General features: G+C 31.8%; 4 protein-coding genes across 31 annotated transcripts in view; 1 reads left to right on the top strand and 3 right to left on the bottom strand.

Moving 5' to 3' along the window:
• Nucleotides 1–32,573, bottom strand: part of LOC139522677 (extracellular matrix-binding protein ebh-like) — a 39,005-nt gene extending 6,432 nt beyond the window's left edge. Inside the window, exons 1-3 of the mRNA XM_071316144.1 lie at nucleotides 32,510–32,573; nucleotides 875–9,148; nucleotides 1–104 (exon numbers count right to left, since the gene is read on the bottom strand). The exon at nucleotides 1–104 is cut by the window's left edge and continues 83 nt beyond it. Of these exons, the coding sequence (XP_071172245.1) occupies nucleotides 1–104; nucleotides 875–9,145 (8,375 nt within the window). The 5' untranslated portion in view covers nucleotides 9,146–9,148; nucleotides 32,510–32,573. The remainder of the gene's footprint in view (nucleotides 105–874; nucleotides 9,149–32,509) is intronic.
• Nucleotides 32,574–39,715: 7,142 nt separating this feature from the next.
• Nucleotides 39,716–62,078, bottom strand: LOC139522819 (Wilms tumor protein 1-interacting protein homolog). Of its 3 annotated transcripts, none has more exons than XM_071316379.1 (9): nucleotides 60,420–62,063; nucleotides 52,302–52,403; nucleotides 51,222–51,289; nucleotides 50,622–50,684; nucleotides 49,327–49,457; nucleotides 48,708–48,759; nucleotides 48,073–48,141; nucleotides 46,647–46,669; nucleotides 41,103–45,517 (listed from the first exon to the last, which is right to left on the bottom strand). In XM_071316379.1, exons 1-8 carry the CDS (start codon nucleotides 61,813–61,815, stop codon nucleotides 46,658–46,660), a joined length of 1,893 nt encoding a protein of 630 aa, XP_071172480.1. In that variant the 5' UTR covers nucleotides 61,816–62,063; the 3' UTR covers nucleotides 41,103–45,517; nucleotides 46,647–46,657. The 3 variants fall into 3 exon arrangements, with proteins under 3 accessions (XP_071172479.1, XP_071172480.1, XP_071172481.1); XM_071316380.1 differs by lacking the exon at nucleotides 46,647–46,669 and adding an exon at nucleotides 47,168–47,191 and having other exon boundaries at nucleotides 45,018–45,517; nucleotides 60,420–62,057; XM_071316378.1 differs by lacking the exon at nucleotides 46,647–46,669 and having other exon boundaries at nucleotides 39,716–45,517; nucleotides 60,420–62,078.
• Nucleotides 62,079–74,741: 12,663 nt separating this feature from the next.
• On the bottom strand, nucleotides 74,742–116,936 carry LOC139525374 (MORN repeat-containing protein 1-like). Of its 26 annotated transcripts, XM_071320656.1 has the most exons (20): nucleotides 104,070–104,362; nucleotides 102,367–102,438; nucleotides 101,500–101,709; nucleotides 101,085–101,172; nucleotides 100,598–100,621; nucleotides 95,838–95,925; nucleotides 91,029–91,239; nucleotides 90,222–90,336; nucleotides 89,175–89,290; nucleotides 88,344–88,511; nucleotides 87,382–87,561; nucleotides 86,229–86,249; nucleotides 84,567–84,602; nucleotides 83,802–83,834; nucleotides 83,062–83,100; nucleotides 81,913–81,954; nucleotides 79,941–79,997; nucleotides 78,597–78,726; nucleotides 76,298–76,318; nucleotides 74,797–74,931 (listed from the first exon to the last, which is right to left on the bottom strand). In XM_071320656.1, the coding sequence occupies exons 1-19, from the start codon at nucleotides 104,263–104,265 to the stop codon at nucleotides 76,312–76,314; spliced, it is 1,833 nt and encodes a 610-aa protein (XP_071176757.1). In that variant the 5' UTR covers nucleotides 104,266–104,362; the 3' UTR covers nucleotides 74,797–74,931; nucleotides 76,298–76,311. The 26 variants fall into 26 exon arrangements, with proteins under 26 accessions (XP_071176766.1, XP_071176749.1, XP_071176748.1 ...); XM_071320665.1 differs by lacking the exons at nucleotides 76,298–76,318; nucleotides 104,070–104,362 and adding an exon at nucleotides 116,798–116,936 and having other exon boundaries at nucleotides 74,742–74,931; XM_071320648.1 differs by lacking the exons at nucleotides 76,298–76,318; nucleotides 81,913–81,954 and adding an exon at nucleotides 82,282–82,317 and having other exon boundaries at nucleotides 74,742–74,931.
• A 74-nt stretch (nucleotides 116,937–117,010) lies between these two features.
• On the top strand, nucleotides 117,011–141,541 carry LOC139525379 (N-terminal EF-hand calcium-binding protein 1-like). Its single transcript, XM_071320682.1, has 12 exons — nucleotides 117,011–117,140; nucleotides 121,552–121,576; nucleotides 126,366–126,474; nucleotides 129,851–129,974; nucleotides 130,269–130,405; nucleotides 130,948–131,069; nucleotides 131,928–131,998; nucleotides 132,574–132,627; nucleotides 137,917–138,026; nucleotides 138,810–138,887; nucleotides 139,692–139,777; nucleotides 140,425–141,541. The coding sequence occupies exons 1-12, from the start codon at nucleotides 117,102–117,104 to the stop codon at nucleotides 140,448–140,450; spliced, it is 981 nt and encodes a 326-aa protein (XP_071176783.1). The 5' UTR covers nucleotides 117,011–117,101; the 3' UTR covers nucleotides 140,451–141,541.
• The last annotated feature ends 2,638 nt before the right edge of the window (nucleotides 141,542–144,179 follow it).

Genomic DNA, 144,179 nt, shown 5'->3' with positions numbered 1-144,179 from the left:
ATATGATGTCCGTAATGCCATTTTTCATCAAATATTTTATTGCAGATAATACAATGATATTGATGACTACTGTGTTTTTCCCTTCGATGCCCCAACCTCTCTTCCTGAAAAATAAATCATGTACAAAAGAAAATATTTGTAAAGTTTATCATCAGATTGAAGGCCATACAATGTCATTGGTTGGCTAAAAGATCAAAGCTTTCAGCACTATAATTTCATACTAAAATTTCTGACAAATGTGACTTTAACATTCTTGATGGTGATCTATAAGCTTCTTTCAATATGCATGTTTTCGATAACATCATTTTAATGAACATATCGGTATAATTTTCATTTTTACCATTGAATTGAAGTCTTTGCAAGTATTTTTTATTGTAATTTTATTAAGTATCATTTCACATTGATCTGTTTTTTATTGTCCATAATACCTCCTTCATTGGTGAGTTCTGCACTGATTTTATTATAACCTCTGTAACTTTTTATATGGTATTTAATGCCGCATTCAGCATTTTAGCTACCAGTATATTAAGATGGCCAGCTTTTATTATGGGAGGAAGTGAATCCAGGGAAACCCACCAACCATATGCTGTTAAGATCTGAGTTGAACACCAAACCATGAATAATGTTTGAACTCACACTTCAGAATTGCCAGGCAAACTATCATTGTAGATGCATTGCTTAGACCCCTATCAAGGGACCCCTTTGTTGTAGTTGTTTATATTTGTTTGCCTAATATCAGGAACCTGATTCTGACAAATAAGTGATGTATCCTGCATGTTTTTCTTTCTTTTGTATGTATGGTAGTCATTTCATGCAAATACTTGTGTACCTATTTCATTTAAATATATTCAAGATAAAATGAAATAACTTTTACCTTGTTTGAGAAAAGAAGTCCACACTTAGCACATCTGTAAGGGTGATGAATCTTTACATGGTGTTTAAACTGCCTGCTTGGAACTGTTTGCTTACAATAGGCACAGATCTTTGTTGCATATAACTTCTTCAGTGCTTCAGCCTTTAGTCTAACGATCTTCTGCTCTGAGGGTTCAGTCACTAAGCGAAAACAAACCTTGTCACCATTTGCCATTGTTTTCTTCTTAGATTTTGCACCTAATATCTTTTTTAACGACTTAGTTTTTGGTGTGGATAGAGACTTTAATGGTTTGTTAGATGATTTTTTCATAATATTTTTTTTAACCTTTTGCTTTTTTCCATTTTCTGACTTTTTCTGGTTATCCAGTTCTGTGACCGCATCACAACCCAAATTGTTCATCTGTTCAGGTAATTCCGCTGCAAGACTTATACTTTCAGTTGACCTTTCTTCCAAAGTACTACTTTTATTAAGCATTTTCCTGCATTTTGGTATTTTCTTCTTTTTTGTTTCTGGTGGTTTGTTTTTCATTTGATTTTCATCCATTTTATCCAAACTTTCCTCTGTATTCTCATTTGTTTCTTCTTGTCTACCATCAAACTCAAGTTTTCTTTTTGTTCCTTTACCTTTACTCTTTTTATTAGAAGAATCAGACTTTTTATGACAAAAGGATTCTGTACTTTTATCAATATCATCTTCCTTAGAAATGTCATTTATTTCTGGACAGATTGCATCAGTTTCATTCAATTTTTTCCCTGAAGTTTTTTTCTTTTTTAAATTTCCTTTTTTACTAGGAAGGTTAATTGTAGGGTTTTTTGAAACCTGTAATGCTCTGTTTCTTGTTATTCTTGGTACTAACATATCATCTGATTCTTTCAACTTTTTCCATTTCTTGGTATTTGTTGTTCCTTGAGATCTTAGCTCCATAGAATTATCACTTAAATTTTTACCTTTTTTTCTTTTCTTACTTTTTGTTATTGAACTATTTACATTCTCAATGTTCAGCTCATCATGATTTTGACTTTCATTTCCAAGGTGATCGGACTTGTCTCCAACTGCAATCATATCAATTGCACTATTATCTATATTCATCTCTTCTTTCCCTTGAACAACTGAGGTTTGACTGGAATATGAACACGTAGATTTAATCAATGTCCCAGTCTTAATACAAAGTTTCTGTGCAGTCTTTGTGACAATGAGTCGTCCTTTAGAAATGTCAATATTCAATCGTTCTAATATAGGAATTAACCATTTTCCTGGAGTTTTTTCTTCCACAACTGTTTTTTCTACCAATGGTATTGTATCACTATCACTATGTTCTAGATATTCATTAGAACCAGGACTTTGTGTATGGTTTGAAGCTGTGACTGTCTGATCCTCTGTTGATCCACTCTGCACAGTAGTATCAATAGGAACAGATCGGTCATTTTCAGTAGCTGCTGCAATAAGAAAAGGTAAAGAATGATGTTCTACTTTACTGTTCTGTTCTTGCCCATCACATATATCACTTTTAAGATTTTGTTCATGTTTGTCCTTTTCATTCTTTTGATCACCTTTAAGAATTTTTTCTTGGTTGTACTTTTCATCATCTACAAGATTATGTTCTTGTTTGTCCATCTGATGACCTTCAGGATTTTGTAATTTCTTGTCCTTTTTATCATCTTCAAGATTTTGTTCTTGTTTGTCCTTTTGCTCATCAAGATTTTTTAATTCCTCATGCCTTTTACAAACATCACCATTTTGTTCTTGCTTGTCCTTTTTATTGACTTTACAATTTTCTTCATGTTTGCCTTTTTTGTTGTTTTTTTGCTCTTCTTTATTATGATATAGACCATTTCCCCTCGGTTTGTTTATTCCTTTATCTTGTCCATTTTCCTCACTTTTATCTCCATTCAACATTTTCCCTCTAACATCATTCAGTAACTTATTTATGCGTTGGTCTATTTCATTTTCTAGTTCACTCTTCTGTAAAATTTCATCACTGCTGTGGTTATCATTAATCTTGTCAGATTTGACCTCACATGAGTTGTTCAGTATAGTCCTGTCAGATTTGACCTCACATGAACTGTTCTGTATAGTCCTGTCAGATTTGACCTCACACGAGCTGTTCAGTATAGTCCTGTTTGATTTGACCTCACACGAGCTGTTCAGTATAGTCCTCTTTTCAGAACAGGTTCCCGAGTCTGTGTTGTACAATGTCTGGGTCTCTACACTCTTATGACTTTCTCCTAAAGTTAAAAGGCCTGTTAATGCTTCTGATTCTTCTGGAGATATATCCTGTCTTTTGAGAGGGAGATCTTTCTGTTTGCTTGGTAACACATCCATAGAAATTTCAGGTCTTTTCAAAAAGCCTTTTAACTGTTCACTAACTGGCATTACAACTGAAGAATAATCTAACTTGTCTTCATCCTGTTTTTCAGTATCATCTATCAAATATTTTCTGTCTTTAGAGGCTTTGGTTACTTCTTTATTCAATTCTGTTGTTTTTGTCTTTGGCTCGCAATTATCTTTTGTTTCCCCAATGCTATCACAATTCTCACCATTATCTTCCTGCTTTTTCTCTAAACTGATAATCTCTTTTTGGGATTTTAAATTGTCTAAAATATTTTTTTGCTTCTCTTTTAATTCTTTGACCTTTGAAGGCTTGCAACATCTCTTTTTCTTCACATTGTCTGCATGCACAATATCTTTTTCAACCAAACTTGAAATTTCTTGTTTTTTCTTTCTAGCCTCTCCTTGTTCAACATCTTTACCAATGTTAGACGACTTTTGCCTGGTTCGAATGGTAGAATTTGAGAAACAATCTATAATTTTCTCATTATTATCTTTAATTTTTCCACTACATAAAAAGTTCATTGCTTCCTGGAACAGCTGATTTTCTGTTGGAGAAAAACGCTTCTTAGTCCTTGTTTTCTTAGTTGATAGAGTAGAACTACTCTCAGTATCTACCACTTTTTTCTTTAATAATTTTGTTGTTCCTTGGGGTAACATCAAATTATCTCCCTTGCCTGCATCTTCTTTTAAATTATCTGATTTTTTATCAATATTTGATATCTCATCTTTTCTTTTTTTACTGTCAATCTTCTTTGATGGTTCACCTATAGAATATTTTTCCTTATTACTATCAGTTTCCTCATGAAAGTTTGCTTCTTTTTGCAGTAAATCATTTTCATTTTGGATCTTACAACTTAATGAAGGATCTGTTTTAGAATTATTGGCTTTATTGTCAACAGAGTTATCTATTAGAAGAAGAGTTTCTCTTTGAAATAAATGTTTGTGGTTTTCATCTTTGGTGTTATCAGTCACTTTTGTCCTATTTCCACTACTTTCAGGATCAAACTCACTTTGTAAACTTTTCTTTGAATGATTTGACTTGCCCACTGCACAGTCTGTTTTATCCTCATTTTGGTCACTTTCACATGGTACCTCATCACTGTAGTCTCCTGGTACCCTTTCACTATAGTTGTCTGTACTGCTATCATCTTCAGACTCCCCCAATGACCAATCACATTCGTCATCTGAAACTGGAATAGAATTCAAATCTGACAATGTATCGTCCAATGAACTATTCAGCAATGATCTTATCTGATGAGTTTTTATGGTATCTTTCGCATAGTGACTGTCCAATGGAATAATCAATGGTGTGTCATCTGAAACTGTAATAGAATTCAAATCTGACAGTGTATCGTCCAATGAACTATTCAGCAATGATCTTATCTGATGAGTTTTTCTAGTATCTTTCTCATAGTGATTGTCCAATGGAATAATCTGAGGTGATTCCCTGCGGTCAGTGTCTATATCCTCTCCATCACTATCATCGTTTTCAGGAGAAGCTATAGAAGCTTGTAATATATGATGATGGTTAAATTCGTTCTCATTTAACTCTAAGTCCATCTTGTCTAAAAATTCTTTGCGAATTGTTGGTTTTGGGATTTCATCAAGATATCTTATAACCCATGGTGTTAGAATCTCTGTGTTGTCATGATTGTATTTCTCATCACAAAGCATTCTCATGTGTTTATTTGTGGCAACAATGTCAGGGGCAAAATCTAGTCTTTTGGGGGAGTTGTTATTGTTCTCATCTCTGTCTGCATCATCTTCGTAGGCATAGCAACCAAGAGGTAAAGCAAGGGGACAATATCCTAATTCTAAGAAACTAAAATCTTTACCAGTGGATTGAATTTTTGGTGACATTTTTGAAGGTGTTGGAGTCTTGCAGTTATTGTTACCCTGTACACCTGTTTTCTCTGTTATATTGTTGGAACCTTTGCTGTCACAATTTATTTCCTTGTTATATGAAACTGACATACTCTGGGGAATGTCCCTTTGTAAAATTAAACATTTATCTTCAAACTCATCTTCATAGTTTTCTTTAACAGACTTTTCATCTTTCTCATCTGGCAGCAATCTATCATCTTCAGAATTTTCTGCACTGGAAAATAAACAATCGTCACTAATTTTGTCAGTATGAAGTGAGTTAGATTCTTTATTTAATTTGTCTGGAGTCTGACTGGAGTAAGATTTTTCAAGCAAGTCAGATGTTTTCCTGTTTTCATCCAGGTGTGTGTTCTCATCCATGAGATCAGTGTTTTCAGTCACATTGCTATTATCACATCTAGTCCTTGTGCTGTCAGTGTCAAATACACAGGTAAAAATGTTTCTATCATTAGCATTGGAATTGCATGACAAAGGTTTATCACTGGATTGAGTCGTTTCTAGAGTGGCAGGCTTTTCATTTGTTTCTTTTGTATATTTTACAGTTTTGCTCAGAATAGGACTTGTCTTTGAAAAGTTTGAACTTCTTTGACATTGCATATGTTTAACTCTTCCATTTTGGGAATTATCTTGGTAGGTGTCAATTGATTTGGCCTGGATTCTTGTTTCTACAACCTGTTTGCTCTCAGCTTTGTTTGGTTTAATCTGCTGCTTCTCAGTTTGTCTCCCATGCTTGTACTCATCTATGCTTAATTTATTAGGCTGATTTTTTGATTGTCTAACAAGATTATAATCATCCTTGTTTGCTGAAATGGTTTGGTTTAACTTTTGTCCATCAAGTTTGTTGTCATTGTTGCTTGCTTTATCCCCTTGGTTCCTTGCAATGATCTTTTCCTCAAAGTGTTTATTCCTCCTTAAGTCAAACATAGCTTTAACAACATCTACAAGAGCCTGTCTGAATCCTGTATCTTTAGAGGATACCTCTTTTCTGTCTTGACAGGAGTTTTCAGAACTTTCATTTTCTCTACATGGATTTTTTCTTGGACATTCTGGATTTATACTTTGTAACTTATCAAGACTTTGATTACAATCCACATTCTTTCGATCATGAAGCAAAGGTCCGCTTTGTGAGTAACTATGATTATTTGTTGTACATATTTCAACATTTTGATGGAAGCTGTTTGTATTTAGTGCATCATTACTTATGATAGAATTTTGTTTACATGCCTCAAGGTGTGGATCACAATTCTTTGTATTTGAGTGGATATATATAGATCTGGCAGAATTCTGTTTACTTGCCTCAAGGCGTGGATCACAATTCTTTGTATTTGGTTGGATATTCAAAGAATTGGCAGAACTCTGTTTATGTGCCTCAAGGCGTGGATCATAATTCTTTGTATTTGAGTGGATTTCCATAGATCTGGTAGTATTTTCGTTAACTGCCTCAAGGTGTGGATCACAATTCTTTGTATTTGGGTGGATATATATAGATCTGGCAGAACTCTGTTTACATGCCTCAAGGCGTGGATCACAATTCTTTGTATTTGAGTGGATATTCATAGAATTGGCTGAATTCTGTTTCTGTGCTTCAAGGCATGGATCACAATTCTTTTTACTTGAGGAATGGATATTCATAGAATTGGCAAAATTCTGTTTCTGTGCTTCAAGTCGTGGATCACAATTCTTTGTATTTGGGTGGAGTTTCAAAGAATTGGCAGAACTCTGTTTACATGCCTCAAGGCGTGGATCAAAATTCTTTGTATTTGAGTGAATATTCATAGAATTGGCAGAACTCTGTTTACATGCCTCAAGGTGTGGATCACAATTATTTGTATTTGAGTGGATATTCAAAGAATTGGCTGAACTCTGTTTACATGCCTCAAGGCGTGGATCACAATTCTTTGTATTTGAGTGGATATTCATAGAATTGGCAGAACTCTGTTTACGTGCCTCAAGGCGTGGATCAAAATTCTTTGTATTTGAGTGGATGTTCATAGAATTGGCAGAACTCTGTTTACGTGCCTCAAGGCGTGGATCACAATTCTTTGTATTTGAGTGGATATTCAAAGAATTGGCTGAATTCTGTTTCTGTGCTTCAAGGCATGGATCACAATTCTTTTTACGTGAGGCATGGATATTCATAGATCTGACAGAACTCTCTGCAAGTGGCTCAAGGGATGGATCACTATTCTTTGTATTTGCGGAGTGGATATTCTCAGATCTGGTAGAATTCTCTTCAAGTGCCTCAAGGCATGAATCACAATTCTTTTTATTTGAGGAGTCCATTTCTATGTTTCTCCCAGAATTCAGTGTTTTCAATTGTTGGTGTGTCTGGTGGTATGGATCATCAGTATTTGTTTTCTGTAAATCAGAAGATTTAGTTTTACACAAATTCTGTTTTTGCCACTGTTTTAATGCCAGATTATAAGATGCCTCTGCACTTTGTGCTGTTTGAATCCCTACTTGACCTTCACTATCTGTACTTGGTGCTGTCTGGGTCCTAACTTGACCGTCAATCACACATTCTGATGATGACTTTACATTAACCTGCTGATGACCAGTTGCTTTGTATTGGTTTTCATTTTCTCTTGACTTTCCAGTAACCATTTTTCCATTATCTACAATTATTTTGCTTTCTACAGTTGGAACATTGGCAGAAATAGCGAAGTTCTTTTTCTCCATTGGTTCATTTTCAGGAATATTTATTTTATCTGCATTCATACATTGAACAGATTGACCAGATGAAGTTGAAGAGCATAATATATTTGATTTTGTTTTATCAACCACACTTTCCAAATGTTTACTTTTATCTATTGTCTGTGATTTTTTGTCAGGTTGTTTAGCTTCAGTAGTCATGGTAATAGTAGAGCCTTCAATTCTAAAATTCTTTTTATTTTTGTCAGCCTCAATTTGAAGTTTCTCTTTTTCTTTTTCTTTGTTTATCAAATCTCTTAATGCTCTCTGTAACAATGTAGACTCTTTGACCAATTTGGACTTTACCTGATGATTCAATGATGCTTGTTGTTCAATTTTAGTTCTCAGATGTTGGTTGATCAGTTTGGATTCTACATCAGAATTCAAGGCAGACTGTTTTTCTGACCTATCTGTACTAACAGTGTTATTGCCATTAGAATTTCTGGCTATTCTCAATGAATTGATGTATGAATTCCTCTGAAATGGACATACATTTGAATTTTGAAATCTTTGACCTTCATCTGAAGCAGAATTTGTCTGTAATACTTTCAGTCTTTCCGTGGAGCTATCTCTTTGACAGTTTGTGTAGTATGCTGCATTAGTATGATTCTCATCTTCATATGAAAAATTGTCTGTGTTCTTACGACTGTAGGAATGGTCATCTAAACCATTGAAACTTTGATCAATATCTATAGAATTATTGTTGATGAAATCGGACAGAGCCACACGAGACTGGGACATGGTCTGTCTTGTCTGCTGTTCTCCTCCATTCATGACTTGACTGCATAACCTATCATTAGATTCAAACTCTTGTACAAGTTGCTGCTTCCCACAAATAGCATTGTTATCTATGGACGAGTTCGTATGTGAATTATTAAATATGTTTCCAGGCAACATGTTATTTTGCACATAATTCTCTTCATTATCAATCATAAAACGATTTGAATTTCCTGTGCTACTTGAGTCCAGCCTTTGATGCATAAGCCTCCTTTGTGCCATTGTTCGACAGCCACTAGGATGATTGCTAATGGATGATCTCCGAGGGGAGGGAAACATATAATAGAATTCCTGAGTCTGACAAAGCATTCTCCGACATCTAATAATCTGTGCACTTGGACTGCATCCTTGACCTTGGGTCTGCATTATATTGACATTGGTATTGTGACCTTGGCCTTGTATTATATTGACATTGGTATTGTGACTTTGACCTTGGTCCATGTTTGTATTTCCAGTCTGTTTATATAGCACTGGAGATGTACAATTCTGTTGATTCTGAGCATTCAATATCTGGAATCTGTTCTGTTGCAATAGCAAATGTGGAGGCTCAGGACATTCTCTCCTGTCAAAACCTCTGGGTCTGTACATAATCTGAAAAGAAATAACATAAATTATTCTCTCCTGTCAAAACCTCTGGGTCTGTACATAATCTTAAAAAACACAATATAAAATTGATAATCGCTAATGAAAGAATAAAGTGAAAATGGGAAGTAGATTTTTGGTAAACAATAATCATCCTATTTGTTATCTTATTAAAAACTAAAGAATCTTAGTGAGCGTGTTCACATACCCCATGCTGCTACGCCCCCACATCATCACTGGACAAACAAGAATGTGTCCATAGTACATGTATGCCCCACTCCCACTATCATTTTCTATGTTCAGTGGACCGTGAAATTGGGGTCAAAACTTTAATTTGGAATTAAAATTAGAAAGATCATATCATAGGGAACATGTGTACTAAGTTTCAAGTTGATGTAACTTTAACTTGATCAAAAACTACCTTGACCAAAAACTTTAACCTGAACTTTGCACTATCATTTTCTATGTTCAGTGGACCATGAAATTGGGGTCAAAACTATAATTTGGCATTAAAATTAGAAAGATCATATCATGAGGAACATGTGTATTAAGTTTCAAGTTGATTGGACTTCAGCTTCATCAAAAACTACCTCGACCAAAAACTTTAACCGGACGGACAAACGGAGGCACAAAGGGATATGTTCTACTGTATATTGGTGAATGAAATGTTGGATATGTTCTACTGTATATTTGTGAAATGCTGGATATGTTCTACTGTATATTTGTGAAATGCTGGATACGTTATACTGTATATTTGTGAAATGCTGCATATGTTCTACTGTGTATTTGTGAAATGCTGGATATGTTCTACTGTATTTTAGTGAAATGCTGGATATGTTCTACTGTATATTGGTGAAATGCTAGATATGTTCTACTGTGTATTTCTGAAATGCTGTATATGTTCTACTGTATTTTAGTGAAATGCTGGATATGTTCTACTGTATATTGGTGAAATGCTGGATATGTTCTACTGTGTATTTGTGAAATGCTGGATATGTTCTACTGTATTTTAGTGAAATGCTGGATATTCTATTGTGTATTGGTGAAATGCTGCATATGTTCTACTGTGTATTTGTGAAATGCTGGATATGTTCTACTGTATTTTAGTGAAATGCTGGATATGTTCTACTGTGTATTTGTGAAATGCTGTATATGTTCTACTGTATTTTAGTGAAATGCTGGATATGTTCTACTGTATTTGAGTAAAATGCTGGTATGTTCTACTGTATTTTAGTGAAATGCTGGATATGTTCTATTGTGTATTGGTGAAATGCTGGATATGTTCTACTGTGTATTTGTGAAATGCTGGATATGTTCTACTGTATATTTGTGAAATGTTGGATATGTTCTACTGTGTATTTGTGAAATGCTGGATATGTTCTATTGTGTAGAAATGCTGGATACGTTCTATTGTGTATTTGTGAAATGCTGGATATGTACTATTGTGAGAAATGCTGGATATGTTCTACTGTATATTTGTGAAATGCTGGATATGTTCTACTGTGTATTTGTGAAATGCTGGATATGTTCTACTGTATATTTGTGAAATGCTGGATATGTTCTACTGTGTATTTGTGAAATGCTGAATATGTTCTATTGTGTAGAAATGCTGGATACGTTCTATTGTGTATTTGTGAAATGCTGGATATGTACTATTGTGAGAAATGCTGGATATGTTCTATTGTGTAGAAATGCTGGATACGTTCTACTGTGTATTTGTGAAATGCTGGATATGTACTATTGTGAGAAATGCTGGATACGTTCTACTGTGTATTTGTGAAATGCTGGATATGTACTATTGTGAGAAATGCTGGATATATTCTTTTGTATATTTGTGAAATGCTGGATATGTTCTATTGTGTATTTGTGAAATGCTGGATATGTTCTATTGTATATTTGTGAAATGCAATCTGGATATGTTCGACTTTAAATTTGTGAAATGCTGGATATGTTCTACTGTGTATTTGTGAAAACCTGAATATGTTCTATTGTGTATTTTTGTAAACTGCTGGATATGTTCTATTGTGTATTTGTGAAATGCTAGATATGTTTTATTGTGTATTTGTGAAACACTGGATATGTTCTATTGTGTATTTGTGAAATGCTAGATATGTTTTATTGTGTATTTGTGAAACACTGGATATGTTCTACTGTATATTTATGAAATGCTGGATATGTTCTACTGTGTATTTGTGAAATGCTGGATATGTTCTATTGTGTATTTGTGAAATGCTGGATATGTTCTACTGTATATTTGTGAAATGCTGGATATGTTCTATTGTGTATTTGTGAAATGCTGGATATGTTCTACTGTATATTTGTGAAATGTTGAATATGTTCTACTGTGTATTTGTGAAATGCTGGATATGTTCTATTGTGTATTTGTGAAATGCTGGATATGTTCTACTGTATATTTGTGAAATGTTGGATATGTTCTACTGTGTATTTGTGAAATGCTGGATATGTTCTATTGTGTAGAAATGCTGGATACGTTCTACTGTGTATTTGTGAAATGCTGGATATGAACTATTGTGAGAAATGCTGGATAGGTTCTATTGTGAGAAATGCTGGATATGTACTATTTGTGAGAAATGCTGGATATGTTCTATTGTGAGAAATGCTGGATATGTTCTGTTCTATTGTGTAGAAATGCTGGATACGTTCTACTGTGTATTTGTGAAATTCTGGATTACTATTGTGAGAAATGCTGGATATATTCTTTTGTATATTTGTGAAATGCTGGATATGTTCTATTGTGTATTTGTGAAATGCTGGATATGTTCTATTGTGTATTTGTGAAATGCAATCTGGATATGTTCAACTTTAAATTTGTGAAATGCTGGATATGTTCTACTGTGTATTTGTGAAATCCTGAATATGTTCTATTGTGTATTTTTGTGAAATGCTGGATATGTTCTATTGTGTATTTGTGAAATGCAATCTGGATATGTTCTATTGTGTATTTGTGAAATGCAATCTGGATATGTTCAACTTTAAATTTGTGAAATGCTGGATATGTTCAATTGTGTATTTGTGAAAATGCTAGATATGTTTTACTGTGTATTTGTGAAACACTGGATATGTTCTATTGTGTATTTGTGAAATGCTAGATATGTTTTATTGTGTCTTTGTGAAACACTGGATATGTTCTATTGTGTATTTGTGAAATGCTGGATTTGTTCTATTGTATATTTGTGAAATGCAATCTGGATATGTTCAACTTTAAATTTGTGAAATGCTGGATATGTTCTACTGTGTATTTGTGAAATGCTGGATATGCTCTATTGTGTATTTGTGAAAAACTGGATATGTTCTTCTGTATACTTGTGAAATGCAATCTGGATATATGTTCTACATTAAATTTGTGAAATGCAATGTCCAAGCCATAATTGTCAACATAAATTAAAAGCTAACTCCTTCAGCAAGTCATAATAAAACTCAATTATGTTCCAATGATCCAGGTCAGTAGGCATAAAAAGAACAAAGTCTAGAAAAATGTTAGATTTGAGATTGAGGGTAGGAAGGAAAGAAGGAATGTATGAATGAATTACTATCTATAATAATCTTAAAGATAATAACAAAAAACGGCTAAAAATTCCATAAAATTATCAATTCAGGGACAGCAACCTAACAATAGGTTGTCGGATTCATCTGAAAATTGATGAGGGGATAGATTTTAATCGGATATTCATTTTTACCCCTCTCAGATTTGTCCTAAATGATTTAGTTTTAGAGATATAAGCCAAAAACTGCATATGATCTATTTCTAGCCATGTCGGCCATGTTGGTTGGCAGGCTGGGTCATCGGACACATTTTTTAAATTAGATACCCTAGTTACAAGTTACAAAAAAATGTTAAAAATTGAGTATAAAGAGCAATAACTCCTAAAGGGGTTGACTGACAATTTTACTATCTATAATAATCTTCAAGATAATAACAAACTAGAGGCTCTAAAGAGCCTGTGTCACTCACCTTGTTCATTGTGCATATTAAACAAAGGACACATGACAAAATTGTGTTTTGGTGTTAGTGATGTGTTTGTAGATCTTACTTTACTGGACATTCTTGCTGCTTACAATTATCTCCATCTATAATTAATTTGGCCCAGAAGTGACAGTTGAAAATTTTGTAACAATTTACAAAAAATTACAAAACTTACAAAAATTATTAAAAATTGACTATAACTCCTTAAGGGGTCAATTGACCATTTTGGTCATGTTGACTAATTTGTTGTTCTTACTTTGCTGTACATTATTGCTGTTTACAGTTTATCTTTATCTATAATAATATTCCAGATAATAACCAAAAGCTGCAAAATTTTCTTAAAATTACCAATTCAGCAACCCAACAAAAAGTTGTCCGATTGGTCTGAAAATTTCAGGGCAGATAGATCTTGACCTAATGAACAATTTTATCCACAGCAGATTTGCTCTAAATGCTTTGGTTTCAGAGATATGAACCAAAAACTGCATTTTACCCTATGTACTTTTTTTAGCCATGGCGGCTATCTTGGTTGGTTGGACAGGTCACATTTTAAAAACTAAATACCCTAGTGATGATTGTCGCCAAGTTTGGTTAAATTTGGCCCAGTAGTTTCAGAGGAGAAGATTTTTGTAAAAGTTAACGACGACGGAAGCCAAGTGATGAGAAAAGCTCACTTGACCTTTGAGGTGAGGTGAGCTAATAATTCCTAGTTTAAAGTTGATTTTTTATAATTTTATCAAAGAGGATCTAAAAATTCAAAGCAGGGTTCAAAATTTATTGTTTGCAAATGCTACCAAAAATATTATGAAAGTGTGATCATAAAACAAAACAATTCTTGTTGGCTAATTATAAATCATGATAGTCTCCTCCCAAAAAATTATAAAAATCCAGAACCAACTTAATTTTACTTGAAGAGTTTCACAAAATGACTTTACTCTACCTACTTTCTTGGTCACAAAAATGGTTTTTGTTCGAGTTTGACTAATCTAGTTCATGCCTTAACCTGTAGTGCTGACGCAAATCAAACTAGATGGCTAATAAATTGCTATATTGAACTAAATCAAACATAATTGTAATACTCAACCAGGTGCTCTGCAGAGCGCAGCTTTATACCACCGCAGAGGTCAAACCCTGAACAGTTGGGGCAAGTATGGACACAACATTCCAGCTTGATACAGCTACTGCATTTGGATTGTGATTCTGACACAAAACAAATGTCAAGATCTTACAAATCTGTTGCGCAATATTGTGCAAACAAAGATTTCTTCTTCAAACTTTTAAAAAATTTGGAGAAAAAAAATTGAAAACTACTACCATCCTCCCTTTTTTTGCAATTAGTCAAAAACCTGAATTTGTTTATACATAATTTACAAGTAGTGTAAGGGAGGTAAATCTGAACATACCCAACATTGAATGTTAAATGTTTTTGAGTTACCTCCCTTACACTGCTTTTAAATTGTCTTAATTGTCCATTGACCAAAAACCTAGTTTTTCCCCTTTTTTTGCCCCTAATTCCAAAAATTTTGAGCCATAACCCCCCTAAGTCAATACTAACCATCCCTTCATGGTATGGAAACTTGTGGTATAATTTCAGAGAGATTCATACACTTAAACACAAGTTATTGTTTGAAAACTACAAAAAATGCTTATTTTGGGCCCCCTTTTTGCCCCCTAATACCTAAACCTTTGGGACCAAAACCCCAAAATCAATCCAAACCTTTTACCTGTTGTATTAAACATTGAGGTACAATTTCAGAGCAATTGAAATACTATTACACAAGTTGATATCCTGAAAGTAGAAAAATACTTATTTTGGGCTCCTAATTCCAAAATGGTTTGAACCATTATCCCCAAAATTAATCTCAACCTTCCTTTTGAGGTATTAAACCTTTTTATAAAATTTCGCAGAGATCCATTCACTTAAATTAAAGTTATTGTCCAGACACCAAATGTGTCTTCGGACGACGCAGACAATGACAACATCATACCATTATATGAACGCAAAATTTGTTTGCGGTCATATAAAAACATGTCCATATAACTTTCATGAACTCCAACACAAGTTTAGTTGATGAAGGATGCTAAAATATTTGTATCTTGTCTTAATCTTAAAAACTCCCATGTTAACCCTAACAGAGCTCCAGATAAGAATTTACAAATTGGGGTTTTTACCCACCATTTTTTTTATGTAATTGGGTGATAAAGTTTTTTAATTACATTATCAATTCCATTTCACCCCTCAAGCATGAATATCAAATTTGGTTTTTCACCACCAAGCGCCTTAATGAATTTGGTTTTTTTCATCAACACAATATTGAATATTTAGGCATGTTATAAACACATTATATCAACCCCAGATGTTTTTCCATCTTTAATATGTTTCTTTCTTTGTATATATGTGCTAGCTATTTTATTTGGTTTATTCACTGACGAGCACATCAATTTGTGTCCCGTTTAAAACTTTCTGCCAGTTTTGTATTTCCTCACAACATATATAAACTGCAGCTGGTGTCACTGGTTGGACAGTAACTAATTACCTTTCTACATCCCATATGATCACCCACAGTTTAGTTGGGGTAGGTGTGGCTAAGTGTTTAGATTTTTATGTAATATATGTGAAATTTAGGTGTTGTAAGAAAGTTTTGCCAGTCCTTTCACCTATTTGCCAGATCTACTTTTTAATAAAAGTAATAAGTAGTTCCCAGATTTAAGATATACCCCAAAACCTTGACCAGGTTTAAAGGGTGGTGTTTTGTTGTAAAACAAGAGGCTCTCAAGAGCCTGAATCACTCTTTTCTTATTTTTTTGCAAATCTTTCATCAATGATTATTTTTGCTTTTTACCCTTATGTTTCATTTTGGCCATAGTGTCTATGTTTCTTGATGTACAAGGAATTGAAATACAAAATTTATACTAGAATCATTTGAGAAGATTTTTAAAGTTAAAAAACATAAAACAACTTGTGTAAAATTGTCATTAAAGGGCAATAACTCCTTAAGGGGTCAATTGACAATTTTGGTCATATAAATGTTTTGAAGATCTTACTTTGCTGAACATTTTTTCTGTTTACAGTTTATCTTCAATAATGTTCAAAATAATAACCAAAAACTGCAAAATTCTCTTAATACAACCAATTTAGTGGCAGCAACCCAACAATCTGTTGTTTGGTTTGTCTGAATATTTCAGGGCTGATAGATCTTGACCTTTAGATCATTTAAACCCCCATGTCAGATTTGCGCTAAATGCTTTAGTTTCTGAGATATAAGCCAAAAACTGCATTTCAAACCCATGTTCTATTTTTAGCCATGGAGACCATGTTTGTTGATGTTTGTTGATGGATCAAAAATTCAAATACAATTCATAAACTAGATTCCTAAAGGATTGATTTCTGTTGGTTGCTTAACGTCCAGTGGCAAATATTTCACTGTTCAGGACGAGAAAAAGTTATCAATAAATACAATAGGTAGGTCTTGTCATAATACTGAGGCCATTCAAAATGAGGGTATATTGGATAGGAACAGATTCCTAAAGGAATGTTCATTCAAAGTTAGGAAGTATTAGTCACAATAGTCTCAGAGGAGAAGATTTTTAAATGTTAGCAAACTTTGTAAAATTGTCTTTAAAGGGCAATATCTCCTTAAGGGGACTATTGACAATTTTGGTCTTTAAACTTTTTTGTAGATCTTACTATGCTGAACATTATTGCTGTTTACATTTTATATCTATCTATAATAATATTCAAGATAATAACAAAAAAACAGCAAAATTTCCTTAAACCTCTACCTTTGTAACTCGTAACTTGACATTTGTAACTCGCAACTCAACCCTCATAACTCGCAACTTGATTTTTGTAACTCGCAACTCAATACTTGACAATAAGTGAATCTCCCTCCACAGCGGGGCATAAAAAATAGAAATTTTATGCAAAAAACATAATAATGAATTTTGCAGTTTTTGGTTATTATTTTGAACATTATTGAAGATAAACTGTAAACAGGAAAAATTTTGATTGCTAAAAAAGTTTCTATAGAATATTTTGGAAACTTGAGCTTACATGGTTACTAAATCTTGTACACAGGTTAATTAAGGGGGGACATTTGATTTGTTAACTTTTAGTGATGGTTATTTTCTTATATGCAATGAAATGTTAAGAGAATTTTTGTTCATAGTACTGGACTGGATAAAACTTTACTCATGCCAAGTATTTCTTTACTTGAAACAAAGATAAATTCTGCACATTTTTTTGAAAAGTGCTAATTTAAGAAAGACTAATAGGGGAACATCATTAGTGGTATTACACATCAATGACTTCTAAATGTCATATCCTAATTTTTTTTAAATTAAAGGGATGTTATCTTAAAAGATATAAATCAGTCTCCAAAGTTTAATGAAAACTGCTCAAAGCACTTTAAATATGGATATTGTTCGAAAACTGGAAAATCCTCCTTTTATTATGAATGAAACCCCATAACTGGTAAACGTAAAATTGGAATTAATAAAAATTGGAAAGGACCTTACGTCAATAGATATAAACAATTTACCAAACAAAGTTTCGTGTCAACTTATGTAAGCATTTTTGAGTCATTGTCCAAAAACTGGAAAATTCCCCTTGAGGTAATGACTAAATTTTTAAGCCCCAGAACTCATAAAAATGGAAAGGGAGCTGTCAATATATATGGACCATAAAAATGTATTTATATGGGTTTTGAAATTCCAGTTTTATACAATTTATTCCAAATCATTGGCAATGTCAAAATCCTATAAATCCAGTAAAGTAAAAAACTTTAAACTTGGAATTTAAATCTTGAAATAGGCATCATGTGATATTTGTGACCTGTACACCATCTACATGGTTTCCACATTTTAACCTACTTTAGTTGACTAAAATCAATAAAGTACTTCCTTCCAAGTCATGCATGGTAAAAGTTTACTTCTCCTTTGACAAGTTTATTGCATTTCTGAAAAGTGTTTGCAGAACATGATTAAACAATTTTTTTTTTAATTGTGACAAAGATACCAACTTTGTACATTCCAAGTGTAACGGTATATTAACATGTATTTTTTATTAATTTATCTTCATTCACCTAAAATATCCAGTAATATTTACTGCTGAAGCAAAATCAATCCAACGAGCATCGGCACAATGATAAGAGATGTAATGTCCATTGAATTTTCCAAGGACCCTTTACATCGTTATCAGGAAACAAAGTGTGTTATAACGTCCGTCAAATCTGAAATCGATTTTGTCAAGTCATTGGGCATTATTTTCACTCAAGATCGTATGTAACATTATGCACATAGGAAAAATAATAGACCCCCAGTGCGATCTCTTTGAAAATTGTATTTTCCTTTGTTAAACAATAAAAATCAAGTCTACAGAATATGCTTGCTAACATCCCATTGGAAACAAAAACAATGTTTAGACCTAGTATTTCATATATCCAGCTGTAAGCGTGTGCTCACATGTTAGTCACCAGTGGTGTCAGTAAGTTTTGAAGAAGCAGGCTGAATTTCTAAAGTAGCCGGCAAGTAATTGCGGACTGCAAAGCCGTTCGCAGCGACGAGCTTGCTCATCGTTATTAAGGCTGGGGATCCGGGCCCGCTCAAGGGCCCCACAATTTTTTTTTTAAAATGGTGCAAAATCCGGCATTCTGGGGGGTTCCTGGACCCTTATTTAGACCACTGAAAACATCATTTTTTAATGAAGCTAATATAAATGATTAACTAAAATTAGTAGCATGATGGTTGAATTTTCTGTAAACATGGTAAATGTGATCACATTGATCATGTTGATATTCACATTTGATCCAGACTTAGAACTACTGTTATGTTGGCAACTTGCATGACCAATATACATTTTTGTGCATTTTCCTGCAGGTTGATCGACTGCTAGTAAATATGGTTGAACTGAAAGAATCCAAAGATTTATAGTTTGAATTATCAATTGAATTATTTAGTTTTAAATGAAAATTGTAATTCTGACATTGAGAACATTATGTTTTAATTTATATTATAAAAAGTGTTGGTTTTGTTTAAAAAAAATTAAAAACAGCAGTCACTATTAGTCAGCTGGAGCTTCAAAGTTAGGAAATCCCCTTCTGTATAAAACTGTTGCGGAGTTGGTATCGTATATGCTCCTTCAAACTGAAAAAGTTTGAAATTTTAGACTCAAAACCCTGCATTCTGAGCAAACCTGGGGGTGATTAAGATGCTTGGGAAAATGTAAATTTTGTTTTACTTTTGTTGTTAACTTCAATCAAATTAAAAAAAATAAAAAAATAAACAGCTGCGCCATGAGGGCGTGATACGCCCGACGTCTTGTGTGGAAGTTTTATGCAATAATCATAAATTGTTTCTGAGAAAGTTTTAAGCAAAAATATATATTGTTTTTGAGACATGGCGGGACATGCCCCAAACCCTGTTTTTTTATACAAAAAACTAAATATCACTAAAATAAAATTTTGTATCAAAACGGAAAAGTATACAGATCTTTAGATTAATATAACAAAGAAGTTTGTAAAGTTTTAAGCAATAATCATAAATTGTTTTTGAGATACGGCACAACATGTAAAAAAAACCTCCCCCTTTTTTACAAAATACTCAAGAACTCAAAAATGAAATTTTGAATCATCACCAAAAAGTATACAGATCTTCAGATTAATATAATAAAGACATGTGTAAAGTTTGAAGCAATAATCAGAAATCCTTTTTGAGATATGGTGCGACATGTAAAAAAACCCTCCCCCTTTTTTACAAAATACTCAATAACTCAAAAATAAAATTTTGAATCATCACCAAAAAGTATACAGATATTAAGATTAATATAACTAAAAAGTGTTTAAAGTTTTAAGCCATAATCAAGAATCGTTTTTGAGATACGGTGCGACATATGAAAAAAAACACAACCCTGTTTTAGTTACAAAGTGCCGTAACTCAAAAAGTTTTAATTTTATTTTCACCAAAAAGTATACAGATCATTTGACCATCATAAGAAACAACTATATTAAGTTTCATGAAATTTGGATAAGTCGTTCTCAAGTTACAGTGCGACATGTTTACGCCGGACAGACAGACAGACGGACGGACACTGGACATTTGTATACCATAATACGTCCCGTCAAAATTTTTTGACGGGCGTATAAAAATTACAAAATGGGAATGCATTGCACTAGCTATGTTCCAGTTTTTTTTTAATATCTTTTTTAAGACAACTAAGGAATTCTGTCCTTGAATACATGAAGATGAAAGATGAAATATTTAATTTTATTTCTATAATAATCTAATTTATCAAATATCTTGGTGGATTTATTTTGCGTACTACGTACTTTGTAAAAAAATGACCCCCTTTTTTTCTCAAAAGACTTGTACGCGTATTTCAAACGGCATTGTCATACAATTGCTATCTCCTGATTTTCTCTTATTTGTAAACTGTTCAGTAAGAAGTAAACTAAAATCTTTTTGAACTAAAGTTATTTTTTTAAATTATTTGTGGTCGACAATATTCTACTTTCGTTATTGACCTTCATTCACTGGACACAACATGGTCCTGGGCTTTTAAATGTGAACTACAAAAGGTGCTGTTTTCCAGATTCGTAACAACATTATACTTTCTTTTATTTGACTGATACTATTTCATAACATGCTATTGTCATCTTCTTTGACTTCTTCGTTCTCTAGAAGCCAAATCCGAATAGGGTATATGATCGCTTCATAATGTCCATCCGAACGTCTCTCTTCTTATTATTGCAAACATACGATACTTTCTTATTTTAAATAGACGACCAATCAGTGGACTGCATTAATGTGAACTATATTTAGTCAAAGGTAAACACTGATTTTACATCCTTGTTTATCGCGACTTTAATCGTTAAAGGGGCACTAGCTACGAGATATATAAAAAAACTAAAGTTTGATTTTTTTCTGTTCAATCAATAATGAAAGTGAAATAGTGAAATAACACTTGCTTTTTGCAGCCAAAAAGGTTCAATTTTGTCAAATTACGCTAAGAAACTGATAATTAGTTATTCACTTGCAAGTGAATGAGTCGACCTCTTTAAATCCGTATTCATGTGAACTTCAATTTAAACCCTAGCTAGAGATTGACAACGCATGCATTGTAAGTGTACTGGTTATTTAAAGAAAAAGAATGTCAACAATGAAAGTGAAACTACGGTAAATCATTTGATTACTAATTCGATGCACATAAAATCATTCTTATACAGTTAAAAACAATGAGAAACATCTATTTTTAATCTATAAAATAAAATCAAACAGACCTTTAAAAATACAATTGCACTTGTTGGTTTAATCTATTCATATCTTTGTTTATGTTTACATCGCTGTAAGGTCATCTGAGGTCAAATCGATAGTTAATTAGATGGCGTCTGGACTAAAATTCACACAAAACAAACCTATATGTTATCTACCCCATGCTCTGTAAACTGTTTATTTTTGACTTTTGATAGTTTGAATAAATGTTTTACATTGTTATAAATCAAATATGAGAATTTGAGTAAAATCGGTGACCATGAATTTGACAGCTAGTGCCCCTTTAAAGCTGATAATTCCAATGGAACAATTATTTTTTAATAACCTGATTATCTTTTTTATCTATTTTTTTTTTTTACTCATGCAAAAATAGCCGGAGGGGAAAGGACAATAACCCGCGAAAATCGCCAGCTGCCGGCTTTTAACGACATCACTGGTCACATGTTTCATGTATGACTGGAAATGATTAGAACTTAACGACAAAAACAATTTTAATAAAAAAAAAAGAGGAAAGACTGGACTTCTGTTTCGTGTGAAATGTAACGTATAACGATAACGTCATTTTCTAACTTAATTATTACGAAGAACAAAACTAAAATGTAAATCATCTCTGATTTACTTGTTTGATCATTTCGAGAGAGTTCATATTTGCATATTGTTGTAATGAATTCTATTACAACAAAGCAGATTACACCATCTAAAATTTGCGTTACGAAATCGGAAACCAAAGTAACGCTATTGTTCTTACACCTGCTACAGAAATACTTCTAGTTCTCTGCATTTTATTGGTCGATGTTCTTTATTATTTTAAGGCAAAAGTTACAATTTTGCAGGCGATGATTATCTTAAAATTGGCCAGAGTTGCGCACTTCAGACGTGAAAATAATGCTAAGAAACGGCACAGAAAAGCGGCTGGATAATCTGAAACATTTATTTATTTCAAATTCTCTCTAGGGGAGAATAGAAAGCACCTTTATTTTAATAGAAATAATAGCATTTGATGGTGGAGCAACGTACAACTTCTCTCACCAAAATACAATATTTTATCACTTTTCTATCGTTATCGGAAACGGTCCCAATACAAAATTATGGTCCATATAAACAATTCACCAAAGTTTCATACAAATTAGTTAAGGCGTTTTCGAGTTCATGTTCAACACTTTGACAACAGACAGACGGACAATGGTGTACCATAATATGTCCTGTAAACAGGCGTATAAAAAGAGGTCAGTTTGCATCTTCGCTCCGTGGATATGCTGGCCCACTGCAAATCTAGCGTGGCTCAACTATATTTTCAAAATAAGATAATATTATAGTTTAAGGCCAAATATATGTGTGGTTCCAGTTACACCCTTTTAAAAAAATTGGGTAAGTAGGTCAGCAAATTTTTTATTTTTTTTCAAATTTTTTTTTTAGATTGTCAAAATCCACATAAAAATTGTGTGTTTACCGAAATTGATTCCGAAATTATATATATCCGAAAGTTCACCATTTTACATGAGTTTGATTGTAAAATAAACAGTCATGTTTCTTTTATAGTTAATTTCAGGCGAGTAGCTCCCTATACCCTAACACGCAGTTGCATGCACATCAAATTGGCATGGAAAAAAAATGGAAAAATAAACCAGATGCTCCGCAGGGCGTAGCTTTATACGACCGCAGAGGTTGAACCCTGAACGGTTGGGGCAAGTATGGACACAACATTCAAGCTGGATTCAGCTCTAAATTTGGATTGTGATTAAATAGTTGACACATCATAGGTTTCTGACACAGAATGAATGTGTTCTAATGAACTTAAAATTTTTGTTTTCTCTTAGAGCAATTCACTATGCTGTTGAATATTAATCCTCTCAAAAAAATGTTTGAAGAAATTTTCTTTTTTATTTATGAAATTTCAAATGAGAAAAATTGAACCCAATTTTTTTAATCACATCCCCCTTTCCCTTATTCCAAAACTAATCTCAATTAAAATTTCTAATGGAGTTTGCAACAATAACTACTCATTTAAATACATCATAAAATATTAAGATGTAAAAAAACTGCTTGTTATCACTGAATGGTAAAGATTATTTTAATTTATCAGTTGGTAGTAAAAAGTGAATATACATTGTATATTGTATATAACAAAGATTTAAGTTGATTCTGGACAAAGAAAGATAACTCCAATTAAAAAAAAATCTTGCTATTGCACAATATTTTGCAATTAGATATTTCTTGCTTACTATTCTGGACAAAGAAAGATAACTCTAATTAAAAAAAAATTTGCTATTTCACAATATTGTGCTATTAGATATTTCTTGCCATTGCGCAATACTGTGCAATTGAAAAGACTTGTTATTGCACAATACTTAATATAATAATTTTAGATCCTGATTTGGACCAACTTGAAAACTGGGCCCATAATAAAAAACCTAAGTACATTTTTGGATTCAGCATATCAAAGAACCCCAAGATTTCAATTTTTGTTAAAATCAGACTAAGTTTAATTTTGGACCCTTTGGACTTTAGTGTAGACCAATTTGAAAACAGGACCAAAAATGAAGAATCTACATACACAGTTAGATTTGGTATATCAAAGAACCCCATTTATTCAATTTTTGATGAAATCAAACAAAGTTTAATTTTGGACCCCGATTTGGACCAACTTGAAAACTGGGCCAATAATCAAGAATCTAAGTACATTTTTAGATTCAGCATATCAAAGAACCTAACTGATTCATTTTTTGTCAAAATCAAACTAAGTTTAATTTTGGACCCTTTGGACCTTAATGTAGACCAATTTGAAAACGGGACCAAAAGTTAAGAATCTACATACACAGTCATGACAGTTAGATTCGGCATATCAAAGAACCCCAATTATTCAATTTTGATGAAATCAAACAAAGTTTAATTTTGGACCCTTTGGGCCCCTTATTCTGTTGGGACCAAAACTCCCAAAATCAATACCAACTTCCTTTTATGGTCATAAACCTTGTGTTTAAATTTCATAGATTTCTATTTACTTATACTAACGTTATGGTGCGAAAACCAAGAAAAATGCTTATTTGGGTCCCTTTTTGGACCCTAATTCCTAAACTGTTGGGACCTCAACTCCCAAAATCAATACCAACCTTCCTTTTGTAGTCATTAACATTGTGTTTAAATTTCATTGATTTCTATTTACTTAAACTGAAGTTATTGTGCGAAAACCAAGAATAATGCTTATTTGGGCCCTTTTTTGGCCCCTAATTCCTAAACTGTTGAAACCAAAACTCCCAAAATCAATCCAAACCGTTCTTTTGTGGTCATAAACCTTGTGTCAAAATTTCATAGATTTCTATTTACTTAAACTAAAGTTATAGTGCGAAAACCAAGAAAATGCTTATTTGGGCCCTTTTTGGCCCCTAATTTCTAAAATGTTGGGACCAAAACTCCCAAAATCAATACCAACCTTCCTTTTGTGGTCATTAACCTTGTGTTAAAATTTCATAGATTTCCATTCACTTTTACTAAAGTTAGAGTGCGAAAACTAAAAGTATTCGGACGACGACGACGACGACAACGTGATAGCAATATACGACGAAAATTTTTTCAAATTTTGCGGTCGTATAAAAATTATAAATTGAATGCTCACTTTTTTAATTGATGAAATAGCATTAAATAACGGCATTTGGTTTCAAAATAAAAGTTTTATTGCAGATTATGACAAAATCGGACAGTAACTTGTATCTTTTCCAAGATTTGAATTTGTAATACTCAGTCTAAGACATGTAGTTTTGGAGCACATTTTACAGTGTATCATCAGTTTGGAATAAGATATACCAATCAGCATTAGAACTATTAGACGATATCAGGCGCGTAGCTCCCTATACGTTAACACGCAGTTACGTGCACATCGATTCGGCAAGCAAAAAAAAAAAAGCCAAAATAAAAATTTATAAATTAATTATGGTTACTGTTAAAATCGTTAAATATGTTAAATAAGCCGCAGGTTTTTTTCTGTCTTTGTCCCTGCGTGTTATACTCCGGTGCGCTTTATGTATGTATTTTTTTCTGTTTTCAGGACGAGCGTGAAAAAAAAATATTTGGATTTTTTTTTCTGGAGACAGTCAGATGGTCAAGTGCTTGCAGTGACTTGATAAATTGTTAATGTGGCATATTTTGTTATGAATAAATATATTTACTTTATCGTTTGTTCTTTATTTCATTCAATCATTGTTGGTTTAGGAAGTTGATAACCATGTGTTCGTGTTCATTTTATAAACAAAGAGAGATAACTGTGTTTTGAAAGAGGTACCATACAGGATATTGATTGTGTATTTATCATAAATATGTAGTTGTTTGTTGATTTAATGTGTTTTAAAATAAAATTTTCTTATGGAATAATTAAGAATGTGATTGTGTGTCTGGCCAATATTCCAAGTTTCTTTTAATAACGTTGGTGATGCATATGCTAAAATAGACACTTTAACGTGTTTCATAACCAAAGAAAGATAAGCGTGTTTGAAAAGAGGTATCATACAGGATATACTTTTGAGGAGTAACTGTTTGTCGTTTTATTGCAGAGATGCAACTAATCGTCGGACCCGTCGGACCTAAGGGGCAGAATTTATGCAGGTCCGGCAAAACTCGTAGCTGTGCAGGACCTGATGGCCGGCAATATTTAAGTCCGCTTGGGTCCGCCAAAACTGAAATCCCCGTCGGCCCCGGCAGAGTATTTTGTTTATAAAATTGCGATCATCTTTAATAAAAGTAAATGTCCTGTTCCCCCGCATTTTCTAACTCCGGGAACCAGTATTTCCGCCCAGTAATAGTCTTTCGTACCTTGTCCATCTCGCCCCGAACAATTCTCCGTATTTCCGTCATGTTTTTTGTTTTAGAAATTTGCTCTCTAGGAAGGAGGTCTATTAAGCATACTGTGAAAGTACTTTAATTCGTGGGTATCAATTTTCGTGGTTTGATCAATATTAACATGTTCGTGGGTTTTTAAATTCGTGGATTTTAGTTTTCTAATAAAAAAAATAATTGAAAAACTAAAGCCTTTAGAAACGAAGGTTACAAATAGTCTTGATTGAAGGAAATTGCAAAGTAAACATTGACCCGTGTAAATCGTAGTGATAACACTAATTAACCCGTGTAAATCGTAGTGATAACACTAATTAACCCATGATAAAGTGATCAACAGATTAAAGACCATCAAAGGTGTTAATTAGGCCATAAATATGTCACCTAAAGAAAACAGTAACATAAACAAATGCTTCAAACGTACCTTGAATTGTCAAATAATTCTTATCAAAATCAAGCCCAGCATGAAATTATTATTTCCCATATGTATGAGAACTATGAGGATATAAAATGAACACTTTATCATACTGGCATATCAATACCGGAAATCTGACTTTCGTCGATCAAAAATATCTTTTATGAGAATAAAAAGATCAACAGTTGTACAGTTTAGGTTATTAAAGATTAAATGGGTATAATCCTGCATACGGTTGTAGTTCTGTGACTGCTATTAAAGTATTCTCAGATTTGGCGTTATTCAATATTTCTCTAGATCATATCAATAGTCAAACCTACCGATGGGGATCTTTCCATGACTTGATTTGGACAATGGTTGTTTTATTTCGTTGGACACTTAAATTCGTGGATAAAGTCATCCACGAAAACCACGAAAATTGGTACCCCACGAATAAAAGTACTTTCACAGTAGTTGATAAGTTCAGGAAATATGTCATGGCCGATAAAATTTGTAAGTGGGTCGAAACCCGGTAAAAGACCAAACCAGTCACCTATTCAAGTTGATAAAGCTGTAAAGCGGTCTTTGTACGAAAAGGAGAAACGACAATTGTTATGAATCACAGGTTATTTTAAAATAATAATAATATCAACAAAATCAAAATTAACGTTTGTTCAATAGCATAATTTCATTTGATTTTTGAGTGAAAATATGGGTCTGGCAGAAATTTGATGGGTCTGGCAAAACTTGGTACCCTGTAGGCCCCATTGTCTGACAGGAAAAAAAAAACTGTTTGCATCTCTGTTATTGTGTTTCAAAATGAAATATCTTTACGAAATATTGTAGCCACATATAATCGGATGTTTAAATAAACTAGAGGCTCTCAAGAGCCTGTATCGCTCACCTGCTTCTACTTGGGTTTTTGAAATCATATGAAAAAATATAAAATTTGGCTAAAAGTGACAACACAACCTCATTGATAAGGAAAGGAACATGTTTAATTTCATTCAAAAGTCCCCCACTGGCGGCCATCTTGGATGGCGGATCGGCTACAAAGTAACAACACTTGGTCAGCACCTCATAAGGAACATTCATGCCATGTTTGGTTATATTCCATTCAGTGGTTCTCTAAAAGAAGTCATTTGTATGCATTTCCCATAGGGTCCTATGTTAAACTAAGTCCCCTGCTGGCGGCCATCTTGGATGATGGATCTGCTACAAAGTAACAACACTTGGTCAGCACCTCATAAGGAACATTCATGCAATGTTTAGTTTTATTCCATTCAGTGGTTCTCTAAAAGAAGTCATTTGTATGCATTTCCAATAGGGTCCTATGTTAAACTAAGTCCCTGCTGGCGGCCATCTTGGATAATGGATCGGCTACAAAGTAACAACACTTGGTCAGCACCACATTAGGAACATTCATGCCATGTTTGATTTCATTCCATTCAGTGGTTCTCTAAAAGAAGTCATTTGTATGCATTTCCCATAGGGTCCTATGTTAAACTAAGTCCCATGCTGGCGGCCATCTTGGATGATGGATGGGCTACAAAGAAACAACACATGGTCAGCACGGCATAAGGAACATTCATGCAATGTTTGGTTTCATTCCATTCAGTTGTTCTCTAAAAGAAGTCATTTGTATGCATTTCCTATAGGGTCCTATGTTAAACTAAGTCCCCCGCTGGCGTCCATCTTGGATAATGGATCGGCTACAAAGTAACAACACTTGGTCAGCACCACATTAGGAACATTCATGCCATGTTTGATTTCATTCCATTCAGTGGTTCTCTAAAAGAAGTCATTTGTATGCATTTCCCATAGGGTCCTATGTTAAACTAAGTCCCCTGCTGGCGGCCATCTTGGATGATGGATTAGCTACAAAGTAACAACACTTGGTCAGCACTCCATAAGGAACATTCATGCTATGTTTCGTTTCATTCCATTTAGTGGTTCTCTAGAAGAAGTCATTTGTATGCATTTCCCATAGGGTCCTATGTTAAACTAAGTCCCCCGCTGGAGGCCATCTTGGATGATGGATCGGCTACAAAGTAACAAACACTTGGTCAGCACTCCATAAGGAACATTCATGCTATGTTTGGTTTCATTCCATTTAGTGGTTCTCTAGAAGAAGTCATTTGTATGCATTTCCCATAGGGTCCTATGTTAAACTAAGTCCCCTGCTGGCGGCCATCTTGGATGATGGATCGGCTACAAAGTAACAACACTTGGTCAGCACCCCATAAGGAACATTCATGCTATGTTTGGTTTTATTCCATTCAGTGGTTCTCTAAAAGAAGTCATTTGTATGCATTTCCCATAGGGTCCTATGTTAAACTAAGTTCCCGGCTGGCGGCCATCTTGGATGATGGATCGGCAACAAAGTAACAACACTTGGTCAGCACCTCATAAGGAACATTCATGCCATGTTTGGTTTCATTCCATTCAGTGGTTCTCTAGAGGAAGTCATTTGTATGCATTTCCAATAGGGTCCTATGTTAAACTAAGTCCCCAGCTGGCGGCCATCTTGGATGATGGATCGGCAACAAAGTAACAACACTTGGTCAGCACCTCATAAGGAACATTCATGCTATGTTTGGTTTCATTCAATTCAGTGGTTCTCTAAAAGAAGTCATTTGTATGCATTTCCCATAGGGTCCTATGTTAAACTAAGTCCCCTGCTGGCGGCCATCTTGGATGATGGATCGGCTACAAAGTAACAACACTTGGTCAGCACCCCATAAGGAACATTCATGCTATGTTTGGTTTTATTCCATTCAGTGGTTCTCTAAAAGAAGTCATTTGTATGCATTTCCCATAGGGTCCTATGTTAAACTAAGTCCCCTGCTAGCAGCCATCTTGGATGATGGATCGGCAACAAAGTAACAACACTTGGTCAGTACCTCATAAGGAACATTCATGCCATATTTGGTTTCATTCCATTCAGTGGTTTTCTAAAAGAAGTCATTTGTATGCATTTCCCATAGGGTCCTATGTTAAACTAAGTCCCCCGCTGGCGGCCATCTTGGATGATGGATCGGCTACAAAGTAACAACACTTGGTCAGCACCTCATAAGGAACATTCATGCCATGTTTGGTTCCATTCCATTCAGTGGTTCTCTAGAAGAAGTTCAAAATGTAAATTGTTAACGACGACGACGACGACGGACGACGACGGACGACGACGGACGAAGACGACGGACGACGGACGCCAAGTGGTGAGAAAAGCTCACTTGGCCCTTCGGGCCAGGTGAGCTAAAAAAAAAGGATATTTATTTTTATAATTTAATCTGCTAAGACATTTACTTATGGCCGTCTTATTTGAATTCCCCTTTCCGTGGCCCATATCACTTTCATTTAAAAATACGGTAACATGGTTAAAGGAAACACATATGTTGTCACTTTTTTAATTGATGAACTGTCATTAAATAACGGTAATTCAAAATAAACGTTTTATTGGAGATCATGTAAAAATTGGACATTAACTTGTATCTTTTACCAGATTTGAATTTATTATACTCAGTCTAAGACCTGTAGTTTCGGAGCACATTTTACAGAGTACGGCTTATCTGTTAGCGATGCGATGTACCAATCGACCATTAGATTTATCCAAACCCTTTAATATTATTGAAAATATGCTGAGGCGATGTATTCGACAGACTACCCGAGCCAATCACCCTGAAAACATGCCAAAACAGCATTGGAAAGGCTCATTATATTTTGCGTTCACACACGAAGACAATATGATAATGGAATTGGAGAGTAGAGGGTGTCTGGTATTATCAGAAAATAGCTTCTTTGTGTCGTATCTGCTTCCTCGTGTTGTAGGAAATATAACCAACGAATAATTCTCAACATTGTCTGAGACATACAAAATGACCTCGCATGTATTTGGCGGATAATTTCAATCAGGAGGTCGCTCGATGGAGAACACATACACTGGTTTATAACATCTCGCAAGTGCTACCATGCAGATCTATCAGTGTATTAGTCTGTTGAAAACAAATGTACCATCAACAATGAACAACGACAGGTTATCATTGCTAGCATTACTGCATATTGATCGGGATTTCAGTGTGATATTGACAAAGTAATAGAGAAGTTCGTTTCTGCTTAGACCCAAACGGTCCAGAGCAGATTTGGTCAATGTTGAGTAAATTCTGTACTTCAAAAATGTGTTGTTTATGTATTAAATTAACCATGATTTACTCTATTCAGAAGATTCAAGTATTAATAGTTTTACTTTCATAAATTGTTTATAAGCCCTATCTACATGTAGCTCCTCTTTAAACTGTCCTATGACCGAAAACCGAAAAAAAAACATTTTTCTGCATTAAAGGGTCCCAAAATATTTTGAGGTAGTTGCTTGCAAATTGTTTTCTTCTAGCTACGCCCCTGGATATTGTTAAAAAATATACCTAGGCGATGTGGTCGACAAACTACCAGAGCCAATCACCCAGCAAACACACCAAAACAGTATTGGAAAGTCTCATTATTTTTTGTGTTCATAGACCATATGATAAGGGAACTGGAGAGTGGAGTCGCGTCTAGTATTATCAGAAAATTGTTTTTTTGCGCTGTATCTGCTTCATTGTGTTGTAGGAAATATAACAAACGAACAAATTTCAACATTGTCTGAGACATACGAAACTGACCTGGCATGTAATTTTGAAGAATTAAATTGGGAGGTCGCTCGATGCCGAACACGTATTCATCTGGATTTCAGTGTGAATATTGACAAAGTAATAGAGAAGTTTGTTTCTGCCTAGACCCAAAGAGCAAATTTTGGACGATTTTGAGTAAATTCTGTATCACAAATATGTGTTGTTTATGTATTACTCTATTCAGAAGATTTATTAATAATTTCACATTCATAAAATTTTTACAAGTCCTATCTACATATAGCTACTCTTTTAACCGTCTTATGACCAAAAACCGAGAAAAAAAAATTAATTATTTATATTTACAATCTTCAAAGGGAGTCTCATTGGGGGGTTCCGATCCCGGATCCTGCTTACTGTTTTGTCAGATTCCCGTATCCCGCTTACACTATGTACGTAAGCAATTCTCATTTTTTTGTCATTTCCGGGGTCCAGCTAGACCTCATTTCCCGTTTTCCCGACAGAATAATTTGACTTTCACGTGTCACGCTTACAAAAAATCGGCAATCCCGCGTCATGCTTAGACCCCAATGAGACCCACTTCAAAGGGGGTCTCATTGGGGGGTTCCTATCCCGGATCCCGCTCACTGTTTTGTCGGATTCCCGTATCCCGCTTACACTATGTACGTAAGCAATTCTCATTTTTTTTGTCATTTCCCGGGTCCCGCTAGACCTCATTTCCCATTTTCCCCGACACAATAATTTGACTTTCACGTGTCACGCTTACAAAAAATCGGCAATCCCGCATCACGCTTAGACCCCAATGAGACCCACTTCAAAATTTAATCGTTTGAAAATTTATTTTTCAAAAATGGAAAAAAAGTTCTAGGGTCTGGGAGTTTCAATTAGGGACGGTCGGGTAAGTAGAACCACACATATATTTTTATTTTTAAGCCTAATTTTCCTTAAATTTTTAATGATTTTTTTTTAACCAATTTTTAGGATTTTATCTCAGCTTTAACAGTAAATGCCCCTTAATTAATGTTAACTCATTGTTGCTTCTTGAAAAACTAAATTCAGGAAAGTTTATTAATATGTGTACTTTAGTCCAAAAATAACACAAACTCTCTTGAATTTATCTTATAAAATATAATTGGTAATTAGATGTATCGCAATTCTCATGAGCCAAAACTAATTTTTTTTGGTGCCAAATTAAATTTTTTGTTGTAAATTTACGAACAAGCGGTTTTTTTTTCTCTTTTCTTGATTATCGTTAAGGTCAACAGCGAATAACCTACCAATATAATGTAACTAAGTTTGTTTGCACTGTATCTTCTTCTGTTTTTTTTTGTATTTCGAACCTTTCGGACTTTTTCTTTGCATAGATACGAAAATTTCCCGCCATAAATAATTTGGCGGGTAAACCAATTTAAATTTGTGTTTTTACCACAAACCGTAAAATTTTAATGGCAACTTTTATCAGGGTTTTTTTCTGATATAAATTTCATTTTTTTTCCTTGTGAAATGTTTATGAGATTATTTCTTCCAACATTTTGAAACAGAGGTAACTGGTTTAAATCAAAGAGCCACTGATGAGGTTAATCAGGCCGGGCGTTTCCAGGATATTTGATAAAAAAAACTTGGACATTTTTTTGGCTTATAAAATAAAAAAAATGTGAAATGCACAAATGTAACGGTTAATGACTTGAAGCATGTATATTTTATAGTTATTAAAGTATCAGGGTTTTGATATTTTTATGCCAAATTCTCTCCATGATTAATCATTCAGTCTACGATATATTAAAAAAAATTGTAAGGGTTCCGCGGAACCCAGTGTCTCGGCCTACTTTTGCTGTAAATTTGCAGGATCAACAAAAATGAGGGAAAAAATCAATAAAAATATTCCGCTTGATACCATGTTTGGATTGTAGGAAGCTTCTGTCCAAGTTTGGTAAAAAATCCTGGATAGTTTATGAATCTAATAAATGTATTAAAACTTTAACTGCAGACTGGATGTAATGTTAACTGGAAGAAAAACTAAGTCCATTTATAAGTAAAATACAGATACACAGGTACAAAATATTAACAAAATTTCCTTCTAGATACTTTTATTACTAGCTTTTGATCATAAACAAGCTTCCGCCTTAGTTTGGTACAAATAAAAAATAGTATAAGAAAGTTATCAAAAATTTTTAAAATTTAACCACAGAGTGAATGTGTTGTTTCCTGGCAGAAAAAAGTCCATTTAAAGTAAAATATGGAAAAAATGGATTTGTCATTTTACAAAATTTACTTCTGGATACTATCTTATGATCATAAACAAGCCTCTGTCCAAGTTTGGTACAAACCAATGATAGTATAAGAAAGTTATCAAATATTTTAAAAATTTAACCACAGAGTGAATGTGTTGTTTCCTGGCAGAAAAAAGTCCATTTAAAGTAAAATATGGACAAAATGGATTTGTCATTTTACAAAATTTACCTCTGGATACTATCTTATGATCATAAACAACCCTCTGTCCAAGTTTGGTACAAACCAATGATAGTTTAAGAAAGTTATTAAAATTTTAAAAACTACAACCACAGAGTGAGTGATGTAATGTTTTCCCGCAGAAAAACTAAGTGCATTTATAAGTAAAATACGGAAAAAATGGAATTTTATTTTCACAAAATTTACTTCTGGATACTATCTTATGATCATAAATAAGCTTCTGTACACGTTTGGTAAAAATCCAGGATAGTTTAAGAAAGTTATTAAAATTTTAAAAACTACAACCACAGAGTGAGTGATGTAATGTTTTCCCGTAGAAAAACTAAGTCCATTTATAAGTAAAATACGGAAAAAATGGAATTTTATTTTCACAAAATTTACTTCTGGATACTATCTTATGATCATAAACTAGCTTCTGTCCAAGTTTGGTAAAAATCCAGTATGGTTTAAGAAAGTTATTAAAATTTCAAAAACTTTAACCACAGAGTGAATATTTGTGGACGCCGCCGACGACGACGACACCGACGACTTCGACTAAAGTCGAAGGCTCGACAATGAGTGGATGGATCTAACCAGCAGTAGACCAATAACGAGAAATTCCAATTTAAGGCGTTACTTTACATTTTCAATAGTCCTAATTAAGCCAGGTTAAGAATGGGAAGCATAATTCCGGTTGCCCTGGTATAGCCTATGGTTCATGGGAAAGTCAGAGGCTCTTGGATTTCAACAATTTAGCATCAAATTATGAAGTATTATAACAGCTGCCTCCACTGATGATAGGCAAATTTGTGAAAATAGTCTGCCTTCGGATCATACAAATTATGTATTGATTAACATGTGGATATCAAACATTTTAAATTCAGTTAAAAGGTTTAATATATATATGAAATGGGCATGACAAATGAAAAATAAATCTTTTACGATAGCTTTTTCTGAACTAATATCCGTTTTGTTAAAATATACATTTTAACCGTTTTGGTCTTTTGGAAAATGTTTTTTTTTGTGTGCTGTATTTAACCCCTTTACCTGAGACTATTATAATAGTATAATAGTCCCAGTCTTTACCAAGAAATTTGGACACGTATAAAAATCGGCCATAAAAGTTGCGGTTTTTATCCAACGCAATCATAGGTTTGGACTTTGTTTTCAATTTAGTAGATATAAAAAGATGTGGTATGAGTGCCAATGAGACATCTCTCCATCCAAGTCACAATTTATAAAATAAACCATTATAGGTCAAAGTACGGCCTTCAACACGGAGTCTTGGTTCACACCGAACAGCACGATATAAGGGGCCCCAAAAGTTACTAGTGTAAAACCACTCAAACGGGAAAACCAACGGTCTAATCTATATAAAAAACGAGAAACACTTATGAACCACACTAATAAACTACAACTACGGAATTCCTGACTTAGGACAGGTGCAAACAGTCTTATCTGCGGAAACAATAGTGTAACATAGTCATGATTTATAATACCCCGTTCTAGATAGTCAAATCTGATCCCTTCAAATGCAAGGAGAAAAAAACATAACCCCATTTCAGACACTTTAGCTGAAAATGCTGCATTGCAGCCCCGTTTGTCGGAACATACCTGCCCCGGTATCCCCCGGGCAGATGTAGAATGGAAGTGTCACACAAAACATCATTTTATAATACATATTTATGTATAGATTTACCTACCGTTTTGGTTGTTTAAAAGATGTTCCAGTCACCCATTGGATGGGGAATCAGTATAAAAAGAAATCAGAGTATGTGTTTAATTAATGAATAAAGCAAATTACTATGGTGTTTTTTTGTAGGTTATTTGGGGTTTATTTTGGAAAAAGGGGCGTACGCCAATTAAGCCCTTACGTGGACCCGCCCCTGATTAATAAATATATCTTATTATTTCGAATGATCTTTGTTATAGTAATATTATGAATTGCCAAAAAGACAAAATTTTGATATAACATATGCATGCACATATAATGTACCTTAGCTACTCTTGTGCACATTGCTGTTCATTTTAACGATTTACATGTTTGGTGTAGATCCTATTTTTTTACGATGACAATTGAATATATATTCTTACTATTTCGATCTACAATATACAATGATCTAATTTCTACGGGGAGAAAAAATGACGTCCTATAGGAATATCATACAAACCCTTTGAATAAGGCTTTATCGAAGACATAACCAGAACATTATTAGAGCCGCATGCCATAAGTACATTATATATGGAAAAAGTGAGAATAAACACAGAGGCGGTGAAAAAAAATCGCTGGTTTGCTAGTCAGGACTTTCAAGTATATATGGATGCACAAATAATGTACCAAAGCTACTTTCAGTTTGTGCATGTTGCTGTTCATTTTTACAATTTTCATGTTTAACGTAGATTCCTTTTTTTATATACAGTTGGTCCTATTTTCAATGATCTCCTCCAGATCAATTAAACCAATTAATACTAAATTCGACAGAAAGCCGTAAAGTTTAGTTCTCACCCAATTTCAATTTTCGATTTCTGGATATAAGTATATATTACTTTGGTATAGTTGTATGAGATGATACTAGTAGTCAAGTTAAAAAGTACTAGACGTTTCCGTTTTGGATACAGTTCGCAATATCGACAAAAAAATATACCACAGGACTAACAATCCTCATCTTGCAACGCCTCTACGTGGACAAAAAGAAGACTACTGGATTCGACAAGTGAGAACTCAACACCGTAGTTAGTATGGTTGCAATGATAAAATTGATGGTATAGGTATTCTATCTAGTCCGTCCTGTAGCTCGGTGAATGTGATGAATATTTTCATCTCTACTCCACGACGTATTGCTGGGTCTTCCAAGTGCTCCACGAAACCTCTTTTTAAATTTTTAACATCTATTTTATTAGCAATCAAAGCCGGGCTTCAAATTATCTTGAAACTGCCTATTCTAAAGGTGGCGTGAATCTAAATAAAATCCAAATATCTTTTAGAGTATATACAATCTAAGACTCTTTCATCTTGCAATAGTATTAAAACATTTGACTTTTCTACAATTTACACAAGTATTCCCGATTCCAAACTAAAAGAAAAATCTTAAAGTTGTTATTGCTTTGTTTCATGAAACAATGGCCAATTTAGATACATGTATCTTGTCTTATGTACTTTGTAGAGAATCACTCTGATTCAAACAACAAATTCTCTGAAACTGACATTATCATGATGCATTATTTCTTGATTGACAACATATTTTTTACGTTTGGAGGACGTGTTTTTCAACAGACTGTCGGCATTTCAATGGGAATCAATTGTGCCCCACTTCTTGCCGACTTGTTCCTTTATTACAAAGAGGCTGATGAATGAACTTCTTAGGAAGAAAGATAAGAAGTTAGCAATATCCTTTAACTTTACCACTTTTCCGCTATATAGATGATGTTCTATCATTAAATTGACAATGAGAGTCGGTTGAAAAAAAAACTTTACGACAAAAGAGATAATTTCAGCTTCCCAATTGTGAACTTTCCATTTCTATGTAGCAACATATCAGCAGTACCTGAATACATTATGATTTCTTTGATAGAGGGTTGCTGCTCACAAGGAAGATATGAAACCAAGAGTTCCAAATGGTGAAGTTGAAATCATCCCTTGGTAAATTTTACGGACGCCATCACGAGGTTGCCCGTTATGGAATAACCGTTTCACAGATGATATCGGATATGTTCCTTTTGTCGTAACTGCAAACTCCTCTGTTTTCACAAATGTGAACTACCGAATTAGACTATTTACCGGGTTTGTAATAACATGAGCAACACGACGGGTGTCGCATTTGGAGCAGGATCTGTTTACCCTTCCGGAGAACCTGAGGTCAACCTCAGTTTTTGGTGGGGTTCGTGTTGCTTGGTCTTTAGTTTTCTGTGTTCTGTCTTGTGTACTATTATTTGTCTGTTTGTCTTTTTCTTTGTTAACCAAGGCGTTGTCAGTTTATTTTCGATCTATGAGATTGACTGTCCCTCTGGTATCTTTCGCACCTCTTTTATATTGCAGAGTTGCAACTAGATAGAATATCTCAAGTTGCAATTTCTGATAGTTTTACATTCAGACATTAAATAATGACTATAAACGTTGCAGGTATTAGGTTTTGGGTTATAATGAACAACTTCTTCTTCTTTTTCGGGCAAACTAACTCCCCGTGAGCGATTCAGACTTATAGGAGTCACTAATCATGCATGGTTAAACATGATCCGAAAGTTAGTAAGATAAAATATGTTGGAAAATCATCAAAAATCCTTTTTTCACGAATCATGAAAAATTGACCAATGTACAATGGAAATCTAACCCCAAATCCTCCTTTAAGATGCCAGACATTTTAATTATCTCACTATTTTTGATTTATTAATCATCTTGTTCTGATGGACCAAAATGTATTGGAAAATAAAATAATTCCGGAAACGATATCACAGCACTTTTCTTATCCATGATATTACGACCTCTCTGCCATGGGAAATTGATTTTCTTCCATGGGTGTCAGAAGTTTAAATTATCATGCCCTATATAAAACCCCTGAATAAGCTTTCATATTGAAAAATATAAGTTGGAAAAGATATTAGCAAAATTCTTCAATGAAACTTTTATCTTCCCCCAAATTTTCCTGGATGTAATTAATTCTAAATTAGGATAATTGAGATACTCTGATTAGTTATAATGCCCCCAGTTTTTGATGGGGTTCGTGTTGCTTAGTCTTTAGTTTTCTATGTTGTGTACTATTATTTGTCTGTTCGTCTTTCTCTTCTTGTTGGCGCCTGTTAAAACGTTTAAGCCCACTGTATTTATATACACCTGTCCTTAGTCAGGAACCTGTTGTTCTGTGTTGTTGCTTGTTTGTGTGGTTCATAAGCATTATAGTTTCTCCATTTTGATACAGATTAGACATTTGTATTTCCTATTTGAATTGTTCTACATTTAGGGGCTAATTATAGCTTCTTGTTCAGTGTGAGCCAAGACTCGTGTTGAAGGTCATACTTTGACCTGTAATTGTTACCTTTTATACATTGTGACTTGGATGGAGAGTTGTGAATGTCTCATATTGGCACTTGCACCACATCTTCTTACTTATATATATTTAGCAGAAACTATATTGCCAGATATCAAATGACATAGAAGTTAACAACCATGTGTCACTGTACAGCCTTCAGCAATGATTTAATAACATAATGCATGGTTATTCTTCATTTAAAAAAATGAGAATATGGGAACACAGATGATGCACCCACTTGAAAACATCTTTATAAAGGGACACAACTCAAGAACAATAAAAGTGACGCTACTTAATCTGAGTTTTGTGGTGATAAGTATTGTGTATAGGTTTCATGTTTGGTTGGGGATAACTTAAGTTACAGAACGAAAACTTTTTTTTTCTATTTTTCAATTTATAAAGGGGCATAACTCTAGAACTGTTAAGACACCACCAAAATTCAAACTTGATCTGTATTTAATGGTAATAAGCATTGTGTATAAGTGTCATTACATTTGGTTGAGGCAAACTCAAGTTAGAGAACTGAAACCAATTTTGGGACGTACTTCTAGACGGACAAGGGTAAAACTTAATGCCCCTCCACTAAAGCGGGGGCATACATTTTATTTTTATATGGAGATTTTCTCTGTTCCAGATGGTGACATTTCTATACAGGTTTGATTGTATTTCAATACCTCAAAAACTGTCATGGATATCACCACACTTTCTTAGCCATGGTATTTATCCAACTAAAAAAATGCAGGGTTCCATACTCAATCTATAATACAATTCTACAAGAAGATCATCAAGGAGCCCTTAAAAGTTCTTTCAACTTGCCAACTGGTCTTGGAGTTATCAACTATGCTTGGTTAACACACATATACTACATACGGTATCAAATTTAATTTGTGTAAAGCTGTCATATGAAAATATCCTGAGAATAAAGTCTTTTACTGTGGAATAACTCTTAACATATATTCCAATTATCACTTTAACTCTATTCATACTATCAAATAACATAAATAAAGGCCATTTGTATTTCAAAAATATTTTATTGTCATCTACTTCAGTGGTAAAAGTAAAATAAAGTGGAAAATAAAACAACTAAACCATGTTTACATCATTATCTTGTACAACCTTAAATCAACACTGGGTGGATTCGTTACAATTCCTTCACTCATCTGACTGATCATTTTCTATCCTAAGAATTTGTTATTGAAATGAGCCCTAAAGATTTTAGTATTCATTTATATGTGGTACTTCTAAAAAAAAGTATGAATGTTAAGAGTGCAAATAAAAAATTGTACTGGTTCTTAATGTTATCATTGACCTGTATTTCCAGTGTTATCACTTCAATCTTCCATTTCGGTTTAATGAATATTTACCATCAAACCTTAACAGACATCCATATTTTCATCTGACTGTCATGCGTAATGACAATTGATACTTAACAATATCAGATAAACTTATATCAAGCTAAGTTATCAATTTGCAAGTATAATACAGACAGTCCCACAAAAACTTTTCAATCTATTTTTTTTATACCATAAATTCAGAAATTATTGCGATGTTATTATTATTGTGAAAAATACGACAGGGTTATCATTGAAATAATTAAAATTTGCATTTTTTTTTTTTATATGAATCAAACAGGATTTTTCTGAATATCGCAAAAATTAAAATCACATTTTAATCTAAAATCTCAAGAATAAATGCACACAATAATTTCTGAATTTACAGTATTTGAAACTATTTTCTGTCTACAGACTTATTTTATTCTGATGATAACAATAAGAAAATAGAGATCAATATCAATAATTTCATCTATGTATGATTAGGTTTTGATGGTAAAATTCCACTAAGTATGTTATAGACCAATATGATATGTTAAACAATAACCCAACTGACATTTTAACTGTATTATAGCCCCAGTACAAAAACTTTAGTATTACTGAACAAAATCATTTTCCTGTTAGCAAATGTCTTTAAAAAGATCATTCCAGCAGATTATTGACGATTTGGAAAACAAAAATGTAATTTCAATTGATACATCAGCAATATTGAGGTCAGATATCAGAAACAAACTAGCCTATACTAGCAACAGTAAGAAGGAGGAGTGAAACTGTTATAAAATAATGACATTTTTGGCAATTTCATCGAAGGAAATAATTTTTGATTGAGCAAAATCAATTCTCATATTCTTTATTGGATTTCAGAGTTGCAATTCATACATATGTGCACTAAACCGCTCTTTATCTTCTGACAATTTTGCTACATAAAATTAATTCAAAGAAAAATTTAAGCAAAATAACTAATTAAATTACAAAATTTTATAAATTCTTATTAATTAAATAGGCTTTATACTACTGACCATTAATTACTGTAAATAAAAGTTTGAATTGTTTTCTGGTGCAATGGATTTCTTTTTTCATCTAACTACTGGCATATCTATAATCTGAGCAGGTTGCTGTGATTTTGTAAAATTCAACAGCATTGAATATCTTAATTCTGTGAGAATAATGTGTACAAGGAAGGGAGACAACTCTTATTAAAACTCAAAGGAAGCAAATTAAAAATACAGCATGGGAGATAACTCTAATCTATTTGGGGTCAAGGTCAGGCAACACTATCAACAAAATCTGACTGACAAAATTAACATTAACATGATTATATAAACAAGGAGACTTCAATCCAACTAAATATACAAAATAAATAAATCAAATCAGAAATAAATAACAAGGCTTTAAAACAAAAGAATTTATACATATTATAGTACTAGCACCAACAGTCCTTAACTCGTTAACCTCACAGATATTGTCAATTTGAACACGTTTTTTTGTATTATCTCTAAGAGAACTATTAGTTAATCTGTCAATATTTACAGAGAAAATAAAGCTGTTTTACAGCTAACAAAACCCTGGAATTTTAGTACATCATATCTAAATAACAAGAATATATAACATCAAACCGTATTATTTATATAACAATTCAAACTATCCAGTTATTCAATCAGGTCTATACGTAATTCATTCTTTATCTCTCAGCTTCTGTTCATTTTCACTGTAAAATTACAGGTTTGTCTGAATGTTTTTGTTTATTAGAAAGATGACACATCATACAGGTTATAGACATTCATCACAGAAAAGTATAGGACATTTAATACAGAATTTTAAGAAGGCCCTCAAAGTTGAGACTTGCATCATAAACAGAGACAACACAAAATACCAGAGTTTTTACTTGAAGATGACCTTCTATCTGTTAATGTAACAGATGAAAATACTCATATAATGATGTACCCTTCTGTGAAATTAATGTTTAAACAAAATACACAAATAAAAAGAGTTGACAGCATTTTTCACAAAATAGAATGACCATAGTTTTAAACATCAAACATCAAATAAACCTTGGGTTTAAATTCCCAATTATTGCTTGTAATTTTCTCTAAAATATTTTCTTATACATGTATTGCTTAAAAAAAATCCTAAACATTCCTACATATTGCATTCTATAATTATTATTATGAAATAGTGCACAAGTAAATTTTTGATTTTGAAAATCTTTGGATTTATTAAATGAAATTCAGGATGACTAATCTCTAAATATCATCATATATTATAAAATGTGAATCAATTGACACATACAATTTCACAAACAAACGAGAAATAAACAGATACAGAAAATATTACTAAATACTAATTCAGTTGATGGAAAAAGGGGGCATTCTGGAATGATTTTGCAGATCATCAGAAAAATAAAAGTTTTGGAATGAATTATCAGAAGTAATAAGTTTTCTTCAAAAAGTGATAAAGTGTTGATAGTTATGTCATAACTTCAAAATAAACAAAAATAATAAGTGGATTATCTTTCCCTTACAAGTAATTGCTGGATTTTCCAAAATAGTTTTCTAATTGAGTCCTCATTCAAATTATCCTTCTTTAGTAACCTTGTTAATTGTCAATTTTACATCAAATTTAACTTTTTAAATTTCAATATTTAAATTGTTTACAATTGATTACATACTAAAAATGAATTAAAAGAGACCACATTTAAACACTGAAAGCAATCGATTGAATGTAATGAGAAGATTCTTTGGCACAGAATGTTATAAAAAAATACATGATTATCATGAACAGAACCAGATTTTACATATTGCAAACGTAGTCATGTATGTGACATTTCCCTTAATTCTCATTGCTTGGATTATCAGCCTTATAACATCTGATGATTTGTCATGAACTATTTGGAGTTTTCAGTAAAATAAATGATAATGATATGTATAATTCAACTAATCTGCACAAAGACATTTAGCTTCATGCATTCTTTTTTTCTTTTTTACAAAAAATCAAGATAATAAGCTAAGCTAAAAATGAAATAAGAAATTCCATTTTCTTATATCATTTTTCGTTCCTACTAGGGGAGATAAACCATACAAAACAGAGAATCATGGGAAGGAAATATTGTCATGTTATGATTTGAGACAGATTGCACTGACTAAAGGTAAACATTGTATGATTTTGTCATAAACATTTGACATTGTATGATTCTGTAATAAATATTTGACAATGTATGATTTTGTAATAAATATTTGACAATTAAATATTCTGTAATAAACATTTGACATTGTATGATTCATAATAAATATCTAACATTGTATGAAATATGAAATGTCAATTGATAAATAGCCAATGCTGATTTGTGTGATGTAAGACTCTGAATAATAAATACTCTAAATTGTATAGCGTGTGTGAAAAAGAATATTTAATATTACATGACTTATTTGATAATATAAAATGCTGAAAATATTCAACACAGTATGACTAATGTGGTATGAAACCCGAAAAACACACATTCAACAATAAACAACTTGTGTTATATAAAATGCTGATTCAGACCAACTTGTTTGATTGGCCGATGAATATTACATGTATCCAAATTATGTCCTGTGTAAATAAAGTGATGGTTGTAACAAAATGGTCTCAATACAAAAACAGTAGTTAATATAAATGTTGTAAAAAAATTCATGAAAAATATGAAGTCAAAAATATGTTCCAAAACAATAGTAAACTTGGAGATGAATGCCAGCTGTAAAAACTTCTATCTTATGGAAAACATGAAATAATATCAAGAATCAACACCACAGGTTAAATGCAGTATTTGTCATTGTTGGGGTGAAAGAAATTCTTTCTCTCATTTTCAATATTGTCAAAAGGCAGTTAGGCAACAGGTAGACTTTATTTGCATTCAAATGTTGATGAAAGTATTCCATTCGAAATATTTCCTAAATTTTACTTGAACATGGGTCTACGTTAATACTGACCCCTTATGACAAACACATGATGTTTCACCTGTGTGGCTGCTTAACATTGCACACATCCCTATCTTTCACACTTTACACAGCACAGAAATCATTTTCTTGTTATCAAATTATATTAAAATACTTTTTTTAATCTGGTTATTGAGAAATTATAATTATATGAAATGTTTAAAGTGTCATTGATTATTATTTATTAACTGAACATTTTATAATTCACTCATACCAAAAGCTGATGAACATCACAAATCAAAATATCAGATCTATATTCTCAATGCAAATAAAAAACAAAGTTTCTGTCAGTCTAAATCTAGTAATTTGTACTCTCAATTTAGAGATTTTGCCTAAACCTTATTCATGTATAATCAATAGTTTTTTTATTCAAGTGCAATTTACTTTTGAAGTGGCTTTTTTTAAGGAAACAATTTAACTGCAAAATTCATTGCTATACACACAGATATTTCCTACTAAGGGTCCATGATGAAACTGAGAAACATTAAGAAATTTGACATAACTATAACACAAAAGTTTTATATTTTTTCAATATATGGCAGGTACTCATTTTGTATTCATTTTTCTAAATTCTCTTCAAAAAATCCAAAAGGGAGTTATTTTTGAAATTAAGGTGGTGACAACAAGCACCTTAATGGGGGAAAGATAACTCCATTATGTCAAATATGCTAATTACTAACTTCATATAAAATTTACAGATAATGTAAAAGGTCTTAAATTAAAGCTTAATATGGCAGCAAATTTTGATTTTTATATAAAATTTAGCAATAGAAAGTTTTCTCTGGACGTAATTTGTGTGGTAGTCAAGGGAAATAACTCATATCAACAACTATTGGAAACTATCTATACCATTAGTATATATAATTCTGTTTATGTAAAAACAATTTTGATTTACTTCTCACTGGACTGTAAGTATCTTTATGAGTAAAAATAAAAATCTTAATGAAAAATGTTTAAAAAGTGAAATTTGATTAATATCAGCTGTAATGTTCCTTCTATTACTTAACAATGTTTTTTTTTTCATTTGACAATGTTTCTTTAAAGCATTAATTAGCCAAATAGATTTCATTCATGCAGGCTTTAGCACTATAAAGACGACAACACATTAACAAACAGATTATTTATCAACAAGTTGTTCATAGATCTGTGACTTGATAATGATGTGAAGCACGTTTTGTCGGTGGACCTTGTTGAATCGGCTGTTGACCATATGGACCAGGACTGCTGTACCCATAATTGCCACCATTCTGTGTTGGCTTGGCTGGCGGAGGTCCTGGTCGGCCAGGGTATGATTCCAGTGAGGCAGGCATTATAGCAATGCTGTCTCTTTGTTTACCTGATGAATCACTTGTCAGTTTGTTCTGTATATTATGAGTGTATGGATCAAAATAGAACTGTTCCTCTGGAAACATGACGGAAAGCCGTTTTATATGACAGCTATGACACCATAGATGATCCTCGATTGGATAGCAACGTTTGCCTGGCTCATCTGTTAGCTGGAGACCACAATCCTGAAATTATACAAACTTATTGAAATTCTTCTCTTATTTTGACAAGGCAAACATGAATATATTAAGGAATTCATCAAATTAATTTTTCAATCCACCCCTATACTCCTTCATACTGACAAGCTGTTGTTCTTGGGGAGTAGTATGGTTTATATGTTTTCATTGCTTCTTTTTTTATATAAAACTTTAAAGTAGTTCCATTTAATTTCAGAGTTGTGACATGAAATAAATATTATTATGACCAAAACAGGGATAAAGACAGACATTTGGATGTCTTTACTAAATAGTGATTTAACACAATCAAACTTTATGATGAGCTATTTTTTTCATGGTAAAAATCAATAACATAAAATCAAGCAATAGCCGCTTGTAAGTGAAAACCAAACCTCAGCCAAACTGTTCAGTCTAATGCAAGAGGAACATTCCAAAAATAGCCAGTGAAATGATTTATTAGTGCTCAAATGTATCACAGTTATTTCACACATAAAACACATTTTATGACCCTTTCCATCATGCATTCTGTGTGTGCACTACAAACTTCCTTCATCATATATGCTGATTATTTACATCTAACTTTAACAAGAGGAACATGTATGGTTAAGTTTTCTATCAGATAACTTTAACAAGAGGAACATTACATATTTGTTTTTCGTTCATTTTTTACATAAATAAGGCCGTTAGTTTTCTCGTTTGAATTGTGTTGAGTGAAGACTTGCATCATGACTTTACTGTGGACAAAGCTTAGTAATCTAATTATGTACTTTTGTATAATAACATAGTGTTGATATTTTATACAGTATTAGCTGTAATCCTGCTTGATTTATACAAAATCTAAACTCCTCATAGGGTTCAGAATTAACTGGTTTCAATGTATAGGATAAGTCCTGGACTAAAAGTCATTAGGGTATAACACACATAGAATAAACATTTACATTGCTAAAAGCCTTTGATGTTTTTTTTTAACAAAATAATGTTCTTTTCAATATAACAATGATAAACTATGTATCAATCATTAAAGAAATATCACAACCACAACCAGTACAAATGTATTTATAGTAACAAACAAATAACTGCAAACAATTATCTAATCCCTCAAAAACACAGATAAATTTTCACAACGGTTTTTACTTACTTATTTTATTGTCAAACATATTCCTTTAACAACATAGATAAAACATAAATTATTCCTGGTTCTAATCGGCAATGTGTCTGGTTAGTTTGGGGTATACGTCAAAGAGAACACAAACCAACAAGAAATTTAAACAAAATAGAAAAGACTTGAAGAGGTCAACAAATGGTCCTGATCAAAAGACAAATGTTAACATAAAAAAACAAGCTCACAATAGAGCATAGAGAGAATGAGTTTCTATCTGACAATAAAACATAGGGATTAACCAAAAACACTACATGCATCTATGTAAAATAAAATACTTAAAAAGAAAAGATGATATGGAATCTAGGACTACAAAAATATACACAATCAGTATAACGGTAGATCTTATCATAAGATCTCGCAAAACTTTATCTACTTTTAAAAATTCAAATATTTAAAACATAACTGTAAAAAAGTTTGGAAAACAAAAAAGTATATTCATGCTGTATAGTGACAAATCTTTCTATCTAAACATAATGCAAAACAAAATCCTTTCTTACTGATTGTCTAATGGTACTCTATATCTGTGGAAGCAAATAAACATATTGTACATACGATCCATGAACCATGCATTGAAAATCATTACAAATCATACTTATATCTTAAAGCCTAGACAAATTATGGACGTAAGGATGACTTTACACAGAGGGAAACATTTTCAATTTCGTTTTAATTCGACTAAAAGAGTAAAAGTTTTCAAATACAATATGATCTATTTTCAAAAAGATATACAATTCTGTAATGAAGGCAAACATCTTATATTTACTTAGAATCAGGTTTGTAAATGTCATAAACCTTCAAAACTCTTTACATGTTTTTGATTGGAAGTACCTTTTTCAATAAAATTGGTCAAAGTAACTTTGAGGGCCCCTGTTAATCATCCGAGTTTAACATGATTTAAATATATATTTTTGTAAGTTATGAGACTACTGTATTCTAATGTTGAATTTACAAATTCAAAATTAGTTATATTGATGTTGCCAAATCGTTCACTTCGATAAAATGTTTTACAGGAAAAATCAAACTAAAATGTTGCAACATAAAACCTTGGCTACAACAATCTAAGTTAAATTATCAACACAACATACTAACAAATGATAGATGATGTATATGATACCCTAGATATAAATATTCTGCAAACAGGAAGTTGATGAACAATGGATGTGAAATCAAACCACACAATCTAGCTTGCTCTCAATATATGCCGGAAAAAAATTGGCGAAAAATTCATGGTATGGAAAACGGACAACAGTGAACTAATATATTACCTCTCTCAGAGCAGAGGAATAAAAATGTGTTACTGATTGAGAAGTTTTATATAGCCTTTAAACCTCCTAATCATCAACCTCTAATAATAGACTGTTATACCGTCTGACACTAGCCATGAGTATTATTGTTAACTCACCTCACAATGGTAGCAGTCAACATGATAATCTTTATCCATAGATACAACACGAACTGTTTCCTCTGTACCCTACAAATCAATAAATTACAACATTTACAAAATCTCAATTAATACTGTACATCTTTCTATCAGGGTTAAATTTAGAAATCGTTTACACAAAATTAGATAATTCAATTCTTTAACTGCTTGATGAGTTCAAATTTGAGGAAATTAAAAAGCCATAAATTTCGATCCGCAAATCTACTTTAAATATTTCTACAAAAGTAGGTTTTGTGCTTATGTTGTGCTGTAACACCACCATCCCAGGTTAGAGGAGGGTTCAGCGCTCACAAACATGCTTAACCCAGTCACTATCTAAATGTACCTGTCCCAAGTCAGAAGCAAGTAGTTAATATTTGTTTTTATTTTATTGTTTTGTTATAAATATAGACTTTGTTTTCTAAATTGAATTGTTTCATATTTTTCATGTCAGGGCCTTTTATAGCTGACTATAAGGTATATTTTTTTCTCATTGTTGAAGGCTATACGGTTGCCTATAATTGTTTACATACACTGCCTTTGAACTTTAGTGGATAGTTGAATCTTTTAATTGGTTAATAAATTCAGTTATACATGTACATGTTTGTATAACTCACCTCTACTGGTGTTATAGCTTGTCCACAAGCCGCACATTTTGGTGCATATGTCCTGAAAAAATAAATAATTAGGAAAATGTTTTATTTTTTCATATTGAAGTGCAAAACTGGAACATTTAGCAATACACATTCATGTTGGTAATATATATAAGCACATAATTTGTTTATATCATGCGAAAGTTAAAATATTGTTGATATTGTTCTTTTTTATCTCGACCATGCTATTGACCCTGTATTTTGAAAGGCTGAAGACACCAAGATATATGACTATTTACATTCAATGTTTTTATTGATTGTAATTCCTTTGGGGGTTCATGTGTGTTTCCTCTATACCCCTCCCCTTTACAATGAGTTCAGTTATTCATTACGGTATAAATCTTCAATGATAATGATGATGTGAACCTGAGCTGTATCTTTAGACTGTACATTCAACCGTTTAATCATATCTTTTTCAATATCGGTCAGATCATATCAAACTGTATAATATACCATAGTTGTTGCTTATATTGTGTATGTTTTAATCATAATTGTTGACTAAAAATGCCCTCTGTGGGACCTTGAATGGAACAATAAGTATTTGAATAAATTTAAATTATATCCCAATGTATAAGAAATTTACCTATGGTAATCTTCTATGCAATAAATTTTATTATCTACATCGATTGTAAATGGAACTCCATCGAGACAGTCATTACATACACAACACCTAAAACAGCCGGGATGATATGATTTACCCATAGCCTGTAATATCTGAAATAAACCAAAAACAAAACCATTTATCATTTACCCATAGCCTGTAATATCTGAAATAAAACAAAAACAAAACTATTTATCATTTACCCATAGCCTGTAATATCTGAAATAAAACAAAAACAAAACTATTTATCATTTACCCATAGCCTGTAATATCTGAAATAAAACAAAAACAAAACCATTTATCATTTACTCATAGCTTGTAATATCTGAAATGCAACAAAAATAAAATCATATAGGATTTCAATATAAATGAGAAGTATGTTGGTTTCGTTTCTATAAACCCTGTATACAAAATAGCATGCCAGCAGACACAATTAGCAAGATATTGAAATTTTAACATTGAATTTGGCATGTTTTAGTATTCTGTCTTAGAAATATATATTCAGTACAAGAAGACATCTCCAAATAATGTAAGCAGAAATGTTTTGGTAGTCTATATATATGCATCTGCCTTTAATATTGTGTTAGCCTATAGCTACATAGATGTTTAATAAGGGAATCACTAATTTTTTGTTTTCAAACATCACTGATTTAGCAATGCAAAGGATTGCATCACACACATAGATTGCACGCCATGAAAAATAATAATTTACGTATATGCTGGGACTAGCTTTTTTAAACTCCCAGACACAATAAATTTGAATTACCAATAAATCTTTTTAGTGAACAAATTTGTAAAATGATTCTCACTCTAATAAATTTAATTGCATTGCTGGATTCATTTCTTTCATTGATGTTCATAAAAGAATCACATTATTCTAATTTAAACTAAATATATTTACATTTGACACCTAAATATTTATTTGTTTCTTTAATTTGATAAGAAGACAACAATCTTATGGTCTATTAAACTGAAGTGTTATTTATTTATTTCCCACACAACTTTCATGACTACATGTGCACACTCTATGACATTCTTAAAACAATGCATAGGAATTTATAAACAAAAGACGAGTTAAGCTTGATTTCAGTTGCAATTTCCTGGTTTAGTTGTTAAAAATGCAATTATTTGAATTGAATGATTCTTTTCTGTAATTCATGGTCTTAGGGTGGTAAATTTAAAGTGTTCATACAAAGTGTAATTCTTTTAAATGCTTTTATATCCCAATAAAATTACAAAGAGAATGATAAAATTGTTACAAACATTTAAGTACATACCATTTCCATTATGAGATGACCACAAACACAACATTTTTCTGCCGTTTGTTGAAAACCAGAATACTAAAATCAAGATAATCATTATCAGAATACTAAAATCAAGATAATCATTATCAGAATACTAAAATCAAGATAATCATTATCAGAATACTAAAATCAAGATAATCATTATAAGTCTAAGAGTTAAAAAGTTAAAAGAATATTTTTACTTAATCTGTTTCAATGTTTGTCCATCAATATCTTATAATGCATTTTAACAACTTGTAAGGAAAGTGAGGGTCTACATTTTGCCTCTCATATTATGTAGTTCTCTCTAAAATTCCCTTATTTTCATGAATACCTTTATATACTAGTCTATTGAGGATTTCATGGATATGCTGAAGTCTGCATACATGTAAATTTATTTTGAAAATTTATACTTCTTTTACAATTCAAATTTTTGGTTTACTGTTACCTATATATGCAATCTATTACAACAAATAAAATTGAATCCACAATATTTAAAAAAGATTGGCAGTTCCATGAATATGAAGAATTGCATTTTGATGATACTAACAATAACGGTATACAAAAATATCTATGATAAATTGTATAACTTACTAAATAGTCTTCTTCACAATACACCCTTCCGTGAACATTATAGAAAGCTTTCCCTCGTAACGTTCGACCTAAAAAAAATTATTTCAGATAGGAAATCTCAAAAAGTTAGTTACATATCATTATGCAAAATAGTTATTGAAAAAAACAGCTATATCTCTAAAATTTAAGATTGAGCCCATGATAATTTCATCATATTCTAAAATTTTAAAGGATAATTAGTTGTAAGATTCTTAATGTGCAAAATTCCACAATTCAAAAAGTCAAAAAGTAAAAAAATATGCTAAAAATGTGGATACCATATAAGTTACTATCCAGACATTGTTTATTGTTTCCTATAAATATGGAACTTTTGTAATCATGTGGTGATTGAGACATAAGATTTAGTAATGAGTATGTTATAAATGTGAGTCAATTCTGTTTGCATGAATATGGTAGCTAATGCCTATAGCTATGTTATAAAAAACTAAGTCCTTCTAGCATGTCTGGTGTCTTTAATTAAAACATGTTACACTAGATTTCACCAACCAACAGAATGTTTAATTTAACAATTCATTGAATGAGAATTTTTATTTTTCTCGATTGTTTTGTATAAAAATATTTGATATGACATAAAATACCAAAAGTGGTTTATGTTTATACAATTAATACATGAATGATTTGACAGTTCACAACTGAATTATCTCAAATCAGGATTAAAATGTTATGATAATAACACAGACTGAATCTAATTTCAGGTGAATTGAATTGGTTGCCTAGTTTTCTGTTACAAAGTTGTCTCAAGATAGGGACAGGTTTGAAAGACTAACGTGTCCATAATCTTTTCAATTTTGTTCTTATTTTAGACCTTTTAAGGCATTTCCACATTATTTTTCAAATTCGATTATAAAAATTCACTGTGCGTCACTTCTTAAGCATGCAAATAACCTAAGGTCATCGAAAATATAAACAATGTTTACAATGTTCTTACTTCCCACCTCCTAGGTGTATATATAATATAAACACCACAAACAACATGTGGTAAGGTGCATTTACTGGCGGCAGCACTCTTAACTAGAAAATCTATTGTATATATGAACTTACCACATGAACAACAGACAAAACATTTGGTATGGTACAGGTTGTTCATGGCCTGACATGCATCACTAGCTCCTGTAACCCTCTCACCACATTTAAAGCACTGACCTACAGAATCAAATAATACAATTAATATAACTTCTAACACTGAAACAGGATGCTACTACATTGTAGGAGCATTTCATTATAAAGGTGCTACGTATACAGTACCATTTTACTGGAAATTAATTACTGATTGTATTATGATCAAACTTAACATTTAATAAGTGTAGACATGATTATAGAGTGCAGTGTTCTCCCCAGGGCCTTAAAGAACTGTGGTACCCTGGTGCTATATTTTCTACCATGATGCAATCTTGGATGATTTGATAATAAATTGTATAGGGGCAATGGTGCTTATCTTTTGGAAAACCAGTGCTGTTAATTTCCATGGTGCTATTTGGAAGGGGAGAGCACTGTGAGTGATCTGACAAACATACTTTTTCTATTGTAAGAACTATGATGGCATGTGTCTGAGAAATGTCTGATTATTTCCTGTGTTTCTTTTTTGTTTTTAATTTACTGTTCCATTGATAACATATCAAGTCATATTTACTTTTAATGAGATTCTGAGTTACTTAAAGAAATGTTTGTGACACTATATATAAAAATATGAATATCTTTAGAATTAACATACAGAATAACAATATTCTTAAATATAGTTTTATTTATAGACATCCTTCTCTACCAAACAGTCAACTGTTGACATTGATCATGAGATTTTAATTGATACATATATATACTATTTATAGCACAGATTCACAATAAAGATGTTATAACAAATCATAAACATATCATTTGATTTTGATATGAAAATAAGCATGATAAGTACAAATACACAAGCAACTTTTTTTTCTTTAGTAGTACTATAGAAAGGTTATAATACAAGTGTGTGGGTCTTGGCTTTGATTTACATAATATATGTAAGTTTTTGATATCAAATACAACAGATATAATATTACAGAAAGTAAGACTTTCTCTCTGTATCTGGTATATGAATCTCTGTGTATACAACATTGTCATGGACAGTTTGCAGGATGCTATTTTTTATTTTTTTATTTTTTAAAAATCCCTTTTTCTGTCAGAAATACAAGCCAATATCATTATAAACTAAATATCTAAACTAATGTCATTTGGACTAATACATGTATTGTATATGAATGATCATCATTCAATTAACATCATGTGCAGAATGAAATTTTGTACATAATTTCAAATTTCTGATTAATCATTTTTCATGGTTGCCAGTCACATATATTCAGAAACTAAAAAGTAATCATGAAAATTGAAATCCAAAAATTTTACACCATTGTACAAAATGTTCACTAGTCAAGGCATATTATTTTTTTTTTTTTTTATTAAATTTCAATTTAAAAGTTGAAGGCCTAGGTCTCTTTAGGATCTAATAAAAACTTTACAAACACTTAAATTCATCTTTTTTACAATCTACCAATCTTAAGTTCAAGCTACCCTACAATTATTTTAGGAGGGGTGCTGACACATATAATTGAAAAATCCAGAAGTAACGCTTGGCTGAGCATAAAATTGTTAATAACCATTATTGTAGTAGTCACCAAACTTTTTACCTTTCGAACCTTATGAACTAATATTTAGTCACATCCTTGGTTTAATCGTAATGTTTACAGTTAGTCAGAAAACCTCAGATAAATGTGACGAAACAGGTATGCCCAAATTTGTCAGGTATAATGACACAAAGCACATGTAACGATATATCAACAGTTAAATGGTAATAACAAATGAATTATAATACATGTAAAATGTTCCGCTATCGTTCGATCAGTTTTAAAAAATTTAAAAGACTAAATAAAATTTAAAGGAAATTCCTTTCCTCTTAATCACTTATATATATTGAATTTAAATCCCCAGGTTAGAATTGTAAGCAAGACACCTTTTAAAAAAATGTCAAGTTTGTCGTTTCTTCCTGCAAGCATATAATTTATCACACTTAAATAAAGTTTAACATGTTTACTCTTTCTATCTAAAGTAAAAGTTTTCACTGTAGGAATTTACAGTCCAGTCCCTCTTTTAAATCTCACCTATCTGTTTAATTGTAGAAATTATACAATTGTCTGGCTATAATTACAAAAGAACAATGCTTATTTTGTTTTAAGATCTAATAATTTCATTAACTTTATTCAAAATATTCAGTACATATGATTTCAGTTACAAAAAAAAATAGCTGTAGGCTTTTGTCTCTTTGATCATGTTTTCATCAATATCAATATAAACTGTTTAACATGGTCAATAAGTTTTATATCATGTTTATGTACTACAGTATGTATGTATATGTTCACCTTTTTTGCAGGTATTGGTACATGATTACAGTACACCCTAAGTGTCTGTCCATTTTGTTAAACATGTTTTTATAATTTACAATAATGATAGGTGTTGTTCATCATGTTCATAGGCTTCCCACAATATTCATACATGTAAATCAAACACAGCATATACACATATGCATGTACAAATGTAACATATACAAAAGATAAACAACACATGTGTCATCAAATTGTTTTACACATATTCCGCTTTTTTCTTCATTTTTTACTATTCCAATACCATTTCATTTAAAGGATAAAAACGATAAAGATACTTGTAATTTGAAAAGGATGCAACTGCATATATTTGATACATGTATACAGATACATTTTGTATCCAGTTGAAAAATTAAAAGTACTGACCCAAATCTCAATTAACATTTTACCATTATTACCATGGTCAAGAAAGTATATTTAATTCTTGCCATGGTGAAAATGAAATTTATATAATTGACCTACATGTATCAAAGAAGGGACCTATTCCAGTGCCAAATCTGTCTAAACCTTCATATAAAAAAACATCCCCTGTGGTAAACAGCAGATTCACCAGTTACTTCATGCAATTCATAATTACATGTACCTCTAACATACATGTCTGGCATACAATGCACATACATGTACATGTATAGGCATTGAATGCAACTTTTAAAACGTATATGTACATGTAGATCAGGTACATTGTACATGTAAAATTTTACGAAAATCTTTTGATTATAATCCTGACTAATTCAACAACGTGGACCATCATATCAAGTTCAATGGAAATCATATCAATGATTCTATAATCATAAAATTGAGAATAGAAATGGGGAATGGCTACAGGCTACGATTGGGTATAAATTAAATTTTATGGTAAAACATATTTCATATTGGAGTTCTGGATTTCGGTCATTCACACCTTGATGAATATGATGAACACTAAAAATGGATTTATATACAATGTAACAGTATGTATTCCAAAAAAATAACTGGAAAAAAAATTAAAGAAAACAGAATCTTTCAGAGTCAATCTTTAAGTAAATACATGCATACATAAAACTTTTCCACATTCAGCATTGTTCAGTAATGAGGACAAACTGATTTATTTTCTTTTTGACAAACTACAAAATGTACTTGTACATCAAATTTATATTTAAATAAGTGGTACAAGCAAGTGTGAACAAGAATGTGTCCAAAGTACATGGATGCCCCATCCACACTATCATTTTCTATGTTCAGTGGACCATGAAAATGGGGTAAAATCTCTAATTAAAATTAGAAAGATCATATCATAAGGAACATGTGTACTAAGTTTCAAGTTGATTGGACTTCAACTTCATCAAAAACTATCTCGACCAAAAAATTTAACCTGAAGTGGGACGAACGGACGGACAGACGAACGAACAGACGGACGCACAGACCAGAAAACATAATGCCCATAAATGGGGCATATAAAACACCTTTATTTTAATTATATGTTGATGGTATTGACAAACAAACAAGAGGCTCTCAAGAGCCTGAATCGCTCACCTGAATTTTTTTGGTTTAATCTCTCATCAATGATTATTTTGGCTTTTCAATTTATTTAAATGTTCTTTGAATCGTCCTATTTTCTTCAAAAGCAAAAAAAAATCATTTTCTCCTATGTTCTATTTTAGCCATAGGAGCTATGTTTCTTGACATACAAGGAAATGAAATATAAAATTTATACTAGATACTCTGAAACTCTGAAACTCATTTAGCCTAAGTTTGACTGAAATTGATACAGCAGTTTCATAAGAGAAGATTTTTTAAAGTAAGTCAACATGATGAACAAATTGTGAAAAAAGTCTTTAAAGGGCAATAACTCCTAAAGAGGTCAATTGACAATTTTGGTCAAATTGACTTATTTGTAGATCTTACTTTGCTGATCATATTTGCTGTTTACAGTTTATCTTTATCTATAATAATATTCAAGATAATGACCAAAAACTGCAAAATTTCCTTAAAATTACCAATTAAGTGGCAGCAACCCAACAATTGGATGTTTGATTCATCTGAAAATTTCAGGGCTGATAGATATTGACCTAATGAACATTTTTACTCCATGTCAGATTTGCTCTTAATGCTTTCGTTTTTGAGATATAAGCCAAAAACTGCATTTGACCCCTATGTTCTACAGTAAGTAACGGCGGCCATGTTTTTTGACGGATCAAAAATCAAAGCACACACTTTGTGCAGGATAATCTAAGGAACAACCATGCTAAGTTTTAACCAAATCCATTCAGCAGTTTCAGAGGAGAAGATTTTTTAAAGTTAGCAAATATGATGAACAAATTGTGAAAAATTGTCATTAAAGGACAATAACCCCTTAAGGGGTCAATTGACAATTTTGGTCATATTAACTTATTTGTAGATCTTACTTTGCTGATCTTTTTTGCTGTTTACATTTTATCTTTATCTATAATAATATTCAAGATAATGACCAAAAACTGCAAAATTTCCTTAAAATTACCAATTAAGTGGCAGCAACCCAACAATTGGATGTTTGATTCATCTGAAAATTTCAGGGCTGATAGATATTGACCTAATGAACATTTTTACTCCATGTCAGATTTGCTCTTAATGCTTTCGTTTTTGAGATATAAGCCAAAAACTGCATTTGACCCCTATGTTCTATTTTAAGTAACGGCGGCCATGTTTTTTGACGGATCAAAAATCAAAGCACACACTTTGTGCAGGATAATCTAAGGAACAACCATGCTAAGTTTTAACCAAATCCATTCAGTAGTTTCAGAGGAGAAGATTTTTTAAAGTTAGCAAATATGATGAACAAATTGTGAAAAATTGTCATTAAAGGACAATAACCCCTTAAGGGGTCAATTGACAATTTTGGTCATATTAACTTATTTGTAGATCTTACTTTGCTGATCTTTTTTGCTGTTTACAGTTATCTTTATCTATAATAATATTCAAGATAATGACCAAAAACTGCAAAATTTCCTTAAAATTACCAATTAAGTGGCAGCAACCCAACAATTGGATGTTTGATTCATCTGAAAATTTCAGGGCTGATAGATATTGACCTAATGAACATTTTTACTCCATGTCAGATTTGCTCTTAATGCTTTCGTTTTTGAGATATAAGCCAAAAACTGCATTTGACCCCTATGTTCTATTTTAAGTAACGGCGGCCATGTTTTTTGACGGATCAAAAATCAAAGCACACACTTTGTGCAGGATAATCTAAGGAACAACCATGCTAAGTTTTAACCAAATCCATTCAGTAGTTTCAGAGGAGAAGATTTTTTAAAGTTAGCAAATATGATGAACAAATTGTGAAAAATTGTCATTAAAGGACAATAACCCCTTAAGGGGTCAATTGACAATTTTGGTCATATTAACTTATTTGTAGATCTTACTTTGCTGATCTTTTTTGCTGTTTACATTTTATCTTTATCTATAATAATATTCAAGATAATGACCAAAAACTGCAAAATTTCCTTAAAATTACCAATTAAGTGGCAGCAACCCAACAATTGGATGTTTGATTCATCTGAAAATTTCAGGGCTGATAGATATTGACCTAATGAACATTTTTACTCCATGTCAGATTTGCTCTTAATGCTTTCGTTTTTGAGATATAAGCCAAAAACTGCATTTGACCCCTATGTTCTATTTTAAGTAACGGCGGCCATGTTTTTTGACGGATCAAAAATCAAAGCACACACTTTGTGCAGGATAATCTAAGGAACAACCATGCTAAGTTTTAACCAAATCCATTCAGTAGTTTCAGAGGAGAAGATTTTTTAAAGTTAGCAAATATGATGAACAAATTGTGAAAAATTGTCATTAAAGGACAATAACCCCTTAAGGGGTCAATTGACAATTTTGGTCATATTAACTTATTTGTAGATCTTACTTTGCTGATCTTTTTTGCTGTTTACAGTTATCTTTATCTATAATAATATTCAAGATAATGACCAAAAACTGCAAAATTTCCTTAAAATTACCAATTAAGTGGCAGCAACCCAACAATTGGATGTTTGATTCATCTGAAAATTTCAGGGCTGATAGATATTGACCTAATGAACATTTTTACTCCATGTCAGATTTGCTCTTAATGCTTTCGTTTTTGAGATATAAGCCAAAAACTGCATTTGACCCCTATGTTCTATTTTAAGTAACGGCGGCCATGTTTTTTGACGGATCAAAAATCAAAGCACACACTTTGTGCAGGATAATCTAAGGAACAACCATGCTAAGTTTTAACCAAATCCATTCAGTAGTTTCAGAGGAGAAGATTTTTTAAAGTTAGCAAATATGATGAACAAATTGTGAAAAATTGTCATTAAAGGACAATAACCCCTTAAGGGGTCAATTGACAATTTTGGTCATATTAACTTATTTGTAGATCTTACTTTGCTGATCTTTTTTGCTGTTTACAGTTTATCTTTATCTATAATAATATTCAAGATAATGACCAAAAACTGCAAAATTTCCTTAAAATTACCAATTAAGTGGCAGCAACCCAACAATTGGATGTTTGATTCATCTGAAAATTTCAGGGCTGATAGATATTGACCTAATGAACATTTTTACTCCTGTCAGATTTGCTCTTAATGCTTTCGTTTTTGAGATATAAGCCAAAAACTGCATTTGACCCCTATGTTCTATTTTAAGTAATGGCGGCCATGTTTTTTGACGGATCAAAAATCAAAGCACACACTTTGTGCAGGATAATCTAAGGAACAACCATGCTAAGTTTTAACCAAATCCATTCAGTAGTTTCAGAGGAGAAGATTTTTTAAAGTTAGCAAATATGATGAACAAATTGTGAAAAATTGTCATTAAAGGACAATAACCCCTTAAGGGGTCAATTGACAATTTTGGTCATATTAACTTATTTGTAGATCTTACTTTGCTGATCTTTTTTGCTGTTTACAGTTTATCTTTATCTATAATAATATTCAAGATAATGACCAAAAACTGCAAAATTTCCTTAAAATTACCAATTAAGTGGCAGCAACCCAACAATGGTTTGTTTGATTCATCTGAAAATTTCAGGGCTGATAGATCTTGACCTAATGAACATTTTTACCCCATGTCAGATTTGCTCTAAATGCTTTCGTTTTTGAGATATAAGCCAAAAACTGCATTTGACCCCTATGTTCTATTTTAAGTAACGGCGGCCATGTTTTTTGACGGATCAAAAATCGAAGCGCACATTTTGTGCAGGATATACTAAGGAACAATCATGTAAAGTTTCATTCAAATCCATTCAGTAGTTTCAGAGGAGAAGATGTTTGAAAAATTGTTAACGACGACAGACGACGACGACGACGACGACGACGACGACGGACGCCAAGTGATGAGAAAAGCTCACATGGCCTTTTAGGCCAGGTGAGCTAAAAATGGCTTATAAATTACATGTACATGTAAATGTATGTATAAGCAATTACCGACTGAATTTGACAGTTTGTTCATTAGTTATGTGCTGTGTCATCACTGTTCCAGGTTCATAGGAAGGCTTAGCATTGCTTACTGTGTTTAGTTCTCAAAATCATGTACAAGTTTAATGTCACCACATTCTTTTGTGCCTGCCAGGGCCAAGTCAGGAAGGAGTCTGTACTTCAATTTGTTTTGCATATAAAGTTTAATGCAGTTGATTTTTTTTGTTGTACATTCAACCACAACAAGCTAGAGGTGGCAAGGAAAACAACTCAACTTCAGATTAGATCAATTGAAAACTAACTATGTTTGCATACACAAAGCAATGAAAACTCACCAAAATATTCACCCTGTGGTGTCTTTTCAAATTCATCCTCTAACTGTTGAGTTAATGCTGCTATTTTTTTCTCTGCTTCTGTGGGACCTTTTGAAGGTGGTGTTACACTGTAAGGTAATTGAGCTTGAGGACGAACTGCTGCTGACGGTGGTGTACGCCCAATGTGACCAGACGACTGTGACACCACCCCCGGAGCAAACATTCTCTGTTGGGAAGTAGGTTGTGATGTCTGTGTATAACGTGGATTTCTCGGTGGTATAACTGGCACAGGTTCAGTTTTATGAGGACCATGATATGGAGGAGGTGGATTTTTAGGTACTGGTGATTCTAAAGAATTCTTACGAGACGTTGTTATTCTCATATTGTCCTGCAACTGTTGAGTTAATGTTGCCAAAGTTTGTTCAGCATCCAAATGATTTTGATGAATACCATTCTGGTGAATTGGAACTCGTGCAGGTATTGCAGGTGGAGGTGTAAACGTTTGGGACTGTCCTATATGGGACTCGTTTTGTATTCCAGTAAGATTAGAAACACTATTATGTGGAGATGACGAATGTTGTCTATGTTGATAAATTATTTCATTATTATTATTTGTCATATGAACACCAGGCACATGATGTTGAATATGTGGAGGAGCATGTTCATTAAATCTACTTTCATTCATTAAAGACATATTCCGATGTGCAACATTTTGTGGAACACCTTGATAAAAAGTATGTCCATATGAATTAGGTACTCCATGATCCTGTGACAACACAACACTCGTTCGCGGACTAGGAAATTTGTCATACATCACACCAGACATTCCCGCTAAACTTGTTCTTGGGCTTGAATGTTTACTTTCCAATGAGGCGCCACTAATGCTTGAACGTGGACTCGCTAAACTTGATCTAGGACTTCCAAATTTCTGTTGATCATATGGTGGTGGAGGGTGGGAGTTAATCATACTAGTCCTCGGACTGGAATTCTTTGAGTCTCCACCACTGCTGTAATTCAATGTGGAATTATAATGATCCGTACCCTGCTTCACAACCTTGTAATTCAAATTGTGTTGAGAATTTGCCATTACATGTGGGTTGTTAGTGACTGTCATATTTTGAGAGAAGTGTTGATTCAACATGTATTCATGACTAGGTGCTGGATATGCTTGACGAGAAATGTAAATACTTCTATTCATTTCATTAATATTTCCAGGATTCATTTGATGTCCTTGTTCAACTTGACCCTCAATCTGACCCCCAGGTTTTGGTGGCAATTTGTTTTGTTGTGTTAAGCTTTCAAATTTAAGATATCTATCTGAATTTGATATTAGATTTGCTGGTGAAGACTTATGACTCTGCATCATTCTGATTCGTGCAGTCTCCTGCTCTAATGACTGTAGATTGGCCATTATCATTAATGTATTGTTTTGATACGGTCCACACACAGGAATGTGTTTCACACGCTGATATTTACCCAAAAATAATTCAAAATGATCAATTCTTCAATATTTTACCATTGTTTATATCCTAATTATTCAAATAAAATCCATCTTGTTCCACACTTTAATGTCAATCTCATAAATTCCATTAATTAATTTTACACACATTCCTTAGATAGCGAATACACATAACTTTGTGTTTTCTTTGTAACAATGGCGGTATTGCGGAGTGATATGTTAAACCAACACGTTTGTTACTTTCTAGACATATTTGGTTATCTTTATTATACGCATTGAGCATTAACATATCAAACTCAGCTTAGTTTATCAATTTGTGAGTCCAGTATCTTTTAAATTAATCACAATCTCACACATTCCATTGGAACTTGTTGTGGTCTTAACGCGGAAGTACCTGCGATTTACAGTTATGTTTTTTAATGTAGAGGTGTCCTCTTTAAGGTCCGCGCTACAAAATAGGAATTTACAGGAATAATTGCGAATACTTAGCTACAGCAGAGTATAATACATATATGTCTTTGTCTATTGCAAATATTTTTTTTATTAATTTCAGATTCTTTCTTTATTAATAAATTTCATGTTGTAGTTATAACTTTACTTGCACACAGATCTAGAAAACTGTGCAAAAACTTTACGACAATTGAATGAGTCGATTGTTCGTTCTTTAATGTTAATTTTCCTTTTCCAGTGTGATGTTGTCTTTTGTTTTTGCCTCCTTTTTACATTTTGATTATTATAAGTTACATTTGACACAATATGTCATATTACAATTTAAACTCGTTCGTTAATTACGTCCGTTTCTTTGTTGAAGTTTGAGGATATAGTATAATACGGCATGGATTCATGCCAGGCTACTTATTTCTGAGACTTTAAATATTGTGGTCGAGGTTGACCGGAAATATGTAAAAAAGGCATCAAGACAAAATATGTCAGTATTCTAAAACGAATGGATAAACATTTCATCCAGCTGGACAGGTTAACATCCTACTATTCTGTCATTCTATCAAATTTCAACTATTCAGTGTCCATTTGGCCCAAGTTGCAACCGAAGCGGGAAAAAATCTTTTGAAAAGGAATAAGTGCAGGAAAGATCTCTCAGAAGACTTCTTACGATAGTTTAACCCGGGAAATTTTAGAAATTGTGGTCACAGTTCAAATAAGACATTTGAAAATTGTTGAAATAATTACCTTTGGGAGTGTCAAAAATTGGTTGGAAGTATTTGATAATTTGCATGCTTATTTTGGTGACTTCGAATCTGTTCAAATTTTTAATTTTCTACTCTATATACCACTTTACTTTATTATCTTATTTAAAAAAAACACATATAATTAAATGGTCATTGAAAAGTCAGAATGCGTACCTTTTTTGTCATTTTTTTTAGTAACAACAAACAAAAGAACTATGTCAATTGGAACTGTTTTGATACTATAACTGCCCTTAAATTTTTGCTAAATAACATTTCTATTCGCCTTATGGAGATTCAGTATATCGTCAAGTTATCGGAGTTCCAATGGGAACTAACAGTGCACCACTTATTGTGGACCTGTTTCTGTATTGTTATAAGTTGCAATGTATGACAAAATTCAGCAAAAAACCAATTAGGGAAAATTAACAAAAAAAGTAATATGATACCAGAGACATGTAATACATTTGTATTATATGTCCCTTATGATACCGATTACAGAAATGAACTATGCACAGAATGAATAATTCATCTTATTACAGAAAATGTGATAGTAAAATGATTTTATGAAGATACATACTAAGCGTTATTTCTAAAGATAAAGAGAATTACCTTAGAAAAATAAAGAATACAGAAATTATGGAGACAAGATTCCACAAGCGAAAACTTGTTCAAAGTAACAACAATGCCTAGCGTTTTGAAAACATAGTGTCTCATAATCAAGGCATTTATATGACAATTGAACCAATATTAATGAATATTTATATATGTATTAATATACATTCAAGTTCTTTTTACGTTGTACTTAATTGTTTTTGTTTAAGTGAATGTCCAATATTGTTATTTATAACCAAAAATAAAGAGATGTGGTATGATTACCAACGAGACAACTATCCACCAGTGTAATAGCTCGGTTTAAAAAGTTCTTCAGAGCTTATGTTTGTACTTGTAATGTATATACCATCTCTATAAAAAGCTTTATGTCTTATGTCTTATTATTCATTAAAGGTATGACCTTCAACAATAAGCAAATCGCATACTCTGTAGTCAGATATGAAAGTTCTCGATCTGACAAAGTGCTCCTACTGTGAGCTCTTTTAATGTAATATAAACAGCTGCTTTGATGTATGTAGTGGAATATAGGAGTTTTATGTTTTCAACTGTCTCATGGCGGATGCGTCAATTTACGAAATAATGGTGAAATGTACTCAAATGATATACATAGGGGGAGGGTTGAGGTCTAAAAAAAAAATGTTAAACCTGCCGCATTTTGTCCCAAGTCGGGAGCCTCTGGCCTTTGTTTAAGTCTTGTATGATTTTAAATTTTAGTTTTTTTTTTTTTTTTAGTTTTTTTTTTTATATATTTCGGAGTTAAGTATGACGTCCATTATCACTCAACTATGATACTTTTTTGATTAGGGGCCAGCTGAAGCACGCCTCCGGGTTCGAGATTTACTCGCTGCATTGATGACCCATTGGTCTTAGTCCGATTGGTGTCTCTTTGATACATTCGCCTTTTCTATTCTCAATTTTATTGTATTAGTAGAAGAAAACACAAATTTCGTTCTCAGTGTTATTTTGACGGAAAACACGTAGTCTTGTGGTAATGTATGAATAATAAATACTTCCCATATATTATAAATTATTGACAATGTATAAGTATGCTCTTGTGCTAAAAAACACAAAAGATGGTTTATTTATTGATGAATATATTTGCAATGCAACGATGTACGTGATTCATATAATCACATGGCTTACCAGTATAAACTTTGTAACCACAAACCTATAAATATAAAAAGTATTATTCGTGTAATATATTTAGTTACCATATTGAACGTAAAAGGGTATACATACTTCAATGAGATAAGGGTAAACTTCTTGTTTATTTTCTGCGAATAAAACTGATTTCGAAGACAAATATTATATTAAAGTAATTCAAATAGAGACACACCATGCAAGTTAAAAATAGGTACATACACCTATATAGGGAGGTACAAGATACCTTATAAAGGAATGAATCGGCAATACTGAAGAGGAGCACAATTTATTCACAGGGAATGCCGATTATTTAATGAGCAACACCTCCCAAAACGTAACAAATAAATTGTCCATAAAAATATGAGGAAACTTTATAATGTCGGTTTCAGCAGACGGATAAATAAGCAATGTTTGATTCAGAGCGCGGATTTTTTACAAAGTGCCTAAGACCAGATCACAAATGGCTTAAGAACTTCCTAACTGCAAGATCAATGCGAACCATCTAGCGAAACAACAGTTGACTCTGGGGTCCCCCAGGGCACAGTCTTAGGACCAATCCTGTTCCTGTGCCACACCAATGACCTACCAGACAGTGTAACATCATCAGTAAGACTATTTGCTGACGATTGCCTACTATACAGAACAATTAAAAATAGCCAAGACCAACAAAAACTACAAACAGATCTGGAACAACTAGAAATCTGGGCCGACAAATGGGGAATGCGTTTCAATGCCAAAAAGGGCTATATTCTATCCATAAACAAAAAACAGACAAATTCTACACGCTTAACAAACACATCCTACAAGAGGTACAAGTGAACCCGTACTTGGGACTCCAAATCTCAAACGACCTGAAATGGAGTTTCCACATAAACAACATCAGCAAGAAAGCCAATTCCACCTTGGGCTTTCTTAGGAGGAACTTGAGGAACGTACCAGAGGCATGTAGGAAAGTGGCATACATATCCCTAGTAAGATCGACAATGGAATATGGCGCAACAATCTGGAACCCATATATGAAAGGGGATATTGACAAATTAGAACGTATCCAAATCAGAGGCATACGATTCATCAAGAAAAATTACAGGAGTCGAGAAACAGGGTCCATAACAAACATGAGACGACAACTTGAAATAGAGACGCAAGAAGAAAGAAGACACAGCCTCCGTCTTATTCTGATTTAAGGTGGTTGGGGGTCTGGTGCCGGCTCTGCCAGCCGACAATTTTGTCATACCAGCACGACCTAAACGAACGATAAAAGCCAAAACGTATTCAAATTGTGAAACTGACAATATCATCGAACGACAAGTCATCTTCAGTGAAGCGTTGTTAACAATGATGTTTAGTACATTTTATTTAAAAGCCAGGCATACACAACCATGTGCTAAAAACACAGGAAGGTTTTGATAAACTGGCCTTTATGTAATTTTGAAAGTATTATGCTTTGCTTATCTATTTGTAGAACTTGTCTTGCTGACCAATGTTGCCGTCTACAGTTACTCTTCATCTTCAGTATTTACATCGTCAGCTGAGGTGAATTACTCCTATAATGAGTTGACAAGTTTAACTCATTTGTATTTCTAGTTTTGTTAATCGTGTTTGCTTCTTTTATTTATTCTTGATCTTTTACCGTTTTTGCATAATGTGATAACAATTAGTAAAAGACTGATCACAAGATAAGACAAGAAATCTTCTAATGAGTCAATTGACAAATTTCCAGCATATTGATACATTTGCGGATCATTTTGCTGTTGACAGCATGAGAATGAAATCGTCTTTTCAATAAGAGCAAACATCAAGTTTGATATTTATATCTCCCTTTATCTCTTAGTTTTCAAGAAAGGCAAAAGAGCAAAAAACTGTTAAAACTCATTGATAGGGGCAGTAACTCCTATAATGAGTGACACATGAATTTGTTCATGTTTCACTCATTAAACAGTTTTGCAATTTACTATTTCCTCTTTTATAAAAAATTTCAACATAAAAGTACAAAATTCAAAGAAATGGTAATAAAGTAAGAACCATAAACACATGATAGACTAGTCGCTTTTTCAAAAAATAAAGTGCCATAACTCCCAAATGTCATATCAGAAAATCATAAAAACAAGAGTGAAAATGCTAAAATGTCTTGCTTTCTTTACTAACCATTGATTTTATGTTGGTAGTTCTTAAAATAAAGCTTTACTACAACTATCACATTAGCTTAATGAGATCCAAGAAAATGAGGTCAAGGTCAGATAAATCAAACCTTTTAATCCAATACTAATTCCTTACACCAAATATGCTTAAATAAAGTTGACCTATCTCACATAGTATTTTTAAGAAACATCGATCAATGAACCATAAAAGTGAGGTCAAGGTCAGATGTATCCTGCCAGACAGACATGTACATCTTACAATCATTAAATGCTTTAAATAGAGTTGACCTATTGCATACAGTATATAAGAAATAAACTTAACTTAACAAGTACTCTCAGATCGGTTCCTAGTGTATTTTTGTTGTCGGGATGTACAAGTACCCAGCCACGTCAAATTGTATTTTTGTCCATCTGATGAGTTAAGACTTTTTCAACTGATTTTTATAGTTCGTTCTTATGTTGTACTGTTATACCACTGTCCCAGGTTAGGGGAGGGTTGGGATCCCGCTAACATGTTAAACCCTGCCACATTTTTTTATGTATGTGCCTGTCCCAAGTCAGGAGCCTGTAATTCAGTGGTTGTCTTTTGTTTGTGTGTTACATATTTGTTTTTCGTTCATTTTTTTTTTATATATAAATAAGGCCGTTAGTTTTCTCCTTTGAATTGTTTTACATTGTCATATTGAGGCCTTTTATAGCCGACTATGTGGTATGGGCTTTGCTCATTCTTAAAGGCCGTACAGTGACCTATGTCTGTTAATGTCTGTCATTTTGGTCTCTTGTGGAATGTTGTCTCATTGGCAATCATACCACATCTTCTTTTTTATATTAACCAGGAAAATTTAAGATTTACCAATGAACCATGAACACAAGGTCATGGTCAGATGATAATTTCCAGCCTAACATATACACCTAACAACCAATCATTTCATACACCATATAGAGCTGACCTATTGCTCAAAGTACAAGAAAAAAAAGACAAATAACAAAACCTTAACTATAACTATTGAAGCATGAAAATATTGCCAAGGTCTGATGACACCTACCAGTTGTACATGTTCACCTTACAATCATTTCATACACATTCAATAAAGTAGACCTTTTGCTTATAGTATCTGATAAATTGACTTGACCACGAAAACTTAACCTTGTTCACTGATCCATGAAATGAGGTCAAGGTCAAGTGAAAACTGTCTAACAGGCATGAGAACCTTGCAAGGTACACACATATTTAATATATTTATCCTACTAATCATAATAAGACAGAAATTATGAATAAATAATAAAAAAAAATATCCATTTTTTTCAAGTGGTCACTGGACCATGAAAATGAGGTCAATGACAATGAACACATGACAGACAGAAACTTGGTAACATAAGGCATCTATATACAAAGTAGAAAGGATCCAGGTCTTCAACCTTTAGAAATATTAAGCTTTTAAAAAGTTAGCTAACAGTTGTGCCGCCACTGGATCACTATCCCTGTCCATAACTTTCTGTGATAGAAGTCGCAGGCTCGACAAAAATTAAAAGGAGGTTACTTTAAAAGATATCAACCAGTCACCAAGGTTTATAGAAATCTGTCAGAAACCTGGAAAATCCACTTTTGTGATCACCTAGGATAAAAGGCCAAGTGACCTTTTCGGTGTCGTCATTCACTTTTTACATTTTGAACTTCTTCTAGAGAACCACTAAATGGAATGAAACCAAACATTGCATGAATATCACTTATAAGTGCTTACCACATGTTGTTACTTTGTAGCTGATTTGTCATCCAAGATGGCTGTCAGCAGGGGGAGTAAGTTTTTCTTAGAATCCTTTCGGTAATACATTTTTTGTACTTACAAATGTTTTCTTCTAGAGAAGCACTAAATAGAATGAAACCAAACATGGCATGAATGTTCCTTATGAGGTGGTGAACTAGCGTTGTTACTTTGTACCATCATCCAAGATTGCTACCAGCAGGGGACTTAGTTTAACATAAGACCCTAAGGGAAATACATACAAAAGCTTCTACTTCTGCATGGAACATATACATATACTGTAACACGTCCTGTATATGGACATATAAAAATTGTCGTTTCATGGTTGTAACATCATAACGAGTTAACCTATAATTTAGATATAAATGGACAGTAGGAAGAATTTAGCAAGTGACATAGCTCGTATGTATGCTCAGATACTCAAGCATCCACATCAATTTGTATTAGAATGTAACAAGGTTGGGGATTTCAGGATAATGTTCAATAAATTCCAAATTTAGGAGATGAGTCAAATACAAGATTGATTTCATGTTTATTAATCAAATAATCAAAATATAAAATATGTAAAAAAATAAAATCTATAATATATGAAAAATGTATCTGTTATTATAACAATCGATAAAATAATATATTTTTTAACAAGAAAGAGAAAAATATCAACAAGAACATTAACCAGGCACAATAACTTAAAATAATTATATTTTATACAACTATCTCTTATTGCATGGAAAACAACTTCAATCACAACTGAAACTTTACATATATAAGGGGCTATCTATTTAATCTGTGTGATGAATATCCTTTCCTTAAATCTAAAACACCCCACAGAGAATAATATTATGGCTTCATAAGAAAACTTTTCATGAAAAAGGGCCAATACAAAATAAATGTGGCCAATCAGATCAATGAGACAAAAACAAAACTGGACACTAATGTAAAAATTGGTCTAAAACTAATAAATGATAAGATATATTTGTTAAAAATATTTTGTGTTGGTGGGAAACTTGTTTGTCAGCTATCTTTATTGCGGACAGTGGTTCCTAAAATTGTCTTTTGAAAAACTACATGTATATTCTGGTACATTACTTTTTTCCAATACATTCAAAAACTTTTATCTAGGTTTTATTAGATGGATAGATTTCATTTTACAAATTTCAAAAACAAGATATACGCTACTTCTAAAATTTTATTAACAAATAAATTTCTTATGATTATTGAAAAGTCTTTGGTTTTTCTAGAACAAAATTGCAACAAGAGTGAACACGCTGAAATGTCTCGCCTTCTATACTAATCATTGATATTATGTTGATAGTCCTAAGTATAAAGCTAAGCTTTAATACAACTGTCACATAAACTTAACATTAACCAAGATAACTTAACAAAGACCAATGAACCTAAAAAATAAGGTCAAGGTCAAATGAACCATGCCAGGCAGACATGTACAGCTAACAATGCTTCTATACAACATATATAGTTGACCTATTACTTATAGTTTAAGAAAAATAGACCAAAACACAAAAACTTAACACTGTGCAATGAACCGTGAAAATGCGGTCACGGTCAAATAAAACCTGCGCGACTGACATAAAGATCATAAAATATTTCCATACACCAAATATAGATGACCTATGGCATATAGTATTAGATAAAAAGACCAAAACTCAAAAACTTAACTTTGACCACTGAACCATGAATATGAGGTCAAGGTCACATGACATCTGCCCGCTAGATAGGTACACCTTACAATCATTCAATACAACAAATATAGTAGACCTATTGCATACAGTATGAGAAAAACAGACCAAAACACAAAAATTTAACTATAACCACTGAACCATGAAAATGAGGTCAAGGTCAGATGACACCTGCCAGTTGGACATGTACACCTTACAGTCCTTCCATACACGGAATATACTAGCCCTATTGCTTATAGTATCTGAGATATGGACTTGACCACCAAAACTTAACCTTGTTCACTGATCCATGAAATGAGGTCGAGGTCAAGTGAAAACTGTCTGACAGACATGAGGACCTTTCAAGGTACGCACATATCAAATATAGTTATCCTATTACTTATAATAAGAGAGAATTCAACATTACAAAAAATCTGAACTTTTTTTTCAAGTGGTCACTGAACCATGAAAATGAGGTCAAGGACCTTGGACATGTGACTGACGGAAACTTCGTAACATGAGGCATCTATATTCAAAGTATGAAGCATCCAGGTCTTTCACCTTCTGAAATATAAAGCTTTTAACAAGTTAGCTAACACCGCCGCCGCCGCCGCCGCCGCCGCCGCCGCCGCCGCCCCTGGATCACTATCCCTATGTCAAGCTTTCTGCAACAAAAGTTGCAGGCTCGACAAAAACAAACATAAAAACATCTACCACGAGTTCACTATCAATTTATGAATGAACCTATACACCTGTTTTCAGATTGATTATTTGATTCCTATATAAAGAAGTTAATTATCAAGAATAATTTACTGTGTATTTATCATTATTCACAAAGGATTCTTTATATTTGTGGGATTTTTTACAAAGTTACAGACAAACCAGGAATGCATATATTCTAAATATTTATTAGCACATATTAGGTATCCATTATGTTTTTTTATAAAAATTTCAAACCCTTGAAACTTTGTATCCACAAATAATAAATGAATCCACACCACATTTTTACTTGATATCTTAATTGAATCTTTCTACATCAGTATTTTTTTTTAATATACCCTATTTTTGAAACTATCCCACTTTATGCCTGTCATTTCTGGACATTACAGACACGCCTATAAATATCATTTTGAGAAAGTAAGTCTGACCTTACAAAGCAAAAGTGATAATTTACAGTAGATTTACAAATAGACTTTGACACAGTGTGTAAAATACTACAATTATATACATATAAAACGACAAACTTAAAAGGTGACTAGCAGCTACATACATCAATATACATTAAGAATTGAATTATTCAATAAAAGTATAAATTGTGCCATAAAACATGAACATTTAGCTGAAACTGTGTGTCAAAAGTCAGCTATTAATATGAATCTTCACTGAAGATATTTACCACTGAAGGGAATTAACTCCGTATTACAGCACTACTGAAAATCTGTATCATCATTCTAGAGACATATCTTGATCTTATTTCAGTAAAAACTTGATTGAAGATCTCCTTGTATTTGTAGGCTGTAGTATTCAAATTTACTGGACATCCCAGTGTCAGTAGAATTATTACCCAAAGTATGTTTGTTTATACCAACTTAAATGCATATTAAAATAATGTCTTAAAATGAACTTAGAGACAAATTCATAACAGTGTGGACGACAGAAAAACGTTTATTAGTAATTGTACTGAAAAGTTTACCTTTAACTTGTTTGTCGTGGGCGATGATTTTATGCTCACTCAGTCTATCGGAGGCCTTCAAGTGGGGATTTAAATAATCATTTGTTACAAATTCTGATACATAAAATGAAACTTTCTTTTCACAAATCATTTAAGGAATTTATTTTAAATAATTGTTATAACATCACTTACAACAGTTTAACTTTTAAGAATATTAATGTCCAGAGCTGATATCAATAAATAATAATAATAAAAAAAAGTTTATTCATGGTAAAAAAAACCAAAAAAACTTTTAAGTTAATAGGGACCCGCGTTATTTAAGAAAATATCTTATTGATTAAGAGAACAAAAACTTCTACGTTGTGATCATTTAAGAGTGGCCTTGTATTTATTCAATGCTAACCATGTGGGCTTTGTTTTTTTTTTATATACCATAAATCGATTCGTTCATTCAGATATTTGTCAGTTTGCCTTGGCTCTTCTTCTTTTTTGTGTGTATCATTGACGTATAAGACAACCTGAATCTTCTTTATTCAAATTTAAAACATACGAGATGGCAATTATGACACAAAATAACTAAATTAAACTTACAGCAGAAGAAAGATAATGAACATCGCTTTTATAGTCTTCTAAATATCGAAGACGCGTGGTCTTTTTAAAAATGATGTAAATTTATAAGGAAACAACAAACAAAATAGTTCGAATATTTATATTGGAAAAAGTAACGGTGTGTAAATCATAACAATTATTTTATTTCAATTAAATCAAACTGTTGAATTTTTTCCGCTGCGAGGAAATTTTTAATTTTGGTCGCATTTTGAAAATCAATAAATCTTGTATTCTTGTTGGAAGCTGCACTGTGTAGTTTATACCCGTTTTTTTCAATGCATGGGTAGGCATTATATTCGTGATTATTTTTGCCCGAGCGATATCGAAAAACTATTGTCTGTCCAATTGAAAAGTCGAAGCCCAAAAAAGATGAACAGTGCATTATATAAACATAGAAGCTGGTTGCAAAAGTTGACGACAAGATCTATTTTATAACTTGAGTATGGCCTAATACTATTAACCTGAAATAAATATATTTATAGCAATTCCCTTGATACGAAAGATCTACATGTTGCCTTGGGCTTTTTTTTTCTTTTTTTTTTTTGCTCTTTGGTTGGGTTTTTGTCTCAATGACAATTCAATTTTCATTCTTATCATAGATATAACTGCATGTTAAAATAAGAATATGAAGTGTGATAGACAATCAGACACATTCTTTCCAGGGACCAACAGGCGTTATCAAGCTATAGGTCCCCGTATGGCCGTCGACCATTAGCAAAATACACACTTTATAGAATGAAAGCTCCAAGAGGTCTTGGGATGAAAAAAACAAACATAAAAGATGAGCGAGAAAAAAAAATAGGGATACCGCATGGAAATTGGAAAATGGTCCGCAACATTAATTTAGTCAACTCACTTAGTTGAAATTAAAGACCTGGCGAATTTTAGCCTTTTGCAATGGATGTGATGTATGTTTAAAAAAAAATCATGGTTTGTTTGGACATTTTTATAAATCAAGTCTTGTTTTTAAATTATTTGCAAGTAAGTTTTAAGTCATGAACAAATAATCACTCACAGAAAGACGTCAAATCCATCAACAAAAGAAAAAAATTAATAGACGACCGACAACGCACAGAATATCATGTATGTGTTCCGGACCAAATGAGTATTTGGACCATACGCATATATCATGACCATAAGGGTATACTAATATGGTCCAACCATACACGTAAGGTCCAAATACTCATAAGGTCCGGAACATATTTTATTTGCGATCACAAATGCACGAAGACGTCCATTTCTATGTAAATTGGGTCGATTTTTTTTTATATAGATAAGATGAATGCGTTTCTGTTGCCAAGTGTTTTTCACAAGTATAGTAGCAGTATAGCAGAACGGTTTAAGTTTCCTATATACACCAAATGATACATTTTGCCAATACAATAACGTAAATGCATGCAAATTTCACAAGGTTTAATCCAAATAGCTTTCTTATTATCCAATAACTTTCAAGTACGAAAAAGACAGGGCAGAAGTATATTTTGTCTTTATGTTTCGTATTTGCACAACTTTTGAAAGTGGATTATGCATTCGTTCTAAAATAAAATTAGACCAGATAAAAGTTAAAAGATTACATAACTCGACAATCGAAATTGTTAAATCCGAAAAAGATAATCAATCAATACATGCATTCAGTAAGTCATTTTTTTTTCTGAAAGAACATGGCTTTGCGATATCTTATTATGAAAATTGATTGTCGAAACATAACAAAAACACAAGTAAAGGACGTTTAATTAATCAATATAAATCAAAACACAAATTCCTGATTAGTATTTCGAATTATTTTATATAGGCGTTGAGAACCTTTGGTGACCCCACGGTTTAAATGTTTATATTAAGGACGTCGTGAGCAATGGGCGTTATAGACGATCGTTCACCTAATCTGTCCCAGTTTAAAGTGCGCCAATCAATGTCCATAGCCACACTGTTATGAATTCGATACTAAACCAAAGCATTTGAAAAAACTGCAACAACCTAAAACTCCTTAAAAAATAAAAAGGATCACAATTAAATAGACAGCCTAAAATTTTAATAATAAAAAACAAGAGCAAAGTTTCATTTCTTTGATCATATTAATATGATCACAATATAAGAAACACTTGTCATAATTTCTTCCAAATTGCTGGATTTGCCCTTTGAAATAAATTCAGTTTAAACTAAGGCAGTAGTAATATGTTAAATGAAAGACTATAATTGATTCCTAGGCTGTATTATCATCAATCCTCTGACCCTTCTGTGGCTACCATAGAACGTCTGATGTGCTGTGAAGTGTCCCATCTGTAATACAAACAACTTTAGGTTAGTAAAAATAGAATAGAGAATGGCAATGGGGAATTTGTCAAAGATACAATAACCCAACCACAGAGCAGATAATAAGATTTTTTTCATTATTGCGCACAGAATATCAATAGAATCAAGCATTATTTTATTTATCTTGTTGACATCTTATAATTTATGGAACACAAAGCTGCCACCTTTAGAAATATCTGAATTTAAGTATCTTGAATACTAGTATAACATTCAGTGATACAAGCTTTAGAAAAAAAAACAGAACCTCACAGAGCTATTCCTCTGTTAAGTTTAAGATATTTCTTTTTTTCTAAATTTTCTGACATTTTAAATTCCAAAATATCCACACCCCTGTCTTTTTAGAACTCATCAAAATATCTCACTTCAAAATGGTTTTGTCATCTTGTATAAATTCTCATAATACATGTAATATGTTGGTAAAAAACAGCTTTTCATATGTTTGGCATTATATATGTTGTAAAAAAAATGACTTAAACAAAACTGCCTTGATATATGAGAAAAAAAATAATTTTAGACTACAAAACCCAAGCATTAAAGGGAAGTTCAATATAATGTATAGACTACTCTGTCTACAACTGTCTAAAAAAACACTAAATTAGGTTCAAATTTTACTACAAAATGGAACAACTATAAAAACAATACCAGGATGTTGAATAATAAAAATCATGTGGTCATTATAAAGCATTAACCTTTCATCTTTAGTTAAAATAAAAGCTGTGAATCTATAATTATAAATGTGCACATATGTTGATTCTGATTACCAATAAATACAAATATCAAATAAGAACTACAATAAGCCTGTGATATAAACTCTGCTGGTTACCTCCTAAATTTATTGCTGCTAAAAATAATTCCTTAAATATTTCTGCATGGCTATATTGTTTGCAGTTGCCCACAGTCTTTTTTTAGGGGAGATAACTATACCAAGATGTGTGCATGAGATTAAAATTTCACCCATTTAATGATAACTGATGGTTCTGATGCCAAAATAATAATTTCCCCTGTATATTTATCAACCTTTAACATTAATCACAGTGATTACACACTATAAACTCCATCAAATAAAAATATATTATTTTGTCAATAAAACAATACTGTGCATGCCTTCAATGCAGGTCTGCAGTTAAATGCATAAGGTTTTTTCATTTTGGCCTGTATGATACAACTGTGGACAACATCAAACCTTAGTTTTTTAAAAATAAATACAAAAGTACTAAAATGCATTTCAATACTGCAGTGTTGGTATATCATGTCTAGCCACACAACTATAAAATATCCCAAATTCTGCAGTGTTTTATTACCATAGCAATTAATTCTATTTTCTACATATTACCTGTACATGTATGATTATTTTCTAAACAGAAGATACATATTCACAATATAAAAGAATTTCCATCTCCAGTTATTTTCTTATAAATTTGTGGAAAGTCAGGGAAAAACCATTCAAACTACATAATGAACCTGGCTTTTCATGTCAAATCATTGCCCATCATACATAAACTGAATCATTGAACACCAGAGTAAAATGTTTGATCTCATAGCTGCATTTTTGGTTAAGTAGGTTACTAGTTAAAGTTCATTGTTTGCAAATTGTTTGTTTGTATCAATTTTGGTGTGTAACACAACTTTCAGTATACCTGATTGTATCAAGGCAGTTAGTTTTTTTGGTCTGTAAAGCTAGAGTATATGGCAAGACACTCCTTTTTGGGTAGAATATGCCAACAGCTGTTTGATCTCACAACCTCAGATTAGACAGGCTAGTGATCAAATTATGTAAATAAATTACTTATCATACTTAGACACTAATCGAATTTGGTAAGTAAACATAAATTTCATGATATACTTGAACAACAATTAAGGGATGGTAAATTAATTACACTCTATAAAAAAAAAATATCTTACAAAACCAATATATGTTGACATACATGTAACTAAAATATTTTGACTATTAGACACTTAAATTTGTTGACAACAATTGCTTCTGCTTACCAAACCATGTCATATCTAGCTAAAATCATCTACAAATATTTAGTATTACAGAAAATTACATTAGTTAAATGTGTTATGTAAGCAACTGATAGAGTTGTCTAACTTTGTCTACCCTCGCATAGATGCATCTATCTCATATTTCAAATTATATCTTATACATTTTTTTTTCTTTTTCTCAAAATTTCTTTTAAATTAAATCAGTTAAAGGAGAAGGGATGTCAGAGATTACATTGGCCTTGAAATCATCTGTTCCTCGTTTTTCTTCACTTTTTGGAATTAAGTACAAATGTATTGAATATGTGATAAATTGTTGGATAGTCTTATTTGATGAAGAATTTAAGCATTATGAACAAATTGGTATTTTTTTAATGTGGTGGTTGAGTTTTAAAAAGTTCCTCTGAATTTAATGCTGAAATAAAATTGGTTAGAACAAGGTAAAAGTTAGCAAAGAAATATCTTAAATAATTAAAAGAGTAACTCTACATTGTATAAAATGAATAAATTTACTTTTTAATAATTCACCAAAATTAAAATAAAAGTAGTAAAAGTAAATTATACAAACCTAAAACACTATTTTAAAGAAGACATTTAACAATCTTATTTTAATCAGGAAAAGATCACAAGAAGAGAAGTTATCTACACTAGTTCGACCGTGTGAGGGCTGTATAACCAGTAAAGGTCATTCAAAACTTCCATCATCATCATCATCATTTACACCATTTTTTTTTTACAGATGAGTTCATTTTCCTTATACATCTTTTTTGTATCTATTGGGTATTTTGTTTGACATAATTTCATGGCTTTCCATTTTAAAAATTGTGTATAAATTTGAAGACCTTCATTGTGTAGTTTTTTTTAAATTTTTCACATGAATATAGCCATTATTGGTTACATCAAGAGCAATATAGACAATTTTTGAAACTGCTTATGATCAACATTCAACAATGGGAGTCGAAAGATGTGAATAGCTCACAAAGATTCCAGGTGAGCCAGTTGATCAGTGTAGATCTTAGGATAACTAGTTACAAAGAAATATCTTTATAACAAGAAGAGCAAAAATGAGCTTTTAAATTATTTGAATGCCTTATGTTGAGCTCATTTGTAGCTTAGGAGATATTTGTTTATTTAATTGATGTTTAAGTTTGCCCTGTAACTTTGGTTTATTTTTGTTTAGTACTGTAATTTATCACACATTTTGTATTAGTATGGACGTTTTTGCATGGCCAATAATAGCTGGAAGTTAAGGTCAGTTATTTGTACTTGGGGCCAATATCAATATAGCCCTCGAAAACCCATATCAGCCCTTGAAAATCCATATCAGCCCCTGAAAATCCATATTGTGCCCTGACTTTCCCTTTTGGTAACCTGTCGATCAAAAACACTCAAAAATATGTGATAAATAGATTATTACATAGCATTTTCCATATTGGCCCTGGTATCAGCCCTCTGGCTTGATATGGGACTTGAGGACCAATACCTGGAAAATGCTATGTAATAATCTATAAGTATCTTTTTTTCAAACTTTCAGCATACTTTCTGACAAAATCATTGTTTCCTTTCTTCATTACTTCTTATGTATCCTATATCAGTTTTGCATGTCCCAGTGCTAATTAAAAGAGTAACCATGGAAACTATATACTTACTTCTTTCCTTCCTTCTTTGCTCGTTTCTTGGCTTCTGGGCGTTTCAATTTAAGCAGCAAGAAAGCAGGCTCTATGGTTCTACCAAGGAATGGTGGATTTGTAACATCATGAACCATCAACACATACTCTCCTGAAAAGACATTAGACATGGGAGGTAACTCTAAATGGTTAAAATCATTATAACAGAAAAGCTTGTTTAAAGGGGCATTAGATGTCAAATTCATGTTCACCAATTTTAATCAAATTCTCATATTTTATTTATAACAATGAAAAACGTTTATCCAAGCTATTAAAGGTCTAAAATAATTAATAAATAGGGCACAAGCATGAAATTACGTAGCTTCGTTTCATGTGTATTTTAGTTAAGACATCATCTAATTAATTATTGAGTTGACCTCTAAAGTCATGCGATGACAATATAAGTGATATAAACATAAATATAGATATAAATAGATTGAGCAAACTCGAGCTGTTGGATAATTCTATGTCTATTTAATTTTATATAGATGAAAAATAAATGTTTATCATCATTTTTACCTGTATAAGAATGAATTTTTGTGGATCGAATCAGTCAATCAAATGATTTATCTTTGTTTCACTTTCAATGTTGACATTCTTTTCCTTTAAATAACTTTACACATACAATTCACGTGTTATCCATCTCAAGCTAAGGGCTTAAATTGAAGTTCACATGAATACGGATTCAATGACGTCGAATTATTCACTTGCAAGTGAATAATTCATAATCAATATTTGTTAGCTTATTTTGACAAACTTGAACCATACTGGCTGTTAAAAGCTAATTATTATTTCACTATTTGCATTTCACTATTGACTGAGCAAAAAAGAAAAAAAGGTATAAGAATTTTTATACATCTCGTGACTAGTGCCCCTTTTTAAAAGTGTTCTACAGAGAAAAAGTTGATCGTTAGGCCATGCATTGTGAAAAAACCCAACCTGTAGCCATTTGGGTTTAGGATTTTGGACAATAACTCCCCCATCCCCCATTCCATTGTTTAATATCTGAGTTCATTTCTATGGGTCTAATAGGTACCTACATGTTGTAACTTGGTGGAAGGATGGAACTAAGAGAATATAGCAGCTTCCAACCAAAATTATTATGCATGTCAGAATCATTTGCCATCTCCTTTAAAGTTTAATATTCAAGTTACAATTCTATATACAACCTACAATTACATAGTCTATAGAAATTGTCTAAGCAAATACAGGGTAAGGTGAACTTTGAATGAGTAGTTTACAATATGTGTTTATATCGGCAGTAGAATAAAAGTGGTACTGGTATTGTAGGAAATCTATTTTCTTATTCTGTATAAAACAACAAACCTGTCTTTGCATATTTCTCTTCTAATGCTTTTTCTTTCTGTCTTCTCATTTTATCCACTGAAAGGAATAAACAAAATCATATAAACATTAAAATCAGCTTTATGTAATTCCTTGTCATTCATTTTGAGAATATCAATCATGTATCTATTTTTTTATATTTTTAAATATTGTGACTAAAGTCTGTCACAATCAGTTTTTATTTTAATTTATAAATTTAAATGATTGAAATTAAACAGAAAATGAAAATTGAACTTAAATGAGGAAATAATATTGTATGGTGCCAATTGTCCCTTTGTGTTTACCACTGTCAAGAAATCCATTCATGTGTTACAGCTAAAATATTTGAGTAATTGCTTGGGACCAATCACTCGTAGTGGTCACCAATAAATCCTTCATAATTTATTGTATATTTGATTACAAACTTTTCCAACATCTACGTCGGCAAATTTTTTTTGCTTTTCAATAATTTGATGGTCTACTGGTTGGTAGTCATGAAAACTCATCCATTTTTTAATAGTAAAAATTCTTTATCCTTATTTGAGTAAAATATTTTCCATGCATAATCATTTAAACTAACACGTTATTAACCTAAAACACATTTTAAAGCAATATACAGGACATGGAAATAAACAACAGGTTAATAGTGATTCAACTATAAAATGCAGTGAAATAACAACAAATCAAGGTTACACTGTAATCTGACAGAACATTCTTTGGCTTTTACAATGAAATCTAACAACTTCTAATAGATTACACATAAATAACAATACTTAGTGGCCTATCAAAACATTTGTTTTACTACCATCAGTTGAAGAGATCATTAATTGTTTTTGTTGTACAAATTCTGTTTCTACTGCAAAATTCCTTTTTATATCAATTGCATATAATAAATAAATAATTTATCTGTCTCTCAATAAATTATAAAAATAGAAAAAATTATAAGAATGTCAATGTCTGGCCACCAATTAAAAGGGTTAGTTAAAATGACTTTTTTATTTCTTGTCGATTTTTAGAAAAATTTTGGAAAAGTATTCATGAGTTAATGATAAAATCAAATTTAAATTTTAGAGTATCATTAAAGCAATTAGTCTTTGGATATAAAATTTTTGACAAAAATTATTTTGGTCTGAATTATTTCCTAACAATCTTAGGTTTTTCCATATACAAATCATATTATGTATCTAATCAGAAATTGACAAAGGTAAATGTTTATCAAATTTTTGTTCGAGAATACATAAAAAGATACAACGAAAACAGAACAATGAAACTTAATCCATTACTAAAGTCACTAAAAAGAAGTTTAGACGATTGATAGAATAAAACATAATGTATTAAAATGTTGAATAATTGTATTTCAAGAAATTTATACATATTATTATAATATATACATATATACCAGCAGCTGATTGCTAACCTGGGCAATCGGTGGAATATTACAGGATGCATCAAGAAAAGCTTGGTTTCTTGGTGTAACAATGTAACAAGCATATTTGATGAATAAATATATTATGTTGTTAAAAAAAAAAAAAAAAAAAGTTAAAATGACTGACCACTAATAACAGATTTTGTTAAAAAGATCAAGTTTGGGTAGTGTAAAAAGGTGCAGGGCATAACATGACAATCTGTATGCATCTGTGAAAACAAATCTGTAATTGAGTTAAAATTCAATTCACATTAGGGGCATATTGTCTGATTTCTCTTTCCTCATTTTAGTTAGTGAGAGTTATCTTTCCTTTGTAAAGGTATTTTCTTCTTAATAGAGCGATTTGTATGTATAAACCATCTTAATATTCTGTCAAAACCACAGATACAGTAATATTAAAACAGGACAATAAAACTAACGATCACCAAGAAAGACAACTCTCCTAAAAATGGAGGAAAGAAAAACAAAGGAATTAAAGTCATTAGATGATAAGGAATGTAAGACCACATATTGGTTTCTACAGTCAATCTACATGCATCTTAATCTTACAAATTGAAGGAATCTTTGCTGCTGTAACAACTCTTTGCAATCCTGCGAGAAAACATTAATGAGTTTGTATTTGGTTGCGATATCATTCCCAATATCAGACAAGAAAGACTATGGGTAATATGTTCAAAAGCACTGGTATCAAAACCTTGTAATTAATAGTGTGACGTTACATGTTTTTAATTTGGTGCTGAACAATATTATTACCCATAGTCCTCAAGATGCCCAAATGGTTAATTTAAAAATATCATTGTTAGTATAACAATCATGGTATTAGAGGCTGGTTGTGTCATAGTCTGAAATAACACAATTCAGTGTCGTGGTCTAAAATAACACAATTCAGTGTCGTGGTCTAAAATAACAGAATCTTACAAATTGAATTGGATTTTGTAGCTGTATATGTTTTTCCTGTATGGATAACAAAAACATTTCAATTAGTTTACATAAATCAAGTTAATAACCAATATCATAATGATCTGTACCAAATTTGAGTTACCTGCTAAGGACAATAATAACACTTTTCCCGGGATTTTTTTAGCATCACACATGAAACATTTGACAACTATGACCAAAAAATATTGTATCAACTTTCTCTCTAAAAACAGACAGTAATGAAAAAAATTTCAGACATAAATCTGTGTGTTTAATTTACATACCAACAACAAAGTTATACATATATCTTGTGTAGTAAAAACATAGCATAAATAATCACCTTTGGCAGCATCCCCATGCAAATCTATTTATGCCGAAAAGTTAATTTCTGTGTGTGAATATGACATGACAGAACTTAATGTTGTATTTTCCCAAAAGTGAGTTGCATTATTTTTCATTTTACCACTTTCTTTTTATTTATTTTTTTGAAAGGGATAAACCAATTATTCATTGGGTGAATAATTTTTTAACTGGAGGACACCATCAAAGATTATTCATTGCCCTAATAATCCTTTATACCTCATACCTTTATTTGAATATGTGGTGTACCTATTAAACATGTGTTATTTGAATGTGTAGTGTACCTATTCAACATGTGTTTAAATAACATTTGTAAACCAAAAAATACAACAAATAACAGTTATAAAATAACTTTGCTACAGTCACCAAAACAAAACAACAAAGGTGATAGTAACATTCTCATTCTCATAAAAGATTTACCAGGACTGATGCTGCTACATGTGTTATGTCTGACGACACCTGGAAAAGATTTACTTATACTCAACATTTACCTTTATTCATTTTTAGTATTAAAATATAAGAGTACTGACAGTAAATATTCAGTTTACTCAGTCACCTCGATGGTTAATTATTTGTCGTCTATACTAAAATACACATGAAATGTCGATACACATTATAGTTGAAATATATCTTATATGGTATTAAATTAATTATCAGTAGAGAGATACCAATGTGATGCTATTCTATATTTCCCTGAATAATGTAATGAATATATTATGGTTTATACATAAATATTTGATTTTAATGAGATGAATAGATAAATTGATTATGAGTGGAAACAGTCATTTTGAGCAGGACTGATCTTAAAATACTGAACAACAAATTATTACTACCTTTCAATTCTTTATTCTATCAAACATTTCTACAACTATCTAGAAACATTGCATGCAGTTACATTAAAACTTTTTAAAGTGTTTAGATAGAGTGTCACAAAGAAACTCAATGCATTCACTGTTTAAGTCTAATGCATTATGGGTAAAAAAAACAAATTTTATGGATTGTGCAGGGGATACTTAATTTACAATTCAAATACCATTGGATTAAAAAGTCTTCAGCTGAAGTGCTTGAAAAAAGTAAAAAAAATATAATCCACAAAATTTGTTTTTGTCAGAAAATTGAACATGTTCCAAATAATTTTTGTAATGCCTGTAAATATTTACCCTTATTAACAGATCCTCTTCTGTCGATATTACCTGAAAATTTTGTAGGAAAACATATTTAGAGGGGATATGACAGTATCAAAGATGAATATAGCTCCTTATTTGGAAATCATTATGAAATTTAATACAGAAAAAAAAGATCAAATAAAACATATGCTACAGAATTTAATAATTTTATGAAATTTTGATTCAGGCTTATTATAAATTATTCTGATTCTGATTATAATTAAAAAAAAAAACCAATTAAGCAAAATACATTGTTTTAATTTCCCTAGTTAACTGAAACATTCTTTGCATATTTCATATATAAAATTTACTAATTATATTATTCATGTAAATTACCTAGGATAAAATGATCTTATAGACTAAGTTATTCCTGAATGAAAATGTGTTAAATACAGGATAAGGACTGAATTTGGTTTAGTTTAACAATATTTTATTTAATGAGAGAGAGAGAAGGAGAGAGGGAGAGACAGAATATGTTACATTAATGGAATCATGAGCATGCAGAAATATAGTCTGAACAAGGTTGTTGCCATTTTTTCAAACACATTGTAGTTATTTAAATAAATTGGAAAGAAATTTCAACCTAATGAAAGATAGAACAAGGTAACAGGTAGTAATAATGTAGAAATGAACAGGACACCAGTATACCAAATTGAATGCATGCATATAAATTATAAAACTTTTAATTTTGTTAGTTTTATATCTATTAAGACTAAGGGGATTATTTTCAGGTAGGATTTGAATACTGTATAGTTTTACCAGGATCATGAATTGTCTGCCTTCTCTGTTCTGAAACTATTTGAAATGATAAATATCAATCATTTTGTATCTCTTCGATATGTATCGTTATATTTTAAGGTAGTTAGTATTTTATCACATTAAGAATTAAAACACCCATTTAAAATTCCTCTTCCTGTATGCTAAATTATTTCAGTTGATAATTTTTATTCTTGGGATACCAATTTTTGTTGGTTCAAATATATAATATGACAAAACTACAAAATTATAAGTTCTCCTCAATCCAGGAAAAATGGGATCACGAAAAATAAATGAATACTCAGATCTTTTTATTTCAGATTAAAACAATGAAAAAGATTAAATTCTATCAAAATATGATTCAGTTTGGTCTCATTTTAACATATACTTAGTAAAATTATGATGCAATGTTATATAAGGGCGTGAAAAAAACAAGAAGGATTCATTACAATGGAATCTCCATTCACAGACTTATTTTCTCCATAAATGACATATCATCATCTGGAAAGAACCCAGTAGTTATATCTCAAAAAAAAGAAATATACAGCAAATATCTGATGACAGTTTACACTGTGTCTTATATTTCTTCTCAAATATATCTCTCACATAATAATTAATGTTAAATGCAGCAATATAAATAACTGTGATAGACAACCATTCTCACCTGTTTTTGTGACTGTTACATTGATTTTGTTACAAGTGGTTATATCAAGTAAGGGAGACAACTTGTGAACTGAGACATAGCATTAGATCTGTAGATAAATCTGCCAAATCAATAAATGATGAAACATTTGAAGTATAATTTGTATCTTGTATTTGAATTAACTTTTTATTATATGTATCCTTTTATTCATTTTATGTATGTAACAGTATCACAAAAGACAGTTATCAAACTGCTAATTAATACACATCTTGCTATGCCTCTTGACTGTTTTATTAAACATAACCTGAATTATCTTGATGATTTGATCAGCATATTTAGTAATCTAGCTATCAATTACCGATAATAAATATAAGTTCTAACATGATGTTCATGAAAATATTATCACTAAAATAAAATATATTTGTTAAATTTCTATTCCGAAGATATTACCTAATTCTCTTCATAAGAGATTAACCTTTCTTGAACATACAATTCTTATTCTAGGAACATACTGTGAAATAGGAATAGAAATATTTAAGAGGGGTTAATTTTCACTAATTTCTTAATTCAATTTATTTCCTCATGTCAACTGCATCTTCAACTTAGAAAAGAGAAAGGGATACAAAAATGTGAAATTAAAACGTCCAAAAAACATTTGAATTTTGAAATCATGAAATTGATTCTCTGCTAAAATAAGCCTCTTCACAAAGGATAAAATGAAGCACAATCATCTAAAGTTAGAATATCCATGGTGATCAAATCAACTTACTGTCAATAAACAATAAAACAAATTTCTGTGTAATGTTAGAAAAAAACATGATGTAACTCAAAGATCTTGAATTATTGTAAGATCAAACAATTGTGGTTTTTTTTCTGGAATGTTAAATGAAAATTACAAAGTACATGAAGTGCATTTTTAAAGACTGATTTCAAAATGAACATGTATAATTACTTTTACTGATTATTTGTATGTTTGGACAGACAGACAAATAGAACTGGGATAACAATGAGAGAAAACATACCAATGGATGATCTTCTATCATCTGAAAATAGCAAAACTTTTAACTAAATATTACTTCTTTATATCTCCTGAAATTGATTGCTGCAAAACTTTGAATATGATTAGTATCTATGTCATAGTAATATCAGGTAATATTTAATTTTGAATGTTACACATCTTCTGATTGGCCGAAAGTGTTTTTTTCTATAAGCTAATAGACATAATTTTGTCATGTGACTGTGACGTCACGGACGTTTTTTTCTTCAAAATCTACTCCTTATAAATGAAATTCAGAATTAAATTATAAGGAATGACTGTAAAATTTTTCTGTCTATGAAGAAATAAAATAAAAAATGTGGTGCACACTGAATTACCAGCATAGTGGGTTATTTAAAAATGTGCACCACATTTGTAAGGCTACTTTGAATAAGGTAATGTTTATATTGAAATATGGGCTTATCAAATAAACCAAGAAAATAGAAAATAACAAAAATAAGAATATTAGCTTAAACTGCAGCTAAGAACTACTGTAAACCAACTAATTTTCGCGAGCGATTTATTTTCGCGACTTTCGCGAGAGGAAAAATAACGCGAATATAAATCGTCGCGAACGAGTAAATTTTTATTAATCTACATCAAGTAAATAAGAAAATCGCGAATTTTAAAAGCCGCGAAATGGACTAGAATTGGTATAACGCGAATTAAAGTATCTGCGAAAATAAGTTGGTTTACAGTAATCATGAAAACAGTAAACACAATCATTAATTAATTGACAGCCTACATGGAGATTTCCATTATCACTACTTTAAAAATAAAACAATATACATTATGTTGTGACGTAATGGTCTACAAAATCATGAATATGGGAGTTAATAGCCTACACAATACAAAATAACAATTCATGTAAATATATAACAATCTGTTCAAGTCCACAATCAACATCATGCCTATCTTTATCCATTATCTTCCTTTATCGCTTTCAGTTGCTGTTCCTCTGAAGACCATCAAAACTGTTTATAAATAATCATTCAATGGTTGCCTAACTCCTTTTGAAAAAAACTACAACATTAATAGTGTTTAAATAGTGATAGATGGGTATGGTATTACAATTACTAACATAAATAGCAACACTAGTTGTGATCTGTAACTCGCAATAAAGAACTTAATTCTCCCACCTTTGTTGATAGCTGGTTTCCCTCTTGATGAAGATTTCTTGTCATTCTCTGCTTCTTCCATAGCAACAAAAGGTCTGTACATAGGTGGCGCTGGTGCTAGATAAACTTCATTCCACACACAGACACCCTCTTCTGATCGGCAATTAGGTACTGGAGGTGGAAGTGGAACGGATTCTGTTTCTGTAAATAGTGGATATAAATAAATTCAAATACTAAAAAGTTAAAAACACGGAATCAATATCATTTTTTACATAAGACAATGTACAGGAAAGGAAGACGGTTTAAATTTGTTGTATTTGTTGATATCTGCATGACTGTTGCATATTCTCATTTTTGGGGATTTTTTCTTATTAGGTGTTTTGCCTGAGTCATTTGTTGTTTAATTTTATTACTACAGTTTTGACTTATGTAATTTACCTATGTTAGTTTTAATATTTGTCTCTATAAACTTTGCTCCATTTATATGTCTTTTGTTCAGAATTTTCCTAATAATGGTTTACAAGACCCTAATATTATTAACTAATTTAGTCAATCTACTTTACCAATAGTGTAAATGTTCATTTTTATATTTGTTTACATTAACTTTCACTGTATCAGCAAAACATTATCTTGAGAGTTTCTGTGTGTGAATAACTTTAGGTGACACAAAAGTATAAATAGAGGAATGCTTGCACAAAAATCAGTATACAGCATTTCAAGCTATGATTTCCTCCATTAAGTGAAATTAAGATAAGTCAAATGCTAGCAAATGTTTGATTAACTTTAACTGTTGTAATTCTTTTGTATGTGTTATACTGATATAATTATTTGAAACAATATAGTTAAATAAATGAATTTCCATTTAACTTTCAATTTCATTGCCTTTACCAGAGGCCAACATAATGGTGGTAAGCAGAATCTAAAAACCTGAATCATAACAGTAAGATTTTTGTCTACTACTCCACTGTTATCTACACCCTTACCTGTTGTTGTATTATTAGGAATTTCATCAGGCTCCTCTACCCCACCCCCACTGTTGTCTACGCCATCTTCCTTTTCATCATCCTGTTTCTCATTCTCTGCCAGTTTCTCTCCATCTTCTCCTTCTTTTATCTCTTCTTCTTTATTGTTCTGATTTTCATCTTCATCTTCTGTTGAAAAAGAATACTATTTAGGATAGGAAATGAATTAAAGACTTCTACTTGTGTATTTATTTTCCCCCAATTATGGAAGACTCAGATAACTTAATCAATTCATTGTCAATATAATAAGACAATAAACAACTGTCATTCAAGTGGGAGGTTTAGCTTGTCATAAATCCAGGTATAACAAAAAATGCCTAAACCAAGTCAGGAATATGACATTTTTTCTATTCGTTCTGTTGGTGGATAAAGTCTTTTTTTCATGTGTTTTTCATGATATTGAATAATACAATATCAAACTTCACTTCACAAAAAATCCAAATCTAAAAAAACAATATTTTAGGCTATTTAAATAGAATGCTTCAAGAGAATATTTTATCATATTATATAATTTTACTGGTTTGAGATCTGAACACAGATTACAGACTTACAAATGACATCTAACAAAGATATATTCCAAATTGTGGATGAATGACTTATAGAATCATCCTCTACACTCAAAAATACAAACTCATGATTGACAGAAAATGTTACTTATATGAACATTTTGACATGATTTAAATAACTTTGCACAAGCAACACAAAAATACTAGTCTTCATCCATCCACAACAATTGGCATCCACAAATATAAATGAATCCACAGTAAACACATAAACAAATAGATGACAAACCTTTCAGGTCTAGTTGTGTTTGAGATTGTGACAGTTCCTGTTCTTCATCCTCTTCTGATGGTCCATCGTTTTCCTGCTCCTGATTGGTCAGTGGGTAATGTACTACTTGATAACCACTGTACAAGTTTAAATTCATATTCTTAAACAAATATTTCTTCAAGAATTCATTATATTCAACTGTTGACCAACTTCATGTAATGATTTACATTATTTGTGTTGTGGCATATATAAATTCTTTATGTGTCTGTCCCAAGTCAGGAAATATAGATTCCTACACTGCAACAAGTGTATTACGATATTTCTCCACTCGAGACAGTTAAATTTTATTATTTAAAGCGCAAGGCTTGTCGAGCACTTTAAATAACTAAAATTTAACTGTCGAGAGTGGAGAAATATCGTAATACACGAGTTATAGTGTCGGAATCTGTTTCTCTAATATGATTTTTATCCTTCTTTTTCAAAGATTTTCAGAAACTTGTGTTCTTTATACGCGACGTCATCAGGCCATGCCGCCTATTTTCATGGCGTCACAATAGGAAGATTCAGAAGAAAACAAAGCATTTAGACGTCATAATCAAATTTCGACTAATCATTTGCCGAGAACAGATTTTTCACTAGTGAGGAGAAATATTTTTCTCACACCGGTCAGGAAATGTGAAAATAACACAAAAATTAGAGAACTTGTTATTCATTAGTTGTTGTTTGTTACTGTATATCATTTTTTTCTGATTGTTGCTTTGTACATAAACCAAGCTGTAAGTTTTTTCATTTGAATTGTTTGACATTTGTCATTTTGGGGCCTCTTATAACTTACTGTACAGTATGCAATTTGCTCATTGTTGAAGGCAGAACTGTAAATTATAGTGTTTCCGTAAACATAACTTGGTCTCTGGTTGAAAATTGACTTATTATCAATAATAAGACATCTTCTTATTTTTTATACTGTCTAGAAATGTCTGAAGATTCAGATATTAATTAGCTGGATAATTGCAAGAGCTACACACAAAACTAAAGTATCCAAAAATATATTGGGTTACAGTAACTTACAATGGTGTATCTATTGGTTTGTCTTCTACGTCCTCTATCATATCAAAGAGAGCAGAACCTTTCGACGGCTGATAATATTTAAATCCTGCTGTAATCTGGATCTCTCGCCCCTCATCTATAATTAAAAAAGGTCAAAGGTCAATACATTTAAATCTTATGTTTTCTATCACAATACAATGATATGTCAAAATTCAAACAGAATATAAATGAGAACATTTTTATTTTGTTGCCATACTTAGTGATTCATGAGAGTAGAAATGTTTTTCTTCATTTACAAAGTACCACTGTGCAAAGTAGCACATTGGGAATATTTAAACTTGTTCAAGTAATAAATGTGAGGTTCCCAGGACTACCAAGTTTATATCAACATTAGTTTCTCCATTAAGTGTTGTATTATCATGAGTGTTTGAAATGAATAGAAAATCACATTTTCTACACATTGATATCATTAAATATCAACTGGAAGCAACAATGTGAACCTTTTTAGCCAGTGAGCACAAAAAATGAGCAAAAAGTTTCACATTATGATGAGCGGCTGATATTTTACGATATCTATAGGAAGGAAAACCGAATTATCTGTTAATCATTCTATTACTTGTCTTATTTCCCTTCCTATGACAGTTTTACCCTTGATGAAAGCAAGCTTGATAAAGTCTCCTCACACATTTTGACATCTCTGATAAATTCTCCTCAGACATTGTGATGTCGCTGAAAATGGCTGCTCTCATCTTAAAGCAGTGATATGAGAATTAGGGAGCGACTGAGCAGGGTGATATAGGCGAAGTAAAGGACAATAATAGTAATTACCTCCCACCACTTCATTCTCATCATTCAGACATTGTACTGTAATTGTAAAAGGTGTTCCCTGTCGAATAACCATGGGTGTATTCTCTACCACAATGTGAAGTTTACTGGCCATCTTAGCAGGGAAACCCTTCAGCCACATACCATCGTATATAACACCTGATATATGTCTGTACAAACCATGACCATGAAATTCATCATTGTCAAAGTTTCCCTGTAAACAAGGAAATAAATTTTATTATTACTCACAGAATCATATATTACACAAAGATAATCTTATTGACTACAAACTAGAGGCTCTAAAGAGCCTGTGTCGCTCACCTTGGTCTATGTGAATATTAAACAAAGGAAGCAGATGTATTCATGACAAAATTGTGTTTTGGTGATGGTGATGTGTTTGTACGTCTTACTTTACTGAACATTCTTGCTGCTTACAGTTATCTCTATCTATACTGAACTTGGCCCAGTAGTTTCAATGGAAAATGTTAGTAAAACTTTACAAATTTTATAAAAATTGTTAAAAATTGACTATAAAGGACAATAACTCCTTAGGGGGTCAATTGACCATTTCAGTCATGTTGACTTATTTGTAAATCTTACTTTGCTGTACATTATTGCTGTTTAAAGTTTATCTCTATCTATAATAATATTCAAGATAATAACCCAAAACAGTAAAATTTCCTTAAAATTACCAATTTAGGGGCAGCAACCCAACAACAGGTTGTCCGATTCATCTGAAAATTTCATGGCAGATAGATTTTGACCTGATAAACAATTTTACCCTGTCAGATTTGCTTTAAATTCTTTGGTTTTTGAGTTATAAGCCAAAAACTGCATTTTACCCCTATGTTCTATTTTTAGCCATGGCGGCCATCTTCGTTGGATGGCCGGGTCACGCCACACATTTTTTAAACTAGATACCCCAAAGATGATTGTGGCTAAGTTTGGATTAATTTGGCCCAGTAGTTTCAGAGGAGAAGATTTTTGTAAAAGATTACTAAGATTTACGAAAAATGGTTAAAAATTGACTATAAACTCCTAAATGGGTCAACTGACCATTTCGGTCATGTTGACTTATTTGTAAATCTTACTTTGCTGAACATTATTACTGTTTAAAGTTTATCTCTATCTATGATAATATTCAAGATAATAACCAAAAACAGTAAAATTTCCTTAAAATTACCAATTCAGGGGCAGCAACCCAACAACGGGTTGTCCGATTCATCTGAAAATTTCAGGGCAGATAGATCTTGACCTGATAAAACTGCATTTTACCCCATGTTCTATTTTTAGCCATGGCGGCCATCTTGGTTGGTTGGCCAGGTCACGCCACACATTTTTTGAACTAAATACCCCAAAGATGATTGTGGCCAAGTTTGGATTAATTTGGCCCAGTAGTTTCAGAGAAGATTTTTGTAAAAGATTACTAATCTTTACGAAAAATGGTTAAAAATTGACTATAAAGGTCAATAACTCCTAAAGGGGTCAACTGACCATTTTGGTAATGTTGACTTATTTGTAAATCTTACTTTGCTGAACATTATTGCTGTTTACAGTTTATCTCTATCTATAATAATATTCAAGATAATAACCAAAAACAGCAAAAATTCCCTAAAATTACCAATTCAGGGGCAGCAACCCAACAACAGGTTGTCTGATTCATCTGAAAATTTTAGGGCAGATAGATCTTGACCTGATAAACAATTTTACCCCTGTCAGATTTGCTCTAAATGCTTTGGTTTTTGAGTTATAAGCCAAAAACTGCATTTTACCCCTATGTTCTATTTTTAGCCATGGTGGCCATCTTGGTTGGTTGGCCGGATCACGCCACACATTTTTTAAACTAGATACCCCAATGATGATTGTGGACAAGTTTAGTTTAATTTGGCCCAGTAGTTTCAGAGGAGAAGATTTTTGTAAAAGTTAACGATGACGGACGACGACAGACGACAACGGACGACGGACGCCAAGTGATGAGAAAAGCTCACTTGGCCCTATGGGCCAGGTGAGCTAAAAATGTATAAAATGATCATAAGAAACTAGTATTTCAGGGGCCTATATTGACAGAAATGAGCTCAAGATCTGAAACATTCATATGGTATGGATTTGTCATTGTTAGTAACCTACAATTGCTTAAATCCACATCATTTGGACTATGTTGGACAGTTGTCTTGTCTTTCTTTATCTTATATTGTGTTGACCCATGTCTATTATTGAAGGCTGTATGTTTATTTCTAGAAGTCCTTAGGTAATTTGTCGAATGTGTGGTTGTGTTGCTGGCTCATTGTTGGTAACATTACGCTTACATCATTTTTGTTCATATGTTTAATATTGTAAACATTTTCTAAGGTAAGGTAGCAACAAACTTTATTATATTCAGCTTCAAAAAAGTCTTTTCTTGAGGTGCTTTTTTATTTATATTTTTGAGGTGCCAATTGCCTCACAAGGGGAAACAATCTGAAAAGATCCTTGTCTTAAATTATTGAAAGCTATCATTTTGCTTTAACCATAATATCATGATGTAAGTTTACTAATTCCCATTAGGATAATGTAACGGTTTATTTCTTCCTCTGTGATATTTTATCCTGAGGATAATTTGTCCCGGTAATTTTTTTCCAGGCATGGTATTTCACAGGTTGATTTTTTCCAGAGGAGTGAAAATCTATCTGTGTTATGCGGATAGAATGTACCGGTATATATTTGCCATACTATATTTCACAGAACCGTGTGAAATAGAGTCCCATGAACTACTATGTAAGCTACTCACAATCAATATATACCTGACTATAATTATAAAATGTTTCACAAAGGTAGACTAAATTTGCATAATTTATCAAAGGGAGGTAATTATGAGCAATTTATATTTTAAAGACATTAATATAATATATTTCTGAATCTATTGTATAGCGAAATTTTTATTTAGATCTTATTTTTTATATATTCATTTATATAAAAAGATGACTTACAACTTGATTTAATAAGACAGATAACATTTCACAGGTAAAAACTATCCAGCTGTTAAACATGCTATTGTTCCAATATATTGTTATGCTATGATTTATCTGATTTCCATATAATCAACAACTACATCTCTGTCCCCAGACAAAACTATTTATATAGTTAACAAGAATGCACATGCTGAAATGTCTCGCCTTCTATACTAATCATTGATATTATGTTGATAGTCCTAAGTATAAAGTTAAGCTTTATAACAACTGTCACATAAACTTAACATTAACCAAGATAACTAAACAAAAACCAATGAACCTTGAAAATGAGGTCAAGGTCAGATGAACCATGCCAGGCAGACATGTACAGCTAACAATGCTTCTATACAACACATATAGTTGACCTATTACTTATAGTTTAAGAAAAATAGACCAAAACACAAAAACTTAACACAGTGCAATGAACCGTGAAAATGAGGTCACGGTCAAATAAAACCTGCGCGACTGACATAAAGATCATAAAATATTTCCATACACCAAATATAGTTGACCTATAGCATATAGTATTAGATAAAAAGACCAAAACTCAAAAACTTAACATTGACCACTGAACCATGAAAATGAGGTCAAGGTCACATGACATCTGCCCGCTAGACATGTACACCTTACAATCATTCCATACAACAAATATAGTAGACCTATTACATATAATATGAGAAAAACAGACCAAAACACAAAAATTTAACTATAACCACTGAACCATGAAAATGAGGTCAAGGTCAGATGACACCTGCCAGTTGGACATGTACACCTTACAGTCCTTCCATACACCGAATATACTAGCCCTATTGCTTATAGTATCTGAGATATGGACTTGACCACCAAAACTTAACCTTGTTCACTGATCCATGAAATGAGGTCGAGGTCAAGTGAAAACTGTCTGACAGACATTAGGACCTTGCAAGGTAGGCACATATGAAATATAGTTATCCTATTACTTATAATAAGAGAGAATTCAACATTACAAAAAATTTGAACTTTTTTTTCAAGTGGTCACTGAACCATGAAAATGAGGTCAAGGACATTGGACATGTGACTGACAGAAACTTCGTAACATGAGGCATCTATATACAAAGTATGAAGCATCCAGGTCTTCCACCTTCTAAAATATAAAGCTTTTAAGAAGTAAGCTAACACCGCCGCCGCCGCCGCCGCCGCCGCCGCCGCCGCCGCCGGATCACTATCCCTATGTCGAGCTTTCTGCAACAAAAGTTGCAGGCTCGACAAAAATATCATCATAATCAAATTCTTCTATTACTGTTAACAGTAGCAATATGCAACTATATTTCTACCTTACTTTTAAATTTATATTTGTACTAAGATCTGAAAACAACTCACTTTTACATGAATTTCACTAACCTTATTTAATCATGATATTATTTTCACAATTACGATCTTTGAAATTACTTCTGATTTTCTTCCCTATGTTTCATGATAATTTTCTTTTTAAAAGGATGATATTGACTTGAATACATTTTTTTTGTATTTCAGGAAATTTTTTCAAGGATAATTTGTGAAATTATTTCCCATTATAATATATATTTTTTAACAATTTCGCTTTATTTCAAATACACTATTATTATTTCATTGTATTTTTGAAGGATAATTTTTTTCTAATAACTATTCAATTAGTTAACTACCCAGATAGAATTTCACGGCAAAGGATAAAATATCCCAGGGAAATAGTTTCCTCCGGATAAAAAAATAACAACAACTACTGTGACATTTTTTCCTCCAGATCAAATTACACCCGGATATAATTTTGCTTTACAATAACACCCTCATTGGTGCGTCTTATGCTTACATCAAATATAGATCCATCAGCACAGTGTAATACTCCTGGTCCATGTCTCTTGTCTGCAACCCAGTATCCCTCGTATCTGTCCCCATTACTGAAAAGTACCAATATAATAAGGTCAGTTCAAGAAATTATTATAAATGACAAAAGTTTAGGTATTCAGGTGCTGAGATGATTGGATAAGGTTGAATTAACTCAAATGACGTATTAATATGACTAAGGTATAATCAAGTGTAAATGTAGGTGTATAGTCTACTTTGGGTTTTCTATAGACAGGTGCTTGTAGTTTGAAAGGTCAATTAAATCATATTAAAATCTGTGTCATCATCATATTAAACTTGTGGATCCCTGCTTTTTTTGTTGTTGCGCTTTTTCCCGTAAATTAGGTTAATTTCAATGACCGTTTTCATAAAAATTAAAAGACAACTAGCTATATTTTTAACAATACATGACGACAAAAGCCTTTAAACTATTGATATTACTAATGAACAATTATGTTCTGACGCATAATTATAAAGTTCCAAACTAACATACTGACAATGAATGATTAATTCATTTAATCTCTAATTGTTCAAGTTTAAATGTCACATTTTCTTTTCTTTAACTGTTCAAGCGAATGAAAAAAACTGTAAATTCAGAAATAATTGCAATGTTTTTAATTACAGCGAAAAACTGTAACAGGTTTATTATCCCAATAATTATTTAGAAAGGATTATTTTTCAATATTGCGAAAATTAAAATCCCATTTTAGTCTAAAATGACAAAATTGCAATAATAAATGCACACAATAAATTCTGAGATTTGTTTCTTTAGGAAGTCAGTAGTGTAATAATGTATTGTTCAATCTCTATCACTTTACATTCTAACCATTGATAATTTACTGACTGTTCAAAAAGTTTTTATCAACACTCATTATATTGAATTAGATCAAAATTTGCTCGTTCTGAAAGCGTTTTTTTATTCATGAGGTTACTTCACTATAAGATAAACAAGCAAGTAAATTTCCTTTTATTTTTTTCAAAAGCAAGATACAACTGCCAAATTTGAAACCATGATAACTTCAGACAAATTCAGGAATAAATGTACTTTCATAGAACATGAGTTTAGTTATATATATTTTTTAATTTTTATACACTGATATGTTTAAGTTTCAGATGAAAAGTTATATGATAAATATTTAGTAAGTCAATAAAATTCAGAAGAATAAAATCTCAAGATAGCCACACAAAATCAAAATGCAAAAAACTAGCAAAAACTGGTAAAAAATGTATAAATGTTTGAACTCCATTAAGCATCACTCTGGTAATTTTTTAATCTCTTCATACCATTAAGTCTATAGCTAGCACCTACAGGATTTATATCAATTTTCCCATCCAAAAATACAATCTGTTAAAGAAATGACAATGTGGGACCATAGAATGATACAATGACAACTAAGTCCTTCTCTGTCAGTTTAATAAAATTATCAATAAAATTCTTTTTGGAATTGAACTTTTTTTGAAATTGAAATGTTTAAGGTAAAGTCAAGGTTATTCAGCATCATCCTGTGTTCAGTTTTTTTTTTTTTATCATTTTGTCAATATATATCAATATTGTATACTGTTGATGTGCTTGTGGCATTAGGTATCCATGAAATTTTGAAGAATAACATTTAACTTTCATTTCTCGACCAAATCACAGTTCTATATTTCAGGATACAAAAAAATCATAATTTTGTAGGAGGCTTTCAACTACCTGCACTTAACTATAAAAGAGATGCATAACTTATATATTGCATAACCCAGTTATTTAAAAACTCAGATTTTAACTGATGATGCTAACCACTGTAGAAGTAGATTTTAAAGGACCAAACAGTTTTTAACTGGACTGAAATCTACAAATACAATACTATTTGAAAAGATCTCTTCCAGCAGACACTTTTGATTTGCTAATTCAGCCTTTGGTTAGAATATATTGTTTCTGTTTTAGAAATTAATGTTTAGTAAAAATCTAGATCTTATAGAGATAATCTTGAATGCTGATTATATGGCATGTAGCCAGGATGTTTCAATGAGGGAGAGTAGTTAAAAATGGGGGAGGGGTATGGCACTCTGCTCTTAAAGTCAAACTTCAACAATCAATGAGCTGCGGGTTGGGGAACAGATGTGAATGTGGATTTTCAGACAGAAATGGATTTCCTTCATAGTGACAACACTACAACAACTATAACTCCTTGGCTTTATGTATGATTTCATGATTGTTAACACACACATATATATATATATAAAACAAGGTACACACTAGCAAAACATTAAAGAGAAGAGTATGTGTAATGGAAAAAAAATATGGCTTTACTAAGAAAGAAGTGAAATATTAAAATTCTTAAAATTGTTAAAAAAAAAATGTGAGTCTTTAATCAGAAAAAAGTATATTTATATTCTGTCAGTAAAATGTTAAAAAATTAAACAAGATGATATTAAATCAGGCAAAAGAAATGAAATGATATAATTTCAAAATCAGTAAAGGTTGAAACAAAATAACTAGAGCCTGTGTTGCTCACCTTGGTCTATGTGCATATTAAACAAAGGACATAGGTGGATTCATGACAAAATTGTGTTTTGGTGATGGTGATTAGTTTATAGATTTTACTTTACTGAACATTCTTGCCACTTAAAATTTTCTCTATCTATAATAAACTTGGCCCTTTAGATACCGAGGAAAATATTCTGTAAAAATTTTAAAAAAATTTACCCAATTAATGAAAATTGTTAAAAATTGACTATAAAGGGCAATAACTCCGGGGTCAACTGAACATTTTGGTCATTTGATTTATTTTTAGATCTTACTTTGTTGAACATTATTGCTGTTTACAGTTTATCTCTATCTATAATAGTATTCAAGATAATAACAAAAAACTGCAAAATTTCTTTAAAAATTACCAATTAGGGGGCAGCAAACCAACAACCAGTTGTCCAATTCATCTGAAAATTTTAGGGCAGATAGATATTGACTTGATTAATAATTTGACTTGTCAAATGTGCTCTAAATGCTTTAATTTCCGAGTTATAAGCCAAAATCTACATTTGACCACTAAGTTCTATTTTTGACATGGTGCCCATCTTGATTGGTTGGATGGGTCACCTCACACATATTTTACACTACATACCATAATAATGATTGTGGCTAAGTTTGGTTAAATTTGACCCAGTAGTTTCAGAGGAGAAGATTTTTGTAAAAGATTACGAAAAAATTGGTAAAAAATTACTATAAAGGGCAATTACTCCTTAAGGGGTCAACTGACCATTTTGGTCAAGTTGACTTATTTGTAGATCTTACTTTGCTAAACATTATTGCTGTTTGCAGTTTATCTCTATCTATAATAATATACAAGATAATAATCAAAAACGGCAAAATTTCCTTAAAATTACCAATTCAGCGGCAGCAACCCAACAACGGGTTGTCTGATTCATCTGTAAATTTCAGGGCAGATAGATCTTGACTTGATAAACAATTTAACCTGTGTCAGATTTGCTCTAAATGCTTTGGTTTCAGAGTTATAAGCCAAAATCTACATCTTACCCCTATGTTCTATTTTAAGCCATGGCGGCCACATTTTTATAACTAGATACCCCAATGATGATTGTGGCTAAGTTTGGTTAAATTTGGCCCGGTAGTTTTCAGAGGAGAAGATTTTTGTAAAAGTTAACGATGACAATGGACGACACATGCCAAGTGATGAGAAAAGCTCACTTGGCCCTCTGGGCCAGGTGAGCTAAAAATTATAAATCCAAGAACAGTTCTAAAATAGTTTTTGAAAAAATACACCCAATGACCCATTTTAATAATGTTATTAATAATTTTTCCATATCAGTTGCTTGACAACAAATGTTTAGATTAAAGTCAAGACTACAAACTGGTTTGAATAAATGCTCCAATAAAAGTATGTTAATTCAAAATAAATACCATTTAAACACAACCCTTACAAGAAAATATCAATTCCATGAAAATAGCCATGGACTAGCTGAACATAGTGTTTTTTTCCATGCTAATAAGGACTTGTCACTAGACTAGCAGTTTAGTGCCTATAAATATACTTTGTTGTAAAACAACAAATAGATCAGTAACTGCAACTTGGTTCTGTATATTGTGTATTTATGTTTGTGTTCAGCTTCCTTCTTATCTGATGATTCAGATAGTTTCCAACTGACTTTTACAGTTTATTTCAACAATGGGCAATAATGCCACTGTCCCAGTTTAAGGTCTCAGAAGCATGTTTAACCCTGTCACATTCTTAATATAGCAGGGCCAAGTCAGTGGTCTGTAATTCAGTTGTTCAAGTTGGTTGTTGTCTCCTGTATCTATTTTTCTTTATATCACTTTTTGCATAAATCAGGTTGTTTGATTTCTCTTTTGAATTGCTTATTATTTGGTCAAACTTTAAAGCTTAATATAAATATAGGATTTTGCTCCTTGTTGAAGGCATTCTCAATTGTTTGTCTCTGGTTGATAGTTGTCTCTTTAACAATCATATAGAAACCGGGGAAATGTAAGGTTGTCTTGATTTGAGGCAAATGAACAATAAAATTAGTTTAACTGAATCTATAACTCTCTGCAGATAAAAATTGTCGGCTAGCAAACACAGAACTTCAAAATAGTTCAATTGCATCTCAAAAATATGCTGTAAGTAACATCATGCTATGATAAAGATAACAAACCACAAAGCCAGAAAAATAATAGCAGTGAAATCGTCTTATAAAGCTATAAAGATGTGAAAATTAAAAAAATACCTGGTTTTATCATATCTCATAGGCCTACAAACAGGTTATATTACTTATTGCTGTAAACAACACAAATCAATATACAACTTATTTAATTACAATTATTATAGCAAGACATGGATTGTTCTTGACAAAATCATTTTTATAAATTTTAAATAATATACATTTTTCAAATATACAAAATAAATATTACTTAAACTTGCACAAGGAAAAGGAAGAGATTATTCATGACAGTGGTGTAGAAATTGGGATACATTACAATACGAAAAACTCCATAATAAGCAATTGAAAACTATATATGTTTATACAAAAAATACAATTATAAATTATATATGTATATACAAAAACAAAAATTAAAAATTTAATGCATAAATCTAGAATTAAAAAAAAATCTTTCAACTTTAAGGTCAATGGTCTACATTAATATTACATATAAAATAATATGAATTCAATTGCCAGATATCAAAAACCTAAGTTGGATTACAGAACAACTTACGCATAGACCATTCTTCCTTCCCCATGCCTCATATTTCCCTGATAACCTCCATCATACTGTGTTAATGGGGTTCTCATTACACCATAGCCTAAAATAAAAGTAGATAGTGTTCATATGACACAGATTCTCTTTCTTAGCTGTTAAAGAGAACAAAACGCAGGAATATATTTTGTTTCAGATATTGTAATGTAAAGACTTTGTGACTATACTTAGGAATTCTAGATTCAATACAATTTATGTTTGGTCCATAAACTACAACATGGACCTAAGAAAACCTCATCTTTTTTCTTAAATCGAACTATGAAGTAAATGTAACACAATACAAAACCTTGAATTTAAATACTAGCATCAATTATATAATTGATAATGTAAAAAAATAATTTGGCACACTTCTAGTTTAAGATTTTAAACATACCATTTTTTCTATTGTGCACAAAGTTTCCTTCATATTCCGAGCTGTCAGGGAATTCCATGATTCCTCTCCCATGCATTTCACCTTTTAAAAATTGGCCTTTGTATTTACATTTTGTTTCTGAAAAAAACTTAAATCCTGTGCCAGTAATCTCCCCTTGGTTAAATTGTCCTTCATAATATGTTCCATCTTTTAACAGTAATTTACCAAACCCTAAAAAAACAATATACATGTATACATATACACAAAATAATCAGTATAGTTTAGAGCTTGACATTAGCTACACAAGTTTGCACATTATTTTTTGTTCCTTTTTTTAAATAAATTAGGCCTTTAGTTTTCTTGTTTGAATTGTTTTACATTGTCATTTTAGAGCCTTCTATAGCTGACAATGCAGTATGGGATTTGCTATTTGTTGGAGGCTGTACAGTGACCTATAATTGTTAATTTCTGTGTCATTTTGGTCTCTTGTGGACAGTTGTCTCATTGGCAATCAATGAGACAACACATCTTCTTTTTTATACATACTGAGATGTCATGTTTGTTTTACTGTTCATTCTTGAATTTAATGTTAATAGATCAATGTTTTTTACAACAGACATTATATGAAGTTAACATTAAAATGAAAATCCATGAAAATTAGGTCATGGTTATACTTTTTAAGAAAACTGTGTAACCTCAAAAATATTTTACCTTACCTTGACCTTATTATCATGATTCATTGGTCAACTTCATGAAAATGAGGCCAAGGTAAGGTGAAACCTGTCAGATTATGGAGTGGGGATAAAACTACAAAAGGAATATTTAACAATCTCTATTTGTTTCACACATTAATATAAGGGAATACTAAGTGACACAATTAATATTTACCATGCTTCTTTCCTTTCACCCATTCTCCTTCATATTTAAAATATTGGTTTTCAAACACATATACACCATGTCCTGGAAAAAAACAAACAAATTGATTTAACTTTAAAGGCAAAGATCAAATCTAAAAAGCAGAAGTAAAATAATGAAAAATTGTGTCAATCTGTGCACATGAGATTCCTTCAATTATTCAACACACCCCTCTTCTGGTTAGGGTAAAGGATAGTTTAGTATAGCTTAATATAATAAGACCCCTAAAGTAAAAGAAGACAAGTCTTTTAGATCAAGGTTTCAATCAAGGAAACATATAAAAATTAACCTTGTTAATGATTATGAAAATGATGTCAAGGTTATTTCAACCCTGCCAGATATGTAAACTGTTTATCAATGTTCATTACTTTTTAGATCTATCTTTGTACTTAGATCTAAAAAAAAAATTCAAACAAATAAATTATTTCTTTTTTTAAATCACTTCTGTAAATTCAGTAATTATTTTGATGCTTTTACAAAAATTTATGATGCAAAATATTTGACAGTACAAATTGTATCAAGTTTCATTAATGAAAATTCACATTCATCTAATATCAATAACCATTTAGTACCTTATTAACCAATCAAAATACATATTTAATAAAAAAGAGAAGAGGATTGACTTATATTATAACAAGACCTTTTTTTTAAATCAGAAAAAAAAATATTTAAATTTACAAAAAGTTCGTTTAAAGGAGGGTCATTCTTGTTTTTCATTTATTGAAGTAAGGTGCCATAGATACATTTCCCTCAATAACACTTCAAATTAAAGAATTAACTATGTAAGAAAATAGTTCTGCATCTTAATGTCAATTGGACATGCATGATTAGCTTACAAGTGCTATTTCTTTGTTATTTGATTGACAATTAAGCATGTTATTCAATCTTTTAAAGGTGATATATAACATTTTCACAAGTATACAGTACCTTAATTCTTAATCCTGAATTATTTAGAAATGAATACCTAATTATAACATATTTGATAATACACTTATATGTAATATTTATAAAGGGGGATTACTCATTTTTGACATTGTTTCTTATCATGTATTAAAATTTTGCATTAGAATCTTAGGAAGTTATGATTTATCAAACACATATGAAATTATTGCCATTCAACATACATCATCATGTTTTATTGGTGATAGACATATTAACAATTTAAGGGTTCATCTTAGGGTAGATCAGTATCCTCTTATAAAATGTAGGTCACTTTGACCTATATTTATGAATTTACTATTTTAACTCTGATGAATGGATCCATCTTGATTATTACAGCCAGTGCAATATATAGAAGCTTCCTTTTAAAGTAGCTGTAAAGTAGTCTGACATACAATCTCTTCATAAAATTCAAATAGTCATGTAACTTTGAAGATGCAATGAGCAAGAATTTGTGTCTATAAGACAGTCACACTATCACATTTCAATATTGAGGGAACCTCTAAATTAGGGTCAAAGTCCAAATAACGTACTCATTCAAATGAACATGAGCACGAGGTTTCAAGCTGATATGACCAAAAGTTTGTGGAAAACTACCATAACCAAAACAGTTTCAATCATTCAAAATATCAAAGACCAATGATTTAAGCGAGTTTTAACAATATTGTAAACAGAAATAATTCCTCAAAAAATAACATCAATTTTGTTTTTTTTGTAGAGAATTAAATTTTTCTTACCTGTCCCAAGTTTGGGAAATGGATTAACACTAAATGGTTTCCTTTCAGAATTTACTCTCTTAATTTTCTTGGTATGAATTTTAGGTAAGACATATTCATCCACACTAAGTTTGCGTAATATAAGCGTAGGTTGTTGATTAGATGACATATTCATAAGTGCATCATGATTACGGTAAAGTGCTAGAACTGATGTCATTGTGGAATTAATGTAAGACCAACGTTAAACCATTGCACACATTTCCACAGACGACACAGTGGCGCGAAGCAAACAAAATATATTAATATCTATGTATATCCTAACTTCTGATCAGCTTAGTCTTGTTCAATGCAGTGAAAAAAAGAATTACCACAAAACCTAATTCATAATCCAAAATTAAATCTAATAATGTCCTATACAACAAGCACTGATTTAAAAATTTAATAAAATATATAAGTCATGTTCTATATCCAATGCATGTGTACTTTTATCTATAACAGTTTTTATTTTATATTAATATTCGTGTTGAAAAAGTATTTAATTTCTTTGGCAGTAATGATATATGGTTCACAGGTACATAGTGAAATATAATAAAGTCCATATTTGTAATCAAATGAGGATTTAACTAGGATATGGGAGTAGGTAATGGGGCTCCATAATATTAGTAATATAATCAAAGATCCATATTTTTGATATTCTTGGATTTTGAAGACACTTGAAACTGTTAAAACTGAAGACAAAAAAATTACACATTGAGAATGGAAATGAGGAATGGGTCAAAGAAACAACAACCTGACCATAGAGCAGATAACAGCTGAAGGTCACCAATGGGTTAAAGCTTGTTGTCTGTTCAAAGTATTTCTTAAATATTTTTTTATAAATATCTTTCCATTGAAAACTCAGCCTATTTCCCATTGGAAAAAATATTTTTTTTATTGAAATAAACATGAAATTAATCTTAATGATTTAAATCACTCTTTTATATATTTAAAAAAAAAAAAAAAAAAAAAAAAAATCATTCAAATTATCAAATAACTAAAAAACATTTCAAGATAATGTTTAGGTGGAGTCATGAAATTTGCATTAACTTTTGAATAACAAGAGCAAAGTGACTCAATAGTTATACATGCAAGTTAACAATTTTTATAATAAAATGTATGAGTCTAAATTAGGACTTTTTGTTATATTAGAACCTCCATCATCTAATTGACATGTTAATATGTTAACCTTCTCCTAATGAGCCTCTGAACTGTTGAAAGTTTAATCAGGTATTATGATAATATTGACTAAATTATGCTAACCTTTGTGATCATTCTTATTTCTATATGAAAGACATTTAATCTTTTTCAACACTTTTGTCCCCTTTACAAATGATTTTCCTCTTATCGCAGAGTAATTAATACAAGATATTAAACACTGCAGTACTTACATTACAAGTTTTGCCATTTAAATCATAACAACGATATTGACTTATTGTGATTCAGGTCAATAATATTGCCTTTTCCCGTCATTTTTGAACAACGGGATAAGATGAAGATTTATACTTATATTATAAAATATTGATCTTTAAAATAATGAAGTCATCTGACTTTCTCTATAAAGTAAACACATAAACAATAACATTAAAATGATTTTACAAACTTTGAATACACAAAAAGTTGATGACATTATACTAAGAGTCTTAAAACGTTCTTATAATAAATTCAAAAAGCTTTTAGTGAATCTAATTCTAACACTAGATAAATATTCATATACATGTATTTAAATTACAGAACAAGGATGAGTGCATTATTACTGTAAAGCCAAGTTGGAACCCTGCTACAAACCTGAAAAGAATGATAAACCTGGCCATTGTGTTTAAGAGAACATAAGTATTTGTTAGAAAAATATAACTTATTTACATCAAGCTTACATCCAAATTTCAGGAAGCTCTGGTTCATAATTCCTTAGGAAAGTATGACACAAATTTCCTGTGACAGAGGGAGGAACAAACTGAAAAACTATGGGGAAAGTAAGGACAAAGTGCAACCAGAAAAACCCCTCCTTTCAAGTAAGGGTATAAAAATGTGTAAAAAATGTGTATAAACGGCATTAACTGCTATCTGTAACCAATAAATATTTCAGTCATGTGACTAATTTGTAGATCCTGTAATGCTGATCATTTTTTGCTTTTAAATTTTCTGTTGATCTATTAGAGATATAAAATAGTTTTCAACATAAAGGCCAAAAACATTAAAATGGGAAAAAATAGTTTTCCAAATAAAGGCCAAAAACATTAAAATGGGAAAGTTTTCCAAAAAAAGGCCAAAAACATTAAAATGGAAAAATTAGTTTTCCAAATAAAGGCCAAAAACATTAAAATGTGAAAAAGTGTCTTTAAAAGGGCTATAACTCCAATGATCAGTAAACTTAAATGGCTTAAGACATATTACCTAGATCTTTCAATGCTGCACATGTTGACAGACAACATACAGCCAAAAGAAATGAGTTAAAAGCATGTTTTAGGGGCAATAACTCCTGTGATGAGTCATTTTACAATTTTAGTTTATACTGATGACAGGCAGCTGATCTTTATGAGATTCTCAGATTTTTTATCTCAGATTTTCATAATCTAACCAATTTTCAAGATATTAGACCATTTCTTACCCCTCTATATTATACAACCATATAATAGTTATAATAAAAGTGAGTACCTATTTTTCACAGCTCTTTTATCGTATCAAGCCATTGAAGTCAGAAATTAAATGAAATCAATACAATTGTCATGTTCCTTTCATATATTATATCTAAACTTAAATTAACTTGGGTCATCATGACCAATAGTAAGTCTTGGATACCAACTACATATGTTATGGATAAAAGTATTATTTGATCAGATTTTTAAACATTATTATTTCAAGCAACAAGCTTGTATCAAAGATTTAAACCGATTGTTCTTTTGGTTAATAATAAATTCACTGGAAGTAATCCTTTTCTCCAATAAATATGCCATATCATATGCACTTAGTATATGTACTGAAAGAGCATGCACCTACACTACTAGTTTAGCATTCGACTATGGAATATCATGCAGCATGTAATTATATTTGTCCCAATATGATACGGTTTCATCATTATTTATGGGATACTTAAATTTTTGCAGATTTAGTGAGGAGAGGCACATCATGTTTTTGAGTTCCATGACCTTCAGTTGTATAGATAGGAAAAAAAGACGGAACAATGATATTAAATGTCATAGGAACTCTTAAAGGTTTGTTAAACAGAGGAATATAAACCATAAAAATAACTGAATCATTGTAGATTCTTTAACATGTTTAAAACTATCAGCAAATTTACTAGAATACAAACTACAAAAAATGGAATTTTACCAGCAAACAGATATTTGGCAGAAGAGATTAGGTTAGTTAATAACAATGAGGATAAAGGCAAACTCAGTGTGAAAGCTATTTCAATTTTTGGTAGGTACTTAGTATGGTCAAACAATGTTTATGTTTTTAAATATCTACCCAATAATAGTAAAGGATTAACACTCTTGGATTTCGGTATAAATAAATATGAGGCCCCTTGAAAATTTCGGAATTACATAAAAGTTTTTACCTATGAAAGCCTTATTATAACCCCACCCACCCCTACCAATAATTATGGAGTGCCTTTTGACCCCAACTAATCCTACAATTAATCCTGCACATAAAGGTTCTTAAACAGAGACTAAAATGAATTACTCTCAGATCTGTTCATTGTGTCTTTTTGTGTCGGAATGTATAAGTACCCGTCCACGTCCACTTATATTTTTTTCCATCTGATGAGTTAAGCCTTTTTCAACTGATTTTTATTTCGTTCTTATGTCGTACTGTTATACCACTGTCCCAGGTTAGGGGGAGGGTTGGGATCCCGCTAACATGTTTAACCCCGCCACATTATTTATGTATGTGCCTGTCCCGAGTCAGGAGCCTGTATATTCAGTGGTTGTCATTTGTTTATGTGTTACTTATTTGTTTTTCGTTCATTTTTTTACATAAATAAGGCCGTTAGTTACTTGTTTGAATTGTTTTACATTGTCTTATCGGGGCCTTTTATAGCTGACTATGTGGTATGGGCTTTGCTCATTGTTGAAGGCCATACAGTGACCTATAGTTGTTAATGTCTGTGTCATTTTGGTCTTTTGTGGATAGTTGTCTCATTGGCAATCATACCACATCTTCTTTTTTATGTTATTCATCACATTTTAGTATAAGTGAATTCGAAAGAACAACTATCTTAACTTGTATTTTTTTTTCATTCAACAACAGTGTGACAGTCTTGTGTATAGTTGTGAATGACAATGGATGTACAATATGAGATATATTGAGGCAAGAATTTACTGCTGTAAATTCAGAAATTATTGTGTGCATTTATTATTGTGATTTCGTCAATTTAGACTTAAATGTGATTTTCATTTTTACGATTTTGAGAAAAATCCTGTTTAATTCATATAAAAAATTTCAAATGCGAATTTAAATTATTGCGTTGACAACTCTGTCTCATTTTTCACAATAACAAAAACCTTGCAATAATTTCTGAATTTACAGTATATTTTGCATAACTAAATGCCCCAAGGAGTAAATAGTCTTTCAGGGGTCATAATTCCTATAAAGATTATATACTGATGATATTGATCATGTTGACTTTAAATATTAGTAAATCTTGCAACGCTGAATTTTTTTTTGTGTTTGCAGTTTATAATCTATCTACTAAAGTTTGCAAAAACATAAAAATAGATAAAAAAATTCATAAATAAACTGTTATATTAGAGATATGTCTCGCCTTTTTGTAATTTCATCTTAAACTTATCTTACCACAAACTAATACATGTAAACGAAGCAAAAGTTTCGATAGACCATGACTGAAAGATCGGGGCCAAATATTCTCCATAAAATTGAGATGTGCTATTGCCTAACAACTGAATACCAATTACTGTGGATTCATTATTATTCGTTGGATACCAATTTTCGTGGATTTCGTGGGTACCGGGAAACCACGAATTTAAATATTCAACGAATTGCAAATTTTCTAAAGGAATATATACATACTTTGTCAAAACCACTAAATTAAATATCCATGAATATGCAAGTTTTCCTCAAACCAAAAAAATAAATGAATCCACAGTAACATTAGCTTACCACTCACGGTTCCCTTTTGAACTGACCAAATCACAAACTAAAACATGAAAACTTCATCAAATTTAAGAAGTCAATTGACTGTGACTAAGGGAGCGGGGCCAAATAATCTTTATTGAAATGCCAACCCCGCAGGAAACAGCATACCTATGTCTCACTTTTTGACTCTGTCAAGGCAAGACAAAAATAGTCTTTGAAGGGCAATAACTTCTATAAAGAATCCAATGATGATTTCAGCTATGTTGACTTATTTGTTAATCTTTTCAATTTGACTCCAATTTGTTATTATCTATTTGTGTATATATAGGTTCTGCAAAAAAACACTAGAATGGGTAACATAAGTCTTTCAGGGGCAACATCTCCAATAAGGTGACAAGTGAATATTTCCTCAGTTTGAAAAAAATAGAGATCTGGTCTGGTGTTCAGCTTTGCAGTAAACATTTGCTTTTTATTTTCTCTATAAAAAAGGGTAAAATTGTCTTTTAAGGGCAATAACTCCTATAAGGACTCCCATGTTGATTTGGAGTATATCGACTTTTTTGTACATCTTATCTTGCTGATAATGTTTGCTTGCTACATGTATTTACAGTTTCTTTCTATCTACGACAGTTTCTATACTGTGTGAATACAAAACTGGGTTAAAAAAAATCAAGGGCAAAAACTACTTTATCAATGGACAATTGACAATTTCAACCGTTTTTACTTATTTGTACATTTTATCCTGCTTATTCTTTCAGATGGTTACAGTTTCAGCCAAAATAAACCCCATACACAGCCTCTTTTACTGTTAATAACACCTTCAAATAGTCTATTTCCAGTCTAATTTGTAGAAAAAAAGCCATAGGAAATATTCATCGTTTAAGAACATTAACTCCTGTAAACAGTAATCTCATTTGTAGATCTATTCATGCTGGTCATTTTTGCCTGTATATTTATACTCTATTAATTTTACTAAGATGATAGCAGAAATTAAAAAAAAAAGAAGATATAGATCATCATTAAACGGGAATAACTAGGTATAAGTACATGTAGATGTCTGACAGTTATGGTCAAAATGACAAGCAGGTAGATCATTAATTCTTTAGATTCTATGGACAATGAAAAATATTTTCATTTAACCCCTATGTTTTACTTTTAGCAATAGTGGCCAATTTGCTTGGTACGCAGGATCATCTTGTGTAAACCTGAATTCACATATCAATACAACAATACAGCCATGAAAAGACAGTAAATTAATTTAAATGGTGAATTTGCCTAAAGGTGTAATACCACCATTGATTTTCCCCTATTAGTCTTTGTTAAATTTGCACTTTTCAAAAAAATGTGCAGAATTTATCTTTGTTTCAATATAGAAATACTTGGCATGAGTAAAGTTTTATCCTGTCCAGTACTATAGAAAAAAATTCACATAACATTTCATTGCATATAAGAAAATAACCATCATTGGAAGTTAACCAATCAAATGTCTCCCCTTATTTTATCTGTATACAAGGTTTAGTCACCATGTAACCTCAAGATTACAAAATTTTCTATAGAAATCCCAAATAAAAAATAATGGTGTGTTTGAAATACCCAACTGCCCAAGACATATTTTTATGACACAGAAATATTTTTACTGCAATAAAATGTAGGATTAATTACCTACAACTGTCAAATTCAAGGGAATATTTTTTTAGACCTACTTTCGTATACAACCTGATGTGACGTACCATGATTTGGTGGTATTACACCTAAAATTCTAAAAATTCCACACAATGAATAAAAAGACTGATGCTAAGAAATAATAAAGAGAACAAGGCACAAAAAAGTATTTACAAATGAGTCATTTTATGTTTACCTTATTACAAAAAATGTATTACTGACAAATAAAATTGTTTTGGGTAATGTGTGTTCTAAAATAATTGAGATTAACTGATCATGAAATGTCCTATTCTTTTTGCTAAGATTATAAATGTATGTAAATAACAGTTACTTTAATTCATTTCAATGATGACTTCTAAGAAGGTTTCATAGAACTATGTCACACAAGGTTTTGTACTTTACCAAACATTGAAAAACATGAAAAATAAAAGAACATCTTTTTAATGAAACAAGACTCTTGTTTCAAAGCTATTAATACAGTAAACAAATTGATATTAATACCACAAAGTACCAGACTCAACAATTTGCAATAAAAGTAAAAATATCCATTTTTTTCTATTTATGCAAAAATTACAACAGGATAGATTTCACCTTCAAAAACCTTTGAATTTTACAGAATGTCCTAAAATCACAACAATTAAACTGATGTAAGTGTTTATTTTCCCTGCATGGTGATTTACATATTGTTTATAGCATGTACATTTTTTACAGCCATTACTTGATATCACAGATCTGCCTGCAAAATGAACAAGAGAAAGGTTTCACAATCTCTGGTCAAATGTCAACATTTTATCTGGCTCTTTGTGAAATTGTCATTTGAACAGAATTTGAAAAAGATCTACATATTCTAGTTGTTATGACTGCTAGCTGCATTAAATATTCCAAAATGTTTTAGAAATTTGAATTGACCTGAAAAACACATTTCATCTCATTACTGTCTACATGTAGACAATCGACCAAATATGTAGTCATTTTGCAAAATTTGTTGGGCTGACAAACTGAAGAACAAAGTAGGAGTACAAAATATATACTTCACTAATCCTCTCATATCATGTGGTAATTTGTGAACAGAATAAAAACAAAATACATAAAAGTTGAGTTTATTAATTGAATGCTTATTTACACATCTATTACAAAATAAAAATCCATCTATCATGTTGCAAGCTCTACAAAAATCATATGTAAGTAAGTTAGTATGAAAAAAAGCACAAAAACTTTGATGGGAAGTAAAATTTAGTGGTGAACTCTGAATCCAACGAAGTATTTGTACTGATAAATTTTTGAAAAGAATCAAACAAAAAAAGGACTGTTACAGTTTGGTTTGTCATTAGCAGACATAGAAAATTTAAACAGGACAACCTCAAATGTACAGACCTACATCAATCATCATGTAGCACTGGTGTACTACTAGTAAACAGAAGAACAGACCCATGTCTTTTATAATTACAAAATGTATAGACACTGGAGAACAACTTAAATGTTGTTTTCTTTTCTAGCGTGGCTTTGTTCGTATATATATATATGTTTATAGATTATTGTTGGTGATCTCAACAAGATTGATTTTCTCACTCGAGCCAAGTTGAGATGTCTGATGATCAATATTGATAATCTGTTTATTGTTATTTTATCTATGACGATACATGTATTGTTAATTTCATTTACAACAAGCATGTGTGCCCTTGTTTTTTAGCAATAGTTTCTTTCATACATTGTATCACTCTACTCCACTGAGAAAGGAAATTATCAGTCAGTTAATCAAAGGAAAATTTTGCAAAATAGCGATAAAAATGCATACATGTACAAAAATGTATATACAATGTATACAAATAGTAAATCAATAAAAAACAAACATCTTTGCATATTTCCTGTGTTTTATTCTACATTTGCCTACACTATATATATATGCTAATCAAGAATTACATCTCATCAACAAAATCTTAAATAATCAGATAAAAAAAATAGGCAAAATATTTATTATTTATTTTACCAACATACATTTGTAGTAGATTTTACTATTTTCAAAATTTCAAAAGTTATCATTGAATTCATTCAAGAATTACCATCTAGGTTAATTTGTAAAATGAATGGATAAAATGTTTTTTTGTCAAAAGTAAAAATAAACTTATTTCAGAGAAAAAACAATGTAAAGGGAAACAACTCTTAACTATTAATTGGTAAGATTTTCTCATTTATTGGAGGCTAGCTACTTACAAGTGTATAATTCCACCTTCGTTTGACTCAATGCATTATTACAGATTATACCTGCATTAAAAGGTTTTTAAAAACTAAAATTACAATTAAATCTCATAATAATTTGTCACAGCAGGCCTAGGGTAATCTGTCTTTCACTGAGATCAATCAACCGGTAAAGATTAGCTGTCATTTCTATTATCCATTAACCCTTTAATTGTAAACACAACAAATAGTTTATCAAAACATAAACTTACACAATCATTTCAATGAGTAGTTTACTAAAACAAGAACACTTATCACATGTATAAAGAATGAACCATAATCAGTTTATTCTTACGTTTTCATATGATTTGGTCACAATTCCAAAAATTGGAATACGATTAAAAAAAAACAATGAAAAAAGAAAGAGCAATTTTAAATAATTCTTAAATCTTTGGTAATAATCAACTTACCAAGCTCGAATCACATATAAATGCATCCAAAAATAAGCAAAAGATCAAAGGAGTAGGTCCGGTAAGGGCCTATTTTGGCCTCAAATTTCAGATTCATCTTACGAAAGATTTTGGACACTTTTTAAACACTTGTCTATTTCAATTGATTTGATTAGTTAATGTGAAAATTTTAACTGATTTAGTCATTAAAAACGCTCCGATTTAAGCTTAAATATGAGAAATCTATCAAATATGCTCAAAAACGTCACTTTTCAGATGTTTTTTTGTCAAAAATGAAAGTGGCCGCATCCGTGTTCATCCTCAATCTTTATATATGTTATCTATTATCATCAAATACAACTTACATTTCAATATTATGAATGAACACGTATGCAGCCACTTTCATTTAAGACAGAAACCGTCTAACATTTAACTAAAATGCTAAAATTATGAAGATTTCGGTAATTTAGCATGACTTAATGATGCTAGTACGGATAAATGTGCATTGTATTGTCAACAACAGCCCATATTTATGTAGCAGAAGCATTCTACTTTCCAGTAAATAGCTAAAAGATTACATTTTCACGATTTTGTAAAACTGCAATATTTTGGGGCCAAAAAGGGGTCTTAATGAACCTACTCCTTAATTATCTCTTTTATTTTGGATTCAAAGACCAAATTAAGTGACTAATGTTAGACAGCTATGTTGATTTGTTAATAATTGTTATCATTGAATTCATTACCTTTATACTTTTGCCTTATGGATGAATATTCAATAACAATAATTCAAGCTTGTGCTAAAAACCCTGATCACTGGATATATAGTTGGGAATCTGCGAAACTTGGCAGCTGGCCCAAGAATATACCACACTTGAACTTAACTTATTATGGGAACAGTATATCTAACAATGATATGTGGATATAAGTATGTTCCTGATAAGTGTATTGATGTCATACAACAATCAAATTTTTTATCATTGTCTATTGTAGTCAAAATAGTTATGACGTCTGGATGCCCCAGAAAAAAATTAAATTTAAATAGCCTTGCCAGATGTCATTATTGTTTGGACAGAAGCAAGTTTACTTGTACCATACACCTTATCGCTAATCCCGACTGACCCGGCCGCTTGAACTTTTGATGCCTACAACAATAACTTTTTCATTGCTACTTCATCTATTTTGTTTTATGACGTCTTTATTTTACAGGAACCTGTGTGATATCCAGTAATGGTGAACAAATAGCGATAAGGTGTATTGTAAACTTGTACTATGTAATAAACCTACTTAATAAAAATTATATACATTTTACAGACTTTTAAAAGAGGTATTGAGTGAATTCAAAATATATATACATCATTAAACGCCATTTAAATAAGTTGGTACGAGTTTGCAGTGGTACAAGTTTGCATTGGTACAAGTTCTTTTTTAGTGGTACGACTTGACATTGGTACTATAGTCGCCGTCAGCTGAAATTCGTAGCGGTTATCGGTAAAAATAATCTAAACTATCAATCGCGTTCACTCGAGATATAGTTTTTCACATTCCATTCATAAATCGCATAAAGAAAAACCACTACTGACCTACCTTTTAAGTGATCACACTGTAATAATCCTGACCTTCACTTTTTCATAGACGATTTTGAATGGTGGAATCAGTCATTGTTTTTACCGGAAGTGTTTCCGTGGAGTTCAGTTTCATAAAATTTGCATAAAGCGCGGGAAACCTTATCACATCAATGAAAGGAACATTTCAGGAATCTGCGTACAGTGACGAATGTCATATGTAAACAAATGATCCTCATAGAAACGAAGATGGCGGAATTACAATGGAAAATATTCTGGAAAATGTGCAGGTCAGGATTATTACAGTGTGATCACTTAAAAGGTAGGTCAGTAGTGGTTTTTCTTTATGCGATTTATGAATGGAATATGAAAAACTATATCTTGAGTGAACGCGATTGATAGTTTAGATTATTTTTACCGATAACCGCTACGAATTTCAGCTGACGGCGACTATAGTTTACAATGGTATGTGATAACTATAATTCCTTCTGTCTATTGTGACTTCAAAATGTTACTGGAATATTTGTGATGTCTAGTATTGGCAGACAATTTATAGGGATAAAGTGTATATAAATGTAGAGTACAAGGTAAAACATATTTTACAAACCAAGCAAAATAACAATTTAAGGGGTAGATCAAATAGTCAGGTGCTTAGTAGTCTTAGCTTACATGAATCCAATTTAAAAATAATGCAAATCATCTGTGCAGAACAATCAAATATATATATATGAATAAACGTAATTATGGTCACAATGATTGGCAAAAGTTTTTTTTATTATGAATATGATATGTAAACGATGACTATTTAACGGTCTCACTAATTAGCGACAACAAGAATTTTAGCGACAACAAGCGTCAACAAGCGACAAGAAGCGACAACAAGAATTATTTTAGCGACAACAAGCGACAAGAAACTATTTAGCGACAAGAAAACTTTTTTTTTTTTATTAAAATTAATTATTGCAATAAATATTAAAAGAATATGCAAAAGAAAATAATTTTAGCGACAAGAAAGTTAAAATTGATAGAAAAAAATAAAACATTATTTACATAATATTTTATCATCTATTATGAATAACAGCCAGTATTACGTTTAATTATTGTATTATGAGATTACTTTTCCTTGTGTTTTAGAACATATTATTTATCTTATAATTTGTTTTTTTAAAACTCTTTTAAGAGTTTTAAATTAATAAAATTCACAAAGAAATAAAGTTGCAAGAAAGTCTTGTCAATGGCGCACTTTATGGACATGGAGACTTTGAGCTAAGCTCCTCAGTAAACCATTTTCAATGCACAATAGCTCTATGGCAGATTAGATCGGAGAAAGAAAAGGCATGCACGTAAACCTTGCCAACGGAAACGTATTAAAAATGCTAAAATTACAACTTCAAAAAGGGCAAAAATACAGTGAACCTTAGTTTCATTTCTTCGTCTATCTATATAATAAAACATTTCAATTAGACATATCTGCACGTATATTTAAAAAAAAAACATTTAATACAAATTTCTTTATATCTAATAAAAAAAAATGTTTTCTTGTCGCTAAATAGTCTTCTTGTCGCTTGTTGTCGCTAAAATAATTCTTGTTGTCGCTTCTTGTCGCTTGTTGACGCTTGTTGTCGCTTCTTGACGCTTGTTGTCGCTAATTAGTGAGACCCCTATTTAAAAATTAAAGCCTATGACGGGCCATGTCGAGTATGAAAAGTGTTGGTACGTTTAACCAAACAAATAGACAAATATAAGTCGATAAGCTGTATCAACAAACCATTTCTGAGTGCTTTGTGCTTTTCTCCAAAATATGTATGACTTCTAAAAAGTGCTCGCGCTGGTGGTACTTGTGTCGCCATGTTGTTTTCTTTGACAACACTACTCGGAATCCAATCGTCATCGCCTGACTGTAAGAAGGATCCAAGTACGTTCCGAGAAACTTAAAGTGGTATATCTAAATACCGTGTAATAATAAAAATAATGATGGTATTTGGACATATCTGAATAGATTGGCGTTGTAGTCGTTTCGCTCCCCTTGACATTGATCAGCCCTCTCAGAAGAAAAAACAAGAAAATAGAAGATGGCTAATCAGGAAAATCAAAGCTCAATATTTCTTGATGTATGAATTTATCATAAATTTATAACGCCTTTAATAATTTCATGCCTAATAATACTATCGTCGTGTCATATGTTTTCGTATGTCATATGTTTTCGTATCAACCACATTTCGTCGGTTTCGACTGCATACGCGTACATTGTGGCATGTTTTTCTGTTTCTATATTTAGAACAACAACACCACTACAACTTGATATATTTAAAACATATTCAACGTCGCTTTTTAAAGACGTTAGAACAAATTAAATAAAACTGACCTATTTAGCCATTTTTATTTAATGTCAAAAATACGCATCACTAGAATAGTTGTGGAAAAAAATTCTGAAGGGTTAAAATAAAGTCCAGATATGTTTTTTGCAAGTCAGACACCGGATCTTCAAGACATATGACTGTCATGTGTTTTTTTGGCCGTTTTAATTACAAACCATCGAGTTAAAATTAGCAGGGTTCTTATATAAAATGGTTGTTCAAAATCCAACTATTCAATATTTCATTGACAATTTTTTTTTATACATCCTTGATACATGAAGATGAAAACAGTCTTAACTTTTTATATTTAATCATAAATTTTGAAAACTGCATTTTATTTTAGAAAAAATAATGTATTTTGTACAAACCAGGTGCCAATCTGAAAATTAATCAAAATCTAAAAATTTCATCACACGAAACACCAACCTTACACTATTTACTAGTAATTTTTAGTACTGAAAAGTATTTAATAACTTTTTTTATGATTCAAGCGATCACCAGAACCACGACTTTAGAAAAAATTTATTTCCGGATTTTGTAGTCATTTCCTGTCCGTGTACTGATCCAATTTTTATTTCATACGAAAACATATGACGCCGTTTTTTTGACATACAAAAATCGCAAAGTAATCGGAAACAGTAAAAAATCGTAGAAAACATTGACAAAAAAACTAGATACCTAAAATCAATCTACAGGACATGCTTTTTAAATCTGAGTAAACACCTAAATAAAAACTCAACAGTAAAAACCGTAAGCAGTGAAAATTGTTATTAGTACGAAAACACATTACACGATGATAATGGAAGAAAGAAATGCTAGGACCAAAATTCCCATGTCATTTATTATTGTTTACTTTTATACTATAGTTTTAATGGGAACAGGACTGGGAAATAAAAATTGACCCCTCCTGCTTTTTATTTTTCATTGTAATTGCATACTCATGTTTTACAGGGTGCGGGTTGTTTCTTAACATGGTCAATTAGTACCTAATCGATTCATAACTAACTAGGTCAGATGTTTTGTAACCCTCTAACTATATATTATAATATGAGGTGAAGGTTATGGAAAACCATTCATTAAAAACGTTAAGATTAAAAATAATAAAAAACTTGTTGATGTATATTTAAGGAATGACTAATATTTTTTCTGTCTGTGAATAAATAACATTAAAAATGTGGTGCACACCGAATAACCTGCTTAGCATGTTATTTTAAAGTGTGCACCACATTTTTAATATGTTATTTCTAATAGACAGAAAATATATTACAGTCATTTCTTATAATTTAATTCTAAATTCCATTTTAAACCGGGGTAAACCATACCTGTCAACTCACCCGTTTTTTGCAGGTGACACCCGTTATTTTCACCTCTCACCCGGGAGTTTTTCTTTACCCGGCGGGTCCCGGGAATTTCTAACATTACCCGTTTCACCCGGATTTCTGACCGGAATTGTTTCCGGTATTTAGAAGTAATACGACCTTCGGTTTTATCGGTCTTTTTCAATGTAACCAAAAGTCAAAATGTAGGACTGTTTACCTGAGCTACGTAACGATATGAAGAGACAACACAGCTACAAGATGAGTTCAGTGACTATCAGTTGACCCCATTAGATGAACTTCCACTTTGCACTTCCCCTGAAACTGACATTGGTACATTTTGGGGAGAAATGTCCAAGTTGCATGACATTTTTATTAACAAGCCAAGATTTTTTGTTTTGTCAAAACTTGCTAAAACATTACTGGTTTTGCCAAACAGCAATGCAGACAGTGAGAGGGCATTTTCTTTAGTAAAGAAAATAGCTACAGAGTTTAGGGCTGATCTTAATAAGGATACACTGTGTGCTCTTCTTTCTTGTAAAATGAATACACATTTGCATTGCTATGAACTGAAACCAAGTGCAGTTCTTTTAAAGAATGCCAAGTTTGCTACTATGGAATATAACAATAGTCTGAAATAAACTTGTATACATGTTTTAACTGTTTCATATACATATTGACTATATAAATTATATGTAAACATATTTTTGTTCTTCAATTGAGCCCGCAAAATGTCGTACGCGTTATGACCTGAGATTTTTTTTCTCAATGCAGGTCATGACCTGACTTTTCATTTTCAGAGGTTGACAGGTATGGGTAAACCCTCGGGTAAACCATGAAAAAACATTGATGACATCAGGGTCACATGACAAAATTCTCTCTATTAGCTGAAAAACATAACAACGGCAGGCAATCAGAAGAAGCGTTACATCCAAAATTAAATTATAATATTTTATATAAATTTATTTATTAAATAATTGATTGCACATAATTTTACACTTTTTGCACACATACAGATAGAACAGAAGAATTCAAATACATCATGTAGATGTACCCTGTCTTTATCAACATGTTTAGTCTTCTGCCTGATGCATTGATGTCTCCAATACTTGACACCACTCGTCTATGTTGCTTAGTTCTTTTTTTTTTATCATCATGTTTCTTGTGTTTAGTCTGATGATGTTATAGTTACACCAGGTATAAAACGTCTCAGTTAAAAATCAAGATAGATATGAATCAACCATGTTACAAAACTACTAGCATTAGTTTTAGAATCAGTAAAAACCATGATCTTGACTGGGGAATACATATAAGGCAAATAAAACCTTAGATTTTCTTTATAGAAACTTTAAACATTGCATACATGTAAGTTAGGTTAAAAACCTCACATACACCTCACTTGTCCAACCAGTAGCCAAATACTCTTCCCTGTCTGGGATCCTTACAAAAAGCACCACATAACTCAGATTGAGCAGTTTTAGCATAAAGCTGCCAGATTTATAATGTTTATTATAATGATTATAAAGACAGAACACCAGGAGCAGTTACCAACATGATAAATTCTGTACAATGGGAAGGTTTATACAAATGTATAATAAACCAAAAAAAACTAAATTAGCTATGATATATATATTTAAATTAATTGGGGGTTAATAGAAGTTTTAAAGGACAATTTAACTCAATCTAATTAAAATTAGTTCTCCACGCTTGCTCCTCATTGTTTATATGTCAATATATATATCAGTTAGGGTAATTATACCTATACAAGTGTATTTTATTTATATACAGGTAAGTTATTCTTTTATGCTCTAGGGGCATTATGTTATTTTGGTCTGTGAGTCCATTTGTCTGTCCTCTCTTCCTTTCGTCTTTCTGTCCTGCTTCAGGTTAAAGTTTTTGGTCAAGGTAGATTAGGATGAAGTTGAAGTCCAATCAACTTGAAGCTTAGCAACATGTTTCCTATGATATGATCTTTCTAATTTTAATGCCAAATTAGAGATTTTTTGCTCTAATTTCATGGTGCACTGAACATAGAAAATGATAGTAAGTGTGGAGAATAAGGTTTTTGGTCAAGGTAGTGCTAGTTTTGATAAAGTTGGAGTTCAATTAACTTGAAACTTAGTACACATTTTCCGAATGATAGGATCTTTCTAATTTAAAGTCACATGACTGGTGAGAAATAATATTATCTAATTCTTCAACCAATGCATGTATATATCATAAATTGATTCTTTTGTGCAGGATTTTATCATTTTTTACACATTCATATCGTATAATCATAATTTTTTTTCTTGTCTCTGTCTGTTAAAATGAGAAAATACACCAGGTAATTTATTGTCGAGTATGAAGCCGTAGTTTACCTATTGTCACCTTATAGTAAACAATCAACAAAGAATAGATATAGGAAGATGTGGTATTAGTGCCAATGAGAAAACTTTCCATCCAAATAACAATTTATAAAAGTAAGCCATTATAGGTTTATGTACGGCCTTCAACACAGAGCCTTGGCTCACACTGAACAATAAGCATAACAAAGAAGCATGGATATTGAGCACGTGTATAACATATACAATTAGATAATAGTTTATTTCACTGACAGATCCATGCCTATTGCGATCACCAGATTTTTACGAGAAAGGTTACGCTGAGTTCACTTTGCATATGGAAAACATATCGGCGAATTGTTTGCTGTTTTAAGGGTCCATTGAATAGACAGTAGAAAATGATAGTGTTTTGGTATAGTAGACTAAAAGGCAGGTTTGAGTAAAGTCTATTTCGAAAGTTACAAACTAAGGACAGATGCACTATATTACAAATATAATAAACATTTTTTTCCTCTTTTTTATCAGGTGTTTCGAAGGGCAGACAAAAAAGGTAAGTAAAGGTTACAGCCTCATACTTGAAAGTATGAAATTAAAGTGGTCATTTTTTTTTGGTAATTAATTGCACAAAATTTTCATACCTTCACCTTAGTGGGAAATTTGTATAACAATTGCCTTGCTGATTGTAAAAGAGGGACGACAGATATCAGAGGGAGAGTCAAACTCATAAATCGAAAATAAACTGACAACGTAATGGCTATAAATGAAAAAGACAAACATAGAAAACTAAAGAATAAGCAACACGAACCCCACCAAAAACTAGGGGTGATCTCAGGTGCTCTGGAAGAGTTAGCAAATCCTGCTCCACATGGGGCACACATCGTGTTGCTCATGTTATAACAAATCCACTAAATAGTCTAATTCGGTAGGTCACATTCATGAAAGGGAAGGGGATTGTAGTTATGACGTAAGGAACATATCCGATATCATCTGTGAAACGGTTATTCCATAACGGTCAACCAACTCGTGATGGCCTCCTTAAATTTACGAAGGGATGATTTCAACTTCACCATTTGGAAGTCTTGCTTTAATAGCTTCCTTGTGAGCAGCAACCCTCTAACAAGAAAATCATGATAGGAAATACAAGGACGGAAATATTGTATAAATTGGGAGATATATACCCGGTATGCAGGTGCTTCTGGAATGTTGCTACTTGTAAGTTGTGTGAAATATTTATAGTGAACACAAGAACAAAATAAGAATTCCTACATGTAACTAGCCAGGGGTCATTAACATCATTATATAAAAAGCTTGTATAAACAATATACATTTAGATTTATCAATTTTATTACAAATTTCTTTGTAAAAATTGAGTCCATTATACATTATATTTACATTTAGAATACCATGGATTCATTTATTTTCGTGGGTACCAAATTTCATTGGTTAAGGAAAAACCCTGTTACAGTGATACTTGTTTTGGTGGTTTTGTAAAAGTGTGCAAGCCTATAGAAAATCTACTAAGCTGAACATTTAAATTAATGGTTATCTATACCCAAAAAATCCATGGAAATTGGTATTCCACATGAAGTAATGAATCCACAGTAATAGAGACCGGTCATTCTCATGTTAAATGTTGGGTTTTGCTTGGATACTTCATTATTAAAATTGTTACAAAGATATTCATTCCTAGAGAATTAAACCATTTTAAAAGTTAAACTTCTGTTATCACAAGTTTATTTCAACTGGACTTTCTGTAATTGAAGAAATAACCGAAACAATGACATTCCAAAAACGTAATATCATTTCTAATTTGGTCCATATGCAATTCTACGAAAATAAAGAGTTTGGTACAGAACTTAACATTATTTTTTATATATATATTTTATATTGCCAATTATAGGACATTGTTTGACACGTAAGTAAATCAGTCTTCTACCGTGTAAAGCGATTTGTCATTTATTAATCTGATTGTTTGTTCTAGATAATGGACAGATATCATGGGAGGAGTTTGTCTCCTTCTTTGCTGATGGTGTCATGTAAAGTGATTTGTCATTCATTAATCTGATTGGTTGTTCTAGATAATGGACAGATATCAAGGGAGGAGTTTGTCTACTTCTTTGCTGCTGGTGTCATGTACATGTAAAGTGATTTGTCATTCATTGATCTGATTGGTTGTTCTAGATAATGGACAGATATCATGGGAGGAGTTTGTCTCCTTCTTTGCTGATGATGTCATATAAAGTGATTTGTCATTCATTAATCTGATTGGTTGTTATAGGTAATGGACAGATATCATGTGAGGAGTTTGTCTCCTTTTTCACTGATGGTGTTATGTAAAGTGATTTGTCATTCATTAATCTGATTGGTTGTTCTAGATAATGGACAGATATCATGGGAGGAGTTTGTCTCCTTCTTTGCTGATGGTGTCATGTAAAGTGATTTGTCATTCATTAATCTGACTGGTTGTTATAGATAATGGACAGATATCATGGGAGGAGTTTGTCTCCTTCTTTGCTGATGGTGTCATGTAAAGTGATTTGTCATTCATTAATCTGATTGGTTGTTATAGATAATGGACATATATCATGGGAGGAGTTTGTCTACTTCTTTGCTGCTGGTGTCATGTACATGTAAAGGTATTTGTCATTCATTGATCTGATTGGTTGTTCTAGATAATGGACAGATATCATGGGAGGAGTTTGTCTCCTTCTTTGCTGATGGTGTCATGTAAAGTGATTTGTCATTCATTAATCTGATTGGTTGTTATAGGTAATGGACAGATATCATGCGAGGAGTTTGTCTCCTTTTTATACGACCGCAAAATTTGAAAAATTTTTCGTTGTATATTGCTATCACGTTGGCGTCTGCGTCGTCGTCGTCGTCGTCCGGCGTCCGAATACTTTTAGTTTTCGCACTCTAACTTTAGTAAAAGTGAATGGAAATCTATGAAATTTTAACACAAGGTTTATGACCACAAAAGGAAGGTTGGTATTGATTTTGGGAGTTTTGGTCCCAACATTTTAGGAATTAGGGGGCCAAAAAGGGCCCAAATAAGCATTTTCTTGGTTTTCGCACTATAACTTTAGTTTAAGTTAATAGAAATCTATGAAATTTTGACACAAGGTTTATGACCACAAAAGAACGGTTGGGATTGATTTTGGGAGTTTAGGTTTCAACAGTTTAGGAATTAGGGGCCAAAAAAGGGCCCAAATAAGCATTATTCTTGGTTTTCGCACAATAACTTTAGTTTAAGTAAATAGAAATCAATGAAATTTAAACACAATGTTAATGACTACAAAAGGAAGGTTGGTATTGATTTTGGGAGTTAAGGTCCCAACAGTTTAGGAATTAGGGGCCAAAAAGGGACCCAAATAAGCATTTTTCTTGGTTTTCGCACCATAACGTTAGTATAAGTAAATAGAAATCTATAAAATTTAAACACAAGGTTTATGACCATAAAAGGAAGGTTGGTATTGATTTTGGGAGTTTTGGTCCCAACAGAATAAGGGGCCCAAAGGGTCCAAAATTAAACTTTGTTTGATTTCATCAAAATTGAATAATTGGGGTTCTTTGATATGCCGAATCTAACTGTCATGACTGTGTATGTAGATTCTTAACTTTTGGTCCGGTTTTCAAATTGGTCTACATTAATTAAGGTCCAAAGGGTCCAAAATTAAACTTAGTTTGATTTTGACAAAAAATGAATCAGTTAGGTTCTTTGATATGCTGAATCTAAAAATGTACTTAGATTCTTGATTATTGGCCCAGTTTTCAAGTTGGTCCAAATCGGGGTCCAAAATTAAACTTTGTTTGATTTCATCAAAAATTTAATAAATGGGGTTCTTTGATATACCAAATCTAACTGTGTATGTAGATTCTTCATTTTTGGTCCTGTTTTCAAATTGGTCTACACTAAAGTCCAAAGGGTCCAAAATTAAACTTAGTCTGATTTCAACAAAAATTGAAATCTTGGGGTTCTTTGATATGCTGAATCCAAAAATGTACTTAGATTTTTTATTATGGGCCCAGTTTTCAAGTTGGTCCAAATCAGGATCTAAAATTATTATATTAAGTATTGTGCAATAGCAAGTCTTTTCAATTGCACAGTATTGCGCAATGGCAAGAAATATCTAATTGCACAATATTGTGAAATAGCAAATTTTTTTTTAATTAGAGTTATCTTTCTTTGTCCAGAATAGTAAGCAAGAAATATCTAATTGCACAATATTGTGCAATAGCAAGATTTTTTTTTAATTGGAGTTATCTTTCTTTGTCCAGAATCAACTTAAATCTTTGTTATATACAATATACAATGTATATTCACTTTTTACTACCAACTGATAAATAAAAATAATCTTTACCATTCACTGATAACAAGCAGTTTTTTTACATCTTAATATTTTATGATGTATTTAAATGAGTAGTTATTGTTGCAAACTCCATTAGAAATTTTAATTGAGATTAGTTTTGGAATAAGGGAAAGGGGGATGTGATTAAAAAAATTGGGATCAATTTTTCTCATTTGAAATTTCATAAATAAAAAAGAAAATTTCTTCAAACATTTTTTTGAGAGGATTAATATTCAACAGCATAGTGAATTGCTCTAAGAGAAAACAAAAATTTTAAGTTCATTAGAACACATTCATTCTGTGTCAGAAACCTATGCTGTGTCAACTATTTAATCACAATCCAAATTTAGAGCTGAATCCAGCTTGAATGTTGTGTCCATACTTGCCCCAACCGTTCAGGGTTCAACCTCTGCGGTCGTATAAAGCTACGCCCTGCGGAGCATCTGGTTCACTGATGGTGTTATGTAAAGTAATTTGTCATTCATTAATCTGAATGGTTGTTCTAGATAATGGACAGATATCATGGGAGGAGTTTGTCTCCTTCTTTGCTGATGGTGTCATGTAAAGTGATTTGCTATTCATTAATCTGATTGGTTGTTATAGATAATGGACAGATATCATGTGAGGAGTTTGTCTCCTTTTTCACTGATGGTGTTATGTAAAGTGATTTTCATTCATTAATCTAATTGGTTGTTCTAGATAATGGACAGATATCATGGGAGGAGTTTGTCTCCTTCTTTGCTGATGGTGTCATGTATAGTGATTTGTCATTCATAAATCTGATTGGTTGTTATAGGTAATGGACAGATATCATGCGAGGAGTTTGTCTCCTTTTTCACTGATGGTGTTATGTAAAGTGATTTGTCATTCATTAATCTGATTGGTTGTTATATATAATGGACAGATATCATGGGAGGAGTTTGTCTCCTTCTTTGCTGATGGTGTCATGTAAAGTGATTTGTCATTCATTAATCTGATTGGTTGTTATAGATAATGGACAGATATCATGGGAGGAGTTTGTCTCCTTCTTTGCTGATGGTGTCATGGGGAAAGATGAATTGGAAACTTTGTTTAAGCAGATTGACACACATAATACCAAGTAAGTTAACACATATATCAAAGAAAAATAAAAAAATAAAAGGTAACCATCAATGACACAAAGTCAGTACTTTTTGTTAAATCATTTAATATCTGATCTAGTGGACTCTAACAAATATACCTAGCCCTGTAGATCATAAAAACATTTTATTAAAATAAAGTATGTCAATAAAGGTTTTGATTTTGTAAATATTGCCGGTATTTTTAACGACCATTCTGTTAAAGACCAAATTCCTGAACTCCCTCTTATTTGTTATATTTACAAGAAATCTACCTGGAAATATGTGTTTTATTATAGCCAATTGTGTAAAGATGTAAATATCAGTAAAAATACACCTATGTCATGTAATTGCAGTAATTCCGAATATACTTATGGCCCCATTTCCCATGTCATAATAGGAGACCTTAACATCGTTTGGGACTGAGAGTTAAAGTCATTCCTCAGTAAAGGAAAAATTTATGGAAAAAGAGATGATTTTTCATTTCCTATCGTTAATTATCCATTTTTAGATGGAGACGTTCCCTTGTCACCATCTTATGGTGTTTATATATCTCAACTTGTATTATTTGCTCGTGTATGTAACAACATATTTGATTTTAGCAAGAGAAATTTATGTATTACTGAAAAATTATTACACCAGGGTTTTCGATATCACAAACTAGTCAAAACATTTACTAAATTTTATCATCGGTATACGAAAATAATTAGTAAATATAACTCAACATGCAGACATCTTATACTTTCAGGTATTTCACATTCAATCTTTTATGGTAATATTCTTTACAAAGCACAAAAATGTCAGTATTCACCTGAAAAACTTACAAAACCTTTAAACAGACTTTTTAAGAAGGAATATAGTTATGATACTGTTGTCAGATCATTAAAGATTGCATATTTTGGCTTTAATATTGATTCACCTATAGGGTCTTTGCATCAGAACTAAACACATTTGTTTAAAAAAAAACAGTTGTTGGCATGACACGGGTTATGTTCCTCTCATATTTTTTATGATAGTATGATACTAAACCCCTAATGGGAGGGATTGTGCCTGATATTCATATGATAAAGACATAATCTTTCAATCTGTTTAATTGAGGTCTGGAGCTGGCATGTCAGTTAACTGCTAGTAGTCTGTTGTTATTTACATATTATTGTCATTTTGTTTATTTTCTTTTGTTACATCTTTTGACATTTGGACTTCTCTTGAACTGAATTTTAATGTGTGTATTGTTATGCATTTACTTTTTATACGACCGCAAAAATTTTAATTTTTCGTCGTATATTGCTATCACGTTGGCGTCGTTGTCGTCGTCGTCTTGTGTCGTCGTCCGAATACTTTTAGTTTTCGCACTCTAACTTTAGTAAAAGTGAATAGAAATCTATGAAATTTTAACACAAGGTTTATGACCATAAAAGGAAGGTTGGGATTGATTTTGGGAGTTTTGGTCCCAAAATTTTAGGAATAAGGGGCCAAAAAAGGGCCCAAATAAGCATTTTCTTGGTTTTCGCACTATAACTTTAGTATAAGTAAATAGAAATCAATGAAATTCAGACACAAGGTTTATGACCACAAAAGGAAGGTTATGATTGATTTTGGGAGTTGAGGTCTGAACCGTTTAGGAATAAGGGGCCAAAAAGGGGCCCAAGTAAGCATTATTCTTGGTTTTCGCACTATAACTTTAGTATAAGTAAATAGAAATCTTTGACATTTAAACACAAGGTTTATGACCATAAAAGGAAGGTAGGGTTTGATTTTGGGAGTTTTGGTCCCAACAGTTTAGGAATAAGGGGCCCAAAGGGTCCAAAATTGAACTTTGTTTGATTTCATCAAAAATTGAATAATTGGGGTTCTTTGATATGCCGGATCTAACTGTGTATAAAGATTCTTAGTTTTTGGTCCTGTTTTCCAATTGGTCTACATAAAGGTCCAAAGGGTCCAAAATTAAACTTAGTTTGATTTTAACAAAAATTGAATCCTTGGGGTTCTTTGATATGCTGAATCTAACTGTGTATGTAGATTCTTAATTTTTAGTCCCGTTTTCAAATTGGTCTACATTAAATACCAAAGGGTCCAAAATTATAAAGTTTGATTTTAACAAAAATTGAATTCTTTGGCTTTTTTGATATGCTGAATTTAATCATGTACTTAGATTTTTGATTATGGTCCCAGTTTTCAAGTTGGTTCAAATCAGGATCCAAAATAATTATATTAAGTATTGTGCAAAAGCAAGAAATTTTCAATTGCACAGTATTCAGCTATGGCAAGAAATCTTCAATTGCACAGTATTGTGCAATAGCAAGAAATTTTCAATTGCACAGTATTGCGCAATAGTAAGAAATCTTCAATTGCACAGTATTGTGCAATAGCAAATATTTTCAATTGCACAGTATTGCACAATAGCAAGAAATATCTAATTGCACAATATTGTGCAATAGCAAGAAATTTTCAATTGATTGGAGTTATCTTTCTTTGTCCAGAATCAACTTAAATCATTGTTTTATACAATACACAATGTATATTCACTTTTACTACCAACTGATAAATAAAAACAATTTTTACCATTCAGTGATAACAAGCACTTTTTGTTACATTTTAATATTTTATGATGTATTTAAATGAGTAGTTATTGTTGCAAACTCCATTAGAAATTTGAATTGAGATCAGTTTTGAAAAAAGGGAAAGGGGGATGTAAAAAAAATGGTGGGGGGGGGGGTTTAATTTTTCTCATTTCAGATTTCATAAATAAAAAGAAAATTTCTTCAAACATTTTTTTGAGAGGAATAATATTCAACAGCATAGTGATTGCTCAAAGTAAAAAAAAATTATTTTAATATCATTAGACCTCATTTATTCTGTGTCCAAAACCTATGCTGTGTCAACTATTTAATCACAATCCAAATTTAGAGCTGAATCAAGCTTGAATGTTGTGTCCATACTTGCCCCAACCTTTCAGGGTTCAACCTCTGCGGTCGTATAAAACTGCGCCCTGCGGAGCATCTGGTCTACATTGGATAGAGGTATAGGGGGAGGGTGGAGATCTCATAAAAATGTTTAACCCCGCCGCAATTTTGCACCTGTCCCAAGTCAGGAGCCTCTGGCCTTTGTTAGTCTTGTATGATTTTTAATTTTAGTTTCTTGTGTATAATTTGGAGTTTAGTATGACGTCCGTTATCACTGAACTAGTATATTCATTTTTAAGGGGCCAGCTGAAGGACGCCTCCAGGTGCTGGAGTTTCTCGCTACATTGAAGACCCATTGGTGGCCTTCGGCTGTTGTTTGCTCTATGGTTGGGTTGTTGTCACTTTGACACATTTCCCATTTCCTTTCTCAATTTTATATGTATCTGTTCACAGTTAAAAGTAATTTATTTTATAGTTATATAGATCCTGGTGAGCTATGTCAGTTTTTCTCCCAACATTTGGGAGAATTTAAACAGATCTATGATGTGGTGGAGGATCTTCATACCAAGATTAATACAGCTTTGCATACTACATCAAAGGTAAGTTAATTATTTTTTTATGAGAGGAAAAAAAGTATGGAATGTCATCTGATTTATAGAAGTCAGTTTTTTGTAAGTAATAATGGGGGATAACTCATAACACCAAATATTTTGACTTTCAAAGTTTCAAATTAATCAAACTTATCGAAATCTGAGTTCTGACTGAAAACAGTTATTAGGCATTCAGAAAGAAATTTCTGTTTTCTTTATTTATCTATAAAATTAAATTGTGTTCATAGTGAATCAGTATAGGGAGGTCACTGAATAATATATTTTCACTTTTCTTGTCAACAGACATATCCAGCAGAGACCAGAATGAACAAGTTCATTAAACGTTTTCTGATGAAGGAAGTGACCAATCAGGTGTCAGCATTGCAGTTACCTCTAGAATCTGCATCAGAAGGAATGGATGAACTAGCTAAGGAAGAAAGGTATGTGATAATCTGTAGAACCAAGGGTTGGAAATGTAAAGGTCCTTTGTCTTGGTTTTTATAAAACTTCATAAACATTATTTTTTAAGTCTGATTGACCTATATATGCCATCAAGTATAATTGAAAAAAATCATATTTCATATCAGATTTTTTTTCCTCTGAAGAAGCATAATTTGCATATATTGTTCTGATAAAGTTAGTGTCAATACATTTTTTTGTACTTAATACATGTATGTAGAGAAAACTGACAATTTTTTCCCATTATGCTGACATTTTGTGTGCATTCAATATCTGTGTTCATGTCTGATGCACCCACAGTGCAAGACCCTCATGAGTAGTGAAGGTCGTTAAACATTCCCTAGTGTTTCTGATGCATTGACTCCAGTAATAATGGTTTCAAGGTATAAATTTACACTAAAAATAAATGAAATCATTATACATGTATATATATCTTTAAAATTTTACAAATACATGTACAAAGATTTATTGTAATAATGCAGATAAGAAACTTTAAATCTAAAACTCATTTGTTTAATTGTAGTGGTGATACTAAACCAGTTGAAGCGTCTGACGTCCTGAAGAAATCCGATATAACACCAGGACGTGTGGGAAGACGTGCAAAACGTCAAGGCAGTAATCAGTCACAAAACAGTATTTTTGATGGTAAATGAAAGTCCTATATCAACAACTAACTCTCCAAATATTTGTTTTTAACTGAGTTTCTGGTAATTACTAACTAAATACAGCATTAATTTTCAGCTTTATACCTGGCAGTATTGTGGCCTTTATGTTTGGTGTTGAGAGGAAAAAGGGGGGGATGAATTATTAAAAAGATCATGCTTTTTACCAATTGCTGACAAACTGTGGGAAATTAGAGTGCCCCAGTGGGAAATTAAAAATATAGATTATCTTTAATATACCCAACTGCTATCAATCATGCTTTATTGAATTATGTTTGTTATAACAAAAATTTACAAAAATATTCTGAAAAACTGTAATGCACAGTGTATGTCAGAATCTGTTTTAAGAATAGGTTTAACTACTAATGTACCTGCTTGAACGAAAGAAGAAAACTACAACTCAGTGAAATATTTGATTCGGTAGGTTATTCATGATGTCTTTAATCAAGTATTAAATCTACTAACAATGTTATCTGATTATGCTGATCATTGGCATTCATGACATGGTTATACAAATGACCCATGTTGGCATTACACAGTCTATGCCATAATGCTTACAAAATTGAGCACCAAATTTGATTTATTCTAGTTGTTCTATTTCTTTATTAAAAATGTCTTATACATGTATTTGACTACTTGTATGGTTTACCATAAAACTTGAAATTTAAAAACATAATGTCAAATTTCCAAATTTCAATAAAAAAAAAAATTGATTAAAACAGATTTTTTTTTTTTACTGTACACTAATATTTGTGGATATAAAAGTAGATAATTTACATGTATAATATCCTATTATTTTCCTTATTGTTCTTTATTAATTAGTTTTCTGCTTTCATTTAAGGAACAATGTCTACAACCTTGACTGCCCAGGTGGACAGACTTTCTACTTTACTGGACAGACTAGAACATGGTGTAAGTATTCTCAAAATTGTACAAAAACAAGAAAAATATATTTTTTTTTAATTTAATATTAACTGATGTTATGAAGTTTTTACTAATGAGCATCAAAAACCATTTTTATGTTAGTTTTACAGTGGTGTAACAGTAATTTTGAATACCTGTCAAATAGAGGCAAAGGTAAAGGATACAGTGGCGGATCCAGAACTTTTCCTAAGGGGGGCCCGCTGACTGACCTAAGGGGGGGGCCCACTGACTGACCTAAGTGGGGGGCAATCCAGTCATGCATCAGTGATTCCCTATATAATCAACCAAATTTTTCCCACAAAAGGGGGGCCGGGCCCCTCAGGGCCCTCCCCTGGATCCGCCTATGGGATAGTTTTGTAGATGTCAGTACACTTCTGTCTTCTATCAAAGACATTGGAATTGTCTTTAAACTGACATTGTTTTCTTCCAATTATTAACAGTAGATATTTACATGAATGAAATGTTAATTTAAATCATGGAACTTTCAATTTATAGATTTGGAATTTTGCATGCAGTATTTCAAAAATATTATATAAATAAACAATTTATTTACATTTTTTCAGGTAAACACTGATGGCTTTGTGGATGAAGATCTAGAAGCTTTGGCGTCAGATAAGGTAAGAAATACATAATGAAAACAACTGATTATGTTTACAATGGCTTTTCATATAGCTAGACTGCTTGGGTTTATTTTCAAATACACTGAATGAAAATTTAAGTTTTTATCTTTTACTTATTACATATTTTCTTAGATTGGCTGTGTTAATATATTTACCAAAGGGAGAATTTGTATGTATTACGATTAAACAGCAACCCAAAGACACAAAAAATAAAAGTCCTCTGAGAGAATTCTAAAAAATATATAAAAGAAACAAGCAGTGGCGGATCCAGGGGAGGCTTCCGTGGGTTGGAACCCCCCCCTTTTTTGGACGATCAATGCATGTGAATAGGGACATATAGTTGGATCCCCCCCTTTGTCCTGGGTTGGGAACCCCCCTTTTTAAAATGGCTGGATCCGCTCCTGAACAAGTATTGCAAACTAGATAGTTTGACAGGTTTAAAAAAGAAATACATTTCTGATATTGTATTATCAAGGATATGTACAAGCTTTTGATATTTCTTCAAGACCTATAAAAAGATAGAAAAAAAATATAAGAGGAGGGAAAAAAAATTACATTTGCCATAATTCAAGGGGAGATAATATATACTTTTGATTACAGTATTACATTTGCCAAATTTCAAGGGGAGATAATTGATATTTTTTATTACAGTATTACAATTGCCACAATTCTAGGGGAGATAATCGATATTTTTGATTACAGTATTGGTGGCAGAAACCAGTTATTTTACAATAAATCTTTAGAAATTCATGGATATATGATTTTATTTTCTTGAAAATTCATTCAAGCTTATATACAAATAAAATGTATGGTTTCAAGGAACTAAGATGTGTGCGTGCTTATGTAAATATATAGAAAACCTTTAAATTTGGGTGTCTGTCCAGCATGGAGATTTTAAAATTTATAAATGCATTGCAAATAAGGCAAAAATTGTGATGCTCTGATACCAATCTAATCCTCACCTGCAGAATCCTGCTAAAAGCCGACAAGAATTTTAGCCAAAATTCAAGAGAGAAAGGATATTCAGTGAATTAGAGCCTTGTCCGAACCTATCCTTACCATCAAAATCTCAAGATATTTTTGTTTACATAAAACTGAATTTTTTCCCCACTTTGATTGGATGCCCTCAAGTGAGGAGACCACAATTTTGACATCTGATTGGACCTATATGTGAAGGAAATCCCCAACCTGTGTATGCAACTACTTACTTGTGTAGTACAATAGGATAGAATTTACATTCATTTATTTTTTCAGTCCACATGATGCAGTTATATACCTCAATACTTAACTATAACAAAATTTCTGCGTGGGACACATGTTCTGGTACACCAAAACTGGTACCTGCCACCATTACATTTGCTATATTTCAAGGGGAGATAATTGATATTTATGATTACAGTATTACATATGCCATAATTCAAGGGTACATAACTGATATTTTTGGTTACAGTATTACATTTGCCATAATTCAAGGGTACATAATTGATATTTTTGGTTACAGTATTACATTTGCCATAATTCAAGGGTACATAATTGATATTTTTGGTTACAGTATTTCATTTGCCATAATTCAAGGGTAAATAATTGATATTTTTGGTTACAGTATTACATTTGCCATAATTCAAGAGAAGATAATTGGTATTTATGCAGTTAAGCTGCATTATGCAAGCACCCTAGATTTGTGTTCTACCCAATAAATGCTGAAATACTTGCCATTGTTATTATCTAGCTCGCTACTATGTTATATATAACGAATTGAACACTTTTTTAATACTTTTTATTCTGGATTACAAAAAATATGACCAAAAAAACCTTAAATGATCGTCGATTTATCCAAAAGTGTTGAGGTTACACATAGGAAGTAGTCCTCATTAAGAATCCTTGTGTAGTTCAATATGACTTGTGCTTTTGGCTAAGATGTCATAGAACAATTGTATGAAATATTTAATCGCTGAAAATCTCTTAAGACAAGTAGTTTAGATTTCCCAAATGACAAAAGTCGTAGGAATATTGTTTGTCATCAATATGTAGTACAACTACGTCAGTAGTCTATTATATAATAAGTTTAACTGTTCATGCTGTTGGCGGCAATTATTTCAAATTAGAAAAAGAAATTTTCGTATCTTTTCAATTTGGAGGCAGGTGTGCAAATTAGCGGTGGTCCGATGGTCGCGACCTTCCACTTTTGCAAACGGAATTTAGACTAGGATAGTTGGTTTCTGGCTACGCCCGACGTAGTCACCTTCCACTTGAAAGAAAATAAGAATTAACTTGCAAACCTTTTCACCATGTTCACCAAAGTCTCCAATCTAACGAGCTAAAAACTTATTTTTATCATTATTATTCATGACAGCCATGTTCATTTTGTTCAACCGCTAGCTTTATACAGAAAATCGCTGACAAATATTGTATAAATTCGAGTAAAATCGTATCTGATTGACAAAAACAACATTGTAAACACATAACAATGGCTGCCTTGTGAAGACAAATTTTACCATATCGGATCCGATTCCGGAAGGGGATAAGGGTAATTCCGGGTTTGGCGATCTATTACAAAATAAATCCAACTGGGCGAAAAAAATACATCAATGTATGGTTAATGAATATAAACACTAGAATTGTAAACCAAAAGATATACGTAAAGGAAAAAAAAAGCTGAAAAATATTTTATACAGAAACTCAAAATTCTTTTTGACAAAGGAGAAGGTTCAGTAAGACCCCTTTTTGGCCCCAAAATATAGCAGTTTTAGAAAATTGTGAAAAGGTAATCGTTAAGCAAATTTTTGGAAAGTAAAATGCTTCTGCTACATAAATATGAGCTGTTTTTTACAATACAATGCACAAATATTGCGTTCTAGCATCATTAAGTCATGCTAAATTACCTAAATCTTCACAATTTTAGCGCTTTGGTTAATTTTTAGACGGTTTCGTCTAAAATGAAAGTGGCCGCATTCGTGTTCATTCATAATATTGAAATATAAGATGTATTTCATGATAATACAAAACATATATAAAGGTTGAGGATGAACATGTATGCGGCCACTTTCATTTTAGACGAAAACCGAGGACATTTATCTATAACATCTTTTCAATGATTGAAAAGAAAATACAAATGCAATGTCAGCCATGTAGTTGAGAGGAAAAATAAAGAACTGAAGAAGGCCAATGGCCGAAACGTCTTGAAAAATTGGTTTATTTAAACGATTATATATAGTATGTTCCCTATTGGAATTTTGAAAACAAGGACTTTCATTTTTGACAAAAACCATATGAAAAGTGACGTTTTTTGGCATATTTGATAGATTTTTCGACGTTAAGCTTGAATCAGAGCGTTTTTAATGACTAAATCAGTTAAAATCTTTCACATAAACTAATCGAATCAATTGAAATAGACACTTAAGTGTTTAAAAAGTGTCCAAAAACTTTCATTAGATGAACCTGGAATTTGAGGCCAAAATCGGCCCTTACCGGACCTACTCCTTTTAATTTAAAAATCCAATACAACGAAACAGCTGGGAACAGTATATCTAACAGTATACATGTTCATGGTCCCAGTCTAAATTTTCTTTATCAGTGATAATGATGATAATGCATGTGAGATGCTTTTAAAGTGTAAACATATTACTGCAATTTCAAAGGGTTATTTTTTTATCTCAATTTTGAAGGGTCATTAAAGTAGCTGAAAGTTTCTTTCTTTGTTTTCACAAGTAATGCAACTATATTATATATACCTGAATATAAGTAAATCATATGATATATAGGTGGCATCCTTTAGGCCACTCTACCTCCTCCTGTTTGATAACTTGGAAACGGTCGAGCTCCCCACCCCTAAACCATATGAGGAGCAGATCCAGGATTTTAGGTTAGGATGGGCGCAAACTTAAACTTTCTCCGAGCAGAGCGAGGCTAAAAAAAATTGAGGTAAAATTATCAGAATATTCTTTATTAAGCTGAGAACAACCCATGCTTTGCAAATTTAAAGGGGTGCACGTACCCGGAAACCCGTTGAGATCCCCACCTCTAACCATATATATTCATGTACAGGACAATATAACAATTTAAATGAACGATAGGGGGAGTCCCTGGGGTCACTGTACACCTTCTGTTTGAGAACTTGGAAATGGTCAAGATCCTCACCCCTAAACCATAAATACTAATGTATGGGACAATATAACAAATCAAATAAAATATAGGGGAAGTCCCTGTGGTCACCCCAACCCTCCTGTTTGAGAACTTGGAAACGGTCGAGATCCCCACACCAAAACAATATATATTCATGTATTGACCAATATAACTAATTAAATGAAATATAGGGGGAGTCCCTGGGGTCACCCTACCCCTCCTGTTTGAGAACTTGGAAACCAATGAGATCCCCACCCCTAAACCATATATATTCATGTATGGGACAATATAACAAATAAAATGAAATGTAGGGGAAGGCCCTAGGGTCACCCTACCCCCAGTGGCGGATCCAGAAATTTTCATAAATGGGGCCCACTGACTGACCTAAGAGGAGGCCCGCTCCAGTAACGCTTCAGTAATTCTCTATATTTTTTCCCCCTAAATCCTCTGTCTACCCCTACCTGTTTGAGAACTTGAAAACCGTTGAGATCCCCACCCCTAAATTATATATATTCATATGTATGGGACAAAATAACAAATCATTTACATTTACTATGGGCAAGTCAGTCAGACCTCACCTTTGATCCCTGTTGTAGTGAACATTTGTCTGATTCGTGTCTCATAACTTTTGTGCTATAGAACACAAATTCAGTTTTCTTTCCAGGGAAACCAGTCCATTCATACTATTACATGTTCATACTAAGTCAACTTGAACTTCTAGCAGTCAAATAAAACCAAGGTTAACTACCAAATAGAACAACTGCAATCATTGGGAACTTGTACCACTGCAGACTCACCATAAAAAATATACATTGCTATATGTATTGCTTTTGAAACCTTGATAACATATAAATTATTTGCCGTATTAAATAAATCATTAGATAAGCATAAATGTACTATATATGAATGTTTAATGTTGAGGCAACTTTGCCACAGTTTTCATAATTACGGTTGCCTTGGTTTTTGGTTAACTGCCTTCAGCGCTAACAGCGCTTTGATTCTGATTACAGTATTACATTTGCCATAATACAAGGGGAGATAATTGATTTTTTTTTATTACACTATTACACATGCCATATTTCAAGGGGAGATAATTGATATTTTTTATTACAGTATTACATTTGCCATATTTCAAGAGGAGATAATTAATATTTTTGATTACAGTATTACTTGGTGGAATTTGAGACAAATATTAAAGGAGATAGTAAAGAGGTGTTCAGAAAGGCTATGAGAACTTACATAGAGGGAGCTAATAATGCAGAGGGATGTCTCAGGTAAAAATCTGGTTTATAAAATTCATAATTTCTGTAAATAACTGAATATCTCTTTAGTCCTGGAATTTTGTATTTTTATGCCCCACCTAAGATAGTAGAGGGGCATTATGTTTTCTGGTCTGTGCCTCCGTTCGTCCGTCCGTCCGTCTGTGCCTCCTTTCGTCCGTCCGGTTAAAGTTTTTGGTTGCGGTAGTTTTTGATGAAGCTGAAGTCCAATCAACTTGAAACTTAATACACATGTTCCCCATGATATGATCTTTCTAATTTTAATGCCAAATTATAGTTTTGACCCCAATTTCATGGTCCACTGAACATAGAAAATGATAGTGCAAAGTTCAGGTTGAAGTTTTTGGTCAAGGTAGTTTTTGATGAAGTTAAAGTTACATCAACTTGAAACTTAGTACACATGTTCCCTATGATATGATCTTTCTAATTTTAATTCCAAATTAAAGTTTTGACCCCAATTTCACGGTCCACTGAACATAGAAAATGATAGTGGGAGTAGGGCATCCGTGTACTATGGACACATTCTTGTTTTGTAACTTTTATTTTTACAATTTAACCTACACTTGCCTCATTTTAATGTCTAACCATCATGTTTTAAGTCTCTTTATCAGCCACAAATTTCAATTTTTGATATTTTGATATTGAATTAAGATTTGTTTAAAAATCAAATTTGTGTTCTGTTTTAACAACTTGTAATTTTGTTGAAAAGCTAAACGTCATTTTTTTTTAATTGCTACTAATAAATGATAGTCATTTAAGATAAATTTTCCTTTGTAGCACATGTGTTAGATATTATAAGGACATTGGATCATTTGCTTTGTATGAAATATGGGACTCAGAGGAAAATTTCAAGAAGTAAGAGTTTAAATTATGTTGATATTATGAAAGCTTAAAGAATAAGACTAAATGGGACAATATGTACCAATACCTTATTAATGCAGGGATATTTCAACCACATAGCTTTGCTAAAAAAATTAAAAAATCTGGGGCTAAAACATGAGTATCGGTCCAAACTACAATTGATAGATTTTGTGTGAAACTATGTATCATTGTATCTGAAATATAAATTATTTAAAAAGAGGGATAAGAGGAATTGTGAAAACTACCAACAAAGGACAACACCAACCACCAACACACTGACTCACAAAAAACTAAAACAACAGACTTAAAATCTTACTGGAACAACTCTTAATCATATTTTGAGTCACTGTCAAACATTACGAATTATTAATATACTGCATTTTCAACACTTTATGCAATGTTTTAATGCAACAGGATTAATATCATGTTTTATTAAAATACCATATTTCATTTTTTAAATATTATGCAATTTCTAAAGTAATGCTTTGATCTGATATTGCTCAATAATACTTGGCATTGTTCTAAACCTACAATTCAGGAATATATATGTATATTGTTTAACAAGATAACTTCCTGAAAGGAGACTACTGTTGTGAATTAAAGAAAACAGAGTATGAATGATAATGAATGAAATATTTAGCCAGTTATTTGTTTAAATTTATTTTTTAATCATAACACACAATACATTTGCAAAAAGACTAATTGACTGAGATTGGAGTGGTCAGCATGTAGTGGTTGTTTTAACTCTGTGACAGCATAGTTTACTAAATTTAATGTGATAAATAATTTTGTTTATAGATACAATAGTGATGGGACCAAGTTTTCTGTTCAGATGAAAGAGTACATTGATGGTCCTGTCAACAACAAGAGTCTGGATTTCCCAGGTGAGATTTTATATTATTATACTTCATGTAAAAGGCGGGATTCAGATTGGTTAGTAGGTGGGAGACAATTTATCCCATGGCAAATACCTACTCTTTTATACTTTACAGATACACTTGATCAATCTGCCCTGTATTTTCAATTAAGATTTCAATAATATGAATTAGAGTTGGTACATGTTGTTAAACAAATTACCATAAATAGTGTACTATAGTGTACATTTCAGTTGTGAGAAATTCGTATTTGATAGGTTTTAACATTTTAGCCAAATTTTTTTACATAGGAATGTATAAATATTTTGTGGGGATATTAGTAAAAAATATATTATTTATGATGCATAAGAAGACAATCTCACCTTTCAAAAAAACATTCTATGATGTGATAGTGTATTTTAGCAAGATAGATATCTGTATTACAACATGTGCAAAAATCTTAATTTCCTCACTGAAATATAAACTTGATTCAATGTGAGTCAAGGCTCTGTGTTGAAGACTGTATTTTGACCTATAATGGTTTACCTTTACAAATTGTGACCTGGATTGCATGAGAGTTGTCATATTGGCACTCATACCACATCTTCTTATATCTATCAAGAAAATGTACTTTTGTTTTAAATATATGTATGATATTATTGTTATTTGTTTAACAGCTTCTTGGTGGAAGAAGAATGCTTAATGGATAGATATATTCAGCTGTAGAAGATTAAGAGGCCCATAATATAATAGATATGCATGTTTATAATAATACTAGTAGTATATAGCCACTTTCTTACCTGTTGTTATTTATAGACATAGTATAACCATTGTTAATTAGATCTTATTTATTGTTTTATACCTATGTTTTACACCTTTGATAGATGTTATGTATGTTATTGAACAAATTGTCTCCAGTTTTTATAGCACATTACCGTAGAGATCTTATAAGTTGACATAAGTATTAAACCAGTTCGAATATCATAATAAACTTGTGAAGGGGTCATTCAGTGGTGAATGTTTATATGATGGAAAGTGATATTTTGAGTATTTTTGACTTTTTGTACAAGGATGATGAAATGATGGAAAAAAATATTGAATATAAAATAAAACAACCGGAATCAAGCAAGTATAGTCTCAATTGTGACACTTTAAAAACAATGGTCATTGCAAGATTAAGTTAAGCAAAGATGTCATCTGACTTAAGATATCTCATGAGTTTAGTCATGTCAGACAAATATTGAAGTTTTACTTGATTTATTAATTTGTTGAATGCTGTTATCCATGGACTTATTTTAAATAATAATTTTTAGAACATGTTTTTTTTTGTTCTTTTAAAGTTTTTAAAGTCAATTATTTGTTTTGTTAGAGATGTAGACTTGTCCCATAACAGTTTAGTCCCCAGTCTTTATTGCACCTGGAAAACACTTTAAAAAAGTTTGACTTGACTATTATCTAAAAATTTAAAAATTTCAAATAACTTATTTAGTCTGTCTGTTGTTATCAAGCATTTATTGTCACACATTGTGACACCCTTATTATATATAGTTAGTAGTAAAGAAAATAATTTGTATATGACATATTTTAAAATGTGTATGTAATGTATTCATAATATTTACAAACGACTTAATGCACCTTATGATAGGTTAATGTTCATATTGAATTAGTTTGATACTCATAGAGGACACATTTATAAAATATTTGTATACATGTATGTTTTTTACGTGCAATAAAGTTAGAACTTAAACACGGTTTGTGCATGGTGCCATTATTCTCTTAATCTCTCCCAAAAAATATTATCCAATAAGAAGACCTTCAATCATGTCATCAAACTCAGGTGTAGTGGTTAGCCGATCAGATTACTAACACAAAGGTTCCTGGTTTGATTCCCATTCAGGGGAGAAAAATTCAGGGACTGATTTTAAGGCTCTCCCTTAACAAGTATGGTATTGAGAAACCATGATAGTCCGTCAGAAGGGGACAATAAATGGCTGATTTGTGATAAATAAACTCATCATAGATAACAGGATGACACACATTTCGTCTACAAAAGACTCATCAATGACACTCAAATCCAAAAAAGTTACAAAAAGCCCAATAAAGTACGAAGTTGAAGAGCATTGAGATCCAAAATGCCTAAAAGTATTGCCAAATACAGCTAAGGTAATCTATGCCTGAGGTAGAAAAACCTCAGTATTTTAAAAAATTCAAAATTTTGTAAACAGTTAATTTATAATTATAACAATATCAATGATAATTCATGTCATTACAAAAAGTGCTGACTACTGGGCTTGTGATACCCTCGGGGAAATAAATCTCCTCCAGCAGTGGTATCGACCCTGTGGTTGTAAATAAACTCATCATAGATACCAGGACGACACGTTTCGTCTACAAAAGAATCATCAGTGCCGCTCGATACTAATGAAGAGCAATATCTCTTGCACGTTGAAAACACCCGTGTTGATTGCTAAAAAGAGCAGGCTAATGCTGCTACAAGGCAGCACTTGCACCCGAGAAATGGAAAGGGATTGATATAAGTTGTAATAATTTGTTTCCAATCCACTATAAATAATATTTTTAAACTAAACCTGTTCATTTAAGATTAGTCATTTATGGCACAAATTTCTCTGTCAAAATGTTATGACAATCCAGAGGACCAATATAGTGAACATACTTCTTTTCAGGCGAAAGTGCACAAAACCTCTGGTATTTGGGTTCAAACTTCACCTACAGCTTTGTTTCAGATGATAATTTTATAGTTGCTCTTTAATGTTCCATGTTTATGGACTTCAAGTTCGTATTTGATTATCAGCACCACTGCTTATGGTGAATCAAATTTATCTACATTAGTCATTTGAAATGAAAATAAAAATATACCAATAGACTAATTTAATATAAGTTACAATACCTTGTTTCCCAATCCACTATAAATAAACATGTTTAACTTTAACTAATTTAATTCCATTTGTTGGAAAGACAGACGTTGTCATTGCTGTAGCCAGAAACCAAAGATGACAGGACACACATCATTCCACAATATTCTACAGCTTTGACTGAATTCAAAACCATAAGTCCTTTTCACTTTAAATTCTGAAACACAGAGGAATGTGACTAAAGTGAAATACAGCTTCCTATACACATTAAATTACCATAGCATGAAATTTATTAAAGGCAATATTGACACATAATTACAGGCAAAAAATACCAAAGGGATATTCAAACTTATAAGTCGAAGACAAACTGACAATGGTATCGAACCGAACCAAAATACGATCAAAAGACAAACAACGGTACACAAAACACAACAGAAAGGACTTAAAAATGAGCACCAAGAAATTCATTAGAATAAGCGTTCATGCTTTGTTGTCAGACATTTCTTTATTTTCCTCGATTTCATAACATGCATTATTTTTTTTGTGTTAAACATGCACGATTGGAGCATTTGTATTTTGTTTATTAAGAAACGATGTTATTAAAATCCAAGACCTTTAAAACCCTGGTACGATTTGATTCATATCCAAGTTGCATTGGCAAAACAAGTTACCATATCGGCGGTCAAGGGTAAAATAAAGGCAACAGTAGTATACCTCTGTTCAAAACTCATAAATCCATGGACAAAAATTAAAATCGGGGTAACAAACTAAAACCGAGGGAAACGCATTAAATATAAGAGGAGAACAACGACACAACACTGAAATGTAACACACTCAGAAACGGACCAAGCATCAGACAAAATCCCACGAGAATAATAAATATAACATGAAAACCAAATACATGAATTTGGGATAGACAAGTACTGTGACACGTCTTATCGCAATGTGAATTTACACTAAAAAATAAGAGGAAACAAACGACGCAACGTTAAAATGTAACACACACAGAAACGAACAATAATATAACAATGGCCATATTCCTGACTTGGTACAGGACATTTTTAAAGGAAAAAAATGATGGGTTGAACCTGGTTTTGTGGCATGCCAAACCTCGCACTTTAATGGCAATGTTAAATATATCATTGAAATGACAACATAATATTACAGGACTACAATACAAATAAATAGGAGAACGTATTAGACAAAGAAACACATGATTAATAGATAACAAAAAGCATCAGTTTTAAAATTCAATACGCAAAAAACGCGCCTCGTCCACACAAGACTCACCAGTGACGCCCAGATATAAAAGGTCGAAAGTGAAAAAAAGTACAAAGTTGTACAGCACTGAAGATCAAAAGTTGAAAAAGGTTGTGACAAATACGGCTATGTTTTTATGCTTGGTATAAGAACTTCCTTATTATTTAGAACAATTAATGCTATTGCAAACAGTTAATTTTATCAAATGAATATAAAAGATATACATAATGAAACTGAAGTATTAACTTATTAAAGAAAATAAAACCCGAATACATAATGCTAAGACCAAATAGAATAGA

Source organism: Mytilus edulis, chromosome 5, assembly GCF_963676685.1.
Source record: "Mytilus edulis chromosome 5, xbMytEdul2.2, whole genome shotgun sequence".
NCBI lineage: Eukaryota > Metazoa > Mollusca > Bivalvia > Mytilida > Mytilidae > Mytilus > Mytilus edulis.
Note: the sequence above shows the minus strand (reverse complement) of the source record. Positions and strands in the feature narration are given on the sequence as shown.

Coding starts and splice junctions, on each gene's coding strand:
- LOC139522819 (XM_071316378.1), bottom strand. CDS start 61,815: ATGATAATGGCCAATCTACAGTCATTAGAGCAGGAGACTGCACGAATC. Junction 51,290..52,301: donor TTTTGTCTGTTGTTCATGTG/GTAAGTTCATAT, acceptor AATTTTTTTTAG/GTCGAACGTTACGAGGGAAA. Junction 50,685..51,221: donor ATTGTGAAGAAGACTATTTA/GTAAGTTATACA, acceptor TCTTGATTTTAG/TATTCTGGTTTTCAACAAAC.
- LOC139525374 (XM_071320647.1), bottom strand. CDS start 104,265: ATGACATCAGTTCTAGCACTTTACCGTAATCATGATGCACTTATGAAT. Junction 100,622..101,084: donor GAAGGAAGAATGGTCTATGC/GTAAGTTGTTCT, acceptor ACCTGTTTGTAG/GCCTATGAGATATGATAAAA. Junction 84,603..86,228: donor TGATAGAAGATCATCCATTG/GTATGTTTTCTC, acceptor CATTTCAAATAG/TTTCAGAACAGAGAAGGCAG.
- LOC139525379 (XM_071320682.1), top strand. CDS start 117,102: ATGGCTAATCAGGAAAATCAAAGCTCAATATTTCTTGAT. Junction 126,475..129,850: donor ATTGACACACATAATACCAA/GTAAGTTAACAC, acceptor TTTATTTTATAG/TTATATAGATCCTGGTGAGC. Junction 138,027..138,809: donor AATGCAGAGGGATGTCTCAG/GTAAAAATCTGG, acceptor TTTCCTTTGTAG/CACATGTGTTAGATATTATA.